Source organism: Phoca vitulina, unplaced genomic scaffold, assembly GCF_004348235.1.
Source record: "Phoca vitulina isolate PV1807 unplaced genomic scaffold, GSC_HSeal_1.0 scaffold19, whole genome shotgun sequence".
NCBI lineage: Eukaryota > Metazoa > Chordata > Mammalia > Carnivora > Phocidae > Phoca > Phoca vitulina.
Window position 1 is genome coordinate 17986640 of NW_022589722.1, and position 144179 is coordinate 18130818.

General features: G+C 38.7%; 3 protein-coding genes and 1 pseudogene across 5 annotated transcripts in view; 3 read left to right on the top strand and 1 right to left on the bottom strand.

Annotated features, from left to right (window-relative positions):
* The first annotated feature begins 200 nt into the window (after nt 1-200).
* Nucleotides 201-3265, top strand: LOC116640097 (annotated as a pseudogene).
* Nucleotides 3266-17322: 14057 nt separating this feature from the next.
* CUNH12orf45 (chromosome unknown C12orf45 homolog) lies at nt 17323-23047 on the top strand. The gene is made up of 4 exons (XM_032416503.1): nt 17323-17485; nt 19155-19241; nt 20975-21111; nt 22804-23047. The coding sequence occupies exons 1-4, from the start codon at nt 17371-17373 to the stop codon at nt 23020-23022; spliced, it is 558 nt and encodes a 185-aa protein (XP_032272394.1). The 5' UTR covers nt 17323-17370; the 3' UTR covers nt 23023-23047.
* A 6987-nt stretch (nt 23048-30034) lies between these two features.
* Nucleotides 30035-90745, bottom strand: ALDH1L2 (aldehyde dehydrogenase 1 family member L2). 2 transcript variants are annotated; one of them, XM_032416438.1, is made up of 23 exons: nt 90587-90745; nt 76346-76490; nt 72216-72450; nt 69613-69778; nt 67659-67760; nt 67135-67224; nt 66192-66326; nt 64918-65043; nt 64257-64348; nt 62341-62488; nt 56641-56760; nt 55699-55826; nt 53779-53929; nt 51305-51375; nt 51114-51219; nt 43906-43993; nt 43333-43426; nt 42089-42188; nt 41359-41457; nt 38898-39063; nt 37070-37175; nt 33926-34125; nt 30035-32041 (listed from the first exon to the last, which is right to left on the bottom strand). In XM_032416438.1, the coding sequence occupies exons 1-23, from the start codon at nt 90632-90634 to the stop codon at nt 31986-31988; spliced, it is 2772 nt and encodes a 923-aa protein (XP_032272329.1). In that variant the 5' UTR covers nt 90635-90745; the 3' UTR covers nt 30035-31985. The 2 variants fall into 2 exon arrangements, with proteins under 2 accessions (XP_032272329.1, XP_032272330.1); XM_032416439.1 differs by lacking the exon at nt 66192-66326.
* A 9478-nt stretch (nt 90746-100223) lies between these two features.
* Nucleotides 100224-144179, top strand: part of WASHC4 (WASH complex subunit 4) — a 59764-nt gene continuing 15808 nt past the window's right edge. For both annotated transcript variants that reach the window (XM_032416310.1, XM_032416312.1), the window contains exons 1-26: nt 100224-100367; nt 104143-104282; nt 105892-105945; nt 106040-106105; nt 106985-107030; nt 107503-107570; nt 110474-110556; nt 112108-112150; nt 112627-112730; nt 113319-113439; nt 115220-115343; nt 115451-115578; nt 116372-116532; nt 121650-121776; nt 126253-126378; nt 131129-131236; nt 132001-132147; nt 132270-132349; nt 133543-133648; nt 134220-134336; nt 136515-136683; nt 136953-137107; nt 138616-138690; nt 138969-139073; nt 141505-141639; nt 143235-143343. In XM_032416310.1, coding sequence (XP_032272201.1) covers nt 100307-100367; nt 104143-104282; nt 105892-105945; nt 106040-106105; nt 106985-107030; nt 107503-107570; nt 110474-110556; nt 112108-112150; nt 112627-112730; nt 113319-113439; nt 115220-115343; nt 115451-115578; nt 116372-116532; nt 121650-121776; nt 126253-126378; nt 131129-131236; nt 132001-132147; nt 132270-132349; nt 133543-133648; nt 134220-134336; nt 136515-136683; nt 136953-137107; nt 138616-138690; nt 138969-139073; nt 141505-141639; nt 143235-143343 — 2758 coding nt within the window. In that variant the 5' untranslated portion in view covers nt 100224-100306. The remainder of the gene's footprint in view (nt 100368-104142; nt 104283-105891; nt 105946-106039; nt 106106-106984; nt 107031-107502; nt 107571-110473; nt 110557-112107; nt 112151-112626; nt 112731-113318; nt 113440-115219; nt 115344-115450; nt 115579-116371; nt 116533-121649; nt 121777-126252; nt 126379-131128; nt 131237-132000; nt 132148-132269; nt 132350-133542; nt 133649-134219; nt 134337-136514; nt 136684-136952; nt 137108-138615; nt 138691-138968; nt 139074-141504; nt 141640-143234; nt 143344-144179) is intronic.

Here is a 144179-nt window from a genome sequence, read left to right on the forward strand (position 1 = left end):
CGGCCCAGACCAGGGTGGTCATAGAGGAAGTGGTAAGAAGGTGCTGCACTCTGGATCATTTGAGAGGAGAGTTGACAGGCAGAATTTGCTGATGGATTGAATGAGGGGTAAGAGAAAAAGAGAAAGAGAAAGGTGGTTAAGAATGCCTCCAAAGGTTTTTGGCTCAAGCAGTCAGAAGACTGGAGTTGCCATTTGCCGAAATGGCGGATGATGACAAGAGTCAGGAGCTGGTATGAGAACCTCTGTGAGGGTCTACTGTTCTAAGCGCCTGGTCTGTATGAACTCATTCAGTGCTCACAACAACTCTCTAAGGCAAACTGGTTATGCCTGTTTTATAGACGAGGAATTGAGATACTGCTCTACGATGTACTTCAGATTCCACTGCTGTGAATGGTGATAATACTCCAGTGGCTACCACTGCATTGTCTCTCAGGGAAGGCAGACGACTATATAAACAGTGACCACAAAATCTAGAGCTATGATAGGGAAAGTCTGAGGACGCTGTAGCTGTACAAAGCAGAAGCATCTTCCAAAGTTTGGGGGTCAGGGAGACAGTGGGGGTCAGGGAAGATTTATAAGAGGAAGTGATTTTATTTTATTTATTTTTTAATGTTTAATTTTTAATTTTAATTTTAATTTATTTATTTGACAGAAAGAGAGACAGCGAGAGAGGGAACACAAGCAGGGGGAGTGGGAGAGGGAGAAGCAGGCTTCCTGCTAAGCTGGGAGCCTGATGTGGGGCTCAATCCCAGGACTCTAGGATCATGACCTGAGCCGAAGGCAGACACTTAACGACTGAGACATCCAGGTGCCCCAAAGAGGAAGTGATTTTAGCTGCAATCTAAAGGATCACTAGCCATGCTAATAGAAATTTTAGGAGGGGGGATAGGAAAAGAAGGAGAGAGTATTCCAGGTAGAGGTTAGTCCTAGCTACTTTAACAAAAAAGGTGGGGAGGGGATTTTGAGGAATTGAAAGAAGTTCAGTATGATGTTTATATTTCTTTTAAAGCACCTTGTTCATTGGTCCCTGTTGGGAGTTTCTCTCCACAAACATGGTAATGTTTCAAGGGTTCCCTATCTCTGGTATCTTTATTTTTTTTTTAAGATTTTATTTATTTATTTGACAGAGAGAGAGACAGGGAGAGAGGGAACACAAGCAGGGAGAGTGGGAGAGGGAGAAGCAGGCTTCCTGCTGAGCAGGGAGCCCGATGCGGGGCTCGATCCCAGGACCCTGGGACCATGACCTGAGCCGAAGGCAGACGCTTAATGACTGAGCCACCCAGGCGCCCCTCTCTGGTGTCTTTAGAACATACCCCTGAGGAAGCAGAGGTCTGCTGTCCTTGACTACTATCAGGTTCTTGTTGTTCCTCAACTGTGCCCATAAGTTCCTGCCTGTGGGCTTTGAACTTCCTGTTCTCATTAACGAGGACACTCCAGTCTCCTGTACACCTTCCTGGGTCCATACCCAGGACTTAAGCATGTCTCTGCTTCCATGACACCCAGTGAAGAGCATGATCATAGAACTTAAAAGATAAGTTATGGACAGATACTGTTTACTTATCTGTCCGTGTCCCTACTAGGTTGTCAGCAGAGTCTTTATAACCCAGGCTGGCACAGTGTTGTCAGCCCTGAATGGATGCTCAATTATTTTCTTCCTAAAATGAATGAATGGATACATTTTGACTTACCCCCCTTTACTTTTGGTGGTGCTGCTACCAGCTTTTTGACTTTCTGTTCTGGTTCCACTCTCAACAGAATTATTAATTTATTTTAAAAATTTTATTATATATTGCATTGTTCTAGCTTCTTTAACCTGACCTTGTTGGATTTTTGCTAGCAGACAGGCTTTGTGCAATACTGGGATGTTGGTGGCTGAGCTCTTTTTCAGGGACATCTGCGCATTGACTATTCTTCTAGGGATGAAGATGTGGCCTTGCTGATATTGTCTGGTTTAAGAACCAAGCAAAACTCAGTATTTGTAACCATTCTCTTGAATGGATGCTCGATATCCTCCCCCTCAAAAAAAGAGTATAGAAAACTGCTCATAGTCTAGTTTCTAAGGATCATATCTGTGAGTCAGGATTTCTAATCCAGAGACAATGGCCCTGGTGAGATGGAGCCCAAAGGCGTCATCGAGAGTAACTAAAATGAGATTTTTTACAGCTTTGGTGACACGAACCTCTCTGCGTCCCTTCTTTGTGACATCTACACAAATGGTTTTAAGAAGCCTTCCGCCATCCAGCAGTAAGCCATTCTTCCTTGTATCAAGGGTTATTTTGTGATTGCTCAAGCCCAGTCTAGGACTGGGAAAACAGTCACTTTCGCCATGTGGATTATGCAGCAGACTGAACTGGATCTAAATGCTATGCAAGACTTGGTCCTGACACCCACTAGAGTTGGCTCAGCAGATGCAGAAGGTAATCGTGACATTAGGACATTACAAGGGTGCCCCTGCCACACCTGCATTGGTGGAACCAACGTGCATGCTGAGGTGCAGAAGCTGCAAGTGGAAGCTCCCCATATCATCGTGGGTACCCCAGATCGTGTGTTTGATTAACTAGAAATACCTATCTCTCAAATACATCAAATGTTTGTACTGGATGAAGCTGATGAAATGTGAAGCCATGGATTCAAGGACATATTTCAAAAGCTCAACAACAACACCCAGGGGGGTTTGCTGTCAGCTGCAGTGCCTTCTGATGTCCTGGAGGTGACCAAGAAGTTCATGAGGGACCCCACTGGGATTCTGGTCAAGAAGGAGGAGTTGACCCTGGAGGGTATCCACTAGTTCTACATCAGTGTGAGAGGAGTGGAAGCTGGACACACCGTGTGACTTGTATGATACCCTGAGCATCACGCAGGTAGTCATAGTCAACACGGGAAGGTTGGTTGGCTCGCTGAGAAGATGCATGCCGGAGACTTCACTGTGTCTGCCATGCATAGAGATGTGGACCACAAGGCATGAAATGTAATCATGAGAGAGTTTTGCTCTGGTCTAGCAGAGTATTGATTACCACTGACCTGGTGGCCAGAGGTGCTGATGTGCAGCAGGTTTCTGTAGTCAGCAACTAGGACCTTCCCACCGACGGGGAAAACTATATCCACAGAATTGGTCCTGGTGGATGATTTGGCTGTAAGGGTGTGGCTTTTAACAGGGTGACAGAAGAAGCCAAGAGGACTCTTTGAAACATCGAGACCTTCCTCAACACCTCCACTGAGGAGGTGCCCCTCAGTGTTGCTGACCTCATCTGAGAGGAGCTGTCCTGCTACCTAGCCCTAGCCAAGGTCCAGTCCTCGGGGGACAGAAGAGGAGCAGTAGGGGGGAGGGAAGGGAGCCAAGGGATGGACATCTTGTCTTTTTTTTTCTTTTCTTTTTCTTTGAATAAATGTCACATTTCGAGGCAAACAACAACAACAAAAACAAACCTGTTCATAGCAGCTTTATCACAGTATTCTAATAACTGGAAATAAGCAGACGTTCGTCAATATGAGAATGGCAAAACTAATTTTGGGATTTCATAATACAACACTACTCTGCCATAATATGAAACAGATTATGGACTCAACAAAGGGGATGAATCTCACTGACATTACGCTGAGAGAAAACTCCCTGACAGAAGAAACATACATGCTATGAATATTCATTTTCCATTGCTGCTGTAACAAATTACCACAAACGTAGTGGGTTAAAGAAAACATTGGTTATCTTACAGTTCTGTAGATTAAAGTCCAATATGAGTTGAACTAAGATCAAGGTGTCCAGCCAATTAACAACCTTAATTCCCTTTGCCATGTAACCTAAGTATTCTGAACAAAAAATTGAGGATAATGGAAGGCAGATTTCCGGTGGTGCACAAACTTGATCTGTAGCATTTGCCAATTGCTATGGTATAAATACTCTGATGGCTGATTTCAAGCTAATATCAGCTCACAAAATTACAATTATTTAGTAATCAGCCCTTGTGAACTGGTTCAACCTGGTGTCAGCATACTGCTGCAAGTTTCTCATTCTTGATGTTTTAAAATACAGACAAATACAGAAATAAATATTCACATGAAGACATGAGTGTATACATGTGTGTTTCCTTGCCCTCTACAATGACAGAGCCTAAAAGTTAGAGCACATCCGTAGCAATTAGCACACCTAACATCTGGATCTTACTCTCTAAATACCATTCTCAACATTAACAGGAACCTGTGCTCCTTGGAGAAAAGGCTAATTCCATGACTTGGGCAGGAAAAGTACAAAAGGAGCCTGAAACAGCTGGACCAGAAATTAAAGAAGTACTCAAAGAAAGATGGTAACATATAAAAAGGAGAGGTTTGCAGATTGAAAGGGCTCCCACTGGGGACCATTTTAGTATCAAAATAAATGATACAGTAATGGATTAAAACCCATTAAACAGCATAAAAACCCATGAGTCAAAACTGACATAAATAAGTAAACAGGAGAAGAGAAAGCTCTTTCTCAAAGTACAATACCAACTAACACATAGGATACGAATGAAATAATTAGAAAATCAAGGAGGGAAAGTTTAACGAGACAGTATGTTTATATATCTCCCCACAAATACTAGTTAACTGAAAAGACATAACTAGTAATTTTGCAGTGAGGAAGTTTGACAGACACCGCCTTCACCAAGTGATCACAGTTAACGTTACCAGTAATGGGACAAATTCACATCATGTGCCTCCAGATATCACTGAGCAGGACCTAATATCACTTCTGTGGTATATTTGCCAAAAATACACAATCTGAATCTAATCACGGGGAAACAGAAGGGAGACCCAAATTGAGGGCCATTCTACAAAATCTCTGGCCTATCTTCTTCAAAGCTGTCAAAGTCATGAAAGACAAAAGATGACAGAGAAACTCACAGATTGATTTGGGAGGACTGAATGCAGGGCATGATCCTGTTTGAGGTCCTGGACCGGAAGGAAAAATTATAAAGGACATTATTGAGACAGTTAAAATTTGAATACAAACAGTAGATTACATAATAGTACTATATTCATGTCAAATTTTCTGATTTTGTTCATTGTCCTCTGGTTATGTCAAAAAATATTCTTGTACTGAGGATGTATACACTCAAGTATTGATGGATAAACAGACACAAAGGCTGCAATTTGGCTCTCAGATTATTAAAAAAGAATCGTGTGGGTGTGTGGTGTGGGGAGAGAGAAAAGACTAAGATAAAGCAAAAAGAAAATGGAGCAAAATATATCCATTTTTGAATCTGGGTAAAAGGTATATAGGAGTTATACTACTTTTGCCACTTGTCCATAAATCCGAAATCCTATCAAAATAAAAAGTGACAAAAGATGGAGATGGGGGAACAGGGATATAGGAAGCTACTTTGGCAGCATCCCACCAGTGCAGAGGGAAAAGCCATACAAAAATATGCTGGTTCTGCTTTGAGTCTCTGTAGTCACCTCTCTCCTGTATTCCTTGCGAAGGAAATAAAAGACTTACAGCCGGTGTGTAGGTGGTCAGTTTGGCAGCTTCAAAGGAAGACAGCTTTTGTGAACTTGAAAGTATTCATTTTAAACTAATAAGAGACTTCTCTGTTCTGAATAACAGTTCGGAGCCCTGTAACAGTTTGTAATCAGAATGTGTAAACTTGCAAAACGTTCCTAACATGAGATAGATAAGAGAGGTAGGTAGTGTAGGATGAGGAAAGGGGAACAGTGCAAACTGTACACAATTTAGCAGTGTTAAAAAAAAAAAAAAAGTTTTCCTTCAAGGCCTCTCCCATGATTTAACTCTTGTTTGTACGTAGTCCTTCTGATTGTATCTACCAGATTGTATGCCTATTATCCTGTGAAATAGTATCATTATAATGCTTAGTTATTGACCTCATTATGTATAGATCTTTTTTAAAAAAATATTTTATTTATTTACTTGAGACAGAGAGAGTGAGAGACAGACCACTTGCAGGGGGGTGGGGTAGAGGGAGAAGCAGACCCCCACTGAGCAGGGAGCCCAATGCAGGGCTCTATCCCAGGACCCTGGGATCATGACCTGAGCTGAAGGCAGACACTTAACTGACTGAACCACCCAGGCTCCCTGTGTAGATCTTTTAAATACTTTTGGGGAGATGCCAGCAACCTAGTCCTAGAACTCTGTTTTGCTAGAACAAGATCCTGCTCTTGTTAGAGCAAGATCCATGTTTCCAAGATCCTAGAAACATGATCCAGGAGAATTAAAAGAATTAAAGAATTAAAAGAATTTAGTTATGAAAATAAAACTGGTTAAAATGTAAAAATACTTTTCACCAAAAACTAATGAATTATATAAAATGAAATGGCTCCCCGCCCCCACCTGTATGCACATTTTCACTGTTTATTAAAATATTATGATGTTACTCCTGATTTATTGATATTTAGCAGAATTTAGCACAGGTCTTACTTATGCCATGCCATTTATGGATGGAATTTTGAAGGAGAAATGATGCCTTGCACTATATACAAAATTCAACCCCTAAAAAAATAATTTAAAAATTCCAGCAGATGAGGCAGAGAAACAAGTTAACTCCAGTTTAAGGTGACTACTCTTCAGAATACTAGTCTACTAGAAATAAAATTCTGCTCTCCCCTTACCCCAACCCCCGAGTAAACATTTTACGCTGCTAGAAAATAAAGCATTTCTTTGACACATTTAATTGTATCCATAGGATTAAAATATATTAACTAAGAGCCTAACCAAAATGAATTATTTGCAATATAATTACACCATAATTTTCAACATTAAATCTGTATGCCTCTAGAGATAAAATAGTTTTGATTTACCAAACTGGGTAATTAAATTAAGTAGATAATTGTTCCTAAGGGCCTGGGAACCAGGTAATAGTAATTTAAAAAGTTACCAGCAGAAATGATCAGTTTGGTTAGTCTGCTGAAGATGAAAAGTAAGCCTGGAAGAATAAAAATTACCTTTTAGAAAAACCTCAAAATAATATATCCCAAGTATTATTGACTGTAGTAGACACTGTGGGTGTCCCCCTAATTTTCTTGGCCCCCTCTCCCTACCACAGAAGCTCTGTCATCTGGATGATATTCACCCGCCCCACCCCATGCCCCACTCCCCACCCCCAGCTAGAGGAGTGGCCCTGACTGGCCTAAACCAATCAGGATAATCCCATTCCCCTTGTTTCAGCTAGTCAAAAGTGGGCCCATGACCCAAGTTAATTAGCTTTATTTACATTTTAACTTTTAGTTGGCAATCTTATTTCCAATTTCTTGGGGGAAGTTACATTGTAACACCCAAGCAGCAATAGGGTGCTGCTTAGGTTCCATCATGATTGGAGCTTGCTCATTATAACAACCATCACATATATGGAAGTCAACCAGAGTTTCTTATATTTATATGCCTTCTAAGTATCTTAAAATTGAAAACAGTTCACCTTCTTTTCATATCATTTTCCTGTTGAATAAAATAGATATTTATCCTGCAGGATTTCCCACATTCTAGATTTGCCTGATTGCTTCCTTGAGTGGTTTCACTTATCCTTCTATTCCTCATATTTCCTGTAAAACAGTAGTTAAAACTGGGGGCTTGATTTAGGAAAAGGTTTCTTTCTTTTGTCCTTTCCTTTTTTTTTTTTTTTTCTTTTTATCTTGTTTTGTTTACAAGAAAACTTACTAGGTGGCACTGTGCACTTCCTAATGCATTAAATTAGGGGCACACAAAGTCTGTGTGTTGGTCATACTTTCAGAGATGTCAGAATGACTAGCATAAGAGCCAGATTTTGCCAACTTTGCCTAGTGGGAATCTCAGAGTTAGCTCCAGATTCCTTTTGCTACGACCCCACTTGTCTTTGGGAGCCTCCTTGCTTCCTGGCACCACAGATGTCCCAAGTTTATACCTCCTGACCCAGACTTGACATCAGCCATTTGTATAAGACGCTCTATTCCTCTTAGTGAGGAAAGGTATTTAGCAGGCATGATCCAGCTCAGGGAAGCTTGTTATGGTGGCTTGTTATTATTCCTAGACCTTCCAGTGGATCAAGTTCAGGAATAAGTGGTTTTTCAGAAAGAGAAAAAGAAATCATGAATTAATATAGATATTACCAATTCAAATTTAAAATTACAGGAGGATTTTACTTTTATTTCTTTTCTTGGAACAAAAAACCTGAGCTGCAAATGATATTAATATAATTACTTATTTGCTTTATCCAAGAATATGCTTATAGCAGTTTCAAAAATAACCGTACTAATAGTGCTACTAAAAATTAAGAGGACTGGATACATTTTAAAATTTCTATGTTGGTGTGTAGTGATTGTCATTGCCCTTAAGCTATATCTTACTAAGGATGTACCGTCCAAATATTGTGTTTTAAAGTCACCTAAAATCGTTCTTTTCTGTGTTGTTATGCTATAAACTTGACATATAATTAAATTCAGTTATTGCAGTTTGTATGCGGGGGGGATTTTCTTTCCTTTTGTCTTTTTGTTTTTAAGTAGGCAAAGTATTTACATGATTCCAAAGTGAAACTATAAAACCCAGTATATTCCGTGAAGTCTAATGTCCTTTACTGTTCCTTGCTTTCCCTTCTAACTATTTTATTCGGTTTTGGCTTATCCTCCATTGTCTCTTTTTGAAAATAGAAGCATATGTGCACGAACATGCGTGTGCATGTATACACATACATAGGTATTTTCCTCTCTTTATCACAGAAAAGGTAGCATACCATAAAAGCTGTTTTGCAAACTGCTTTATTCACTTACCAATATATCCAGAAGGTCACTCCATACCAGGGTATACAGATTTTCCTCATTCCTTTTCAAACTGCATGGTACTCCATTGTGTGTTTATTCAACCAGATCCCTGTTGATGGACGTCTGGGTTATTTTAGTTTTTCACTATTACAAATAGTGTATCCACAGGGGCGCCTGGGTACTCAGTTGGTTAAGCGGCCGCCTTTGGCTCAGGTCATGATCTCAGGGTCCTGAGATTGAGTCCTACATTGGGCTCCTGCTCAGTGGGGAGTCTGCTTCTCCCTCTCCCTCTGCTGCTCCCTCTGCTTGTGCGCTCTCTCTTGCACTCTCTCTCTCTCTCAAATAAATAAAGTCTATAAAAAATAAAATAAAACATGCTCTTTAAAAAAATAGTGTATCCACTCCCCCTTCCCGCTTCTGAATATTGTTAGAAATTTCTCAGTAAAAGGGTAAATGTACAGGGGTTCCTGAGTGGCTCAGTTGGTTAAGCATCCGACTCTTGGTTTTGGCTCAGGTCATGATCTGAGGGTCCTGAGATCAAGCCCCTAGTCAGGCTCCCCACTCAGTGGGGAGTCTGCTTCCCCTCTCTCTTTCCCTCTGCCCCTACATCCCCCCTTGCCCGCTCATGCACTCTCTCTAATATAAATAATAAATCTTTTTTATAAAAGAGTAAATGTATAGGTGATTTTATTTGATAATGACAGTTCTTTTCCATAGCAACACTACCATTTTGCATTCCCAACATAAATGTATGACAATGTCTGGTTCCCCACAACTTTGCCAACAGGTATGTTGTAATTTTTTATTAGTACCAATTTGGTAGATGAGAAATAGTTCCTCAGTGTCATTTTCTTTTGCATGCATTTTTTTAATATGAACAAGCTAGAACATCTTCGTTATATGTTTAAACACCATTTTTATTTCTACTTCTGTGAATTATCTGTTCATTTCTCTAACCTGTTTTTTCATGGAGTTATTTGGTCGTTTTCTTCTCAGGTTTTAGAAGCTCTTTACGTTATGGGTGTTAAAACTTTCCAGTAATATAAGTTGGAAACCTTGTTTTTAAGTTTATTTGCCTTTTTTACATTGCTTATGCTGATTTTTCTCAGGTAAAAGTTCTTTTTGAATTCTGATACAGTCAAATTCATGGATCTTTTCTCCTACTGGTATATGTTTTTACATACTTCTGGAACATTATCCATTTCAAGTGGTTTCCTATGGGTTTTCAAATTTGCATAGAGTTGTACAAAGTAGTCTTAATAAATTTTTCCATATTTTCTTGCTTTTATAGTCATTATTCCATTATCATTTATTTCATATATTTATACCTCCAAACCTTTCTCCCCTCCACTCTTCTGGTTTAAGTTAGCTAGAGTTTGTCTATTTTCCTGACTTTTTAAATGCTTAGCTTTGAGGGCTTCCTCTTGATGCAAGGATTGCTTGGTAGTATGTTTTTACAGTTTTAGGTGGAAGAGACTTTTAAAAATTCATTATTTTCACTTATATTGAATTGAGTGTGATCACAGAAGGCCATTTATATCATTTACATTTTTAGAATGCATTAAAATTTTCTTTGCAGACTCTGATATGTCAATTTTGTGAAATTTTCATGTGATTTAGAAGAAGGTTTAATTTGTATTATCAGGATTCAGTCCCCTCTTATTCTGATATTGTGTTTCTACTATGAATAGTATTGTAATTAGCTGGTCACCTCCTCTTTCTCTTTCCTCCTTTATCCCTAATATCTAAAGTATTATCTTTTGGCTGGCTCAGTCAGTAGAGCATGTGACTCTTAATCTCAGGGTTGTGGTTTCGAGCCCCAAGTTGGGTTGGAGAGTACTTAAAAATAAAAAAAATTAAAAATCTAAAATAAATAAATAAAAAGTATTATTTTTTATTCCCAACTTTCAAAAAGCAAGATTTTTCTCTTCATTTATCATCTCTGCTTTCTCCCCATTTTTTATATTTATATTATATCCATATTATCATATCTATAAAAAATACATACTATTCTGTTAACCTTATTCTCACCGTTCTATCCTGAATTCTACTGTAAAATGCTCACTACCAAAACTGAAATTGAATTTGTCCAATCATTTTCTTTTTTTTTTTTTAAAGATTTTATTTATTTATTTGAGAGAGAGAGAATGAGAGAGAACACATGAGAGGGGGGAGGGTCAGAGGGAGAAGCAGACTCCCTGCCGAGCAGGGAGCCCGATGCGGGACTCCATCCAGGGACTCCAGGATCATGACCTGAGCCGAAGGCAGTCGCTTAACCAACTGAGCCACCCAGGCGCCCCTGTCCAATCATTTTCTGAACCTTGTTCTCTAGTAGATACCTCAAGAAGGCTGGGAGCAATATTTCCTATGTCCTTAACATGTTCATTAACTGTCTACATCTTTAAAACTTTTATATTTGAAAAGCAGTTAATGTCTTCTGTCCATTTCTTTACTGGATTATTTGTTTTTGGGGTTTAATAAATTCTTTATGGATCTCAGATTCTAGCCCTTTATTTGATAAGACATTTGCAAATATCTCCTCCCATTCTGTAGGTTGTCTTTTGATTTTGTTGACTGTTTCCTTTGCTGTGCAAAAGGTTTTTATCTTGGTGAAGTCCCAATTCATTTTTGCTTTTGTTTCCCTTGCCTTTGGAGACGTGTCTAGCAAGAAGTTGCTGTGGCTGAGGTCACAGAGGTTTCTGCCTGTGTTCTCCTCGGGGATTTGATGGATTCCTGTCTCACATTTAGGTCTTTCATCCATTTTGAGTTTATCTTTGTGTATGGTGTAAGAAAATGGTCCAGTTTCATTCTTCTGCATGTGGCTGTCCATTTTTCCCAACACCATTTGTTGAAGAGACATCTTTTTTCCATTGGATATTCTTTCCTGCTTTGTTGAAGATTAGTTGACCATAAAGTTGAAGGTCCATTTCTGGGTTCTCTATTCCATTCCATTGATCTATATGTCTGTTTTTGTGCCAGTACCATACTGTCTTGATGATGACAGATTTGTAATAGAGCTTAAATCCAGAATTGTGATGCCACCAGCTCTGGTTTTCTTTTTCAACATTCCTCTGGCTATTCGAGGTCTTTTCTGGTTCCATACAAATTTTAGGATTATTTGTTCCAGCTCTATGAAAAATAGATGGTATTTTGATAGGGATTGCATTGAATGTGTAGATTGCTATGGATAGCATAGCATTTTAACAATATTTGTTCTTCCAATCCATGAACATGGAATGTTTTTCCATTTATTTGTGTCTTCCTCAATTTCTTTCATGAGTGTTCTATAGTTTTCTGAGTACAGATCCTTTACCTCTTTGGTTAGATTTATTCCTAGGTATCTTATGGTTTTTGGTCCAATTGTAAATGGGATTGATTCCTTAATTTCTCTTTCTTCTGTCTCATTGTTAGTGTATAGAAATGCAACTGATTTCTGTGTATTGATTTTATATTCTGCCAAGTTGCTGAATTCTTGTATGAGATCTAGCAATTTTTGGGTGGAGTCTTTTGGGTTTTCCACATAAAGTATCATGTCATCTTCTCCAAAGAAGACATACAAATGGCCAACAGACACATGAAAAAATGCTCAACATCAATTGGCATCAGGGAAATACAAATCAAAACCACAATGAGGTACCACCTCACACCAATCAGAATGGCTAAAATTAACAAGTCAGGAAACAACAAATGTTGGCAAGGATGCAGAGAAAAGGGAATCTTCTTACAGTGTTAGTGGGAATGCAAGCTGGTATAGCTTGCATTCTGGAAAACAGTATGGAAGTTCCTTGGGACACCTGGGTGGCTCAGTTGTTAAGCGTCTGCCTTCAGCTCGGGTCATGGTCCCAGGGTCCTGGGATCGAGCCCCACATCGGGCTCTCTGCTCGGCGGGAAGCCTGCTTCTCCCTCTCCCACTCCCCCTGCTTGTGTTCCCTCTCTCGCTGTCTCTCTCTGTCAAATAAATAAATAAAATCTTTAAAAAAAAAACAGTATGGAAGTTCCTCAAGAAGTTTAAAATAGAGCTACCCTATGATCCAGCAATTGCACTACCAGGTATTTACCCAAAGGACACAAACATTGTGATCCAAAGGGGCATCTGCATCCCAATGTCTATAGCAGCAATGTCCACAATAACCAAACTATGGAAAGAGCCCAGATGTCCAACAACAGATAAATGGATAAAGATATGGATATATATATATATGGATATATTTACATATACACAATGGAATATTACTCAGCCATCAAAAAGGATGAAATCTTGCCAGTAACATTGACATGATTGGAACTAGAGGGTATTACACTGGGCAAAATAAGTCAATCAGAGAAAGACAATTATATAGTTTCACTCATATGTGGCATTTGAGAAACAAAACAGAGGATCATAGGGGAAAGGAAGGAAAAATAAGACGAAATCAGAGAGGGAGACAAACCGTAAGAGACTCCTAACTATAGGAAACAAACTGAGGGTTGCTGGAGAGGAGGTGGGTAGGGGGATGGGGTAACTGAGTGATGGGCATTGAGGAGGGCACCTGAAGAAATGAGCATTGGGTGTTATAAGCAACTGATGAATCCCTGAACTCTACATCTGAAACTAATGATACACTGTATGTTAACTAACTTAATTTAAATAAAATGAGTTTAAAAAAAAAGAAAGAAAAGCAGTTAAGCTAAGTCCTTAGCTTAAATTTTCTTTCTTTGAGTATCTTAAATATGCTATTTAATTGCATTTTGGCAAAAATCTTTCTGTCAGAATGTCAAATGCCAATCTTATTTTCTTTCCTCATGACTTATTGGGTCTTTTTGCCAAAATACTCTGGATGGTCTTTTTCTTATATTTAGAGTCCAAGAGTTTTACCAGAGTGTGTTTTGGTAGTGACTAGTCTGGGCTGATTTTTCTAGGTAAATGATACAGTCTTTTGATATGTATATTCAAATTTCCACACATTTTAGAATAATTTTCTTGAATTACTTTTAAAATAAATTCTTTATTTTGCAATAATTTTAATTTTATGAAAAATTCTCAAAGATAACACAGAGTTCTCGTATATCTTTTGTCTAGTTTCCATCCTTTGTTACTATTGTACATACCATGGTACATTTGTCAAAAACAAGAACTGACATGGTAGTAGTTTGTGTTTTTCATGGAATCTGTCCATTTCATCTAAATTAGAAAATGTATTGGCATAATTGCTTAGAATATTTCCTTTATCCATTTGATGTCTATAGAATCTGTGGTAATGCTCCTCTTCCATTTCTGATATTAATAATCTGTGTCTTCTCCAGTTATTTTCTGATTAGTTTGGATAGAGACTTATCAATTTTATTGATTTTTGCAAATAATCAGCTTGGTTTTTTTTACTTTTTATATTGTGTTTATTTTTTATTTTATTGATTTCTACTCTTTATTATTTTCTTTCTTCTGCTTGCTTTGAGTTTAATTTACTCCTTTTTTTCTAGTTAATGTGGAAGCTTAGATAAATGAGACCTTATATCTTTTCAGATATAGGCACTTAATGCTATAAATTTCCCTCCTTGTACTGCACCACCTACATTGCATACATTTTGATATTTTCTGTGTTTATTTTAATTCAGCTCAGAATATTTTATAATTTCTTTTGTATTTTTTATTTGACTCATGGGTTATTTAGAACTGGATGGTTTAATTTCCAAATATTTGGAGGTTTTCCAGATACCTTTCTATTATTGATTTTTAGTTTGTTTTTGATAACCTAGATAAGGTTGTTAGTTTTGTTGACATCAGAGAAAAAACTTGGGATGACTTCAATCTTTTAAATTTTTTGTGACTTGTTTTATGGCCTTGCATATATATGATCAATCTTATTGACTATTCTGTTGCCATTGAAACAATATATATTCTGCTGTTGCAAGGTCAGGTGTTTTGCAAGTCAGTTAAGTTGGGTGATAGTTTTGCTCAAGACTTCTTAATGTATACTTATTCTATCAATTACTGAGAAAGGAATGTCAAAATCTCCTACAATAATATTAGGATTGTCTATTTCTACTTTTAGTTCTATTAGATTTTCCTTCTTTTACTTTAAAGCTTGGTTATGAGACTCATTCACAATTATTATTGTTATATCATCATGATGAATTTGTCTCCTTATCATTATGATTTATCCTTGGTAACTTAGTCTGCTCAGGTTGCTATGGCAAAGTACCACAAAGTAGGTGGCTTAAACAAGAAAAATTAATTTTCTCATGGTTCTGGAGGCTGGAAAATCCAAGATCAAGTTTCTAGCAGGGTTGATGTCTACTGAGAGGTCTCCCCTTGGGTTGCAGAAGGTTGTCTTCTTACCATGTATTCACATGGCCTTTCCTTGGTGTGTGTGCATATGGAGAGAGGAAGAGTAGTACTCTGGTGTTTCTTTATATAAGGGCACTAATCCTATTGGATCAGGACCCCACACATACAACCTCATTTAATCATGATTACTTCCTTAGAGTCCCCATTTCCAAATATAGCCACATTCAGGGGTTAGGGCTTTCAACATATAGATTTTGGGAGGATACAAACATTCAGTCTGTAACACTTGGCAATGTTCTCTGTTTTGAAATCTACTTTGTCTGATAGTCATGTAGCTACTCTAGCTTGATTTTTGTTTCATACTTGCATGGTTTATCTCTTCCATCACTTGACCTTTAACCTATGTATGTCTTTACAATTAAAGTGAACTTATTGCTGACAGCAGGCAGTTGGGTCTTGTTTTATACAGTCTAACATTTTTTGCCTTTTAAATCTTAGACAAATGTACATCTAGTCTAATTACTGGTATGGGTTTAGCTTAAGTCTACCATCTTGTTATTGGTTTTCTATTTATCCCATCTGTTCTTTGCTCCTCTTTATCTTTTATCCTGTTTTCTTTTGGATTAATTGATTATACTTTACAGGCCAGGTTTTATCTCCACTATTGGCTGATCAGCTATTCCTCTTTTTTAGTTTTGTTTTTTGTTTTTTGTTTTTGGAGTTGCTCTAGTATTTATAATATACATCTTTAACTTATCACTATTTTTTAAATCCTATTAAAATACTTCACATAAAATATAAGATCCTTACAACAGATTTACTACTTCCAACTTCTGTGCTATTATTTTTTTTTTTAAGATTTTATTTATTTATTTGACAGGGAGAGACACAGTGAGAGAGGGAACACAAGCAGGGGGAGTAGGAGAGGGAGAAGCAGGCTTCCCACGGAGCAAGGAGCCCGATGGAGGGCTCGATCCCAGGACCCTGGGATCATGACCTGAGCTGAAGGCAGACGCTTAATGACTGAACCACCCAGGTGCCCCTCTTCTGTGCTATTCTTCTCATATGTATTTTACCTCTACATTTGTTATAAACCCTATAATATTTTTTAAAAATCTAAACAATCTATTGTTTTTAAAAGATTAAAAGTGAGGAAAACTATGTTTTACATTTATTTTCACATTTTATAAAACTGCTTTTCTGGTTAACAACATCATTTCTAGGAGGGAGACTAAATTCTGCCAGTGCATCTTCTACTCTATCTTGGCTAGATATGAATGTCTTAATTTCTAAGTTATTATTGCAAATAGCTCCATTAGTTTTGTACCTATGGGGTGCTTCTGATCTAGTCAACAATTCACAACAGAGATTTGAGGACATTTCTAAAGGCTCAATCTTGTTGTACAGGGGTGATCCATCAATCAATGAAACAATTCACAATTATTCATTTGTTCAACTTTTCTCTGTTCATTCATTAGTTAAACACGGATTAATCATTAACGATGTGCCTGACTCCAAGTGAGGCACTGGCAATATAAAGAAAAAAAGCTGCTGTCCCTTCCCTGAAGGATCTCTAGACAGAGTAGGTTTTAAATAGAAAGAGAATGAAATCAGCTTTTAAAATGCATTAATCAGTGTCTTCCTCCTCAGTGCCTACTGTCATTTCTCCCATAATTCTTTGTGCCCTACTTTTTAAAACTTGGTTGTAATACAATGGTAAGTCGTTATTATGATAACAATAAGGGAGGGTTGCTAAATGGATACAGTTTCAGCTTTGCAAGGTGAAAAAATTCTAGAGCTCTGGGTTCTCACAGAACGTCTTCAAGCTAAGATTCACCGAGAATATGCCCAAGAACTTAGGCGCATTCTCCTTCTTCTCAAAATAAATAAATAAATAAAAAATCAACAGGTACTACTACCTCCATTTTCCAAATGTGAAAACTGGAGTTTTGAGAATGTAAACAAGTCTCCTGTAGTTCCACAACTAATCAGTCTTAACAATGTAAATAGAGTTAACACTTCTGAACTGTACACTTAAAAATGGTTAAGATGGTAGATTTTATGGTTTGTTTTTTTTTTTTTTACCGCAACCTGAAAATTAAAAAATGAGGAAGGCAGCCCCAGGGTGACCTGTTGTCCGGACTGTTTGGCTAAAATTGAGTTTTGCCAGCTCTTTGATCCCGCCACGGGACCTCAAGAGTCCTAACCTTCCTTTTCCCACCACAGGAATGGCCTCAGGGATCCGCCAGGTGTCGCCGTGGCCGCGGCCGCCCGCGCCCCGCCCACCGCCAAGTTTCGTCCAATCGCGGCCGTGGCCACGCCCCCTGACCGAACCTCTTTCCTGCATCCGGGCCTGGGTGGGCTGGCTCTCAAGCCTAACGAGGGGCATGGAGGTCCGCCGCGAGCCTCAGTCCGGCGCGAGCTGCTCGTCGTCCCCCCGGGACTCTTCGGCGGTCTCGGTGTCCAAGGAGCTGCTGACAGCCGGGAGCGGCGGCCGCGGAGGTGACGGGCGGGTGGCGGCGGCGTGGGGTGTGCACGTGCGGCAGGGGGCGTGTGGCCGGGACAGCGGCCGGCCGGTGGCTCCCTGTCCAGGCCCCACACCCGCGAGGGGACGCCCAGCGGTGACCGCGGGGCTTCTGCGAGACCGCCGCGGCGGGGGTGGGGTTCGGGGGCCTCGGGGCGGGCACCCGGCCTCGGGCCCCGGGATGGTTGTATTCCGCGCGATAGTGGGCGCCCACTCCGCGGAGTGCAGCAGCAGGGCACCTCCCCTGAGGGCAGGGCCTGGGGAGGGCTTTAGGTGGGCTCTCCGCGTCCCCGCAGCGGGCTGGTGGGGGGAGCAGGTCACTATTATGGATTAACCCCCCACCCCTCCATGCTCACAAAACCACCCGTTAGTGCCTTGCCTCTCTCTTGTAGAGGGACACTTGGGTCTAGGAAATCCACATAGGATTTCAGACACCATAGTAGGGAGTTAAAAAGCATGGATTTGAATCCCAGCTCCACGACTGATTAGTTGTGGAACTACAGGAGACTTGTTTACATTCTCAAAGCTCCAGTTTTCACATTTGGAAAATGGAGGTAGTAGTACCTGTTGATTTTTTTTTTTTTTTTTTTTTTTTGAGAAGGAGAATGTGCCTAAGTTCTTGGGCATATTCTCGGTGAATCTTAGCTTGAAGACGTTCTGTGAGAACCCAGAGCATCCCGAAGAGTTATAATAATAGCCAAAGCTTATGTAGTGCTTACTGTGACCCAGGATTTAATTAACTCATTTAATCCTCACAAAAACTCTGTGCATAAGGTTCTCTCTTATTTTATAGGTGAGGAAACTGAGTCACAGTGTATCATAGATAAGTAACTTGCTGGGGATCATCTGGCTGAAAAGTGACAAAATTGGGATTCGAACACAATCAGTCTGATTGGATTCTCTATGCTAATCCATTTGCTAGACCTAAAGTAGTAATCAAAGAATATTTGTTGAGATCTGCTTTGGGGGGTGAATAGGGTTTTTGTATTTGAGTGAAGAGGTTTTCCAGGCGTTGGAAACAGGGTGATCAAAGCCTTGAGTTTTGAAAGACAAGTCCTGTCCTCTGAGCTCTGATGGGCTGAAGCGTTTGTTGATTTGAGGAGTAGTGAGTGATGGGGCTGAAAAGGTGCCTGGGGTTGGGGGGTTGCAGGGGGGGACAGACAAAAGTTCTCCAAAGGGCTCATTTGTCCAGGTTGGACATCTTTAATGAAGGTCCACTAACAAGGCAGGTGTGCTTTAAAGATAAACAAACAAGTGTTCCAAGAGGTTAAGTAATTTGACCAATATAATGCAGCTAGTAACCATTTCTGGCTTCACTTAACCATCATTGTACTCTTTGCTGCTTCCTCTGTCCCTTCGTTGCAGAAACTCATTTGTCACTGATGGATTTCTGATCCACAAAGGGTGCAGGTTAGTTTGCACTTACTCCAAGGCATCGGTGACACATACAGATGTATGAGGCAGGCCTAAAGAAGGGGAGGCGGGTGGGCGTAAGGAAGTAAAATGTTGTCATGGAACTTGGGGAGCCTCCTTTTCTAAAAATGTCTTGGGGAATGTGGAATGTTCAAGACTTGAGAGCGGTCCTGGAAAGTTTGCTGACGGGCCCCCATTTCTTTATGCTGTAGTAAATTGTATGTGTGCTTTCAGGTATATGGGACAGGTTACTCCTCAAGCCCAAGCCGAACTGCAGAAAAAATTCCACTCTTCAAACAGTGAGGATAGAGAGGAGTCCCTGTAAGTATCTTTCCCTCTCTTTCTCCACTACCCTTCTCTCTCAAGAACCTTCTCTGATGTTAAATTTTGCCCAGTTAAGCAGTAGAGATCCACAGTGAACCCCAGTCCAGCCAGAGCTGTTCATTGTCCCCCCACCCCGGGACTGCTCGGGGGTTTCGGTATCTTAGGAGCTGCTGACAGTGTTTTCCATCTGTGGACTTCCATCTGAGTCTTTTTTATATCTTTCATTTCTTTCCTCATTGTGATAGCCATTGTGCGGGGCTTCGTATTCTAGGACCTCAGTGCATCCTTCCAGCAGTCCTGTTACAATCAAAGGCCATTTCTTGACCTTTACCGCCTTTTTCTTTTCTTCTTCTGTACTCTGGACAGTTCAGTCATGTATTGTGTAGCTGCATCAGTGACTTCACAAGTCTTGAGAACTCGTTATGTGCACAGTTATGTGCTGGGCCTTTTTTGAGAGCTCAAGAAGGTAGACATACCTTGTTTATTGATTCCCCTGTACTTAGCATAGTATAGTTATCACTCCTGTTTTTACAGATGAGTAAATTGAAGTTTTGAATGGTTCAATTAAATTTATTATTTAGGACACCTGTGGTTGCAAATGACTAAACTCCAGCTCCAGTTGCCTTAAGCCAGAAAATAAATTACGTTGGCCAATTTTATTGGGAGGGGGGGATCCCAGTGATTTCGGGTACATCTGCATCCAGGTGCTTGGTGTCCTAGGGGTCTCCTGCTCTGTATCTCTCAGCTCTGCTTTCCTAGGTGTTGGCTAAATCTAGAGCAGGCTCTTCCTTACCTGTGGCAAGTTGGCCAGTTTATCAGCAGCTCACCCGGTCATTTACTCACTCAGAAGGAAGGGATCTCTTTCTCACAGTTCCAGCCAGAGTCCCAGGGTGATCTCTTATTGGCCTGACTGGATCACAGTATCACTGAATATGCCACTGAACCAAATCATGTTGACCAAGGTTGTGGAACATATAGGCATGAGAAGGGCAAGGCACAAGAGTGACTAAGAGTGACAGAGCTTAAAAGGAAAGTCAGGGTTATGTTACCAGAAGAAAGGGGAACAGATATTGGGCAGGTAAAAACAACCACTACTTAGTTAACTTGCCCAAGGTAATTCAGGGAGTAAGAGGTGGAACTGGGGTTCTATTAATAACCTTGTCAGCCTGACCCCAAAGCCTCAGAGCCTGAGACATCTAACTATTAAGTCATACTTTCTCCTTAATTAGTTACTATTGGTTGAATGCCAGCCATCTAGGGATGTACAATTCTGGGGATATATGAAAACACAAATTGGAGCGCCTGGGTGGCTCAGTCGTTAAGTGTCTGCCTTCGGCTCGGGTCATGATCTCAGGGTCCTGGGATTCAGCCCCGCATCGGGCTCCCTGCTCCGCGGGAAGCCTGCTTCTCCCTCTCCCACTCCCCCTGCTTGTGTTCCCTCTCTCTCTGTGTCTCTCTCTGTCAAATAAATAAATAAAATCTTAAAAAAAAAACCACACACAAATAAACAAGGAAATATTCACTAACTTGTGTAGTCCTGCTTTAAAGATTCAGAAGAGGATGGGGGTTTTTTAAAATGGAAGAAATTTGAAAGATTTTTTTATTATAACTTTTGTTACTATTGTGACTGTTGAATTCAGAAGTGTTTTACAGTAAATTCTGGATTTTAAAAGTTGAAGTTTGGCCAAAGAGTAACATAAATATTGATAAACTATATTTTCTCTCCTTAGTATTGGACCAAGTACAGACCTTTCTCCCACAGATGGCTCAGGCAAATGAAAAGCTAAGAAAAGAAATGGCAGCCGCACCACCTGGTCGTTTCAATATTGAAGATATTGATGGGGCTCTTGGAAAAGTTATACAAATGGTAATGATGCTTTGTTTTCATTTCATAAATTAAAATTACCAGTATGCCTCATCATCTATAAGGGAGAGGACTTTTCCGTTTTAATTCAAGTGATATTTTCCTTCTTGCAGAGTCAGCTCATGTTTCCAATATTGCATGGGAACTTGTTCATTTTATAATTAGGGATCTTACAGATCAGTAGGCTTCCCTGAGTGGAGTTTAGGAATTTAGAAATAGAGAAGAGGAGGGCTTTTTCAAGTCAAATATTACATTTGTTATCTTGAAGCATTAATTTACTATGTGTCCCAAGTGGATTGTGTTTTCCTAAAAGAAGGCCTGAAAGAAGTAATCATAACCTGACTCACTGAAAATGTAAAAATAAATGATGCATTTAACAGACCGATAACCTAAGCCACATGGGAGATCTCCAGCCGGCCTCAGATCTTCTTTCTATACCGGAGTTCCCTTTATAACACTCGGGTCTGGACAGAGCTGACATTGTTGATAGTAGTATCTCATTCATCGGCACCTCTGGTCAGCTCTACCTCCAGAGTATGTCCCATATCCAGCGACTCTGCACAATGTCCCCTGCTGCCACCCTTGGTCCACGTCATCGTGGTCTCTCCTGTGGACTCTTGCAGTGATTTCTCCACAGGTTCCCCTGCTTCTGCCTTTTCTTTCCTAGCATCTATTCTTCACACTAGGTGTGGCCCACGTTCCCCTCACAGTTCTGATGAATTCAGAGTCCTTCGAGGGCCCGTGTGATCCTGCCTCCAGCTCCATCTGACTTACCTGCCACCGCACCCCTTCTTTCCTGCACTCCCATTCAGTCTCCTTCAGGTTTTTCCCCTCTTTGTACGAGGCTCTTCCAAGATTTCTGCATCTTCACTCCCTCCATCTCTCATCGGTTGTCACCGCAACAAGAGGCCTTCCCCGATGGCCCTATTAGAAGCTTATCCTCTCCTGCTTTACTTTTCTTCCTTTTCACTGCCCTACACTATGCTTTATATGTAGTTGTTCATTGTCTTTCTTTCCCAGCTAGAACGAGGTCAGCAACTATTTTGTGTATGGGGCCAGCTAGCAAGGACTTCAGGTGTGTGGACCATACTGTCTCTGGGGACTGCTCATCTCTGCTGTTTTAGTCTGACAGCAGCTGGAGACGACATGTATGAATAGGCAGGCTTTATCAACTTATTTATGGACACTGAAATTTGAATATCATATAATTCTTATGTTTCATGAAATACTATTTGACTTTTTTCTTCTACCACTTAAAAATTAAAAAAAAAAAAAACATTCTTAGCTCACGAGCTAAACAAAAACAGGTAGCGGACTGGGTTTGGCCTGCAAGCTGTAATTTGCCAATCCCTCTCCAGAAAGGCAAAGATTTTTGTTGCTGTTCTTGTGGAGTCTCTAGGACCTAGCGTGGTGCCTGGCTCATGTTAGTATTTGTTGATATTTGTTGGATGCATGTTGTTGAACGTGTTCAGGATATATAGAATCGGGTTGTGGGGAACTTTTTAAACTTGTAGTACCTGTAAATCATGGTGGACTATGGCAACTGAAAGAAAAAAAGGACCATATTGTATTAAAAACATTTCTTGTCCTATGTGCTTCAATATTTGTGCTTAATGTTGGTTCTTCCCGAGGTTGTTATTACAACTTTCTAGGGAACTGCCCTGAAATAAATTTCTCACGTGGTGCTTTTGGCAGGATGTGGCCTTGTTTGAGATGAATCAATCCGATTCAAAAGAAGAGGACAGTTCAGAAGAGAGTTCGCAAGACAGCTCGGAGGACAGCTCAGAATCTGAGGGAGAAGAAGACGGCACGTCTTCTGAAGTCACCATAGATAACATTAAGCTTCCTCATTCAGAAGATGGAAAAGGCAAGATTGAGGTTTTGGACAGTCCTGCCAGTAAAAAAAAGAAATAGTAAAATAAATGATCTCAGAAACAGATGATACATGCCTGCTAGTTCTGCAGAAAACGAATATGGCTTGCTGGTGGTTTTGCATTTCAGGTATCTGTGGTGCTTTTCTGTATTATTGAATGCATTTTGTTCCTCAGAGAAACAAAAGCTACCTTTTAAAGAGGTGGAATAGGTCACATTTGGGGATCTAAGAGCAGACTGTCTGATCTCATGCTGAAGAGATTTCACTTAGAAAGCTTAACTTTATGTATGGTGCCGAGTGAATTTGTTGGCATCTTTTTTCTTCTTCATAGACTTGAGAAATAGCAAACTTATTTTAAAGTAAAAATACAAATCATTTGTTTTAAATTTATTCTCTTGAATAAAACTGGGTTGTTTTTTTAGGTCATTATAAAGTCAAATTTATTTGTTAGCATCACAGTGGGTTCAGTGGGGGAGAATTTTTTAAGAGAAAGAAATTTTTTTTAAAGAGAAGAATTACTTATATTCAGCTGTCCTCAGGCATAGCTACTTCCATTAAAAAAAAAAAGTCCTTTCCAGCCTGAGCTGGAAATCTGGCGCTCTCTGGTTTCATCACTGCTGGGGACTCTGCAGCCACTCTGCATACAGAATTTACTGGTTGGAAAATTCATGGTTTTTTTGTTTTTGTTTTTCCTTTTTTTTTTCAGAAGGCAGATTTTTTTGTTTCAGCTATTAAAACTATTCTACACTGTTGCCCACAGTTTGAAACCTATCAAATGTAGAAAATAAGGGACATCACAGAAAAAATAGGGTGTGTCACAAGAAGAGTGTAACCACTGGTTTTCCCTTTCAAAGGTCAAAATGATCCTATGCTCGAGTCGCCTTTTTGCCTCATTCTTGACCTTATTAAATTTGTTTCAGATCTCATCTGCCAAGGGACTGGCTTTGCTCAGGATATAGGCCTGAGAATTTAAAAAATCATCTCCAAGTGGGTTGAGCTGATGGAATTTGTCCCTTAATGTTTTAGGGCTCTCTTTTAACTCTTTTTTCCCACTCCTCACATTAGCTCAAGACATCTTTACAAATACACTGAAGGTAATTCTCAAGGTTCTTCCTGGTATTTCCCATTGGAAACTGGAACCAGCTCTTCTGGGCTGTGCCTCACTAAATGTACGAAGAAACGAACAGATCTTGAAATGAGACTCCTCAGCTGGAACGGTTATTGTGCTATATTTAGTAGCACCAAACATAACTGTGATGAATTATTGGTGTAAATAGTTGAAGATCGCCTCCTCCCAGCTAACATCTTCTGCTACATTGGGGGAAGTTGCATTTGTCTGGCTCACTACTTAGTATGGTGGATGGTACTGACTAGGCACTGGATAATGTTATTATTCGACTTAATGGCTGTATGAGGGTATAACAGGAAATGTCAAGCCATGGTAGGCTGCTCCAGGCAGGGGATATGAAGGTGTAACTTCACAGGAAATACACATCCCAGTGGAAATATGCCGAGTGATCAGTGAGAGGCCAGTCTAGAAATACATACTAGTGTGTAGAATTTTAATAGTGCCCTCCTGCCATGGCTATCTCATGTACTACAGCGAGCCTCCCTGTACAGTAAAGGAAGTCAACTAAATTCAGGTCCTCTGGACACTCTTATGACATACTAGAAAAAAGAAAAACATGAAAATTTAATTTAGGATAAGGATGTCATTTTTAAGTAAGTGTAAAATGGATGAATTATTTAGCGTACAATATCCGAACTGGCTATTACAAACAAGGTTAGATCTTAGCCTCATACCATGTGCTAAGATAAATTTTATGTGGATTAAAGATTGAAATATAAAGAAATAAAATTATAAGCATTTCATACTAAAATATGGGTGAACATCTAATAGTGAAATTGGGAAAAAGGTTTTTTTTTCTTTTTTCAGGAGGCAGGAGTCAAAAGTTTGTTTTTGTTTTGTTTTTTTTAAGCAGAATGGCAAAGTCTGAAATCACAAAGGAAAAGAGCAGAAAACTCATGTGCATAAATATTAAAAACTAGTGCATAGTTTTATGAAAAGAAATTTTAAAGGCAAGGGACAAATTGGGGAAAATATTTGCAACCTAAGACTGTCAATATATAAAGGGCTCTTACAAATTAGAAAAAAAACTAGTATCTTAATAACGAATAGGCCATAGACAAAAGAATTCACAGAAAAAAAATGTTTAACCTCATGTATCAAAAAAAAAAACCAAAAAAACTGTGGAAGAAACCAAGATTGTGTTCTTGACTCAGCAAATTGGCAGATGAAACCATAGCCCATACCTACTGAGCCCTTCCTGTGTCACGCACTATATAAGTGTCTCACGTTTGAGTTACCACCACTCGGTCACTCGGTCGTATATAAAAATTTATTGAGTTGCACATTTTACATTTGTGCCCTTTGCTGTCGGCATGTTACACCTTAATTAGAAAGCTGTTTTGTTTGTCAGCAGTTGGCCCTTCAGGCTGCTGGAAAGTAAATCACCACTGTGCTTTGGTTAGTCTGACCCGTGCTTTCCCTGCCTGGTGTTGGGGTGTGATACCTGGCAGCCCCTTGGTCAGTGGTTCTGTTCCTGCTAAGACCATGCTTGTGGGGGTCCCATCCTTTGTGGCTCTGTGACAGTTATAAATCCGAAAATGTGTAATGGTGTTTGAAGCAAAAATTTCATTCTGAATGAATCTCCTGTCCATTCCCACAATATTTTAATTGTGCATTAAATACGGTACTTATAGGGCGCCTGGGTGGCTCAGTTGGTTAAGCGACTGCCTTCGGCTCAGGTCATGATCCTGGAGTCCCTGGATCGAGTCCCGCATCGGGCTCCCTGCTCTGCGGGGAGTCTGCTTCTCCCTCTGACCCTCCCCCCTCTCATGTGCTCTCTCTCTCCTCTCATCCTCTCTCTCAAATAAATAAATAAAATCTTTAAAAAAAAAAAAAAATAAATAAATAAATAAATAAATAAATAAATACGGTACTTATAAAAAAAAAACACCTGCCTTACAAAGTAGCTTGTATTATTGTTCCTGTATCCCCTAGTCTGGTAGGAAAGGCAAGGGGAGAGGCTGAGTCTTATTTTCACTTGTATTTCCCTCAGTGCCTAGCAGATGGCCTTTCACTTGGTTGAAATGTACAATAAATGGTCATTAAACTACTCTTTTTCTCTTTATGTCAGTAAAGTAATTCATTTTAAACGTCATTGGTTCTCGATCCAATATAAACAAGATGGGGTAATTATGATTGGTAGACTTATCCAAAAAGTTGAATGCTGGGATCTTTGTGGTTGACTGCCCCCGCGCCCCCAGTCATGGGAAACCCCTGCCAGTGATTGGAGTGGGAATGAGCACGTGACACAAACTTTCCCAGCAAGGCATAAGCGAAGTCTCGTTAGTAGACTCTGGGGAAGGAAAGGATTTTTCATTCCTAAAAAGGAGGCACATCAAGAGGTGGTTCCTTTCTTCTTTTAGAAGAAAGGGTTAAATATTTTATGACTTGATAGGATTCCCAGGAGTCCTGTCTAGTGGCCATAAAGGGAGCCAACTCTCAAGTCTGCGCCTCAAGGGACAGCAAAGTAAAGCAGGGGGCGCCATGAAGTCACTGCATTAAATAACTGCAGATGGAATCCCTAGACTTTGTGACACAGTAAGTGTCCTAATTGCTAAAAACAAAAAAACAAAAACCACCACCTCATGAGGTAATTCTGCTTATATCCACTTCACAGATGAGCTGCTAAGTACCTTTCCTAAGGCCTCCCAATAGTAAGTGGTGGGGCCCGGTGTCACTGAGCCGGCCACCCCCAGCCACTGTGGGCCCCCCAGTTACTCTGCCAGCAGCACGGACCCCAAAGCTGTCTGGACCAGACCTCGGCCTGGCCACCTATCTCCGTTTCCCCACCTGCAAAATGGGGGTAACAGTCTCCCTCGTGGGGTTTTGGTAAGAAATGAATGAGTTGGAACACAGCACGTGGTTAGAACAGTGCTCAGTAAATGTGAGGTATTACGATGCTATAGGGATAATGCCCCGTGGTGGCAAGAATTTGGGGGGAAACTTAGTAAGATTATAGGTTCTAGGAATTTATCCTGGTTTACAGCTTTGTTCAGAGATTTCTGTATAAGATTTATTGCAAAGTTTAAAAGAGTAAAACCAGTTATGTCTGGCATATGTGTAAATGTGCACCAATAGAGAACATGTTAAAGCCACTGAACGTATGAAGAAGTATGTTTATTGACACAGAAGGATGCTTGTATATTGTTAACTGCAAAAAGCAGGTAATAAAGTTATGTACAGTATCCTAGTAATTCTGTAAAATATATATTCATAGGAAAGTTTGGAACAATCTCAAATGTCTGTGGTTATTTCCGCATGGAGAGTTTATAGCTGAATCTTACCTTCCGATTTTATGTATTTTTACATAATTAGGTATTATTGAATTATTTTAAAAATCCACTTGGGTATCATTTGCATAACAGTGATGATAATCACCCCATCCACCGTGTCTCCTTTCTGAGAATCTCCTCCAGCCCAGGTTCCCCTCTACAGCTCTTACTTTCCTGGAGGGCAGGTAGGGGGGAACCAGTTTGGCTTCTCACCCTGTCTCTAGCCATTTGGCACGACAGCTCTTGGAGACAATGACAGATGTGCGGTGTGTTCTGTTCACCACCCGGGTCCTGATTTAGGCATCGGCAGTACAAGCCATCCAGCTTGGTTGAGACCACCAGCTTCTCTACCAAGGGTGCCTCTTCTGCCACTTAACAGCTGTGTGATTTGGGCAGGTTACTTAACCGCTTTCATTCGAAAGCAAATATTGAGCTCCTTGTACGCACTAGGCATTGCAGATGCAGCACTGAACAAAGCAGCACCTGTCCATGAAGTTTACATTCTGATGGAGAGAGACTGACAATAAATAAATATGCCAGCTTGTGATAAATGCTATGAAAATAATGCAGGATAAGAAGAATAAATAGTGACAGGGCAGATGAGGTATGAATGCGGGGACTAGAAAATCCGTCTCTACTGAGATGAGATTGGAGGTGAGACATGAAGGGAGTGAGGCAGCCAGCGAGGAGGTCGTACGTACGGAAAGAGATGCAGGCAGAGGCAAAGGTGTGCTGGCACTGACTTGCACGTGTTCTGATTGCACGCAGCTCTCTAGTTTGCAGTCAGCCCTCATGACAGCATTTATACACAGAAGTTAGCAATCGCTCCAAGAATCGTTTCCCCCAGAGAACCATTTGGTAAATATTTACCAGCACGCCACTGGGAAGAGGAACAGTAAGTGCAAAGGCCCTGAGGTAAGAGTTTGCTCGTCTGTTTGAGGAGCATCAAGGCAGCTGGAGTGGCTAGGCAGAACAAGGGGGAAATTCATAGGAGATGAAGTCAGAGGTAGCCAGGAAGCAAGATCGATAGGACTTTGTAGACCCCAGTAAGTACACTAGACTTTATTCTAATCGAATTGGGAGCCATTGGAAGGTTTGAGCCAGAGGAGTGACAGCCTCTGACATAAACTTTGAACAGATCCACACATGGCAGAATCAGGAAGACAGGCTGGGAGACCTGTGCGTAACCGGGATCAGCGATGAGGCTGGCTCGGTAGTCGGGGAGCTAGTAAGAAGAGCCCCTCAACTTACTCATTTTTCTCAGACGTTGTGAAGATTAAACAAGATAGCATTTACAAAGTTCTTACTTTAGAGTGTTCAGCACACAAGAGGCCCTCAATACATGATAGCTGTGGTTACTATTGACTGAAAAAAGGCCAATCCTGGGGGTGGAGAAGGGGTGCTCATATCTGGCCAGGAAGGCAGATAATTTCAGCACCAAGTGGTAAGCACTGTGTTCCCGACAAGTGAGAGCATAGAGGAGAGACCCTCAAACCGAGCTGGGGGTAGGAAGCCACAAAGTGTGTTTGAGCAAAAGGTGACTGCTTTAGCAAAGGCAAGAGGAAGAGGATGAGAAGGGCCATAGAACCACTTGGAGTGTCCACACCTCCCCATGCAGGTGACAATCAGATCACAACTTTATTCTTTAGCCAAATAATCTGTGATCTGAAAGAATAGTGATAATCTTTAAAAAAAAAAATTTTTTTTTCTTAAGTAATCTCTACGCCCAACATGGGGCTCGAACTCAGGACCCCAAGATCAAGAGTTGCATGCTCCACCACCTGAGCCAGTCAGGAACCCAGAATAGTGATAACCTAATTATTCCCGGTGTTAATTAAATCACCTGGTAGGCTGTGGATCATTATGTTCCAATTCAAATTCACTGGTCATGGGGCGCCTGGGTGGCTCAGTCGTTGAGTATCTGCCTTCGGCTCAGGTCATGTTCCCAGGGTCCTGGGATCGAGCCCCGCATCGGGCTCCCTGCTCTGCAGGAAGCCTGCTTCTCCCTCTCCCACTGCCCCTGCTTGTGTTCCCTCTCTCGCTGTCTCTCTCTGTGTCAAATAAATAAAGAAAATCTTTAAAAAAAAAAAATTCACTGGTCATTTTGTGAATTCCATGGAGCCTTGGATTCTGATCAGCAGTCAGATAAGAGACTCAAGCCAGTAGGAACTTTAGAACTTGCTATGGAAGAAGGAGTTGTTAATCTCCAAGCATGGGCTTTAGGAGATCTGCGAACCCCTTAAAGATACTTGCAGAATTAGGTATGTGTATGGGAATTCGGGTAGAAATGGCACAGAGGGGCTCCACAGCTTTTAGCAGATTCTCAGAGAGGAGTGTGGCCCAAAGAAGATGAAAAACACTGCTACTGAGATACGTAGTAGAGGGTAAAATGAGGCCAGAAGAAACAGACATGGTTTTGTTTGCCATTTTATCTATCATTAAAATATTTGGGGGCACCTGGCTGGCTCAGTTGGTTAAGCGTCTGCCTTCGGCTCAGGTCATGATCCCAGCGTCCTGGGATCGAGCCCTGCATCGGGCTCCCTGCTCAGCAGGGACCCTGCTTCTCCCTCTGCCCCTCCCCCTGCTTGTGCGCTTTCTCTCTCTCTCTCTGTCAAATAAATAAATAAAATCTTTTAAAATAATATTTGGTAAAATGATATTTTAGTTCACATGAAATCAGTTCAAACGCTGCATTTAAAAGTGGTTCCTTTATCATAAGGCCTTTGTCATTTAATTCAAATATGCCATCAATTTGGACTCAGAGAATATTCATTCCAATTTAGAATTTCATCTGTACCCAGCTGTGATGGTAAGTGAGCTATTGTATATTAAATGAGCTACTGCTTACAGGCAAAATACGCTCTATTGATCACGCTGGGATTACACCTGGTATTCTTCCTTTTGGATGTTTTCTGCCTCTGATTTGGTTGTTGTTTGTTAATTGGTTCCCTTTATGATAAGCTGCTGAGTCTGCAAAGTACCCGGTGTTCCCTAAGGGCTTCTCCAAAGTCAGAGATAGGAGTGTTTACTGAAATTTTCCTTTAAAAGAGGAGTAATAGAAGTTCATTGCTCAGACCATCCTCCAATAACACTGCAATTCAGGAACTCACCTTCTCGTCACATGTGGATGGTAATAATTTACTCAACTATTTTTGGTCTGACAACAGTCAATTTTGTGAGTCCTGCATGGATTGTATGAATTCCCATTTCTTGGGTGCAGACTATGGTCCAAACAGCTTGTCAGGTGCATTATGCATATCATCCCATTGAATCCTTCCCACACCTAATGAGATAGGGACTTTATCCCCATTTTATAGATACCCAGGCTCTGAGATAGTAGGTAACTAACTTGCCCAAGATCACCCAACCAGTGGTCATACAGCAGATCCGGTAGGTAGAAAAGTGGAAAATGAGATGTTCAATGAATAACAAATGAGCTGCGGAAAGAAAAGCAATCCTTTTCCTCGCACCATTGCCATTTTTCATTATATGGCATTTTCTAGTGCTGCTGCTTCAAGCACCATGTCAGAACAGTGGAGTATAGGAACCAATGACTCCTGAAAAGGATCGTAGGGAAATTAAGTCATCTAGTTAGTTTATCACAATATATTTTTAAAATAGTGATGGGGAAACAAAGTTAATTTTTTCTTGAGTACCACGAACATAGCACAATGCAAGGTACTTACTTATATTATTGCATTGAATCCTCAGAATAAAGCACCTGAGAAAGGCATTACTATCCCCATTTGACAGATAAGGAAACCGAGGTTGGGAGAAGTTGAGCAAGTTTCCCCAAGTCACATGGCAAGATGGTATGATAAGAACAAGACCAGCCTCCAAAGGCTATTTACACTCTATATCATACTGTAGAATTAACTTCTTAAAAGCCATTTATTAGAATTTAAGCTATGTGGGGCCAGAGATGATGTCATTAAATTCTGTCTATTCCTCAGAACATTACATAGTACCCCATACCTAGTAAGTACTCAAGCACTGTTTTGGATTGGTTGTCCATCACAGTGGGTTGAAAAGTAGAACATCAAAAGGCACAAAGATGTATCTTATTTCCAAATATGAAAAAAAAAGGGAATTTGCTTCACATTCTTTATAAGATATACTGTTCCTTGAGAGCAAAATTATAGAAAATCTTTTTAATAGCCCCATAGGTATAGTTCAGAGGTTAAAACCTGCACATATGATACAAAGTTTCCCCCAAATGCACCTTGTGTATTATAACTGCCTGATACGGACACTTTTCAAGAGGAACAACAATGGTTAGATTAGTCTTGGTGGGGAGGAAAAGCCACTTGGCGGTTTAGAAACACGTGGGATATAATGCCTTAAACTTAGAAACACGTGGGATATACAACATAGTCAAACCCCAACAATGACAAATCATTTTAAGGTATAAAAGGTGTATCAGAAAATATTCAGGCACAGGTGTAAATGCTTGGACATGTGGTCTTGACCCTCTTTATGGTCCATGTGTGCGTTTTTTGGCTCGTGGCTGGTACCTTTTCCCTCAGCACACCCAGGCTTCTGAAGTGTGTTGAGGGATCAGGAGTGGTGTTGTCTGCCGAGGGTTCCCGATGATGGCCCTGCCCTAGTATTCCAGCGTCACCGTCTTGGTTTTGAGGTACTCGTTTAGAGCTTCCTCCCCTAGGGAACAGAAAAACAGTTCATGGACCAGTGAATGCAATGTCACCAGACTCTGGATACAGATGTAGGTGTATAGGTCACTAATCAACTGGAATGTGGCCGAAGCCAGGGCTTCCCAAATGGTAAAGTTCATGTGAGTCATCCGAAGACCTTGGGAAACTGCAGATTCTGATTAAATCCAGTGAAGGCCCTGAGATTCTGCATTTGTGACCATCCCCCGATGATGTGGATGCTCGTGGTCCACAGACCACACTTCGAGGAGTAAGGGCTTAGACCACCAATCAGGTCTTCTGAGGAACAGTGCTGACTTGGTCAGTCTCCACCAGAAAACTTGCTCCCTTATTTCCCTGCCTGACAACAAGCTCTTCATCACTATCCTTTGCCCATTTAGGCTGAACAGAAGTGACCAACATAATGTCCTTAGGATTATATTAAATGAAGCAGAATTGAGCAGAAGAAAGAAAGTTTGAGACCCTTTGGTGTAATCTTATTTTAAAGATAATGTCGTTTTCCTGACTTATATAGTATAGAGAAGAGTATATCCAGGCTAGAAGATCAGTAGGTTTGCCTTTCTGTTTCTATTCTATTTTAAGCTTGTACAAATCATCGATTTCTATCGCAGTGAAAGGGCACAAATACCACAGGGACAACTAATGAATATATGATCCTAGAAGTTGAGCTAAAACAAGGGTTCTTAACCTTAATGGAGAATTGCCCTGGGAAGCTTTTAAAACTCCTGATCCCAGGTCACACCCCAGACCAATTAAATCAACATCTTTGTACTTTTTAAAGCTCCCAGGTGACTCTAATCCAATGCGCGGCTAAGGCTGGGGAACCCCTGGGCTTAGGGAGTTTAAAATTGGGAGAGAAAGAAACCATTTAGGCAAATTCTATTGTTTTACAATAAACACCATTTATCTTCAACTCAATGGAATTTAAAAAGAGAGCTACTTTTATTGCTGCAAATACATTACCAAAAGTCACCAGGAAAGAGAAAATGTAAAAATACCCCACATTAACCAAACTTAATATTAGTGGACTAATAAATCAATAAATCACGAATATTTCCATTTTTGAAACAACAAGCCAGACTGGCTGTGGGGAGTAAGAACATGGGCTTGGCAGCCAGACTGCCTGGCTTGGAATTCTCTTTCCAAGCAGTGACCTGCTGTGTAACTTTGGGCAAGTTACCCATCCTCTCTGAGCCTCAATTTCCCCATTTACAAAATAAGGATAATAATAGCACTTCCCTCCCAGGGCTATTGTGAGGACTGCTTGTGCTGTTACAGGTAAAGTAGTTAGCAGAAGATCTGGTTCATAGTGTTCAAAGTAAGCTGTTACTTGAAATGTGATAGTGTCACTACCCACAAAGAATTAATTACCTTTTGGATTTTCTGCTATTCTAAATCTGAGTTCCCAGACTTCCAGAAAACCCTGCCAATTGCACTATTGATTCTGAAAGACTGCCAGGCAGCTTACAGACAGGATTTCTTCTTGGAACTAGCTCCGTATTGCCCTCCACCCATTTCCCTTTGTTGGTTTCACTTAGTCCCACGAAAACTAAACCAAGTGTGTGCTGAATGTCAGGTAAAAAAAAAAACAAGCATATTTTAGCTAACAGATATTGCCAGTGTTTCTTCTTCCTTTCAACATTAATCTTGTTCTTTGAAAAACACTTTTCCATGCAATTTGGGTACTTTTCTGTATGTACGTTAACTAAAAATGTTTAACATTAAAACAGAGTTAGTACCCATATAAACCCAGATCCAACTGCCGTTTAGGAAATGTCCTTCGAAACAAGACAGGAGTGCTGCAGGAAACATCAAACAGACTTCCCTGTGACAGGCAAACAAAGGGAACATGGAGGAGAAAAGCAGAGCATACCTAAGTCTTTCCCAAAGCCAGACTGTTTCACTCCCCCGAAAGGGGCTGCCACATCCGTCTTGTTGTACGTGTTAACAAAAACAGTTCCTGCTTCTAGTTTTTCGCTCACATACATGGCTTTACTTATGTCTCTTGTAAAAACCCCCGAGGCCAGACCGTACTCTGTATTATTTGCTCGCTGCAACACTCCATCGATGTCCCTACAAGATGTTTTTAGGAAGACAAAACTTCATTGAATGTAAAGCAAATCATTTGCATTTTATGTTCTAATATTTCCCCCCTGCATGCTAGAAACAGAAAAACACTACTGAAAACTTGCTTAAATGTTCATGAATGAAATATTCCAGGCTTACACCAAAAGAAACTCCCAATGAGCTATTGTAGCTCTAGTATTATATTTTTCATGTATATCATGCAACAGCTTTTAAAATCTGAAGTCATCTTTTCCATTTTCTTCTTGGTTCTCCTTCATGACTTCTCACCTCCTCCCCCCTCCCTTGAGTCCCACTTCTAGATGTATTCTCAGAGCACCCCCCACTTTCCTTCCATCTCTCCAGATTTTGCATACAGTTCCAGGCTCATTCATTCAGTACCTCGCCCTAAAGCCTTCCCAGCTCCCACCAGTGTCACGGGGAAGGCAGTAGGGTGTAGTGGTTCAGTGAGAGGGCTCAGCAGCCAGGCTGCCTGGGTGACCTTGGGCAAATAGCTTCATCTCCACATGCCTTTGTTTATTGCAAAACATAGCAGTAATAATAAAAGGACCTTTCTTGTTGTCGTGAGGATTAAATGAGCTAATAGTGCCTGGAACACAGTACAAATCTCAATAAAAGTCAGTCACAATCAGGGAGCACATATTCCTCCAAACTCAGTATTTTGGTTTAACTCTTTGTGTATTTGTGTTTCGCCTCCCAACAACACTGGAAGTGCCCAAAGGGCAGGGATGACCTCTTATTCTTCTTTATACCATGGTGTTAGATCATCCCATGAGAGTGAATTCAATTAATACAATTCAATAAAAGGAAATACAAATTATCCCTTCAATCACGATTTCCCTGCCTTTTGACTCAGTATGTTTGCACTCACAAGTAAGTGGAGACGTGACCCTGTTCATCTCTCGGTCGGGTCCAGTTCCAATGTGTCTGTCATGGTAAGAGTATCTCATCTTTATGAGTGTCATCCTAATGTTTAAAACTGCAGGTTTGCTCTACAGCATGGCCAGGGAATGCAAGCCAAGTATTTCATCTGGCGCTCTGGCAAAGAAACAGGATCTGTCCCCAAACGGGAGGAAAAATTAATCGTGCTGAATTTTTTTTTTTTTTGAGAGACAGCACAGGCTTCAACGTGGTGGCCTCTGAAGGGATTTTCCAGAGTGATCCTGACTATACACAATTTGAAGCTCGCACAAGAAATTTGGAACTGAACCTAGAGTGAATTGAGGCTCTGCTAAAACTCTCATGCTTCTTGATGCACTGCACATGCTAGAGACCCAAATATTTATTGACTAGCTTAAGGTAGAAAGATGGCTTTATGCCATTACTTGTTGGGGACTACTGAGATGACACAGCTTCATAGGACACCTTGCCGACTTCTAGGAGAAAAACAAGCATAGCAATGGCAACAGAACTGTTAGCAAACATGACTTACTTAATCCTTAGAATGACACAAAAGGATAGATGCTATTAATCACCCAATTTCACAAATAAAAAAACCAAGGCTCGGACCGGCCCAAACCCATAGAGATAATCAGGTGCAGCGGCAGAATGCTGGGCAGACTCTACCCACTGCCTTTGGCTGCCTTTGGCCCTCTGTGGTTAATTGCCCATCTCCTCGTCTGTCTCCCTTATTAGCTGGTAAGTTCCTCAAAGACAGGAACTGTGACTTATCTTGGTTGATATCCCCCAAACCTGGCTTCTAAAATCTGCATGTTTGGGGACCCTGGGTGGCTCAGTCAGTTAAGCTTCTGCTTCTGGCTCAGGTTGTGATCCCAGGGTCCTGGGATCGAGCCCTGCATCAGGCTCCCTGTTCGGGGGTGGGGGGGGTCTGCTCCCTCTCCCTCTGCCCCTCCTCCCTGCTTGTGTTCTCTTTCTCTCTCAAATAAATAAATAAAATCTCCTAAAAAATAAAATCTGCATGTTTAACAAAAAGACTATCCTATGGGGGGATTTCATGAGGAAAAGAAGGTTAATAGGGCATCCTTGGATCAGTGTGTCAAAAGTTGCTCACTATAGCTTAGTGTCCCCACATATGTCTTACAATATGTCTATCAAAGACCAAGAAGTCCTCTGAACTCTGTGTTCTGGCTTTTTCCACCTTCTCATTGGTTGAAGGAAAATTCAAACCAGAATTCTGAAGAATTTTGCCCAGTATACCATGAGAGTCCATTGTATTAAATATTCTTGTATGAGCTCAGTTACCATATGACACTCTCTGATATGCTAAATACCTTGGAAAGTTGCCTGCACTATGATGAACCATCATGGATAGTTGATTATATGGTGATTGTGGGCATTTTATAAAAAGTTGAGTATTAGGCTTTCGGGGGCATAATCCCCTATGAAGGCAACACTCTTTTCTTGGGAAAATCACATTTCACAGATGCTGCCTTCCCTAGGAATGTAAATGTGGAAATATTTATTTGTTATTCTTAGTTATTTATCTTGTTTGAGAGACATTTCAAGTGTTGGTTATACAAAAACTAAATTTAGTCAGCTATAATTCCATACTATCAGCCATTAATTTAAGCTAAGAAGCAAAAATACATAACAATCTACACTGGTTAGGCTTCTCTTCTAATTATTATTATTATTATTTTTAAAGATTTTATTTATTTATTTGACAGAGACACAGCGAGAGAGGGAATACAAGCAGGGGAAATGGGAGAGGGAGAAGCAGGATTCCCACGGAGCAGGGAGCCCGATGTGGGGCTCGATCCCAGGACCCTGGGATCATGACCTGAGCCGAAGGCAGACGCTTAACGACTGAGCCACCCAGGCGCCCCTTCTCTTCTAATTATTGAAGTCAATTATTGTTATATAATTGAGCATTACATGTTCATTGATTTTTATGGTCTGTATAGAGCACAATGGCAGAAGAAAAAAACACTTATCTAGTCAAAACCTGTTAAATTGTACCTGAAGAACATACCCGTTTTGGAACTTAGAAATGACCATAATAGGACCAAATGATTCCTCTTTGGCAAGATACATGTGGTCTTCCACATCTGTGAAAACAGTTGGTTCCATAAAAAAGCCTGTTTGAAAAACAGAAAAGATCATCAGTTATAGGGTAATTAATTTTTAATTAATAGTTCTCTCATTTAATTACATCATAATTTTTTTTCCTTCCCTTCTGGGTCAATAAAACCAAGCAGACTTTCCTTTTCTTATTTGGCATTAGCATTCCTACATTCTTGTTTTTTTAGCTATTTATTACAAAAATTTGAAACATATGTCAAAGAATAGAAAGTAGTATCATGAATCGAAAAATAAATATCTACTCATATTTTGCTATTTTTGATTCATTTTTTTCCTTGCTGAAATAATTGAAAGCGAATTCCAGAGGTTATAACTTTCACCTCCACATATTTCAGTACAAATCTGTAAAAAAATAAGGCATTTTCTTACCTACCACGATATGTTATCACATCTAACAAAATTAGTCCTAATTCCTTCTTCATGACTTATATTTCCATTTTTTTCTCAATTGATTTGGTTGGTTCAGGCTTCCAATAAATTCTACACATTGCATTCACTTGTTAGATCTCTTAAGGGTCCTTTCATCTGGAACATTTCACCCCTAATTTTTCATGCCGCTGACTTGTGAAACAGACTGAGTCAGTTGTCCTGCAGAGTACGTTGCATTTAGATTTGTCTTTGTTTCCTTGGGATGACATTCAATGTGTTCGTCTATCCCCTTTATTTCTCGTAAATGGGAAGTTTGACCTCAAGACACAGTTGGATTCAGGTTAAACATTTTTGGCGAGACTACTGCAGAGATATGCCATGTGTTACACCTTGCATCCCTTGAGAGACACATCATACCCAGCTGTCCCTGCTTTCCTGTTGCTTAGGCTGACCAGTGTGGTTCCAAGAGGTGACAACTCCCCTTCTCTGTCGTAAAACTGTTTTTCTCCAAGAGACCGGCAAGCGATCTCGGCGGAAAAACTTTGGTACCTTGCACATTCTCAGCTCCCCATCAACCTCTCTCCCGATCACTTTAGCCTCCCTTGATGATAACTGCCTAAATCAACCATTTCATTCAATTACGGGTACGGAGTGGTGATTTTTCTATTCCATCATTTTTTCTACATTAATTAGCAGAAATTCTTCTGTTAAAAAAAATCTCCTTTATCAGCTACTCAGTTTACCCAGAAATTCAGTTCATATAAGAAACACAGCTACGTGTTAAAGTTTCCCCTTCTAATTATCAATTTTCAGAGTAAGGTGTTAGAGCACAATCCCCCTAGAGCAGTGAAAAATGGGGTTTTGAAGTTGTTGTTTGTCTTTTTCTCCTTTGGGGTATCATGACATGTAGCCATTCCCATATTTCAGTGACAGGTATGGCTTTAGACAATAGGAATAAATCCTTCCCAGGCTACCCTAGCTAAGATTAAATCTCACAGCTCCAGGAATCAAGGTCACCAGCACCAGAATGACATAGTTGTCCATTACACCTGTTTACCAGACCACCAAGGGCCTGTCACATCCATTTTGTGATTTGATTTCCACAGCCTTGTAAAGCAGGGTGCACACATCTCATCCCACGTTACACAGGAGGAAACTGAGGCTCAGACAAATTGTCATGTCCAAGGTACCCCAGCGTATAAGAGGCCAAGCAGTATCCAGAAAAGAATTCCTGTGATCATAACATAAATGCTACTCTTTACTTTTGAGGCAAGATGGAGCTGCAGTGAAAACTGTTACCATCCATTCCACCTTCAGAAGCCAGTGTTGGGCTGTGGAGGTGATCTTACCTGGCCTGTGCACTTGTCTTCCCCCATACACCAAGGTGGCCCCCTCTTTAACTCCAGCTTCACAGTATTGCAGAAGCTTTTCCAGATGGGCCTGATGATTTTGGGGCCCATGATCGGTAGATCTGTCAAGTGGATCACCAATTTTCATCTTTTTAATTTCTTCCACCTGTTTGTCACCCGGTTCACAAAACACAATTGACTGTTAATAATAGTAACGGATACCCTCGGCTAGCTTCTACCGTGTGGTGGGTGTCTTACTAAGCTGTCAAGAGATGTGTTGTCTTTTAATCTTCACAGAAGCACTGGAGGTGGGTATTTATTATTTCCATCTTACAGACGGAGAAACTGAGGCTTCAACAGGTTTAGTGACAACCACTAAAGACAGTAGAGTCTTCCTGACTTGAAAGCCCACTGTTAACCACTGAGTTCTAACAGACCGTAAGCTACAATGCTACATTCAAATTATCCTGAGTGTTAATCCATTAATATAGCAAACCTGATGTTCTGGAATTTTTGTTAATACAGCACCCTTGTGCTCTTCAGGGCAGAAGAATTTCTAAAATGGCCCCATGGTTATTTTTTTCTCTCCCCAGATGTAGCAGCCTGCCCTTGTGAAATGTTCATGGCATAGCCATACCAGAGGAATTGCTAGAATGTTCTGATGAAAAGCCATCTTTATTGTGCAATGTTCATCATTGACATCTCTCTGTGGTGGTCCCTGTGCACCTCACTTACCTTAATCTACTTGTGCATTTTCTAATGCTAAGTCCAATTCTAATAAGAAGAAAGAATGAGAGTTACCATGACCCAGCAGGCCCATGAATTTGAATTTGGGCCAGGCAAGAATCCCTCAGTAAGTGCTCAAGAAATAGCTGCTGAATGAGTGAATGAATACCAATTGCATCTGTGCAAGACATGTTTACTGATGGACTGATAAGGTCGACTCTTGACATTTCTGGTCCCAGTATTTGAAATGTCCACACATTGAAGTTGTGAAAGCCCTGTAACTTGTATTTTACTGAAGCACAAAATTGAATTAGAGGGATGTTCAGGAGGTAGTCACCGCCCACCATCTGCCCCTCCATATGTCTCCCGTGTTTTCCATTCTCACAAAGAAAGAATGCCTTTGCTTCTTGGGAATGGGGAGTGGGGGACTGACTCTGAAAAAAAGAAGCTGGGTGCTGGTTTTTCAAATATAAACAAATCCGTGATTAGTGTTACCATAATAATGCCATAGTTTATTATAGTTTATTCTAGCCACAGAATTCATCTTAATAGTTCTTTTTTTAAAAATTTTTAAAAGATTTTATTTATTTATTTGACAGAAAGAGACACAGCGAGAGAGGGAACACAAGCAGGGGGAGTGGGAGAGGGAGAAGCAGGCTTCCCGTGGAGCAGGGAGCCCGATGCGGGGCTCGATCCCAGGACCCTGGGATCATGACCTGAGCCGAAGGCAGATGCTTAACGACTGAGCCACCCAGGCACCCCATTAATAGTTCTATAAATGGCTTTTGGTCTCATGTTTATAGAATCATGACCAATCTATAGGGGGTGAGTATGCATGTGTGTGTATGCATATCTATCTATCTATTTATCTATTATCTATCTATCTATCTATCTATCTATCAATCATCTATATATCTATCTATGTTAGTGGAGGAAATGATATTCTGTCCTACTAACTGTGTATTGAGGATTTGCAAGGATCTAGTTGTATATCTCTTAGTCAAGTCAGGAATTTACAAAAATCTAGGAGTATATCTCCCACAAGTGTCAAGGATATAATTTGCTATAAATGCAGAGCAAGGTATAGGTAATAAAAGCTCTTAAGGTTTGGTTTTGTTTTTTATAGAGACCTATATATTTTTACTATGAAAAATTATGAATACCTATAAAAGTAGATGATATAATGAAATGCCATATACTCATCACCCAGCTTCAACAATTACCAACTCATGGCAAATTTATTCCCCTGCTTACTTCCTCCCCTCCTGGGTTATTTTTTTTTATTTTTTTTTAAAGATTTTATTTATTTATTTGACAGAGAGAGACACAGCAAGAGAGGGAACACAAGCAGGGGGAGTGGGAGAGGGAGAAACAGGCTTCCTGCTGAGCAGGGAGCCCGATGCGGGACTCGATCCCAGGACCCTGGGATCATGACCTGAGCCGAAGGCAGACGCTTAATGACTGAGCCACCCAGGTGCCCCTCCTCCTGGGTTATTCTGAAGCAAAGCCTAGACATTTTATAATGTCCTCTGTAAATATGTCAGAAAGTAGCTCTAAAAGATAAGGACTATGTTGTTTAAAATATAAATACATACAAATATATAAATATTTATAAATATATATATATATCATAGTACTAATATGACACCTAAAAATTCATCAATAATGTCAGAAGTCCTTTTCAGGTAAAAGCAGTTTCTATACAACTCCTAGAGCAAATATGAAGATGTCTTACCACTCTCGTCACAAATTCATCGTGGATGGATTCTTCTACAAACAACCGTCCAGCTGCAATGCAATTCTCTCCTTTGTTGAAAAATACTGCCCCCATGCCCTTCAGCAGCAGAAGAGAAAATATTAACAGTACTTTGGATTGTCATAACATCACACACACCGAGAATTAGATGTTATTGGAAGACAGCAGACAAACAGAGAAATCATAGAAAAACGCAATGCCTTGGTCTATAGCTAGTGAGGAGAATTGCTTAGAGATACTTAGAATTTTGATCTAGCGTGATTTTAGGGATTTTGTTTCTCTTTTACCCTTTTTGGTCCAGGAGCACTTTTAAAAAAATGTGGGTAACCATAAGGACACACCACTGAGGACAAATTTTATGTTGTAAGAAAATCTGCATTGTTCTATACATTTTGTATTACATACAAAACGTAATACTGGTATACCAAATTTTGCTTTTAAAATCTTGACATCAGTTTGTGTAAATCATGAACGTTTAGAAAGATTCTCCTGTCCCTCAAGTTTTAAAAACACCTTAATGATCCAAATTATAAAGATATTATTTTTAAAATTAAGTGCTTTGGGCATTCCCAAAATCTAAGCATCAAGAGAACAGTTTCTGTTTATGACCAGACAAAACCAAATCTTATGTTGAGATTTCTGATAAAAAGGGAGATGAGATGCGTTTTAGAAGCAGGCACCTATTTGGTGGGATTTGACCCCCTCTTACCATTCTCACGGCCTTGTCAAGCTCACAGTCATTGAATATTATAAGTGGGGATTTGCCACCAAGTTCAAGGGAAACTTTCTTCAAGTTGCTCACAGCACAGCTAGAAGAAAATAAATGGGAAATGAGCATCCTCTGTCTCACCTTTTTAGCTATAAGTTACCACTGAGCATGGAAAACATAATCGAACCTCAGAAATATTAAGAAAGGTATTCAAAGACCAAAACAGGAGTGGTAGAATGGTGGTAGTTGCTGAAGGCTGGTGATGAACACATGGGAGTTCATGACACTATTCTGTGTGCTCTGTATATATTAGAAATTTTCCATAATAAAAAGGTGTTTGTTGGTTTTTTTAAATTCTGTGGGCAAATAATTAGAGATCCTCATGGGTAAATTCAGATTCTTGAGGTGTAAGAATTTTGGTTACATAAAAGCCTGGTGAGGAATTTAACCTCTAACCAGATTCCTGGAGCATTGGGGAAACAAAATATCAATTTTTAGAAGCATATTATTTATTTCTCCCTTACTCACAAAAGTACTGATATTGAAAACATTAAAAAAAAAACCAAAATTCATAAAGAAGAAAAAGAAATCACAAAATTCTATTTCGTGTCTCGATGCCCATTGTTTTTACCATTTTGACATGATTATTTCTGGTCCGTGTCCAACCATGGCCTTTGCTTTATTTAACATGGTTGGGATCACCCAATATATACAACTTTATACCCTACTTTTCTATTTACCTTTTAACATTTTTCAGTGTTACTAAAAATTCTCCATGCACATGATTTCATAGCACTCCACACACTGGCATACTTTAACCACCGTCTTATTTTGGACATTTAGATTGTCAGCAATTTTTAAAAAAATGAATGTAACTGCTTTTTAGGAATTCATTTTATAAACAGTTCGTATTTGTCATTTATGTCTTGGTTTCTTACTTATGCTCCAGAACCAATATGCGCCACAGTTTTAGTACAGAAATTTTTCTTTGTGCTGGATTGTCACAGCTACTAATGGGGTAGGATTCCAATACGGTTCTGGTTTTTACTGATTATGGGCTTTATGCTTTGGAAATATTTTATTATATGAAAATAGTTCAACACCCAGCAGTGATAAGTAGATTTCTCTTCTAAATAGGATGTGGGTTTTCTCCCTCCAATCACACTCTGTATAAGAAAGCAAAAAGCAAAACCAAAACCTGGTTTACTAGGATCTGCAGCAAACCAACACACTAAAACCAATACCTCTTCATGATCTGTTTGCCAATAGCAGTGGACCCAGTGAAACCAAGTTTGCGGATATCAGGATGTTCAGAAAGGCGTTGCCCTGCTAGGCCACCTGCAGAATTAGGGAATAAAACATGAATTAAAACATTACTCAAGCCCTTATGGTACAAGTGGCTTTGAATTCGTTAAAGTGGATTTCTAAACTCTCTGAAGTTTTTTATTTTCTGTATTAATTACAACTTGACAAAAGTCTAGATAATGTCCTGCATGCAATTGTCAGCCCCCCAAAAGATGGGTAAGCTTTGGTTTTTCATCTTCCAAAGTAATTTTAAAAAGTTGAAACAGGCCACCTGATGGTAGTTTTACAATGTTGTACAATTTCTGCTCCTCTCACCCTACTCACCCACCATTATATTTCTACTTTAAGATTTTTAGCACATGGCAAATACATTTATTCTTAAGTTAACTGTTTGGTGAACTGTATTTAGCTTTAATATACTGTAGTTATAAATCAGGGCAAGATTTCAGTGGGAAAATAGCCACTCAGCTATTCCTGTACCATTCATTATTTACAACCAATGGATGGCTTACCTGAGCCTGGAATGATGTTGATGACCCCCTTCGGAAAGCCTGCTTTCATAGAGAGCTCAGCAAACTTCAAAGCAGTCAAGGGTGTGACCTGAGGAAAAGCAGACCACAATTACCTTCTTCAGACCCTGTCTTGTCCTTTAGATCAGTACCCCTGCTTTTCCTTTCTGGTCTTACTACAGTTCGTTTTAGTTTTTCTTTTCTTTGGACGTAATTTTAGACTTACAGCAAAGTTGCAAAAATAGTACAAAGAATTCTTATATAGCCATCACCCAGATTTCTCAGATGTTAACATTTTACTATATTTGCTTTATCCTCTTTTTCTCTTTATTTTTTCTGTACCCTGTAAGAGTAAGATATAGACATGCTCCTTTACCTGTAAATAATTTTGGGTGCATTTCCTAAAAACAAACAATTCTTGTACATAACCACATACAATGATCAAAATCAGGAAATTAACAACTCATTAGAAAACCTAATTTATAGACCTTATTCCATTTTCACCAATTGTCCCAATAATGTGCATTATAAAAAAGGAAATCCAAGATCATACATTTCATTGCCATGTCTGTAATCTCCTTCAATCTGGGAGAGTTTCTGAGTTTTCTTTTATGTTTCATTGATTACACTAACATTTTTGATAAGTGCAGACTAGTAATTTTGGACAAGGTCCCTTCGTCTGGATTTGTCTGTTGTTTCCTCATGACTTAACTCAGGTTGTGCACTTGTTCACATGCAAGAACTTTGGCAAGAACACCACAGGAGTGATGCTGAGTCCTCAGGGCACCCTCTCAAGAAGACACATGCTATCAAGTAGCCCCAATATTGCAAATATTAACTTTGATCATTTGGTAAAGGGGGGTTGCCAGGTTTCATCATAGTGAGTTACTCTTTTATACTTTGTAATTAATAAATATTTTGTAGGAAGATACTTCATGACTATTTAAATATCCAGTTACTCCTCCAACTTCCATCCACTAGTTTTAGAACACATTGATGATTCTTCCTAAATCAATTGTTATGAGGATGGTTACCAGATGGTGATTTTCTATCATTCCTTCCACACATATTAGTTGGCTTTTTTCCCTTCTCTTCAATTAATTAATTAATTAACCCATGTGAACTCATGGGTTCTTACTTTATTCAATAGGTTATAATGTTTTACTATTGTTATTTCTTTTGATGTTCCAATTGTTCCAGATTTGGCTGATGGAAGCCCCTTTAGGATAGCTGTTGTGTCTTTCTAACATGTCCCTATCATTCTTTGAGCATGTACATGCATTTTGCCTTAATAAGATGTTCCAGGCACATCTTGTATTCTTCCTGTTCCAGCCCTTTCTTCAAGGAACCTAGATTTCTTTCAGTGAAGAATTATATTTAAAAATTATGATATAATGGGAAATATATATTTGGTCTTTGGTTCCTGGCACATGGTTTCTAAGACGCTTGGAATCTCTCGTGTGAAAAGTGTCTTTTGTATACTTATGATGTGACTGGTAGCTGGGGGCTCCGAGGAAGTTTCAGGATGGACTCTGGTCACCAGAAAGATCAAGCCATGATGAGAGGGTTGGAACTTTCAGCCTGACCCTGGGGAATTGGGAGAGGCTGGAGTTTGAGTTCAATCACCAAGAGCAATGATTTAATCAATCTTGCCTGTGTAATTAAACTTCTTTAAGTATGCCTAGCCCATGGGGTTCAGAGAGCTTCTGGTTTGGCAAATGCATTCATGTGATGGGAGGGTGGTGCACCTGAACTCCAAGGGACAGGGCTCCTGTGCTCATGATCTTTCCAGACCTCATCCTATGTACCTTTTCATCTGACTGTTGATTTGTATCCTTTATAATATCCTTTATAATAGAGTCATAGTAAATAAAGTACTTTCCTGAGTTCTGTGAGCCATTCTAGCAAATCCCACCTGATCTACAGCCATTGGTCAGAAGTACAGGAGGCCCAGGGCTCACAATTAGCATTGGAAGTGGAGGCAGTCTTGTGAGACTGATGAAGCCCTTCACCTGTAGGGTCTATACTAAAGCTCCAGCTAGTTAGTGTCACAATTGACTTGAATTGTAGGACACCTAGTTGGTGTCCAAAGAGTTAGAGAATAGGTTGATATGGGGGAGCGAACCCCACACATTTGGTGTCAAAAGGGTTGTGAGTAACAAAATTTCAGAGTTTTAGAAACCAAGATCTGGACACCATTGAAATGTTGCTTCTGCTCTCAGGAGACAGGGCTGGGGAATAGTTGTACATGCGCTTATACACACGTACATCTACGTCTATCTGTCTGTCTGTCTGTCTTCCTACCTATCATCTATTCCCACATATACGTATACCCATTTCTTTATCCAGCCATCTAAATATATTAAAACCCATGAGTTTTTTAATACCTCCATCCAGTATCTCAGAGTTCATTCAATACTCTTTTCCCATTTTCATGTTTGTAACTATCTTCTCCAATAGTGAGAAACATGGCTTCCAATATCCACAGAACATTCACTGATTTGCTCAATTCAAAAATGTATAGAAAACAATTTGAGAATTATTAAGCTAAAGCCTACTAACTAGAGTCCAGTACTTATTTGCAGCACTTTTGCCTTAGTCTGAGAGCATATAATCCAAATGTCTGTCAAAAGTTACTTGGATTAATGTTTCCTCACTTCCTTCAATGGGATCATGTTATTCATTTGAAATACGGCTTAATTTGTTTTTATTTGTATTCGGTTTTAGGGTTTTTGCCCATCTGGGTTGATTATATTTTTGTTTGTTTGTTTGTCTGTTGTCATTGTCGAGTATGGGAAACATGCTTCCAAGAGTGAGGAATATACAAAAAGTACATTCAGAGAAGTGTTGTTCTCTGCCCTCTTTCCCTCTATCCCTTCCACCACATCTCCCTGTGGCCTATAGATAATCAACCTCATTAGTCTACAGTGTATCCTTCCCATTCCTTTTGCTCAAATGAACAGATACACATCTTCTTATTTTCCCACACTTCTTACACAAAGATGGCATAATACGATCTCATTTTAAACATCTATTACAGCAATGCATAACTCAGAAGCAAAATGAAAGCTATATTTTCACACCGTTAAAAACCAATGCTGATTAAGTCTTAAATTAGCACTTTTTTAGTGTGGCCTCAATAAATGGAATGTGCAAGAAGCTCCACAGAGGTGTGAAAAGAGAATAGTAGAACTTCTATGTGCGTATTTTAACTGACAAAGATATACAATAAGTCGAACATGACATTTATTATGTGGCTGGCTAATGATGCTCTCACTCTGTCTGAATGAAGGGCAGATGGTCATGGGTCATAAAGGGATATCCTAGGAGAGAATAGGAGCTCACAAGGCCAAGGGAACAACAGTGGTTTCTTCACTTGCTCATTTGCTTTCAGGATATTGCCACATGTTGAAGTTTATAGGCCTGGTTACATGGATTCACAGACTATATGGTTACTTTAACTAGCCCAGCCTTCATAAAATGGACAAGTGGCTGAAAAAAGAATCTCTATAGAAACTGCATAATAAATAATACTACCAAGGCTGGGCACTTGGGTGGCTTAGATGGTTAAGCATCTGCCTTCGGCTCAGGTCATGATCCCAGGGTCCTGGGATTGAGTCCTACATCGGGCTCCTTGCTCAGCAGGGAGTCTGCTTCTCCCTCTCCCTCTGCCTCTCCCCCTGCTTGTTCTCTCTCTGTCTCTCTCTCTCAAATGAATAAATAAAATCTTTAATAAATAAATAAATAAATAAATAATCCTACCAAGGCAATGAGCAAACCACAAGCAAACAACAAGAAAAAGGCAGGGCTGTCACTTTCCCGCCTTCTAGTAAGAGGTCCACTGCAGTAACTGTGAGGTTTACAAAACAGGAGTCTCGTTAGACTTGATGAGAAATTGGCCTCAAACACTTGAAATTATCAAGAAGATATCTGACACAATAGATTTACATCAACTACTGTTAAAGATGATCCTAGCACGAAGTGTATATTATGCCTTGATATGAAATCATGAGGAAAAACATTTAAAAACTAACTACCCTGAATTAATGATAGTTCTTTTCAAATAAGAACAAAAAAGATTTTTATATCATTAATAAATACCATACAACAGATTGTTTCATCTTTATCTCCTCCCTTTTCATTTCTGTTGGTTTTCTTCCATTTGGTTACTTAGTTCTCCCAGCAGGACTATCGGTTTAGATGATATATGGGAAAGTATCTAGCAGTGTTCTGGGCAAGAGTAGGTCATTGCTAATGTCATTATTAGGTTTGATGAAGTGATCAGAACCATGTCAGACCTGGACCAGTCCAGGCCATGGGAAAGAGCCACCTGATTCGGTCCTGACATTCACATGGGGACTTCATACTGGAAATGGTTGCATACATCATCACATAATATTATGCAATAAAATAAAAAGATATCTACAACAGAACAATAGCAACTTTGGGTCTTTCATTTTCAGGATTAAAAGTATCATCAATTATTAAACTGTCAGTTTTATTTTTTATTTATTTTTAAATATTTTATTTATTTATTTGACAGAGAGAGAGAGAGAGAGCGTGTGAGCACATGAGCAAGGGGGAGGGGCAGAGGCAGAGGGAGAAGCAGGCTCCCCGCTGAGCAGGGAGCCCAATGTGGGACTCGATCCCAGCACCCTGGGATCATGACCCGAGCCAAAGTCAGATATTTAACCGACTGAGCCACCTAGGCACCCTAAACTGTTCGTTTTAAATTGCAGATGGGGACAGAAACTGTGTGTGTCTTTGTCACTGATCGATGCCTGGCAACTAGTATGCCCTCAATAAGTGTTCCTAATTTTTGAACATTATATATAATCACTGGAGTTCCTCAATGTTTAGCACTCTCACTGGATGCCATTTAGTGATTCTCAACCCTGGCTGTATCTTAGAAACCAATGTGAAGCTTTCAAGCAATACCAGTGCATGGGCTCCGACCTAGACCCATTACGTCAGCATCTCTGCCAAGAGATACCAGTATTTTTAAATGAGAACTCCAGGATATTCTAATGTGCAGCCAGGATTGAGCACCCCGGGGCTAGATTATCTGCCTCTTCTCTTCACCCTACTGGCTTCCTGCTGTTTAATGGGGAAACAGCACTCTTACAGAAATCTGGTGAATTGGCACCATTTCCATGGAAGGATTTGTCAGTATCTATCACACAAATACATGTATCTTTTTTCCTTATTTATTTATTTATTTAAGACTTATTTATTTGAGATAGAGTGAGAGACCGCATGCACGTGGGGCAGGGGTGGGGGTGGTGGCGGGCCAGGGAGGGTGGAAAGGGGAGGGAGAGGGACAAGCTGACTCACGTGGAATGCAGAGCCCGATATGAGGCTCGATCTCAGGACCCTGAGATCATGACCTAAGCGGAAACCAAGAGTCAATGCCCAACCAACTGTACCAGCCAGGAGTCCCCCCACCTTTTTTTCCTTTTAGAGAGAGAAAGAGAGAGCAGGCATGAGTGGGGGAGGCGGGGAGAGGAAGAGGGAGAGAGAGAATCTTAAGCAGGCTCCATGCTCATTGCGGAGCCATGGTGGGGCTCAATCTCATGACCCCGAGATCATGACCTAAACTGAAATCAAGAGACAGACTCCCAACTGACTGAGCCATCCAGGCGTCCCACAAATACATGTATCTTGTAACTAAGTGATTCTATTAGAAACATTTCCTTTAAATATACTTACACATGTGCATGATGCCATATTTACAAGGGTATTAACTGTAGCATTGTTTATAATAACAAAAGGGCAGAAAAATCTAAATATCCATTAATTAGGGATTGGTTAAATAAAATATGGTTTAGCTATACAAGGGAATATTATGGGATATCGTTTATTTATACAATGGAAATTGTTTAATAAAAAGGAGGATTTTTTTCTTTTGCTAAGTATGTATAGAATGCTACTATTGTATTGTGGTAAGAACACTTAACACAACATTTACCCTTTTAACAAATTTTAAGTGTATGATATACTATTGTAAACTGTAGGCAAAATGATACACAGCAGATCTCTAGAACTTACTCATCTTGCATAATTGAAACTTTACACCTGTTGATTGGCAATTTCCAATATCCCCTTCTCCCCTCTTTGTGATTTCTTAATGGGTTAAAAAAATTATATATATATATAAATTTTATTGCATATTGTATTTTTATTGCATATTACATATATATAAATTTTTTGCATAAACATATATTTGTATATGCATAGAGTATCTCTGGAATACCTAAGAAACTAATAAATAATAATTAATAACATCAGTTGCCCCTGGGGAGGTAAACTGGCTGACTGGGGAATTAAGAATAGGGGGGAGATTTTTTTACCATCCACCTCTCTGTACATTTCTATTTAGAAATTTTTTAACATATAATTATTTTTTAAAATGAAAGTGTTCCTAACAAGTAAAACAAGATGTCTGTGGTCAGTATGACTAAGTAGCAATAACAAATGAAACTGTAATTTCTTAAGTTCTAAAAGGAGAAATAAATGAGAGGTGATAGGTAACATAAACTCTTCTAGAATAGAGACTAAGTTTTCTCCATGACGTATGCAACTCAGAATGTCTACTACTCTTCACTGTATACAGTCAATGTTCAGCCAGGTATTAAGTTGGCCACCATATGCTTTTTCCTGAAAAGCTACTGTAGCATTAAAAGATTTTTTTGAGAACTCTATCATTTGAACTATTTTTTATTATTAATTATCATTTCCTTGTTATCCAAATGTACATATTCTTACACAGTTGCCACAATTATGTACATTCTTTTGCATCCTTTTCCCTCATCTTCCCTATCTTTACAATACTTTTAATAATTAAAATTTGAATGCCTATATAATAGTTTTTCTTTTGATGTCTCATCGTTGCTCTAAATAATTACCTAATTATCAGGCATTTGGCATTTTGCAAGAATTGAATTGGCTTGTAGAAATTCAGTGGATTTCACCAGAGTATCCTATGCTTGCTTCCCTTGTCATGGAAATTTAAATTGTGGGATATCTATGGGGTGCATTAGGGAGCTATTAAAAATGAAGATGTAATATGAAAAGATGCCTATGATATCTTTAAAGATGTCATAACATCCAAGCCTGTTTGTGTTTAAAGATGTAACGTTTATAAATGTATGTCTCTGTTTTCAAGTGAATAGGATAGAAGGAGATCCTGCCCCTGGCCCCTTGCATCTCACCTGCGCTGGCTTGAGGACTAGGGTATTGCCTGCCGCCAAGCACGCGGCGCTCTTCCATGCCAGCATCATCAGCGGGTAATTCCAGGGGATGATAATGGCGCAGACACTGCAGGAGTAGAAAGACGCTATCCTTAGTTGTCTCCAACCAACGCAACTCACACCAGTCACCCAAGGCCCTCTCCTTGTCTTACCCAAGTGGCTCCTTCTTGGTGAAGGTCAGATTGCGATTTGGACGGGCCTGGTTGATTGGAATGGTAGAACCCTAAATAGTAAAAAAAGGTTAATACTTATTTTACTAATTCAAATGAGTAAATCTTATCTCAAGGAATCCATTTTCTGTCCACCTGTCTTAATTTTTCTTAGCTGGTATGAAAAGGCAGTGTTCAATTTATAAGAAATATATCCACACCGAAAAAAGGAGCTGCTATTTCTTTCTGGAGGGAAGTAAGACACAGGAGAATAAACCTAATTATATGTATGTATGTATGTATGTATGTATCTCTATATACTAAACATAGTTCTTTTTTTTTTAAGATTTTATTTATTTGTTTGAGAGAGAGAGAGAGCATGAGGTGGGGGGAAGGGGCAGAGCGAGAGGGAGAAGCAGTCTCCCTGCTGAGCAGGAAGCCAGCTATGGTACTCCATCCCAGGGACCCCGAGATCATGATCTGAGCTGAAGGTAGATGCTCCACCGACTGAGCCACCCAGGTGCCCCTATATACTAAACATAACTCTAATTTAGTTAACCTCCATTCCCAACTTCTCGACATGGCAGAGAACGTTAATTGCCTGCCCAGGATCCATTCTTCCATCTGTCCTTAGTAACAGAAACCCTATTATTAATAATGGTATCAGCCATGTGCCCAGATAAAATTCTGTTTTCCAGTTTCCAGGGCAGACAGGGATGGTCAACAGAAGATGTAAGCATAAGGCATGTTCTTTTACCATAAACCCCCACCCTCTCTTCTGCCTTCTTCCTGCTCAGAATGTCCCTGACATGGCTGATAAGTACAGTGGTTATCTTGAGACCATGGCACAGTCTTGAGGGCAGAGGTCACTGGTATAAAGATGGTCTGATAGTGAGAGAGGAAAACTGAGTGTCATACTCTAGCCCTGACTACTTGCCTTGTGCTCCTTGAGAATGAGGTAAAAAAAAAGTTCCTACTTGGATTTCTGTTCCATGCAGCCAAACTTAATCCCAAGTAATTCACAATAATAATCTTTAACTGAAGCTATTCATTTGTTTGGCCACATATGAGAGTATTGCTGTTACTAATTACAAGCGTCCGGCTCTTACCTGAAATCCTTGGGGCCAAGTGTGTTTTGGGATTAAGAATTATTTGGACTATAGAAACATAACATAACACATATACCTCATGTTATATTATCTATGACTCCCAGTAGGGTCTGGAGCAGCCCCTCATAATCAAACATATGATTATTGGAATATTTATTTAGTGAAACATGAATATTCCCTCTAAGTGATAGAAATACAAATTATAAATAGATTCATGTTGGTTCAGATCAGCTTTTGGCAACAAATGAGTTTGAACCACTCAAACCAATTAGTATTCAGGTTTTGGAGTTCTTTGGATTTCATAATTGAGGATAAAGGATGGACCTGAACCACCACTACTAAATACTTACATATGGATGACTTTGTGACTGAAGAATAATAAAACCTATGTTCACGTGCAATCCCTCATCTGTTGCAAACTTGTTGCTAAGCCTCACTACATAACTTGCAGGGTTTGTATTATTGTGACCATAGTATGAATGAGGAAAGTAATGTTTAGAGAGATAAAATAACGTTAACAACATTAGCTGGTAAGTGGCAAAGCTGACCCTTGGACCCAGGTCTCTCTGACTCTATATTAATAGTGGTAACAGCAACTCACCCAAATAAAATATTGTTTCCCAGTCTCCTTAGCAGACAGAGAAGGCCAATGGGAGATATAAGCACAAGGGAGGGTGGGATTGCTTTTTAAAGCGCTTTTGTCTTTCTCTCCCGGCCCCACTCCCTCCTTCTCACTGCTGGGAGGGTGGCTGAGATGGCTGGTACTGCTGTGGTTATCATGAGTCTATGAGCAGCATGCATGCTTCTCTTTGTTACCTTACCTTTACCTTTTATATTCCCAATGCTGAGGTCAAATGTAGTTGCCACTTATCATCACACATGTACTATTTGCTTTCTTATAGTAAAAAGGGAAATGAAATATTTATTGTACCCATGCCTTAGAAAATTATTTTCTTATACCCAGCTGACTTAGACCATGTATGTCAGCTCTCTGGCTTCTGTAGGCATTTGAATTTTCAATCTCTCCATGACACCCTTTGTGTCTAGAAGACTATGAGATGCCTTTAGAGACATTAAAGTATAAAAAATACCATCAGACTTTAGTTCAGAAATTCTTGAGTTCAAATCCTAGGCTCTATGGTTTACTTACTAACAATGTGACCATATACAAGTCTTTCACTGTCCTCAAGCTTCTGTTTTCCTTACCTGCAGTAAGGGATGACAGCTATCTACCACAGACGATTTTTATAAAGATGAGATGAGAAAACCTAATAGATGGCTCTAAAACAGTGCCTTTATAAAGACTAAATGTTCGGCCCTCTTCCTGTTGGAATGATCTCCATGGCGACAAATAACATTCGTGCTTACCTGAATTTTGTCACACCAGCCAGCAAAGTATCTGAATGTTTGCACAGACATTCCGATGTGAGTCTTCAGAGCTAGGGTGTAGACAGCACCCGAATCAAGGGCTTCAATAGTTGCCAACTCTTCTTGGTTCTCTTCCAGTAGGTCTGCAAGTCTGTAGGGTCAGGGAAAGAAATTCATTCAACAAATATTGATGGAGCTCCTATTAGGTATAGGGCACCATCCTAAGGGCTGAGAATTCAGAGGTGAACACGCATGGATGAGGTCTTTGTCCTCATAGAGAATATGCTCCAGCAGGGAAGGCATTAAACAAACCATTTCATAAATGATTTGTTTCAAGAGTTACAAAAAAGAAGTGTGGGAAGCCTGTACCATTTGCCTCATACATGCATAAGAAGTAGAACAGTGATTGAGCCACAGTAATCCGAGGAGATCAATGACAGAAAACAGTGGGAATGTGGCCAGTTCATGAAGATACAGGGAGATGTTAGAGAGTGCAACCTATGAGAATCCATGAACACGAGGATTTCTGGTTGGTACAGGAATGTTTCCAGCACTAACTGAAAAGGACAAGATAGAAATACATGGGGTGAATTACAGACACCACAACAGATTTCTGTTGGGTGTCCAGATTCCGTGGCAAGATAAGTCAAGGATTGTCTAATGGCTCTGAAAGAGTCAAAATTCATCTTTTGTGCTCCCCTCAACCATTGGTTTTCTTTCCATCCTTTAGTGGTTCTCTGAGTTGTTCCTTTTGGACTATTCTAAATTATAAATAGATTCATGTTGGTTCAGATCAGCTTTTGGCAACAAATGAATTTGAACCACTCAAACCAATTAGTATTTAGGTTTTGGAGCTCTTCGGATTTCATAATTGAGGATAAAGGATGGACCTGAACCACCACTACTAAATACTTACATATGGATGACTTTGTGACTGAAGAATAATAAAACCTATGTTCACGTGCAATCCCTCATCTGTTGCAAACTTGTTGCTAAGCCTCACTACATAACTTGCAGGGTCTGTATTATTGTGACCATAGTATGAATGAGGAAAGTAATGTTTAGAGAGATAAAATAACTTTAACAACAGTTAAAGGGGGAAAGCTCTCTCCCTCAATGTTTCTTCCAGATCCTACTCTAAGAGATATTTTGACCAAGGTCAGCTATTTGGCTCTAGAAATTCAGTAGAAAAGAGAATTTATGCTTGAATCTAATTAGTCTTGGCATATTCGGTTACTGATTTATAATACCCTTTCCGGACCTTAGTATTTTTCCTCCTGACTCCTACTCCCTACAGGTCAAGTGGATTTAAAATTCGTCTTTGAAAACAACAAAGTGCTACATATTCCCCATTTGCTGTTCTGTATCCATCCTCCACACCGCTCTGTGATCCGGGAGGATGACCTTTATAGACTCCAGCACCTGGCTCCCATGCTCTGTCACTGGGCTTGACTAATGAGAAGCCAATGGGCAGCACCCCTGGGAGAGAAAGTGATCAGGGATGCCATTCCGCAGCTCCTTCACAGATGGGCTGTGGTTCAGCAGCTGCTGTGTCCCTCCACCAAAAACCACTGGAGTGTGGTCTTCTACAGCTACAGATCTTGCCAGATTCCAGCAATAGCCCCTTCCTCTGTCCCAGACCCTAGAGTACTACTAGCTTCCCCCTGTTGCTGCCCCTAACTGGGTGCTTCATTACCCCCGACCTTGCCCACATCTCCATAAATGGTTCTTTATTGAACTTTTTTGCCTACTGGAACCCTGACTGTTACAAACAATAATACAAAAACCAGGAACTCACATATATGGAATTTTATATGAGGTAAGTAACAGAAGGCGTATAATAGGTGCATACTAGAATATTTTGGGGACAATGTTAGCCCATATCCCTAGAGAGCAGATCTGTGTTTTTAAGAACCACACCTGTACATCAATCTTCCTCTTTCTCTTGCATTCATTCTTCCCCATTCACCTTTTTCAAAGGCATCTTTTGCTGCAGCTACTGCTTTATCAACATCCACCAAAGAAGCATAGGATACTTTGCATATTGTCTGTTTCAAGAGAAACAAAAACAGGCTACAGGTCATTTACATAGAGATACAGAAATATGCTTCTTGAAATTAATATCATATTAATAGGAAAAATAGAGTATTACTTATAAAACCCAAAGAATTTATGATGGAACATCAATACACTAGTAGCACAGTAAAGAAAAATTTTAACACGGAAATCCTTAGCCTGAAATTTGGGACCTCTCATGTCACCCTACACTATGGAAAGACACATTTAGGAAGAATATATTTATTTCTTCTAGTGCTTAGGGAAGCTGAATTTCTTGCCATGAGCTTGCAGAGTCCAAAAATTCTTTTCTGCATATAGTTTTATTGAAGGTGTGCCTCTGATGTGTATAGGTATAGTTATCTGTCTAAATTCATCATAAATATTCATCCAGTAAAATAGGTGATTATAGTTAGTGGCCAGTACTAGAATTGAACAGTTGAAAGAAATACACGGAGTGCATTTAGAGTAAGTGCTCAGAGGCAAAGTGATAGAATAAACTAACTTCTTAAGACTGTCAGTTTTACGGGCGCCTGGGTGGCTCAGTTGGTTAAGCGACTGCCTTCGGCTCAGGTCATGATCCCAGGGTCCTGGGATCAAGTCCCACATCGGGCTCCCGGCTCAGCGGGGAGCCTGCTTCTCCCTCTGACCCTCTCCTCTCTCATGCTGTTTCTCTCTCGCTCGCTCTCCAATAAATAAATAAATAAAATCTTTAAAAAAAAAAAAAAAAGACTGTCAGTTTTACAACTGTGCATAAATTAAAAAGTGACAACCAGTAGTCCCTGCACACACAAGTAATTTACTCACAGATCCATCTGTTGGATTGATAGTTTCATAGGTCTTTCCATCGTCAGCATCTGTGAACTGTCCATTTATGAAACACTGATATGGCATTTTCACTGTCATTTCATTGACCTCCTTTGAAACCTAAGATAGAGAATTATATTAATGGGTTCAGTGGATTTCTCTGCTTATCCATTTGATGCCAAATAGCAATAAACAAGTTTACTCACTAATGCAGTGGGAGAAGTTTTATCTATAGGATTCTAGTTCCTACTCTCCAGAAGAGACGAGCATATGTAAGATTTGGGCCTCATGATGCTCAGATTGGCCACTGAGCCAAGGAGGCTAGCATCTCTGACAACCAAAGTACTCTAGGTTGGGCCATATAAATAAATACCTCAGATTTTCTTCCTTACACAAATGAGAGAACTCAAAAGACCTCCAGATAATGGAAACGGCACCATCTAGTGGCAACATCTATGGAGCGCAGCCCTTGCTTTCATTTGTATCTTTGAAATTGCCTTTGTGGATTAAGTTTCCTTTTACAATGTTGCCATTTTAAGTTTTCTTTCTTTAAGTTCCTTCCTCATTTTTCACTTTCTCTCTCTCTTACAAATGTGTTGCCTTAATTCTATTCTCTACCGTTAACTAGCAAATGAATTTAGGTTAGTCCATTAACTACTAATGAACTTCAGTTTTTTCAACAATGCAAAGGGGAGAGGTGCCTGGGTGGCTCAGTGGGTTAAGCGATTGACCCTTGATTTTGGCTCAGGACTGTGAGATCAGGCCCGGTGGGCACCCCGCTCAGCAGGGAGTCTGCTTGAGATTCTCTCCATCTTCCCCCCCCACCTGCACGTGGGTGCTCTCTCTCTAAAATAAATAAATAAAATATTTTAAAAAATTAAAAGGGGATAATGCTACCTGCTTCATACAGTTATTATGAGGAATAACTGAGAAAACATATGTGAAAGAGCATTATTAGAATAAAATTTCATAATGGCACGAGGTATAAAAAGTAAATGTAAAGATTTTTAAATAATTTCATATAGAGAAATTGATAATGCTTAAAAAAGAAATAAAAAATATCAAGACGGTATCTACTCTTATCCCACAGATAAGAAATACTTCTATGAAATACTTCTGTTGTGTTTATATAGGATATAATGAAGGAATCTTCATCTGACTTGATGTGTCTAGTCTCTGCATATAGTTCACTTCTGTAAACTCATCATTCTGGAAATATGCTAAGTGTTTTACATGTATTATCTAATTTGATTCTCCCAACTATCCTATGAGGTCGATATTATTATTGTCCCATCTAATATATGAGGAAACCAAGGCTTAGAGAAGTGAAGTAACTTGCCAGAGGTCACACAGCTGGTAAGCGATGCTATGTGGATTCAACCTTAGGTGGGTCTGACACCAAAATTCGTGTTCTTAACCAGAGGATGCTAAACTGCTTCCCAAATTTACCTAAATTTTATTAAAAACACATGGATGAGGAGCATTTCTGGAATAGTAGACTAGGTCATAAAAGCCACAAGAACATTAGAAAATATTGTCAAAATCATTTTTTTCATGACTCTGGAAATTAACCAAAAGCTTGAAAGAATCCATTTATTCAAGAAAAATAGTCGAATCTCTGTAAGCACAGTGAGTTCTGTGGTATATTAATTGCCCTACTCTTTCCTATCTCTCTCTTGACAGCTCTGCAGTAACTTGAAAACCAACATCCTTACAACTATGGTGGCTGTGAAAACCAGCAGCCTATTAGTCACCAGAGGGGGACAAATGGTCCCCAGAAGCTCCCAAGAGGCCTTATCTCCACAGAGCTTCCCAATGTCAAGCTCTATACTCCATGTTTGTCTTTATTTGACCTGACTCAGAGCTTGCTCTGCACAAACTACCTTAGTCCTTCAGTAAAGGCTGAGAGACTTATCAGTTCAAGAAATTTAAGGAAATCAATGTCTGATCATCAGCTGATGACTTAATTAGCTGAGTGGAGACTTCAGTGGTGGCAAACAACAAAGAATACAGGTTTACAGGATTCATCCAAGAAAGTCACTAAATAAAGAAAAAAGCAACAACAACCAGCAACAGTAATCCCTGTGAGAGGAGGGGTCCTATTTCCAGAGTTGCCACATTCTGTTATTTAAAATGGCTGGTTTTCAACAAAAGATTGCAAGATACATGAAGAAACATGAAAGAATAAAGAGTGGCCAATACATAGGACAAATAACAGTCAATAGAAACCATCCTGGAAAAGACCTAGACACTGGATTTATCAGAGAAAGATTTTAAATAAGCTTTTATAAATATGTTAAAATAACTAAAGGAAGCTATGTCTAAAAAATTAAAGGAATGTAAAAGAACAGTGTCTCACCAAATAGAGAATATCAATAAAGAGATAAGAATTCTAAAAGAAGAACCAAAGAGAAATTCTGGAGCTGAAAAGTGCAACAACTGAAATTTTAAAAATTCACTACAGGGGCTCAACAGTAGATTCAAGCAAGAGGAACAGAGAACTAGCAAATTAGACAATAGGTCAAGAGATTATCCAGTCTGAAAACAGGAAGACAAAAGAAGGCCTGTGGGACACCATCGAATGTACCAACACATGCGTAATGGGAGTTCCAGAAGGAGAGGAGGGGGGGAAAGAGGCAGGAAGAATATTTGAAGAAATAACAAATGAAAATATCCCAACTTTGATGAAGAACATTAAACCATACATCCAAGAAGTTCAACAAACTCCAGGTAGGATAAACTCAAAGAGATCCATTTTAGAAACATCATAATGAAATGGTCAAAAGCCAAAGATAATGAAGGAATCTTGAAAGCAGCAAGAGAGAAGCAACGCATCACATAAAATGGATCCTTAATAAAATTAATAGATGACTAATGCTCAGAAACCATGGAGGCCAGAAGGCAATACGATGACATATTCAAAGTGCTGAAAGAAAAAGACTGCCAACCAACAATTCCATATACAGCAAAAACACCCTTCAGAAACAAAGGAGAAATTAAGTCATTCCCAAATGAACAAAGACTGAGAGAAGCTAGCATACTGCCCTTCAAAAAGTGCTAAAAGGTATCCTTCAGGTTGAAATGAAAAGACCCTACACAGTACTTGAATCTACATGAAGAAATAAAGCACACTGATAAAAAGTAAATACAAAAGTCAGTATACATGTATTTTTGTCTTTAACTCTTCTCCTATCTGATTTAAAAGACAAATGCATAAAGCAATGATTGTAAAACTATGTCCGTGGACTTACAATGTATAAAGATGTAATTTGCACGACAATAATATCATAAATGTGGGGATAGGGAGCAGACTAAATTACAACAAAGTTTTTCTTTACTATTGTTATTAGGTTGACCTTAATCTGAACTGGAACGTTTTAAACAAAAATGTTCCTTGTAATCCTCAAGGCAATCACTAAGAAACTAACTAAAAATATATAGTAAAAGAAACAATAAGGGATTAAAATGGCACACTAGACTATTTTTAATACAAACAAAATGCAGGAAAGGAAAAATAGAGGAGCAAAAAGGACAAGACAAGACATATACAGGCATACCTCAGAGACATTGCAGGTTCAGTTCCAGACTGTTGCAATAAAGAGAATATTGCAATGAAGCCAGTCAAATGAATTTATTGGTTTCCCAGTGCACATGAAAGCCATATTTACACTACACTGTAGTTTATTAAGTACGCAATAGCATTATGTCTAAAAAATCAATGTCTATGCTTTAATTAAAAATGCTTTAGCGGGGCGCCTGGGTGGCTCAGTGGTTAAGCGTTTGCCTTCGGCTCAGGTCATGATCCCGGGGTCCTGGGATTGAGCCCCGCATCGGGCTCCCTGCTCCGCAGGAAGCCTGCTTCTCCCTCTCCCACTCCCCCTGCTTGTGTTCCCTCTCTCGCTGTGTCTCTCTCTGTCAAATAAATAAATAAAATCTTATAAAAAAAAAAAAAGATACCAGAGATAGGGAACCCTTGAAACATTACCATGTTTGTGGAGAGAAACTCCCAATAGGGACCAATGAACAAGGTGCTCTAAAAGAAATATAAACATCATACTGAACTTCTTTCAATTCCTCAAAATCCCCTCCCCACCTTTTTTGTTAAAGTAGCTAGGACTAAGCCCTACCTGGAATACTCTCTCCTTCTTTTCCTATCCCCCCTCCTAAAATTTCTATTAGCATGGCTAGTGATCCTTTAGATTGCAGCTAAAATCACTTCCTCTTTGGGACACCTGGGTGTCTCAGTCATTAAGTGTCTGCTTTTGGCTCAGGTCATGATCCCAGGGTCCTGGGATCAAGCCCCGAATTGGGCTCCCTGCTCAGCAGGAAGCCTGCTTCTCCCTCTCCCACTCCCCCTGCTTGTGTTCCCTCTCTCGCTATCTCTCTGTCAAATAAATAAATAAAATCTTAAAAAAAAAAAGGAAACTGTCAAAAAAGTGACAAAAAGCCCACAGAACGGGAGAAAATATTTACAAATCATATATCTGATTAAGCTCTAGTATCCAAAATATACAAAAGCCCCTTACAACTCAACATTAAAAAGACACATATTCCAAGAAAATGAGTAAAGGATTTGGATGCCCATTTTCCCAAAGAAGCACATGAAAAGGTGCTCATCATTAGTCATCAGGGAAATGTAAGTCAAAGCTACAATGAGATACCATTTCACACCTACCGCTAAAATAGGAAAGACAGACAATAGGCAAATGTTGGTGAGGACCTGGATAAATTGGAACCTTTCTACATTGCTACAGGGATAGTGAAATGGTGTAGCCACTTCGGCAAACAGCTTGGTAGCTCCCGCAAAAGTTAAAGAGTTACCATATGACTCATCAATTGCACTCCCAGGTATATACCCCAGGGAACTGAAAACATGTGTTCACACAAAAACTTACACATGAATTTTCATAGCAGCATTATTTATAATAGCCAAAGAGTGAAAACAACCCAAACGTCCATTCACTGAGAGATGGATAAACGAAATGTGGTATATCCATACCACAGAATACTATCCGGCCAAAAAACGAGTGAAGTACACAACACACACGACGACATGGATGAACCTTGACCACATGGTGCTCAGGGAAAAGAGTCAGGTACAAAAGGCCACAAATTGTGTGATTCCATGTATAGGAAATATCTATAATAGGCAAATCCACAGAGACAAAAAGAGATTAGTGGTTTCTAGGGGCCGGGGGGGAGGAGAACAGAGGATGACTGTCAGTGGATTCAGGGTTCCTTTATGGGGTGATAAAAATGTTCCATAATCAGAAAGAGGTAATGGTTGCACAACTCTGTGAATATACTTAAAACCACTGAACTGTACATTTTAAAAGGGTGAATTTTGGGGTGCCTGGGTGGCTCTGTGGGCCTACTCTTAATTTCAGTTCAGGTCATGATCTCAGGGTCCTGGGATTGAGCCCCATGTCAGGCTCCGCACTCCGCAGGGAGTCCGCTTGAGATTCTCTCTCTCCCTCTCCTTGTGTCCCTCCCCCTGCTCGTTCGCGCTGTCTTTCTCTAAAATAAATAAATAAATATTTTTAAAAAAGGGTGAATTTTATCATGTCTGAATTTTATCTCAATAAAATAGCTATCTCAAAAAGGTCATAAATGTAAAAACAAATGAACAAAAGGCATAGCATTCCCTTATAGCTTATGAGTCTTAATGATGTAGATTTCAGGCAGCATGGAGAAGCTTACATAATCCACGACTAGCTCCGCTTCTTGATCTTCTCCTCTCAGTTTCCTCACAACTTTTTGGATGAAGTCTTCAAACTTGGTGGCCATGTAGACATCTTCATTCTGTAGCTGAAGCCCACCACACTTCTGTCTGATCTCTTCAACCAGCCTTAAAGTAAGAAGCAACTCACATTACTTACATTTTTAAAAGGGTTTAGGGGAACCATATTATTACATTTGTCAAGTTGCTTTGAGATAAGACATGTCACATGCCTATTTATAGTCTATGAGATCTTCCATGATAATACTTGGAGAAATTGGATAAGACCGGGAGAACAAAATTAAAAAGCTGTCTTGAAGGACAGTGGATATTCTTTTGTTTTTAACTTTGTATATGGCTAAAAGTAAAAGAAACCAAGGCAAAAACATTTTACCTACTTGCAAGCAAGATAATAAGGGGCACATAAAATTAATTCCTTCCCTTTCAAAGGTAAGCAAGGAATGAGAAATAAAGTCCCTAACAGTAAAGATTATGAAACAAAAGTCATATTGTATAATATTGTCTCTAGATCATGTATAAGAATGAAGCAAACATGTGCTTGTACATGGTTAGTGTAGCTACTAAGTAGAATCATGCACTAGGTCAAGATAATTTTTGAAGTCTCTTCCGATGCTTTGATTTTTTGCTGTTAATTTTTCAAATTATAGCTGTTATTTGCCATTTCTGGAATAGCACTGGTGTGATAGATGCAGGACAGAAAGACCACCATGGTTGTTGTTCAGTCATTTCTTCTCCAAGAGAGATGAGGTGCTTTGGCAGTTCAAGATAACAGTATCAGGTGATTATAGTAATTCAGATACTCAAGCGGAAAATGGGCAATTCTTGAGGAGTATCTTGCTAGCGAAAAAATAGCATTAACAGTATAGTATTGAAATCTTTAGTTGAGCAAATTAGAAGTTTCGGGGAACTCGTGAATCATAGCTGAGAAATTTGTAATTTGAGGAACCAAAACTCTTGACTTTGATAATACTATTTGCTCTGGAGATGATTATTTGGATTACTGGAATAAAAGTTCCATGAATGAAGGAACTTTGTCCTGTTCATGACTGTATTCCCAGTGCCAAAACTGTTCCTCATATGTAGTACATATGCAATGAATTTTGTGGAATAAATGAGTGAATAAGCGAATAAACAAAATGATCATCAAGAACACTCACTTTTTTTGACATGAGGAGCAGCATTCTTTAACTTATTTAATTAGCGAATGGCTGTAGTGTGGCCCTCAACAAAAAAATATCTCTGCAAGACTCTCTGCTATTAGTATCCTCGCAGACCTTTTATTTTATTTTATTTATTTATTTTGCCATAAAAGAGAGACTTCTAGGACTCTAGCTCTTTCAACTTGCCCTAAACCTCTATAGAGAAATTCTGACTATAGGGTAATTATTCTTCCTCTTGCAAGTATCCTGATAGTCCTTATTCTAGATATATCTTACTGGGTAATTTAGAGGGATAGGAAAAAAAGATATTGGGGGAAGTATGATCAATGTCGGGTATCCTTCTGAATCAGACTATGTAGGTAATTCCTGATAAACGTTCTCATCCAGAACTTCCCATTCCAATGCCATATTGGAGGAAAATTATTTAAGAAATGTGAGGAGAAATTTTTTAAAAAGAAACAAACAATTACAAGCATTGGTTTTCTAGGTATATAGGAGATATGAAAACAACTCCTGGCTAGCAACAAAGAGGAAGGAACAAATATATGTGTTTGACCATGGAAACAAACAATCCAAAAAAGAGGAAGAAAAGAGAAACAGAGTATAGTGGGTATGGTAAAGTGATAACATCCAGAACAAAGGATTGGACTGGATTTTCAAAGTCAAAGTCAAACTCTGGAGGGGAGGGGTGTGAGTCAATAGGGTGACTGTTTTACCGGACAACATCCATTGAGCTGGCTCCAGATTTAAAGAAGTCTGTGGAGTCTTCAATAACAGGAACATTGCTTAAAATTCCAGCCCAGATGACCTGTACAGCAAGGGTAATTTTTATGAAGGACGTGCCATGAAGAACACAGTGGCAGAAACTGGACAGCTCCTCAACCAAAACTACTTTTTTTCATCTCGGATACCTTGCTTGACTACATTTTTCAGCATCTCTTCAAGTTAGATGCAGCCATGTGACCGACTTCTAGCCAATGAATATGAGTGGAAGTGAACCTGACTCCTAGCCTTGACCCATGAAAAACCTCCTTCACACAATTCTCTGTGCTCTTTTGCCCTTCTTGGCTGTCTGAAATGTAGATGACCCCTACGGTGACCTTGAAAATAGCAGAGCTTGGGTCCCCGAATGACTCCACCCCAATCCTTACATTCCAGCTTCACCCCTCACCCCCATGCCGACCTAGAACTGCCTTGCATAATTTTGTGAGTGAGAAATAAATTTGCATACAAATTTTGGAGTTAATTTCCTACTGCAGCTCATACAAAAAAAGAGGCAAGAAAGTGCTATGCTCACTACTCTGAAGACTGATGGTCCAGTTACAAAATGGCTTCAGTTTCAAGATAAGAGTAACATTAAGGACATCACATGTTCACCTTGATGGTCCCTGCCACCTTCACCTCCTCGGCTGTAAGTTCTACCACCGATGTCTCCCCGGCTGAAAAGTACTGAGAAGCAGGGATCATTCTTCCATCTTCAAACTGCAGATTTCTCACCATCAGCTACAAAATAGCAACAAAACAAGCAGAAGAACGGAAGATTAGGACAATTCAAAAGTGAGGTCGGTGTCATATATTATAGGAATACAAGGATCGGTGTATTCGGCAAATGCAAAAATATGGGGTGAAAGCACTCACCATTATGTATAAAAGGACTGAAACGGTATTTTACTAATGGCAGCAGAAAAGAGAAAGTGAAGTCTAGGGGCAGATACACCTCGAAATGGATAATAAGCTACTGAAAAATGTATATATTTAGACTAAGGCTTATTATAACTCCTCTTCCTCCTCCCACTACTACAACGATCAGTTCTCCACCTCCTCTTATTGCCTTCCTCTGAACACTTACTCTGCAGCAGGCATGGTGCTAGGTATGTATGTATGTATGCATGTATGTGTCTTATTTAATCTCATAAGTCCTGGTGGAAGCAGGTGCCATTATTATCCCCATTTTACTGATATGGAAATGGAGGCTCAATGAGGTTAAGTAATTTGCCCAACACCACACAGCTAGTAAGTCACAGAGCTGGGGTTACAACCCAGACCTAGCTGGACCCTGAAGCCTACAATTTTAATTATTGATCTACCCTGCATGCTACCAGAATATATGTGCAACCTGCAAATTCCCCTTTGCTTTCTTCAAAGAGTCCCCTGAAGCCAAGAGCCCCTGCTCCCAAGCATGGGCAGTGTGAGTGGGTGCTGCATGGGAGGCAAGGCAATGAGCATCTGAAGAGTCCCACATCCATCGTATTTATCCTGCCAGCCTCCAGCAGTGGGAAGGCAGACCGATGAGACTACGCTCTGTTTTATAGACGGAGAAATGAAGACTCAGAGGGGAGAAGCATCCTCCCCAAGACCGGTAAGTGGCAGAGGAATGGTTTGCATACAGTTTCCTGACTAAATTCCAAGCTCTTTCTACTGTATCACAAAGCAAACTGTGCAAGTCCCTGAGGCGCAACCCAGGGAGACTTGTTCTCATCCAGGCACCCAGAGCCAGCTCATCCCCAGAGAGAAACAAGGCACAGATATCTCGAGCCTCCCATATTCCACTGCAAAGCCAGATTACCTCATGAAAGATATTCCCTTAGCAGCTGGGGTCATAGAAGGAAACCAAAAACGTCACTTTGTAGGTGACCATATTGAACACTCACTGCTTTTCCATCATTACCAAAAAGAACAAGTCCATTTTTGGTAACAAGACCAGGCTTCTTGGCACCTTTAATTTCCAGTGGCACTCCAGGAGGCACAGAGTTTTTCAGTAATGATGAGCCGTAGAATGTGACCATCTAAGAAAGAGATCAAACCCAGATTGTGACGGGAGGGAGTTACACCTGCAAACAGGGGTGTGTGCAAGCAGCACTCCCTGCAAGCAAGCTCAAGTTGGTGTTATCATTTATGATAAAATTGGAATACCCCAATGCGGGAGACAGTATCAGGCATCTATAGAAATGACACAAAGCAAGAGATAATCTATGAAGGTACAACTGAAGAGATTCAAGAATGTCTCACATCCAGACGACATTTATCATTTATTCACACTGATATAAAGGTGAATGAGACACAAAGTTCTCGCAGACGTCTCAGCCTAAAGCGAGGGTTTTCAAAGGGGAGTGGAGGTGGTGGTGGTGGGGTGGCCAGTGAGGGCAGATGTGGGGAGCAACCAGACTGTTACAGTACAGGGTGATTACTGATGGGAAGTACAGCATGCTTTGTGGGCAGTTAATGGAAATAGCACTGGATTCAGACTAACCGAGAGAATGTGATGCTAATTGATTTGTGATTATAATTCTATGACTATTAGCTAGCACTTACTGAGCACTATAATAGTTAACATTTATTGAATACTTATGCCAGAGACTAAGTATTTCAATGAATTATCATGTACTGACTCATTTAATTTTCATGGTGATCTATAACCACTATTATTAGTCCCATTTACAGTAAGGAAACCAAAGCACCCAATGGGTAAGTAACCTGCCCCAGGTTACCCAGCAAAAGTGGATTTATGTGTAATACCTTTTACAAAGGTAACGCGCGCACGCACACACACACACACACACACACACACACACACACTTGGTCCTTAGAACATACCTGTCCATTTATCTCTGTCCAAGCTCCAGGGACTTTATCATGACCTCTGATCCAGTTATGTAAAACTTCGGCCGACTGATCCCAAGAAATCTAGGAAATCACAAAGCACAGGCTGAATCTCCTAATGCTATAAGTGTCAAAGGTAATAGAAACATTTCTCTCCATCAGTGGTGGAAGCACGGTTGGGGCAGAATAGAACAGGATGGCTTGGAGATCTACCTTTTGGCCAGGAAATGGTACATTGGGAACTACTTAAAAGTAAAGGCCAAGAACATTAAGGTGTGTTATTTCTTTTTTTAAGATTTTATTTATTCATTTGACACAGAGAGAGCAAGAGACAGAGAGCAAGCACAAGCAGGGGGAATGGCAGACAGGGGAGAAGCAGGCTTCCTGCTGAGCAGGGAGCCTGATATGCGGCTCGATTCTAGAACCATGGGATCATGACCTGAGCCGAAGGCAGATGCTTAACCGACTGAGCCACCCAGGAGCCCCATTAAGGTGTGTTATTGAGTTGATATAAATACCTCAGCATTTTCCTTTTTCTGGATACCTTCATATGTTGCCCCTTCTTCTGGCTGGGGAATCCGAGGAGCTTTTCCATCAGCTATGAGTTGGACAGCTTCCACCTAAAGTCAAAAACATGATTTGTGTTACGGCCCAATGATCAATAATGGCATCGTCTGTTTAACTGAAGTTTCTGCTAAACAGAATTGCTACATATAAATCTGTCCAGCAGTGTCTGGCTGGCTCAGGTGGAAGAGCATGTGACTCTTGATCTCAGGGTTGTGAGTTCGAGCCCTACATTGGGTGTAGAGATTACTTAAGTAAATAAAACTTTAATAAATAAGTAAGTAAATAAAAGAATCTGTCCAGAGAGTCAGACTATGACAATAACTACCTTTTCTTCAGTTCCAACTATGTCCCAGGCAATGTGGTAGCTACTTTATGTAAAATATCCTTTGCAGACATGACACCGATCCTGCCAGGTGGATATTATTATTCCAGCTTTACAGATGAGGAAACTGATTCTCAGAAAAGTGAAGCAACTGGCTCAAGATCATGGGGGTAGCTAGTGGGTGTCAGAAGCAAGATCTGCATCCAAGTCTACCTACTGCCAATATTGAGCTGGTACTCTTAAACATGACTCCCTTGTTGAAACAAATTTCAACCTCCCCTTGGTGACGTAGTGGGAATTTCAGTAATAGAATTGTAAGATAAGTCCGTGTGCGTGATTTCCACTCATCATGATGATTCTAGAAAGTGATGTATTGTTATATTTAAGTAATTCGACTTGCTTTCTAGCTCAGGACACCTGGAATTACGAAATAGTTAAAATCTACGTATGAGTTTAATTGCCTTTGGGATGTGTCCTGAATTCTCTTCTGTGCCAGATTCATGTTTGCCTTGAGTTAAGAGCCTCAGTCCTTCACAGGGAGGCCTATGTGAGCTTGAGTTCTTAGATGTCTCAGAATGCATGGCTGCTGAACAACCTCTCCAAGAGCATGTGGAGGGGCAACCTAAGAATAGGGCCAGTTCATAGCTCATTCATTTACCCAGTTCTGGCTGTGATATCATCAGGTGCATGACCTGAGCTTGAGCAAATGCCACTGAACACACATAATACTGTTTTGATTGTAATGATCATTTTTGAGCACCGACCGTGTGCCGAGCGCTTTACACAAAGGCTACTTAATTTCTCAGCAGCCTTTATAAGTCAGGTAGTATCCACATTCTACAGATAAGGAGACCAAGGCTAAAGAGGCCAAGTGACTTGCCTATTGTCATAGAACAGATAAGCGGTAGAATGAGAACTTTGATGTCTTTCTGACACCAAAGCCCCACTCTCATAATCATTAAATGATGCAAACAAAGCTCTGCTCTCCTCCCTCCAAAATCAATAGCTGCTGCTTTATACCATCTTAGTGTCCATCTCTGTGTGGCTACTTCTACCATATCCAATTCAGAAAACATTAAATGACACTGAAATGATCTTTCAATATTTTTACGGGCTAATATATTTTTATTTTGTGGTGCACATGCTTTGAGCTTTTTACCCAGAGCACATATGAATAAATAAAGCAATGCCAAATTTTACCCTGTTACACAGACTGAGTTCAAATACGTTTGAAATCCAAATTCCATAGCCAAATTTCTTAAGATTCTGTACACTTCTTTACAATTAGTTGTTATAAACAGGGTTGGCGATTCAAGTATTTGGCAAACTAAATGAAGCAATTTCATTGCTACTTCATCTATTTGATCACTGTTCTCAGAAGAACAAGCTTCATAGACTAAGAAATTTTAATGGTAAGATTTCCACTCTAAATATACCATCCTATTGGCGAATACAAAGTCTAATTTCGTTTTCAACTTTATGCTTTTTAAAAAATTAATATGGGAAAATTCTCAATAAAAGAAAAATATTTCTAAAATGCTAAAGCTTTATTAAATTCTTCTTGATGGTGTAAATATACTAACCATGGCCTTGATTCCTTCAGGAAAAAGGAACCGATTATAAAGTGCATCCACTGTATCATTGGGTTCGACGTCACATGACCTCTGAAGAAGGATGGGTCCCGTGTCTAAACCATCATCAGCCCAGAAAACAGAAAACCCAGCTTTCTTATCTCCCATAATTAGAGTCCTGTGAAAGAAGAACTTCAACTTACAATGTTGGTTTAATGTACACAAAGCGATGAATTAGTGATATTAAAGTGCAACGTAGTGGGGCACCTGGGTGTCTCAGTCAGTTAAACTGCCAACTCTTGATTTTGGCTCAGGTCATGATCTCAGGGTCATGAGATCAAGCCCCATGTTGGGCTCACTGAGTGTGGAGCCTGCTTGAGATTCTTTCTCACCCTCTCCCTCTGCCCCTGCCCCTACTCCACCTCTCACCACCCCCCTGCCTTGCATGTGTGAGTTCTCTCTCTCTCTTTTAAAATAAATAAATAAATAAAGTGCAAGGTAGTTACAGTGGAAAGTAGACAGTGAGGGAACTACCGTGAGAAATTAACAGTACAGCCAGGAGATGTCAGCATTCATAAAAAGCACTACTTAATAGTACCACGATTTTATACATTCCCATATCTATAGTCTTTCTTGTTAATACACATTAATGACTTCTAGTCCACTCAAAAGGGCACTAGAATCTGTCATTACTACCACTCATTAACTGCCAGTTGTCAGGTTTCTACTTAGGCATCAAGCAATTTTGCCCACCTGGGTTCAATTCCTACATTGTACTTGACCCTATATTAGACAGAATAAGATAATGGAAAATAAGACAGAGGATACTCAGTAGATGAGAACTTATTAGTTCTCATAACTATTTATTTAGGTTATGTAATTTGGGTATAAGTCAGAGCTAGAATTAGCTCTAGATTGTCTAGGTAAATTATAGTAAAAGATGGTTGATTAATTCAACTCTTTGCATTTTATGTTCTATAAAGCTTTGCCTAGGGGTGCCTGGGTGGCTCAGTCGGTTGAGCTTCCGACTCTTGCTTTTGGCTCTGGTCACGATCTCAGCGTTGTGAGATCAAGCCCCCAGTAGGGCTCAGCACTCAGCCAGGAGTCTGCTTGAGATCTGAGATCCTCTCCCTCCCCTTCTGTCCCTCTCCCCCCGCCCCACTCCCAAGGGCATGCACAAGTGTGTGCGTTCTCTCTCTCTCAAATAAATAAATAAAATCTTGGGGGAAAAAAAAAGCTTAGCCTAAGAGAAAATGTTGGCCCATAAGAGCTTATAATACAGACAATAAGCTGAATATGTGGACATATACATATAAAAGCATATCAGAGGCTAGGCTAATATTAAGAGAGCATGAAGTAATACATCATATCCATGCTCAAGACCTAAATAATTTTTAAATCTTGGAGATACTAATCAAGCATAACCTAAGTCAATGAATCAATCAATCACTCTTTTCAGAAATATTGAGGAATTAATTGGCATTATGTTATCAAGAGGCTTGAAAATATTCATATACTTTGTTTTTGTTCGTTGGTCTGTTTGTTTTAAATTTTATTTATTTACTTGAGAGAGAGAGCATGAGAGAGAGAGAGCCCGAGCATGGGGGAGGGGTGGAAGGAGAGGGAGAAGCAGATTCCCCGCTGAACAGGGAGCCCGATGCGGGACTTGATCCTAGGACCCTGGGATCATGACCTGAGCTGAAGGCAGATGCTTAACCGACTGAGCCACCCAGATGCCCAAAAACATTCATATACTTTGATCCAGTGATTCTGCATGTGGAAACAATGTGAAATGAGAAAAAAATACAAGTTTAAGTGCAAAGATAACCACATGGTACGATTACAAGAGCAAAAAAGAGATCAATTCATGCCAAATACAATGAAATGTCATTCACCACATTTAGTATATGTGCTGCCGAAGCGAGCATTGTCATTCACCACATTTAAACTTAGTGTAGTTCTCTGCCTATTTAATAACCTGACACTGAGCGATATCAGGGAGATGTACAGGTAAAGGAGAGAAGGTAGAAAAGTGCACCTGTGGTATTCAGGACTTATAGTGTACCTGCAGCAATAAAAATGTTAGACCATAGTCCCTTCCCTCAAGAAGCTTAAAGTTAAACGGGGGAAGACAGAACAAAGAGGATAATTTCAGGTAACTCAGCATTCCGTGAAATGTACTTGAGATGCTCTAGGCAAAAAAAAGAAAAAAGAAAAAAAGAAAAGTTCTACGGTCAAATAAGTTTGGGAACACTGTATACTCAGATTCCCTCTTGGAGATTGTGATGCTCTCACTAAAGCACATATAAAAGGTTCTCAGAAGTCCCGTGATCAAGAAATCCAGCATAACCCAAACTTGTCTGACTCTAGAACCTCTGTTTGCTCAATTCCCGAGCTCTATCCAATGGAGCCGGTACTCCATAGGCTATTCCTGGAGATGCTGTCTAGCCTCTGCAGCACTGAAGTCTCAGGGGAGTTCATGCAAGAGTAGCAATCAGTCAGGGCCTCACAGTTGCTTAAGCACAGCTATTCTCTTGATCCCGTAGGCAAAAAACAGAAAGATTATAGGGCAATGGAAGTAAGCCCATCTTCTCTATAATTAAAAAAATTCTCACCAGTTGATGGCAGAGGCTCCTCTGTGACTTGGAAGGAGCGAGGGGTGATATATGATGGAGCCGTGCTTTGGGCTGTCAATTATATCCATGGGGATAAACTGTGTGCAGAAGGGAAGCACGTTTAGCTCAGCTCCCACAGATTCGTAGGCCTCCGCCACCTCCTTTATGGTCTTGCCCTTGACTCTCCATCTGGGGAACTTGAACACAGGGGTCCCGTCTTTCTCTGCAGCTAGAGCTGAGCATGGAAGAGAAAGTTATTTTTATAAACAAACAAACAAAAAACTGGCCATAAGTTAATATGGCTATGGATTCACACATTACAGTTTTACAGCTTCATGAAACATTGACAAAGAAAACATGGCAAAGAACAATTTAGATTGTGACCAGAATTTGACCTGTTACAATTTTATCATGATCCACCCATTTTCCTAACGTGATTTTTAGCTATGTATTTGAGGCATAATAGATTTAAACTCAAAAGTTTGTAGCTAGATAACACTTAAATTTTTTTAAAAAGATTTTATTTATTTATTTGACAGAGAGAGACACAGCGAGAGAGGAACACAAGTAGGGGGAGTGAGAGAGGGAGAAGCAGGCTTCCTGCAGAGCAGGGAGCCCGATGTGGGGCTCGATCCCAGGACCCTGGGATCATGACCTGAGCCGAAAGCAGATGCTTAATGACTGAGCCACCCAGGTGCCCACATTTTAAAATTTTAACCGAAGTTTTTCTTTCATAGATAAAAAAAATTATACTTTTATTACTGATAGAGCCACTTAAAGAATATTTGTTTGTTTGTTAGATTTGGAGCCAAGTGCTGGTACATCAGCACTCAGATTAGACATAGTCAGCCTCTGGCATGGATGGAAAACCAAGAGCCCCTTCCCAAGCCTATTTCCTGGAGGGAAGTCTCTTTTAACAGAAGGCAAACTGTAGATCTGAACACATTCTCCCCGCCAAACAGATAGATCCCAAAAGATAAAGAGAGAAAGTTTTTGAGCTGAGCTGGGCTTGTCTAGTTCCTTCTCCCAAATTCACCAATCAGATAAGTTAGTGGAAGAGAGAGGCCAAGAATGGAGAATGCATGCTCCTCGTGAGGGTTTTGCCATACTGGAGAAGATCCAAGGCTCTTTCCTGCAGAAAATGTCCTTTCCCAAAGGAAGGGCTCCGTCTACTTCTCTGTGGAAAAGGAATGGCCCTCCAGAGTGCAGACAGCACTAGCTCATTTTTTTCCATAATAAGATATCACTTTTACTAACTACATACCTTACGTATATTAAGCATATATACTTATTTTCTACCAACAACACAAAGCAACTACATTTTAGGTAATATTTAAGAGCTTCAAATAAGGCTTTTTATCTGTGTTTTTGGGCTCCCTTTCCTTTCTCTCCCTTTGGATCATCAACCTTCATTGACTTTTGATGGGATGATGCTTCCACTAGAAAGCCTAAATTCCAAATCCTAAGTGAGTCCTGAAGGAATCTGGCCATCAAGCCAATGCCTTGATCAATTCACTTGGGAGAAAGGGAGAGACCAGTAAAATAATGTTGACAAAATGTGAATGTTCACAAAATGTTCAAAAAACTGAAAACAACTCATTTTCAGGTGATAGGAAAATGAATAAATGGTGGTTCAAAAGGTAAAATTGGGAGAAAATTGTGGAAGGTTAGACTAGGAAAGAAAAATGGGATGAGAAACTTAGAAGTCTTCATTTTTAAAAATATACACCACCGAAATAGGCTTGAGGCATCCACCGGTTAATCTTCCATATTGATTTGTGGCTGCCCCAGGGCTATTTTTGGCTGCTCTAGTTGACTATTCTGACAGCAAGACTAGTTAGCCATTGTCATTTTGATCCCTTTGCATGAACTAGGTGCAGGGCTGCGCACATTACATACGTCACTTCATTTAATCTGTGCAAGATGGGTGCTGTTGAACTAAGCTTCGTGAGTTTTAGTAACTTGCCCATCATCATATGCAGCAAGTAAGTGGCAGAGGCAGAATGAATTCCATGACTCCAAAACATATACTGTTAACTGTATCTGTACCACATGCCAGCCTACTCTACAAGTCAGATTGGTATTTTTTCTTATCTATGTTATGCCAGCAGCCCAAATGACCATGACCAATAGACAGGAGGTCCCGGCCCTGGGACCAGACACTAGGGAAAGTTTCCCAGGACATCCTTGGGAAGGAACTTTAAGAGTAGTCACATGCTTGCAATTCTTCTCAAGTTCATGTACATGGCAGAGACTGCTAGTTGCCCCCCTTCATTTCTTAGCAAGGATTCCTGTACTTTAGCTGAGCACATAGCCACTCTGAATAAAATCTACATTTCTCAGTCTATTCTGCAAATAGATTTGGCCTGTGACCAAGTTCTAGCCAGTGGGATACAAGTGGGACTAGTATGTGCAACTTCTGGATGATATCCTGAATAAAGGCTTGCCCTCTGCTTCCCCTCTTTCCTTTTCTGCTTGCTAGAATGCAGATTTGGTAGTTGGGGCTAAAGGCAGCTATCTTGGACCATGAGATGGAAGCCCAGTGTTGATAAAGATGAAACAAAAAGGGCAGGAGCCTGCATTGTGATCGGTATAAAGCTGCTACAACTGCTCTAACAGCCAACTCAGACTTGAGAAATGGACTTCTATGTCACTTAAGCTAATATTATTTGGGGTCTCCCTGATTCAATAGCCAATCCGATATCCCAAATATGAGTCCTCCAAAATATCCCCCACACAAGGCTGGTGGGAATAGATAATAATAGCACAGATAATCCCAGTAATAGGAATCTGTCCCCTTCTGCCTTGGGAGCCACGTCTAAATTCATGAGGCACTTTCCCTCAGAATTCCCCATGTTGGGATAACCTTTTTCTGAAACAAGGATAATTTCTAAATCAAGTGATTAAATTCATATGTGCATATGTGCTCTTGACCCAACTTTTTTTTTAGCTTGACTCTTGAAAAATAGTGTAAAAATATAGTAGTTTTTAAAGTGGTAACAGGAATTAGGATAAACCTCAGAGCTGCTGCTTTTGAGAAAAAAAGGATAAAATTTAAGGGTTATCACAGATCGGTATTTTCCAACCTATCTGTCACATTATACCAGTGATTTGTGAAGATCGAATTCGAAAGCCAAGATGTCTGGTTGCTCATTCTTATTCCCTATCTGGGCAGTTTGTAGACTGTTTCTATCTCTGTGTCTTACACCTATTCGCAACATAACTATAGTTGACTTTTGAAAAATACAGGTTTGAACGGTGTGGGTCCACTTACAGGTGAATTTTTTTGGATAAATATAATACTGTAAATGTATTTTCGCTTCCTTATGATTTTTTAAAATAACATTTTCTTTTCTCTAACTTACTTTATTGTGAGAATACACTGTAGAATACATATAACATACAAAAGCTGTGGTAATCAACTGCTTATGTTATCAGTCAGACTTCCTTCTGGTCAACAGTAGGCTTTTAGTAGTTAAGTGTTGGGGGAGTCAAAAGTTATCCGTGGATCTTTGAGTGTGTAGGGGGTCAGCGCCTCTAACCCCTGTGTTGTTCAAGGGTCAACTGTATAGTTTGCAAATCAGAATCCCACTGAGGGTTTGCTTTGAGGATGGCTATCTTCTTTAACCTTACCTTAACAGCCAAGCAGTCACAGCTACAATTCATTCTGACATAAATGCATTCTTTATGACCCCACATCAATTCCTGTTCTTGGATGTGGCCCTCCCTTCATTTCCACTGGCACCTCTGAATCAGACATTGTTCTAGATGTTCCATAACACTTTTGGAAAGTCACAAGCATAGTTCAGAAAAAACATATGCATGGAAATTCCTCTGATGGACCTGGTGATTACCTTGGAGGTAAGTGGAGAAACTCTTAATATGATGGGGCCCTGCACCTTTGTCTTGGGCCCATGGAGAAAGGAAAATTGAGTCTCTATCATGAAATCAGACTTAGCTTGTGAAGGCTTTCAATAGGTAGGGTAGATGTGGCAGCTGGGTCTTTGGAGCCTGTGGCAAAGAAGTAGAAGTGTAGACATGCTAATGAGGGGTAAGGGGTCTGAGCTGGGGCCTGTGCTGGCTGGGTCAGTGCGGAGTCCTTGATTCAGTAAGTTCCAAGATACACTCACCCAGGGGGTCAGCTTTTCCATCCTTGTCTGGCACTGTGAACACGCCTACAACTCGGTGGCCCTCTTTGCAGAGCTGGCTGTAGACTTCCTGTCCAAAGAGGCTCTGGCCAATAAGGGCCAACTTCAGCTTGTTTTTTAAATTAACCTGTGAAACAATTTAACGATGACAGATGTTGGCATGGATAGAAGACATATGGATGATAAACACTCTTTTTTCAATCATACAAGATGACTTGAGGACAAAAAAAATCTCAAAGGTCTACAAAATAAAATTTTTATTGATATACGCTGTACCCAGGCCACATTATACATAGATAATAGTGAAAATAATTTCATACGGAAGAATTCCTCTTTTCCCCTCTGCTCTAATTCCCCTGATTATTCACCATAATCACTGGGATTGCATATATTTTACAAGCCATTCCAACTCCTTGGTGAAATGAAGCCAGATGTTAATAAGTAAGTGTAAGTTTCATAGTTAAAAGGAGTTTAACTCTGAGCAAGATCTGCTTCAACATGACAATGCTTTTAAGGCCTTGCGATATAGAGAGAAGAGCTGAACTCATCTCTTAACTTCCAAAGGAGACCAAGAGCTAACACATGGTCTATAACACAGGGGTCACAAGCAGACCCTAGAGCTAAACTATCTGAGGTCAAAATCTAGTGCCACTCTTGTTTAGTCGTGTGGCCTTACGCAAGTGACTAACTTCTTTTTTTTTTTTTTTTTTTTAAAGATTTCATTTATTTATTTGACAGAGAGAGACACAGCGAAAGACGGAACACAAGCAGGGGGAGTGGGAGAGGGAGAAGCAGGCTCACTGCCGAGCAGGGAGCCCGATGTGGGGCTCGATCCCAGGACCCTGGGATCATGACCTGAGCCGAAGGCAGACGCTTAACGACTGAGCCACCCAGGCGCCCCGCAAGTGACTAACTTCTGTTGCCTTTTTTTCCTCACCCATAAAATGGGAATACTAACACCAGCCTCACTCAATTTTGATCGAAGTAGAAGATTTATTAGGCAATAAGTTTAGTGCAGTGTCTGACACAAAGTACTGTTTAAGTAAAAGCTTCGATAATGTCTTAGAGGTTTTGCCACATCCTAGACAGTGTCGTGTTTCTTTGTATAGTCCAGAATTCCAAAGTCCTTGGTAAGTGGCCCAAATCCATTTGGCCTCAACACCTGGATTGCTCTAATGGAATGTTCAATGTTCTTTATAGTCCAAAGTTCTTGTAAGTTTGTGAAATTCATTTGGCTTCAAACTTGACATGGACGGACATACTGTTATTTATAGTCTTTATTTACAGTATTTATAAGGACTATATGAATATTTATATGTATTGCTGCAGAAAGATCAATGTGTTTGGTTACAGATACTGTCCCAGACCCTGCTGTGAATTGTATGGAATGTACTATCTATGTACCATGTTAATTTTCTAAAATGTGGATAATTCTGAACCCCAAAACATATTTTGTCCCACAGGTTTCAGATAAAGAATTAAGGCCTGCACATCATTTCATTTCATTTAATCACTGCAACTATCATATTTTATTATTTCCTGTTTTACACTATTTTATGGATGAAGAAAACCAGGGCTTAGAAATATCCCCAAAGTCGTAGCGGCAAAAAGGAGGAGAGGTGGGATTTGAATCCCGGTCTGTCTGGCTCTAAAGCCTACAAATGTACTTAAAAATAAAATAATCAAAATGAGCTACCACCACCACCCATCTTTTTTTTTTTTCCTTTTAGAAGATTAACATGGATGTACAAAAGTACATTGATTATCAAAAAAATACAGATACCATACAGACAATAGTAGCACTAAGGGTTATAGCCTTAAAGAACTCTCTTTAAGCAATTATACCTCCCGTAAATTCTCCCCAAAAGGAACCTTTTCACAAACCTAGGGTGATAAGTTGATATGACGATTGTTAAGACCGTAATGAAAAGCCACAGGTGGAACAGTCTAGATGTAGGATCGCGGGTGTAGAGACGGTCATCAAGGGGTCATGACTTCATATGCACATTCCTCCCTGGTAGAACACAGCTCCACAGGATTTGGATTTAGCATTTTTTTTCCTTCACTCTAAATGGGATTCTTTAATGTTCTAGAAAGTCATTCTAAATTAGTCAAGCCTCACTGTGAAAACTGGATTATGAGGAAACAATTTCCCCTTATTTCTCACTTTATTAAGGGTGTAAACAGCATCCCCTTTTAGGCATGAATTTAAAAGCATATGGGTTCACATGTTCCCTGTAATTGAGCTGATAATTAAACAAGGTTTTAGTTAAAAAATTCTTTTCAGGCCAGCCAAAGTCTTTATCTCCAAAGAGCCTAGAGCTTCAACATGTAACAAATATTTTCAGGCAAACAGATTAACTCTGTAACAATAGCACAGTTTGCCTATAGATAATACATGATTATTTCATTTATTCTTATCAAAAACATCAAAATGTTCCGTAAATATTCTATCTCCAAATCTTATCATTAATGCTGTTTCTTGAAATAGAACTGACATGTTGGCTATCTTAAAGATTTGACTTTACCTCACACTACTATGAACAGTAGGTATTCTAAGATCTCTAAAATACTACTCTTAGAACACAGAAGAGCCAAGAGGCTGGGCTGACTCAAATGTAATGTTACTTGGAGTTCAATTCCAGATTGAACACTCCCCTAGAAAGACAGCATTTAAAGAGATGTCAGCATCTTTGGAAATACTACATTCCTTGAAACAGTTTCTGAGCTTAATGCTAAAGCTAAGCTACAAAGGTGAGTTTCCAACACTGTGTTTACAATGAGTTAGCGTAATTCCAAAAAACCAGACTGGGATATTCTACCTCAGTCTTATTTCTCCAGCTATGATCTGAGCACTGACTGCTGTGTTGGCGGAATCAGCAGGGAGGTTGTGCTAAAAGTGTGGGTCCCTGGGCCCCACCCCAGATTTACTGAGTTAGACTCCCGGGCCTAGGAAGCTGCATTTTAACAAACTTCCCATTGACTTAGAGGCACTCTCAAGTCAGAGAATCTCTGCTGTATGGAGAGTGTGTGCCTGCCTGCTACACAAAAAGATTCTGCCCTGGGGAGTCTGGGTGAGGATGCAGGGCTGGAAGTAATAGCAAACATTTTAACGAGACTCTAGTATGTGCCAGGCATTTCATATATATTACCTCATTTTGATTGCCCAGTGACTCCTGGAGACAGGCATTCCTAAGCCACTTTATAAATGGAGAAATTAAAACTCAGACAAGATAAGATACAGCCTGGAGTCAAATAGCTACTATGTGGCAGCCCTCAGATTCTAACTGGTTATTAGTGTCCACTGTTCTCCCATAACACAGGCCCTAGGATTTTGAGCTGGGTCTCATCATTTAAAATCTGAATAATAATAGTATCTATTTCATAAGGTTGTTATAAGGATTTATCAGGATAAAGCATGTAATGCCTTCGTGCAGCATGTAGCAATAGTGAATGCTCAACAAATGTTAACTATTATTATTATTAATAACAATACCATAGGTAATACCTGGGTAAATAAAAAATGCTGATGATGGATCTTTCCTACTGGAAATGTGCCATGAGCCCAGCACTGCATTGAGCCCAATTCATTAATTTTTAAAAATGTATCAACTATTTATCATATGTCTTTAGGACTCAGAGTAACCAGTGTTACTCAGGAGAATGCACAAGGCTCAGGGAGGTCAAGTAACCTGCTAACGAGGGACAGAGGCAGGAGTCAAATCAGATCAGTCTCACTTCGGTAGATACACTTCTATCCCTTTCCTATGTTGAAGGTCCGTTCCTCCCCCACCGTTTTTTAAAGAAAAATATGGCAACAGTTTGACAGGCGAATTGTGGGAAATAGTTCCATCTTTAGACTTTCTAAAGAAATACCTGGTGGTCCTGACAGAAGAGATGGCACCATTCATTTGTAGGGTGGGTCTGATAACCAGAGAATATTCTTTGAGGCACTATATATTGCCTGTTACGTTGGTGAGAAAGAAGAGGGGGGGGCATAAAATGACCCACAGCATTTTTTTAAATTTTATTTTATTATGTTATGTTAATCACCACATTATATCATTAGTTTTTGATGCAGTGTTCCATGATTGTTTGCGTATAACACCCAGCGCTCCATGCAGTACGTGCCCTCTTTAATACCCATCACCAGGCTAATCCAATCCCCCAGCCCCCTCCCCTCTAGAACCCTCAGTTTGTTTCTCAGAGTCCATCGTCTCTCATGGTTCGTCTCCCCCTCCGATTCCCCCCCTTCATTTTTCCCTTCCTACTATCTTCTTTTTTTTTTTTTTTAATATATAATGTATTATTTGTTTCAGAGGTACAGGTCTATGATTCAATAGTCTTAGACAATTCACAGCGCTCACATAGCACATACCATCCCCAGTGGCTATCACCCAGCCACCCCATCCCTCCCACCCCCCACAACTCCAGCAACCCTCAGTTTGTTTCCTGAGATTAAGAATTCCTCATATCAGTGAGATCATATGATACTTGTCTTTCTCTGACTGACTTATTTCGCTTAGCATAATACCCTCTAGTTCCATCCACATCGTTGCAAATGGCAAGACTTCGTTTTTTTGATGGCTGCATAATATTCCATTGTGTGTGTGTGTGTGTGTGTGTGTGTGTGTGTATATACCACATCTTCTTTATCCATTCATCTGTTGATGGACATCTTGGCTCTTCCCATAGTTTGGCTATTGTGGACATTGCTGCTATAAACATTGGGGAGCACGTACCCCTTCAGATCACTACATTTGTATCTTTGGGGTAAATACCCAGTAGTGCAATTGCTGGGTCATACAGTAGCTCTATTTTCAACTTTTTGAGGAACCTCCATACTGTTTTCCAGAGTGGTTGCACCAGCTTGCATTCCCACCAACAGTGTAGGAGGGTTCCCCTTTCTCCGCATCCCCGCCAACGTCTGTCGTTTCCTGACTTGTTAATTTTAGCCATTCTGACTGGTGTGAGGTGGTATCTCATCGAGGTTTTGATTTGGATTTCCCTGATGCCGAGCAATGTTGAGCACTTTTTCATGTGTCTGTTGGCCATTTGGATGTCTTCTTGGAAAAAAATGTCTGTTCAAGTCTTCTGCCCATTTCTTGATTGGATTATTTGCTCTTTGGGTGTTGACTTTGAGAAGTTCTTTATAGATTTTGGATACTAGCCCTTTATCTGATATGTCATTTGCAAATATCTTCTCCCATTCTGTCGGGTGTCTTTTGGTTTTGTTGACTGTTTCTTTTGCTGTGCAAAAGCTTTTTAATTTGATGAAGTCCCAATAGTTCATTTTTGGCCTTGCTTCCCTTGCCTTTGGCGATGTTTCTAGGAAGAAGTTGCTGTGGCTGAGGTCGAAGAGGTTGCTGCCTGTGTTCTCCTTTAGGATTTTGGTGGACTCCTGTCTCACACTTAGGTCTTTCATCCATTTTGAGTCTATTTTTGTGTGTGGTATAAGGAAATGGTCCAGTTTCATTCTTCTGCATGTGGCTGTCCAATTTTCCCAACACCATTTGTTGAAGAGACTGTCTTTTTTCCATTGGACATTCTTTCCTGCTTTGTCGAAGATTAGTTGACCATAGAGTTGAGGGTCCATTTCTGGGCTCGCTATCCTGTTCCATTGATCTATGTGTTTTTGTGCCAGTACCATACTGTCTTGATGATTACAGTTTTGTAATAGAGCTTGAAGTCCGGAATTGTGATGCCACCAGCTTTGCTTTTCTTTTTCAACATTCTTCTGGCTATTTGGGGTCTTTTCTTGTTCCATACAAGTGTTAGGATTATTTGTTCCATTTCTTTGAAAAAAGTTGATGGTATTTTGATAGGGATTGCATTAAATGTGTAGATTGCTCTAGGTAGTATTGACATCTTCATGATATTTGTTCTTCCAATCCATGACCGTGGAACGTTTTTCCATTTCTTTGTGTCTTCCTTAATTTCTTTCATGAGTATTTTATAGTTTTCTGAGTACAGATTCTTTGCCTCTTTGGTTAGATTTATTCCTAGGTATCTTATGGTTTTGGGTGCAGTCATAAATGGGATCGACTCCTTAATTTCTCTTTCTTCTGTCTTGTTGTTGGTGTATAGGAATGCCACTGATTTCTGTGCATTGATTTTATATCCTGCCACTTTACTGAATTCCTGTATGAGTTCTAGCAGTTTTGGGGTGGAGTCTTTTGGGTTTTCCACATAAAGTATCATATCATCTGCAAAGAGTGAGAGTTTGACTTCTTCTTTGCCAATTCGGATGCCTTTTATTTCTTTTTGTTGTCCGATTGCTGTGGCTAGGACTTCTAATACTATGTTGAATAGCAGTGGTGATAGTGGACATCCCTACCATGTTCCTGACCTTAGGGGGAAAGCTCTCAGTTTTTCCCCATTGAGAATGATATTCGCTGTGGGTTTTTCATAGATGGCTTTTATGATATTGAGGTATGTACCCTCTATCCCTACACTCTGAAGAGTTCTTATCAAGAAAGGATGATGTACTTTGTCAAATGTTTTTTCTGCATCTATTGAGAGGATCATATGGTTCTTGTTTTCCTTTATTAATGTATTGTATCACATTGATTGAGTTGCAGCTGTTGAACCAAACTTGCAGCCCAGGAATAAATCCCACTTGGTCGTGGTGAATAATCCTTTTAATGTACTGTTGGATCCTATTGGCTAGTATTTTGGTGAGAATTTTTGCATCCATGCTCATCAGGGATATTGGTCTGTAATTCTCCTTTTTGATGGGGTCTTTGTCTGATTTTGGGATCAAGGTAATCCTGGCCTCATAAAATGAGTTTGTAAGTCTTCCTTCCATTTCTATTTTTTGGAACAGTTTCAGAAGAATAGGTATTAATTCTTTAAATGTTTGTTAGAATTCCCCTGGGAAGCCATCTGGCCCTGGGCTCTTATTTGTTGGGAGATTTTTGATTACTGCTTCAATTTCCTTAGTGGTTATGGGTCTATTCAGGTTTTCTATTTCTACCTGGTTCAGTTTTGGTAGTTGATACATCTCTAGGAATGCATCCATTTCTTCCAGATTATCTAATTTGCTGGCATAGAGTTGCTCATAATATGTTCTCCTAATTGTTTGTATTTCTTTGGTGTTGGTTGTGATCTCTCCTCTTTCATTCATGATTTTATTTATTTGGGTCATTTCTCTTTTCTTTTTGATAAGTCTGGCCAGGGGTTTATCAATCTTATTAATTCTTTCAAAGAACCAGCTCCTAGTTTCGTTGATCTGTTCCACTGTTCTTTTGGGTTCTATTTCATTGATTTCTGCTCTGATCGTTATTAATTCTCTTCTCCTGCTGGGTTTAGGCTTTATTTGCTGTTCTTTCTCCAGTTCCTTTAGGTGAAGGATTAGGTTGTGAATTTGAGACCTTTCTTGTTTCTTGAGAAAGGCTTGTATTGCTATCTACTTTCCTCTTAGGACCGCCTTTGCTGCATCCCAAAGATTTTGAACAGTTGTGTTTTCATTCTCATTTGTTTCCATGAATTTTTTTAATTCTTCTTTAATTTCCTGGTTGACCCATTCATTCTTTAGTAGGATGCTCTTTAGCCTCCATGTATTTGAGTTCTTTCCGACTTTCCTCTTGTGATTGAGTTCTAGTTTCAAAGCATTGTGGTCTGAAAATATGCCAGGGAATGATCCCAATCTTTTGGTACCGGTTGAGACCTGATTTGTGACCTAGGATGTGATCTATTCTGGAGAAGGTTCCATGGGCACTAGAGAAGAATGTGTATTCTGTTGCTTTGGGATGGAATGTTCTGAATATATCTGTGAAGTCCATTTGGCCCAGTGTGTCATTTAAAGTCTATATTTCCTTGTTGATCTTTTGCTTATTTGATCTGTCCATTTCAGTGAGGGGGGTGTTAAAGTCCCCTACTATTATTGTATTGTTGTTTCTTTGATGTGTTTCTTTGATTTTGTTATTAATTGGCTTATATAATTGGCTGTTCCCATGTTAGGGGCACAGATATTTACAGTTGTTAGATCTTCTTGTTGGATAGACTCTTTAAGTATGATATAGTGCCCTTCCTCATCTCTTATTATAGTCTTTGGTTCAAAATCTAATCTGTCTGATGTAAGGATTGCCACCCTAGCTTTCTTTTGATGTCCATTAGCATGATAAATGGTTTTCCACCCCCTCACTTTCAATCTGGAGGTGTCTTTGGGTCTAAAATGAGTCTCTTGCAGACAGCATATCGATGGGTCTTGTTTTTTTATCCAATCTGATACCCTGTGTCTTTTGATTGGGGCGTTTAGCCCATTTACATTCAGGGTAACTATTGAAAGATATGAATTTAGTGCCATTGTATTGCCTGTAAGGTGACTGGTACTGTAAATTGTCTGTGTTCCTTTCTGGTCTATGTTACTTTTAGGCTCTCTCTTTGCTTAGAGGACCCCTTTCAATATTTCTTGTAGGGCTGGTTTCGTGTTTACAAATTCTTTTAGTTTTTGTTTGTCCTGGAAGCTTTTTATCTCTCCTTCTATTTTCAATGACAGCCTAGCTGGATATAGTATTCTTGGCTGCATGTTTTTCTCGTTTGGAGGACGAGAGTGAAAATGGCGGCCTCCCAGTCTCCGCCCCAGAGGAGCCGAGAACTCGGGGTCCCGCTCCTCAGTGAGCCCCCACAGAAAAGCAGTCAGTCACTCCCGTCTCCCTGGTCTCTGGCCGCACTCCGTGCTCACCCGGCCTGTGACCGAGCGTTTCTATCTCTGGCACCCGACCCCATGTGGAGTCTCCAAACCCAGCAGACCCCTGCGGTGCGCTCCCGCGCCGCTCCTCCCCGGGGGAGGAAGGTATGTCTCCCCAGATCTGCCGCTTGTTGGGTCCCTGCTGGAGGAGCAGTGGCCCGACTGTGCCGCGGATCACGGTTTATGGCAACCCCGAGCTGAGAGCCCGCGCCTTGGCTCCATCTCTGCAGCCGGCTTCCCCGCTCCAATCCCTGGGAGCTCTGCCGCACTCAGGCACCCCCGGTCTTTCTGTGACCCCGAGGGTCCTGAGACCACACTGTCCCGCGAGGGTTCCACCCCCCGCTTAGCCACTGGAGCAACGTCCCTCAGCAGAGCCGACTTCTAAAAGTTCCGATTTTGTGCTCCGCAGCTCTATCACTTGCCAGAAGCAGCCGATGGAGGCCCCCCCCCCCGCCATCTATCCTCCCGAATATCGCCTCGGATTCACTTCTCCGCACGTCCTACCTTCCAGAAAGTGATCGCTTTTCTGTTCAGAGAGTTGCTGCTATTCTTTTCTTTGATCTCCTGTTGAGTTCGTAGGTGTTTAGAATGGTTTGATCCCTATCCAGCTGAATTCCTGAGACCAGACGAAATCCAGGTCTCCTACTCCTCCGCCATCTTGCTCCGCCCCCCAACCCACAGCATTTCTAAATCTGGGTGGTAAGTGCTATTATCTTGGAGTTCTCTACTTATAACATTGAGAAGAGCCTTGGAAGAGCCTATGGCAGGCAACAGAGCTTTTGCCTTTTTTTTTTTTTTTTTTTAAGATTGTATAGTAATCTCTACAGCCAACATGGGGCTGGAACTCACAACCCCGAGATCGAGAGTCAACACTCTACTGACTGAGCCACCCAGGCACCCCCAGAGCTTTTGCTTTTTAAACTATTCAATGTTACATTCCCAGGCTCTCCACATCCTGGTGGAATCCTTCAGGAAGCAAATTTAGTGGGCTCTGATTATGCTCCAATGATTAAAATACAAGCAAACAAACAAAAACCACATAGTTTTCTATAGAAAACTTAAAGGCTGAGTACTATGAGTCTGCCCTGATTCAAAGTGCTTTTGTGAAGCAAATGCTACCATAATAGAACAGTAGGGTGTTAAATAAGGTCAAAGGTATCCCCATCAGGAATTGTGAGAACTGACAGTTTTACACGAAGGGCCTTTCCACAAAAGAATAAAACAAAGTCAATTTTTCAGAGACAGCGAGGTGCCTAACACCTTGTGGAGCCTTCGGCACATGGTGCCCCAAATCATGCCTGACAGTGTGCAAGAGTACTCACTGGGTTTGTTTTGGGTATTTACCATGCTCTGGGCACAGAGCATGGGAGGGACTGCAAATCAGGTGTCCAGCAAGAATGTTTTATTTGGCCCACTGAGCATTTATCAAAGAGCTGTGATAATATTTTTAGGAGGTTTCACATTAGCGGGCTGAATTTCTGACCTCTTTTTAGAAATCAGGAGGTTTGTCAACTGTGGTCTACATTTCCATGTAGCAATAGTCAGCTAGAGCTGAGCAGCGACTGACCCCATTCTTCTGGCTGGACATGGCCTTTCCCTCCATCTGGCTCACACCCTTCATTTGTTTCACCTGTTTGGCTTCCCTGGGCGTTTTTCTTTGGGATCTCTACAGTAAAAGTGCAAAGAAGACTGGTCCCTGTCCTCAGGAGTTTACCAGTTAACACGAAAGACACACAAGTAAAGACATATTGACACATAGTGCTTGGATAGGAGAGCATAGTGTGGGTGTGGAAGTCTGGTAGACTTCCCAAGAAGAGAACTCCCTAACTGAATCTTAGAGCACTCATCTTAGGGATTGGCCAAGAGAAGGGTGGGGATTATGGGAGATCCTTGGGAAATTTCAGGCAGAGGGGGCAGCATTTACAAAGAAATGAATGAGTGGGCAAAGTGGGTTCAATACTGGAAATTGGAGAGTGATGACAAGTGACACTCTAGGGATAGTTAAAAGACCAATTAGGGAGAGTCTTGTCTACATAAAATAATTTGGACCTTATTGTGAAGACATTGATATCCACTGAATGACTTTAAGCAGGAGAATGATACTGTCTTATTTCTATGTTGACACATACTCAGGTGAGGCATGAATTAACTTTGGGTGGGCACCCCTCTAGTGTTTGAGAATTGAGCAGATAGTGGAAATAAAAGCCAACCTAATAACCCACCTTCAGTGCATTGACAGGCTGTAGCTTGCAATAGCGTAAAAGCCCATGTTACTTATTGTAACAAACCCTCAGACTAATAGTCAGAGGCAACAGATGTAAATCTGTGTAAGATTCAAACAAAACTCATGACACCACCGTAAAGGCCAAACTTGTGCAACTTGATTTTCCTATTGCATAATCATATAAAGAATGTATTCATGAGGACTTTCTGGGATATCTGGCCAACATTTTTTTTTTATTATAAAAAGGATAACAGATTTTTAAAATAGGGATGTCTATGGACTTTTCTGAAAGCAGAGACTGTTTATTTCTTGTTTATTGTTTTATGCTTTCTGGCTGTGAGACTCTAAAAAAGTTATTTAACTTATCTGGGTCTCAGTTACTTTATCTGTAAAATGGGCATACTAATAGTACCTACCTCATTGAGATGTTAAGTGAGTATATATGTAAAGCATTTATATCAGTGCCTGGTGCATACTAAGTAAGTACTATATCAATGTTATTTATTACTATTATTTATTAATCATATCCTCAGGATTTAGAACAAGTACTCAGTACATAATGCACGATTAAATATGGTTTGAAGTAGAATTTGAAGGTCCTAAAAACAAACTAGACACCAAAGCAGGGGGTCGGGTAATTCAGAAACAAGGACCTGGTTGCCAGAACGAGGGTATAAAGCCAGTACTTGGTTCCAAGAAGCAGGGAAGAGTCCAAACTCTTGAACTGGATCATAAGGTAACCTCAAGTTCTGGAACCAGGCTATGAACCCAGAACCAGCAACCAGACTGTCCCGGACACTGGCAGAGGAAGCTGAATAACAGAGTGCCAAATAAATATGAAGGCCAAATAACCCCACCATGGGGAGAAGTTAAGATGCAATGAACCAGGCAAGCTATTGGAAGTGCACAATAATAACTAATAGACAAAGGGTTTTATTGTTATCTATAGTTACAGTGGTTAAAAAGATCCAGCCATGTCATTAAGCCAAAATCATTAAATATTTCTAAGTCCATTTCTTTAAGACAGGGAATGGAAAAATCGATTCTATCAGGAAGTGTTATAAACTAGTTTTCCCATTGGATTTTTCTAGGTTCTAAGTTTTTTTTTTTCATTCCGCTTTAATACCAAACTCAAAAGCACTGTGATTTTTTTTCCTTTTTAAAGATGAAGGTATAATTTACATGCAGTAAAATACACCCTTCTCAATGTATAGTTCTGTGAGTTTTGACAGATACTCAGTCACCTAACCACAGCTACAATCAACACAAAGAACAGTTCCATCACCCCCCAAAATTCCTTCATGTCCTTTGAGGGACAATCTCTTGTAGTCAATTCTTCCTCTAGCACCAGCTCCTGATAACCACTTTTTTCTATCACTATAGTTTTACTTTTTCTAAAATGTCAGGTAATTGGAATCCTATAATACATAGCCCTTTGAGTCTGTCTCCTTACACTTAGCATCCATATTTGAGTTTCATCCATGCTGTTGTGCCTATCAGTAGTTCGCTCCTTTTTTGTTTCTGAGTAGGATTCCCTTGTATGGGTGGATTTATCCACTGTCTACCCTGTCACCAGATGAAGGACATTTAAGATGTTTCCAGTTTTTGCTGATAATGAATAAAGCCTCTGTAGACATTCATAAATAGGTATTTGAGTAAATAGCTAGGAGTGCCATTGCTGGGTCATATCATAGGTATATGTTTAACTTTATAAAAAATGGCCAGTTTTCCAAAGTGGCCGTACCATTTTATGCTCCCGCCAGCCAAGTTTGATTTTGAATAATTCTCATAGAATGCCATCCAAAGGATGGCTCCCCATTTTCCATGGAGTAAAATACCCCAAACACTCCACTTGTCATTCCATGTCTTCCTTTCGGCCACGGAAGAAACTGTCTTCTTCCCAGTCAAATGTCACTGCTTTTCCACATGTACTCCTGGGTACAGTCAGACTCAGACCCCTGACCCCGACCATGCTTGGTGCTTCCCCACATGCATGTTTTTGTCTCTGTCATTTGCCACCTGGGATGTTCAACTGAAATATTACTGAAATCTTACGTAAAGCCTGCTATGGCCATCTTTGCATTCTTCAAGAATCCCTTCTGCTCTCCAAAAAAAGACAATTCAATGAAAGGTGTTGACAGAGGAGGCCAATAAAACAGGCAAGCACCAGCCCTTGCTCTCTGTGACATCCTACCCAGATTCCCAGGTGCCACGTGGCAGGAGAAAGCTAAGGAGGAGTCCAGAGCAAGCAAAAGCTCTTCAAGAGCAGGTCTCTTTTTCCTTATTTTTTAAAAAGGTGAATGCTCCCCAAATAACTAGGACTGGATGGGGTAAAGTGAATCCTCACTATTTGGGGTTGTCTGGGAGACAAAAGCTCTTCCATGTATGTACCACTCGGCTGGTTTTTGGTGCTATTCAAGACTTCTCTCTGCCTTCAAGTTTTTTTTACATCTGGATATGTACACACGCACATAGGACTTTTGCAAAGAAGAGGAATCGAAAAGCAAATTCCTTCACAGCCCAGGAAGCATGAACTTTCTATAAAAGAGATAATGGTACATGAGATGAATTGTTTTTTCTTCCCTAAACAGCTTTGAGTCGGCCTGGATGCAGGGAGGCATCTCTCCCGGGGCCATATGCAACGTGTCTGCTCTCTTTCCATTTCTGGAGGAGCTGACGCAATTCCAAGGCGCGGGGTTGGGCCACCGCTCGGTTCTCGCGCTACGGTTTAGTAATGTTTCAGCGTGGTTGCTTCTGCAGCGCCTGGTAATCCCAGCAATCTTGCCGCCTGCAGCTCAGGAAAAATGAGCTTGCCGTCACCAGCTCCGAGTGCCATTCTCTGAATGGGCCCTGAATGCCAGTCAGGAGCGCTCACATCTCAGGCCTGCCCAGGAGGAACCAGCTGACTGAATACTACTCTCCTCCAGAGAGGGTCTCGGTCCTGTACTGCGGCTCCATCTCCTGACCAGGGATCTCATGATTGAAATGAAAAAAGGAAAGGAAGCTGACTCTGTGCCCCCTGCCATGCGACTCTTCCCACTCTGTCAGTCCCAGCCAGACCGTAGATGTTCAAAAGCGGCATCCTCAGCCCCTTCCCTGGACAAGACAATGGCTCGCCTGACAAGCCTTACCCAAGACCCTCTCCGGATCCTTCACTGCAGTCTCCCCGTTTTAAAAACGCTGTCTTGGCTTTTAGCCAAGTCTAAACACTGTGCCCACCCCCAGCCCCGCCGACCGGCCCTCCCGCCCCAGGGTCTGGAGAACAGCCCCGGGTAAGAGCCAGGACGCTCGCCCGAGCCAGACTCACCGGGCCGGTGGAGAAGCGCCGGAGCGCCTGGCTGCCCCTCCACAGCATGCTGGAACGGAGCGCTCGGGCGGGGTGCGCGACAGCGGGGGCTCAGCCTGGACGCGGCCTGCAGCCTGCGAGCGCCGGGCGGCCGAAATTGCGGCTAGCTGGGTCCGCCAGTCCCGGGACCCGCCCACGGCCCGCCCCTTCGCCGGGCACGGCCCCGCCTCCTCAGCCGGCGGGGCTCGGGTGGCCAATCCCCTGCGACTGGGCGGGGCCCCAGTTGGGTGCCACGCTAGTACCTAGCGGGAGGGGCGGCCTCCAGTCTTGGCCCCGGTACTTCCCAGCTGGGGGATCTTCTACCAGTTACTCAAACCCTGTGAGGTAGACAGGGATTTGCCTTATTAATGGTCAATCTGTCATCCCAAGTCATGGCCATAACAGCTCCCTGAGGAGGCAAAGATACGAAAGATAAGGGGTGGAGACACATGGCTATATGGTATCCTGTTACCTATCTTGTAAGCTGATAAAAGGATTTAAAGAAAGACTGTGTATAAAGCACTTGGCAAAGGGTCTGGCACACAGCTGGTCCCCAATAGATGATAGACAGATAGATACCCACCCTTTCCCCTTATCTCTCTAGAAGGAATGCTCAGACATGCTTTAGCTAAGCACTTGTCGCAAACAGAATTCCTTAGCCTGGCATTGAAGGCCGTCTGCAATTTGGCATTTTCTCTCATTTTCTTGCTTCTCCTTTGCACATGTAATTTAGCCTAACCCTCTAGTACGTGCTGATTCTTTCCTGGACAATGATTCCCAGAAAAGCTTATCACCTGTCACTTGTCACCATCTCAGCAAGACCAAATTCCTTCTTTAAAGGTACAGCTCAAATGCTGCCTCCTGAAGACATTTTTCCTGATTCTCTCCTCCCTTAACCCCCTTATTTCCCAAAAGTAATCTTTAATTTCTCTGAATTGGGAAAGATTTTTGTCTATGCGTCTCTTCTGATATCTCATTCTGTTATTGGTGTTTGTGTACCTGTCATCTTCTCTAGTGGAAGCTCCTTGCAGGCTGAGTCCATGTCTAATTTATCAGAATTTACAATATCTAGCACTTAGCAGAGCTCAAAAAGTACTTGTTGAAAGAGAGAATGAATGATGAATGAATGTGTTTAAGAAGGAGAGAGGAAAATAAATCCTTAAAGCTTGGAGAATGGCAGCAAACATCATCAAGTTTTGCTCTGAGAATTGCCCTTTGCCAATTCAACCCATTTCCCTGACAGCATTTTGTGACTTCTGGCTTCTTTTAAACTTCCAAATACTGATAATCATTTTATTTGTTGTGATCTGTGTTTACTGGGAGAGGTGGGCAAGGAGTGTGGTTTTTTCTGGGTAGGGGTTCCATAGTCATTTTCTCCAACTCCCAACTTTAGGAAATGTAGACTTTATTGTCTACCCACATATAATGAAATATTAATGATGTCTAAGATTTTCTTATGTAAGAATTAAAGATACTGTTCTCTTGATAACTAGTGGTTAGACCAGAGGCAATTAGAGTTTGACAAACAGAAAAGCCCTGCCAACCTAGACTTCTAGACAGAGCAAAAATGAAGATGAAATAAAGTCATTTTTATGTCTCTCAAACAAGAACTTCAGAGAATCTGAGGTAGGAAAATGTCCAAATTCATGCTATGAGCCCAGCATTACCTTGATACCAAAACCAGACCAAGACATGACAAGAAAAGAAAATTACAGGCCAATATCTCTGATGAACATAGATGCAAAATCCTCAACAAAATATTAGCAAGCCAAATTCAACAATATGTTAAAAAAATCATTCACCATTGTTAAGTTGGATTTATTCAAGGGATGCAAGGGTGGTTCAATATTTGCAAATCAATGTGATATATTACATTAACAAGAGGAAGGATAAAGACCATATGATCATCTCAATAGATGCACAAAAAGCATCCACTCATGATAAAAACTTGCAACAAAGTGGGTTTAGAGGAAATATATCTCAATACAATAAAGGCCATATATGAAAGAACCCACAGTTAACATTATACTCAATGGTAGAAAACTCTAAGCTTTTCCTCTAAGATAAGGAATAAGACAAAGATATTCAATCCCCCCACTTTCATTCAACATACTACTGGAAGTCCAAGGTGCAGTAATCAGATAAGAAGAAGAAATAAAAGGCATCCAAATTGGTAAGGAAGAAGTAAAACTGTCACTATTTGCAGATGACATGATAGTATATACAGAAAACTCTAATGACTGTATATAAAGACAATATGTAACTACCAAGTTAACAGAGTGTAAAATTATCAAGGTAATACGTAGAATGATTTTTAAAAATCAATTGAAAAGAAGGCAAGAAAGGAGAGAGAAAGAAAATATAGGAAATAAAATATAACATAATATAGTATTATATAACAAAATAAAATATAATATAAAATAAAATAAATAAATAAAATAAAATATAGGGAAAACATAAAAGGAAATTAGTAAAATGTTAGATTTAAGTCTAAATATACCAGTAATTGCAGTAAATGAAAATAGACTAAACACTTTAATTAAAAGACAAAGATTGTCAGATTGCTTAAAAAACAAAATTCTTACAAGAGAGAACCATAAAATATAAAGATTCAGAAAGGATGATTTTTTTAAAACCCATCCAAACAGTAACCCCCAAAAATCATACTATCGTAATAATTAAATAATTATTTGCTCTAGTCCTGGCAAATAGCAACAGTGTGATCTGCTTGACTGCAAATGACCAAATGACTGGTTAGTGTACCAACTAGGTATTGCTTTTGCGACCTACCATCTAAAATCCACTTCTTAGGATAACAGTATTCCCCTTTCCATGTGAGGATTTGCTTCTCCTCCTGTCTTAGGCCTTGTGGTTCCTATAAAGTTTTCTTTCCCCCTTACCCCACTAGGATCCAGGGGTGGAGCATATGACCTACACTAAGCCAATCAGTACATCTCTCCCATCCCTTTAATTACAATGACTGGTTCAAATTGTGCACAAGATCCTAGTAAAGCTAATGAAGGCCAACAAGACCTAATTCTAGGACTTCTGTTTAAGCTATCAGTTAAGTGTACCCTTTATATCACTTTTGGTGTTGTGATAATGTGAACCTGAAGCTACCAAGGGCTACCCTATTGAACCTAAAGAATGTAGCAAAAATTGCGGAAGAGATAGAAAAGAAATAGTGAGAATCCAAGACCTGACATCATTTGAATCCTGAAGCCAAATGCACGCGAAGGCCAATCCCACCACTACATGTTTTAAAAATAACATGCAGTAAAATTGATTTCATTTTTGCTGTACGGTTCTATGAGTTTTAACATATGTAAAGATTCACGTAAGTAATACTGCAGTCAGGATACAGAACCGTTCCATTCCCCACCCCAACACTGCCCTGTCCCTTTGCAGTCATGGCTAACCAACCACCCCTTCTCACCCTGAGAATCTCTGCTCTGTCCTTTGTCACTGTGGTTTTGTCTTTTCAAGACTATCAAACAAATGGAATCGCATAGTATATAACTTTGTAGATTTTCTTCATTCCTCACAGTGCCCTAGAGATTTGTGCTCAAGTTTAGGGATTTTCCAGGGATTTTGAGATTCTTCTGCTATTGATTTCTGTATGATTCCATTGCAGTCAGAGAATATAACCAAATTTCAGTCCATTAAAATGCATTGAGTTTTGTTTTATGGCCTAGCATATGACCTGCCTTGCTGAGTATTCCTTGTATACTTGAAAAAATGTCTATTTTGGTGTTGTTGTATAGAATGTTTTATAAATATCACCTAAGACAAGCTGGTTGAGAGTATTGTTCAATTCTTTATTCTCATATTCAATTTGTCATATCAAATACTGAGAGAAGTATTAAAATTTCTAACTATAACTGTAATTACATCTATTGTTTCTTTCTATTCTGTCAGACTTTGGTTAATTAAATTTTATTGTTCACCAAAAAAAAAAAAAAAAAAAAAAAAAAAATTAATTCACAGACATTCTGGATTCTGTTACATTCTTAAGAAAACTACTGGGGTTTTGATTGATTGATTTATTATTTTTTTTAAAGATTTACTTATTTATTTGAGAGAGAGGGAGAGAGAATGAGCGGGAGGGGCAGAGGGAGAGGGAAAGAGAATCTCCAACAGACTCCACGCTGAGCACAGAGTCCAACTCAGGGCTCCTTCTCATGACCCTGAGATCAGGACCTGAACTGAAACCAAGAGTCAGACACCTCACCAACTGTGCCACCCAGGCGCCCCAGTGCCTTTTATTTAGAAAGGAGAGAATTTGCTTGGACTCAAACCCTGCAGAGGACAGCAGCTTACATTTCTGTTCAATTCATTTAGACAATGGTTTGGCCAGCATTTTTGCTCAGATTTGGGGGTTCACCTCCTTAGCAATTCCCTTGATTATCAGTTTTCTCTTCTAAATTTTCAAGCTGCTCTGCCAGCCCAATCTCCATTCTCTGCCATCTTGAACCCACAGGGCTTCAGCTTTCCTACCCCAGGTGCACATCTGGTGGAGAATATATGCATCAAAGGGCAGCAAGCACACCTCTCACCCAGTGTGGGTGTTTTTAAGCACTCTTGATTATGATTTCAGCAGGCTCTCTGCACGTAGTTTGGTGGTTAACCAGGGATCTGGGCAATGTTTACACTTAGGTTTTGGATCTCATCCCCTCTGTGAGTCCCTTGTTTCAGGATGCTCCTCCAAATTTCCAGTTTCTCTTCCAACAATCCTGAACTTGGTTTGCTGCCACCTTGAACTCCTCCAAATTTCCAGTTTCTCTTCCAACAATCCTGAACTTGGTTTGCTGCCACCTTGAAACAGTGTTTCATTTCTTGACTTGAAGGGGTGAGAGACACTGTCAGGCAGAAAGCCACAAACTCATAATTCTTACCAGTAAATTCTGAGTACATTCAGAATTCTGAGTCATTTTCCTGTGCTTTTCTGTCTGGTTTTATTATTTTTCAAATCTTTTAAAGTTATTACTATACTTTGTCTACTTTTCTTAGTTTTTAACTGCAAGTAGGTTTACTTGACTACTTTATGCTTGTCCATTTCTAGATATGTTCTTGTCAATTACTTTAACATGCTAATTATAAGATTTTTCCAAGGTATGCTTTTTAAAAAATATTTTATTTATTTATTTGTCAGAGAGAGAGAGAATGAGAGCACAAGCAGGGCAAGCAGCAGGCAGAGGGAGAAGCAGGCTCCCTGCTGAGCAGGGAGCCCGATGCGGGACTCCATCCCAGGACCCTGGGATCATGATCTGAGCTGAAGGCAGATGCTTAACTGACTGAGCCACCCAGGCGTCCACTAAGTTATGCTTTTTAAATTATGGTCTACTTTGTAGATCATCACTTACATAGAAATATATATATAATATTTTATTAAATTATTTTTTTACTCTTACAGATTCTTTAACAAGCAATGCCACCCACTGAAGAACTAAGAGGAAATAATTGTCCTGCAGAATGAATATTTATTACAGAGCAATGGAAAAAATGAGAATTATTAGTTTATTCTTTTAACAAATATATATTAATTATCTATGTACCGATCACTGTACTTAGCATTGAACTGTATCAAAGAGACACGATTTGGATGTTCATAGCGCTTACAGTCTAGTGGGAGAAATAGGCTTTAAACAAGTAAACTTCTAATAATTAAATGATAAAAAAAATTTTTTTTAAAGATTTATTTATTTATTTATTTAACAGAGATAGAGAGAGAGCGTAAGTAGGCAGAGTGGCAGACAGAGCGAGAGGGAGAAGCAGGCTCCCCACCAAGCAGGGAGCCCGATGCGGGGCTCGATCCCAGGACCCTGGTATCATGACCTGAGCCGAAGGCAGCCGCTTAACCGACCGAGCCACCCAGGCGCCCCTAAGTGATAAAAAATTTTGATAAGAGTTACAAAGGAAAGGTATATATACTGAATACAAAAGGTACCTACTTGGGATTGTGTAGTCAGGAATGTCCTCACTAAGGAAGTGACATTTAATCTGAGATATGAAAGATAAGTGGTAGATACCCAATGGGGGTAGAACTTTCCAGGCAAAAAGTGGGCACAGTGTGAAGGACTTCATGTGGAAAAGAGCTTGGTTTTTTGGAAGAATTAAAAGACCAATATGGTTGGATCATCATAAGCAAAAAGGAAAGAGGCTGAAGATGATGTAGGCTTTTTCCATAGATGCTATTTTTATTGCAAGCACAGTTTTTAGTCACTGACAGTATTTTAAAAAAGGGAGTGGCAATATTGTCAAAATTCAGTTCAGACGTTAACTTTTACATCAGAAACTAATGGCTTCCCATGACACATTATTCCTTTCTCCATCTAATAAAAACCTTTTTTTTTTTTTTTTTTTTTTTTTGAGAGAGAGGGGCAGAGGGAGAGGGAGAGAGAGCATTCCAAGCATGGAGTCCGTTGCAGGGCTCCATCTCACTACCCTCTAAGATCATGACCCAAGCTGAAACCAAAAGTCAGACACTCAACCAACTGAGCCACCCAGGCACTCCTAAAACCAATTTTTAACTGGATGCATGGCCACCCAACTCAAAGATTGCCTTTCCCAGACCTACCTGTAGGTCAGGGGTGGTCATCTCATTAAGTTCTGGCCAGTGAGATGGAGTAGAAGTTTGGAACAATTGGTGGGGGTGGGGGGGAGAAAGAAGCAGGGATCAGGAGTGATAGTCAAGATAATAGCAGCACTTATTTTGCATTTACAACATGCCAGGAAGCATTTTAAGTCCTTTACATATGCTGGAAGCAGCAGGACCTGTTTGAGAAACTGCAAATGGTTTGGCATCCCAATAGAACAAAGTAGGTGTAGATTAGGGCATAGAAGAGGCAGAAAATTTAGAGAATAATCAAAGGGCAGATTGAAAGAAGCCTTGTGTTCCATCTTATGAAGTGAAAACTTCAAACCAAGGGCAATGGATTTAAAGTGGGGCATAACCTGATCAGATAGGTTTTGAGAACTGCACTTGGAGAACAGTGTGGACAATGGAAAGAGAAGATCTGTCACGAGTTTACAGTAATTGTCCAGGTGAGGGATTCTTTTGTAAAGAAATATATGAATTGGGGCACCTGGGTGGCTCAGTCGGTTAGGCGTCTGCCTTTGGCTCGGGTTGTGATCCCCACGTCCTGGGATCGAGCCCCATGCTGTCAGGCTCTCTGCTCCGTGGGGAGCCTGCTTCTCCCTCTCCTTCTGCTTGCTGCTCCCCCTGCTTGTGTGCGCTCTGGCCCCCTCTCTGTCAAACAAATAAATAAATAAAAAAAAATAAATATATGAATTAACACATTTGGAATCTTTTTGACAGATCACATAGGACTTTGTGATGACTTATTAAGTGAAATGTCTTTAGGGAGTTATTACCATAGAATTTCTATTGTTGGAAACATACTTTAAATGTATATTAAGAAACAAGTTCACCAAGACCTTAGCTCTATAATATATAAAAAGTGTTTTGGTATGGAATAAACTGGTACTTGAGTTGCGAGTTTAAGTGTTAAAGGCAAGGACTCTGCAAGAAACTTCTATGGGCAGCTGTTCTAAAATTCTTTGAAGTTCTCAAAATAGTTCAATGCTGTCTATATAAAAATTTTCCCCTTCTATTTCCAAGCTCTCCTCTCAGACAGTCCTGATAGGAATGAAGAAAAGTAGAAAGAAGGATATTTAATTCCTCAAAATGATTATTTGCCTTCTGTAGACTAAGCCTGAGAAATATAGGACATCTGCTGTAATAAATAACTTTGAGAGAGCACATTTCAGTTTATAGTGAATGTGCTTTATATTTCACATCTAGCTTGTAATTCTCTAATAAAATTTGAAATTCTAGGCCCTGGAATTTGATTTAAAGGTATGTAAGATAAAGACAGGCAATCCCTAAGATTTCTTTAAAAAATAAAGTTACAATGATTCAAAATAGCAAACACTTCTATTGTATGCGATTGGCATTGTTCTATGCCTTTTACATGTATAAACTAAACTAGTCCTCATAACAATACCATGATGTGTTTACTATTATCACTCCCATTTTAAAACTGAGGAAATCAAGGCAGAGGTTAAATTACTTGGCCCCAAATCACATGGCTAGTAAGTGACAGAGCTATGATTTGGACCTACACAATTTGGCTGTAGAAACTGTGATTATAGAATGACGCTTGCCACTGATTTATTAACCTTAATAGATTAATGCACTTGCATATTCAAATTGCTCTGACCTGTAATTTCAGTGTATTACAATGAGCTATTAGATTAATAACAGTGATGAATACAAATGTGAAGAGTACAGCAAGTTGTACTCACAATCATATAGAAAGTAAAGGGAAAAATGTTTGTCAGCCAGTAGGCACTGATGTTACTGTTATTTTCAAGTTTGTTTTTTTCCTTTCTAAAATGCCCACGAAAACTGCAAGCATCACTTGGGTTGGGTCCACCTTTCTTGCCTGTGTTTTGTTTTGTTTTTTTCCATAATTATATCTAGCATGGTGCCTGGTATCTAGTGGGCACTCAAATATTTGACCTACTGCAGATCCACAGGTCTCAGGGAACGTTCTTCTAGAAACTTTTTACCTGCTTTCATTTAGTTATTTTTGGTCCTTTTTAAGATTACAGAAATAAGACTTCAATAAGACCTCATTGTTAAAGATTAAAAAATACATAAGGGGACATAAAAAAACTTGAAAATCCGCTTTTTAATTTCCAACACACTCTTTCCCAGTTGGCTTCTATCCTGTTTAGTGTGATTTGAGTTCTCTTTCTATGCATTTACACGCCCATATGCACAAACAGGTTTACATGAGTATAAATGTAAGCAAAAATACACATTATTCTGCAACTACCCTCTGTCAGTTTCCCATGTCTCTACAAACGTATTTCATTTTTAAAAACAGCTATCTCGTATTTCATAATATGGATGTATTAAACTTTACGTAATTATTCCCTATTGATGGACATTAAGATTATTTCCTGTTAGTATGCATTAAAGACCATGCAGCAATGAATGTTACTGGGTAACACATCTCCATTCGCGGAAAAGCCAGTTAGCAGGTAGGAGCATTTTAGAACACACTTGAATAGCGCTTCTTCTTCCCTCCCTGCCTTTTTAAGAGGAGGTGGCGGAGGACCGGTGAGCACAAGGTAAGCAAAGTAGTAAGATTCCTCGCTAGCGCGTTCGTAAAGTAACTCCACCTCTCACACACCGTTTTATTCTCAGGAACTGATTGCCCAGGACTTGTAAGAGGAGAGAAGCAGGAACTCCGATGACAGTGACAGAGAGAGCGTTGGCAGTTCCTGCTTCTAAGAAGCGCCTGGACAGCGACGTACTCGAGGACCACGCCCTCCTGTTAAGCCACTACCCCATCAATTTTACCCTTGTTAGGCTAGACTGTTGGAACAACTCCCCAGGTATCACAAATGACCTGGAGACAGCAGGGCGAAGTCAAAGGCAACGATGTGGCCTGAGATGTGAAGTGAACGGTGGCGAGGCCCAAGTCGCCACGGGAGGATGCAGCTAGTGCCGCCGCGGCCGACTCGCTTTCCCAGCAGCCCCCGCGCCCCGCTGGGGCCTTGAGCCCGGCCTGCCCTCGCGAGCGGGGGCGGGGCCGGGGCCGGAAGTCACGTGCCGTGACCGCGGCCAGGGTGAGGCAGCCGTGGTCGCCCAGGCTGGTTGGAGCTGTGACTAGGGGAGGCGCCGGGGTGATGGCGGTGGAGACTCTGTCCCCGGACTGGGAGTTCGACCGCGTTGACGACGGCTCACAGAGTAAGGGAGCCTACAGAGCAAGGGCTGCGGGTGGATGCTCCCCAGCCCGCCTCAGCTCCGGCAGCGCTCCTGCGGGAGGGCTCTGCGTTGCGGTCGCTGCGCAGCCGTCCTGTTCGGGACACTTGCTGCCCCTTGGGGTGCGAGAGGGACGCGCTTTCGAACGTTACTTTCGGGGTTAGGATCCCGGTGGCGGTGGGTCATGCCGGCCGAGGCAGGGCTCAGCGTCCGGGGCGGCGGCTCTCCGTTGGAGCCCTTGGTGCCGGGAGCCGCGGCGTCCGCTGTCCGCAGCCGGGGGCCGGGCGGGGCGCGCCCAGGGAGGCCCAGCAGCCCGGGGAGCCGAGGCCGGCCTTGCCTCTGGCCTCTCGGGGCTTTGCCACCTGTGCGGAGCGTTCAGTTCTAGAACCGGCAGAGGTCCGGGTTCCTGTTTTCGCTTTCCTGTTTTTCTCCTTTTCCTCCAATCAACTTTTGGAAGTTTGAGTATTTTTTCTGCATATTCATACAACGGACAAGATAGGGAAAAAGCACTCTTCACACGGTAAAAATAAACAAGCGAATGTCAGCTTATCTCCTTCCGTGCCTTTTATTTACGATAAGTGGTGTTTTTCAGGGGTGTCGGAGAGCTTCCATTGCACCTAGAAAGGTTTCAAAAATTAAGCAACTTTTACTCCATAAAATCGAATTGTTTCATTTTGGACTTAGAAGTCAAAAAACCGTACCAGATTAAGTTCCATGCAGCAAAAGTTAGAGGCCAAATAATTATTTTAGTGAAACTCTACTTAAGATTAATACAAGTCGATAATCTGTTTCTTATCTCTAGTGATATTAATCTGTTTAAGTGATATGAGAGAGATTGGGACCTACTGCTTGTGAATTTGTTTTTTTACGCCATTTTCCCAAAAGGTGAATGCAGTTTTTTAAAAATTACACGTGAATTTTGCTTAACTTTACGAAGAATCATGTGTAGAAACTTACATGTAATTAGGTTTTAGTAGCCTCTTAGAGAAGCATGAGCATAATTCATGATGATTTGCAGTTTTTCATAAAACATTCCTAAAGTTATTAGCTCTTACGCAGCATTAAAAAAAATCTTGGTGGTAATGACAAAGTCCTTTAACTTTTTTGTGGAGAGGATTCTGTATTTATTGTTATAAAGTGAATGGCACCTTGTCATGTATGGAGTTTTATGGACAGAGGTCCCCTACTCTAGTATCTTCAAAAAATTGTAATGAAAATATGTTGCTATGTTTGAAAATGGTTCAACTGAGAGTAGAATGATCTGATTCAGTCAACAGACTGAATACCAGGAACTGTACTAGGTATTAGGGATACAAAGATAACAAAGAATGTAGAGATGAGCCTGTGAATAGGTTTTTGGAATTTTACTCTTGAGGAATCACCATGGATTCCTTATTTTCAAATCTTTTTATTGTAACTTTTACTAATTTTACAACTATTCATTATTTTATCAGCAAGGACCTTTAATGGTACTGCAGGTTTTCTCTTGCCTACTACTTTGTGATTTCCCAAACAGACAAATGCCAGCATGCTTTTCTGGCATTGTCATTAAGAACTCATTTGCTGGTAAAATGCAGCTTTGGTTATTTCCCATGTAATTGAGAATTAGGCATGTGCTTGGGAGTTCAAGAATCCTTCTCAGTTTTTTAATTTAAGCTCTAGGGAAGAGAAGAATTCCCATCCGTTCTGTGTGCCTGGTGTTCGTTAATTTTTGTGCTATGAATCCTATCTTGACCATCTTCCAGAATTGCTTAGGTTACTGCTATAATGAGATAGCAACCTTAATGAACTGAATTGATCCACCTGATTGAGAGCATTAGTTGCAAAATAAGGGAGAGTGGAGAGCTAGGTCTTCATCCTTAGAACATATTTTATCTTAGAATTGCTTTGCACTGCTGATTTGAGGAGAGAAAAATTTTAGTTTTTTTAGACAACAATGACTGAATAGTTATTCACATCAATAAAAGGAACTGGATTTGCTGCCTTTGGAATAGTGAATTCTTATGTGTATGGTAGAATATTTCCTTTAATTATTAACTTTGATGATTAGACATACTTTTATTGTCCAGTTTCTTCCAGTGACTTCTTAGAGTCATCTATTTAATGTGTAAATTTGTAAATATTAGCACAGTGTTCTTTTTTTAGTTCTTTTTTAAAATTTAAATTCAATTAACATATAATGTATTATTTGTTTCAGGGGTACAGATCTGTGATTCATCAGTCTTGTATAATACCCAGTGCTCATTACAACCATACCCTCCCCAATGTCCCCTCACCCAGTTACCTCATTCCCCCCACCCCCTCCCCTCTAGCAACCCTCAGTTTGTTTCCTATGATTAAGAGTCTCTTATGGTTTGTCTCCTTCTCTGGTTTCATCTTGTTTCATTTTTTTCTCTCTTCCCCCATGATCCTCGGCCTTGTTTCCTTTTTTTTTTTTAAAGATTTTATTTATTAATTTGACAGAGAGAGAGAGAGAACAAGCAGGGGGAGCAGCAGAGGGAGAGGGAGAAGCAGGCTCCCTGCTGAGCCTGGAGCCCGATGCGGGACTCGATCCCAGGACCCTGGGATCATGACCTGAGCCGAAGGCAGACGCTTAACCGACTGAGCCACCCAGGTGCCCCTTGGCCTTGTTTCTTAAATTCCACATATCAGTGAGACCATATGATACTTGTCTTTCTCTGACTTATTTCGCTTAGCATAATACCCTCTAGTTCCATCCACGTCGTTGCAAATGGCAAGATTTCATTTTTTGATGGCTGTGTAATATTCCACTGTGTGTGTGTGTGTGTGTGTGTGTGTGTGTGTACACACACCACATCTTCCTTATCCATTCACACCACATCTTCCTTATCCATTCACACCACATCTTCCTTATCCATTCATCTGTCAATGGACATCTGGGCTTTTTCCATAAGCACAGTATTCTGTACTAAGTGTTCTTTACTGGCTTTTCCAACTCTATTATGATAAATAATTAAAATATCTTGGTAAATTTTGGGCATTACAGAAATAACATTCATTATGATAAAGCAGGGCTAAAACCGTTTTAAAAACAGTATTTAGATGGGGGTGCCTGGGTGGCTCAGTCGTTAAGCGTCTGCCTTCAGCTTAGGTCATGATTCTGGGGTCCTGGGATCGAGCCCCGCATCGGGCTCCCCGCTCCGCGGGAAGCCTGCTTCTCCCTCTCCCACTCCCCCGCTTGTGTTCCCTCTCTCGCTGTGTCTCTCTCTGTCAAATAAATAAAATCCAAAAAAAACCAATATTTAGATGTATTTTTAGACAGTTTACACTACAGAGACTAAAGAATTATGTTTTTAAATTTTGCTTCTATGACAACACAGATTTTTATACTTGATTCAGGTCTTTTTTTTTTTTTTTCCAAAAAGTTATTTATGACTAAAACAGAATCAAGATGTTGAGTTGTCTAAGGCATTATTCAGATTGTTTAAAACCCCTAGCTTAGGGGGTAAATGGGACAGTAATTTTTTCATAGTACTTTAAAGTTATAGTTTAAATGTGGTATTGCTGTATATTGTTAACATCTATAGCTTTTAAAATTATCTTATTATTTGGAAAAGATTAAAAGCTGAATTATTGTTTAACTTTGAAACTTTATTTTCAAGAAGTCCAGACATTCCAGAGTAATATATTTAAAAATGCTTAGTAACTACTTTGCTGTGACTTTTGAGATTTTTTGAAGTAAATGTCCTGTAATTTATTACTTGTACTTCTTACATACTGTTTTAAAATTTAAATTTAGAAATTCATGCTGAAGTCCAACTTAAGAATTACGGGAAATTTCTTGAGGAGTATACATCTCAATTGAGAAGAATTGAGGATGCACTGGATGAGTCAATTGGTGATGTTTGGGATTTCAACCTTGATCCAATAGCATTAAAGGTTTGATTTTGTTTTATTTTTAATTTATGTATATATTTTCAGGACATACTGTATCTTGAAAACATAATTTTAAAAAATGGAATATACATTTGGCCCTTGAATAATGTGGGGATTAGGAGTGCTGACTTCCCATGCAGTTGAAAATCTACATAGAACTTTAGACTCCCCAAACTTAACTAATAGCCTGCTGTTGACCAGAAGCCTTACCAATAACATAAACAGTCGATTAACACATATTTCGTATATGTATTATGTACTTTATTCTTACAGTAAGCTAGACAAAAGAAAATGTTATGAGAAAATGACAAAGAAAATACATTTATAGTGCTGTACTGTATTTATAAAAAGATAAACCTGCATGTAAGTGGACCCATACCATTCAAACCTGTGTTGTTCAAAGGTCAACTGTATATTTTTATTATCTGGCATCTAGAGAACCAGAAGAAACTTGGAGAAAAATTGTGAATTTCCTTATCTTTTTTTTTTTTAATTTTTTTTTATTGTTATGTTAATCCCCATACATTACATCATTAGTTTTAGATAAGTGAATTTCCTTATCTTGAAGCCAGGCAGATGTGTGTTATTTGTTTTTTGTTTTAATGAATAACACAAACTTTTGAGGTAGCCTTTGTTTTTCATCAAGAAAATGAAGAGGGTTGGAATAGAATATTCAAACTTTATTTGTTCCTTATTGAGATTATCTTACATATAGTGAAATGCATAGATACACAATATACTGTTCAGTGAATTTTTGTCAAACACATATATCCATCTCACTCGTAGTCTAATGAAGATATAGATTCCATCATTTTCCCTTATGCCATTTAGGGTATCTTAATGTGGGAGTAATTTTTTTCAGTTTTTATTTAAATTCCAGTTATTTAACATATAGTGTAATATTAGTTTCAGTAGTAGAATTTTATTTAGAGTAATTTTTTAACGTATGAAATCAGTCACTCCTGGGGAGCCTGGGTGGCTCCGTCGGTTAAGCGTCTGCCTTTGGCTCAGGTCCATGGTCCCAGGGTCCTGGGATTAAGCCCTGTGTTGGGCTTCCTGCTCACGGGGCGGGGGGGCCCTGCTTTTTCCTCTGCTCCCCTGCTCGTGCTCACTCTTGCTATCTCTGTCTCAAATAAATGAATAAAATCTTTAATAAAATAAGTCATTCCTGCTCTGTTCCATTTTGAGATCATTCTATCTTGTTTTATCTTTGAAACTAGCCTGTTACCACTTAAATAATAATTAACATTTACTGAACATTTATTATGTATTAGACACTGTCCTGAGTTACCTATTGACTTATTTAGTAACAGTTTTCTTGAAATTCACATGTCTCATATTCTTGAAATTCACATATCATATAATTCTTTGGCTTTTAGTGTATTCACAGAATTGTGCAGCCATCACCAGACTCAATTTAAGAGCATTTTCACCACCCCCAAAAGAAATCCTATACCAATTAGCAGTCAATGCCCATCTGGTGTGTGTTAGTGCTAAGTACAGGGTCCAAGACAAGTTTAAATAGAATAGAGCTAGACTCAATTTGAATATTTAAAATTTCAATGATTTTTTTCAAATTAAAAAGAAATATTCTTTCCCTTTGTTTCTATAGCTTTTGCCTTATGAACAGTCTTCCCTTTTGGAACTCATAAAGACTGAAAACAAGGTACAGATTTCTAAACCTAAAAATCTATTTTTTAAATGCTTTAGTTATCTGCTATAACTTACCTTTTTGTTTATGTTTTTCCTCATGAAACTAGGTCTTGAACAAAGTCATCACTGTTTATGCTGCACTTTGTTGTGAAATCAAGAAATTAAAGTATGAGGTAATTATTTGTACTCTTAAGTTGTTAAAACATGATTTAAAAGCAAATACGTGCTTATATGTATAGTGTACATAAAGATTTATTGCGTGCTGAATGAATTGTTTATTTAATACTAATAATAGTGATCACCATTCACTGAGTGTACTTACTGTGTGCCGGACACCAGACTAACCCTGTTCATACTTAGAATGAGGCAGATAACGTGAGGAATAGATGAGGAAACAGGCTTCAAGAGTCACTTGCCTAGCATTTTACTGGTAGTAACTATTCGAGTCTGGGTCTATTTACCTTCAAAGTCTGTGTTATTTGCCATATATATTGGCTTTCTAGATATAAGTGATTTTTTACTTTTTTTTAGTAAAAAATTTTTTTAGTAGGCTCCACACCCAGCATGGGGCTTGAACTCATGATCAAGTCTCATGCTCTACTGACTGAGCCAGCCAGGCACCCCTAGATACAATAAATATAACTGATTTTTTAAAAAACCTTTGAATTTTTAATATGTTTTGCATTTTCTTAGCCATGGGTCATTAAAACTCTGGTAGAAGTTGGTAAACTTCCTCTTTTTTTCTGTATCTTTTTGATACTATGTGGTTGCTTTCTATCTCCCATGAACTAGTGGGAGGATGTGGGACAATTAGAGTGGTCAGAAAAGACAAAGGCAGGGGTAAAGAAATTAAGAAATAACTTTGAGTATCAGTGATATCTTTGGCACTCTAAAGATTGAATTTACCTGTTTTGTAAGCAGTTTTTGAATTTAAATGAATTTGTATATGTGATCTAGTCCTCTGATTATTAAATACGGATAACTAAGAGAGCCTAGGAATTTAAAAACAAGATAGCAACCTTTAAAATTATTTTAATTTTTTTTTTAAACAGGCTGAAACTAAATTTTATAATGGTCTCTTGTTTTATGGAGAAGGAGGTAAGTTTTAAAATTTTACATTGTAGTGTCATGATGCCTTTTTTGAGGTTGAGATTTTGAGATTGAAAACTTAACTTCATTCCAGGACTACCATGATTATATAATGTATTACTGTGAGAAAATAAGCATTCAAATTTTTTGTTGGTTTACATGTTTGATAAGCAGGTAGAATAAGCCTGGGCGATGAAGCAGCAGCAAATTCTCTAAAATCTATTTGTGGTATTTTTATAAGTTACAAAGCACTGTGGCTAGATAAGGATTTTCCTTGAATTCATTAAATAGTGAAACAGATGGTTACTTTTAATTGAATGATTAATGATTGTCTCATGTTTCTTTTCAGTATAAAAATTCTGTTTTCAATACTATGCAGATTAGAACATATACTAATGAATAAAAATTATTTTTCTTTTTGGGTCTTGAGTAAGTTTAAATTAAAAAATTGAAATACGATTCTTCATGTTACCTTTTAAAGCTACAGATTCCAGCATGGTGGAAGGTGATTGCCAAATTCAAATGGGAAGATTTATTTCATTCTTACAGGTAACTGTTTTTTACTTATTATTTTTTTAAGTTTGGGTAAATTACACACAATTAAAAAAGATTTCTGACACCTTCAAATGCTAAGAATGTGTATTTTGAAGGGTAAGACACTTAGTTGGCATTGGATTATAGTTAAAGAGGTCTTAATTCCTGAAAGGCTTTCATAGCATTTTACGGAAATAAGGTCTCAAAGTAAGTTTGGTTCTTTCTTTTCTTTTCTTTTTTTAAAATAATTTCATTTGTGGACAATTTGTCACCATGCCTTTTAAAATAATTTAAGGGGCACCTGGGTGGCTCAGTTGGTTAAGCGACTGCCTTCGGCTCAGGTCATGATCCTGGAGTCCCGGGATCGAGTCCCGCATCGGGCTTCCTGCTCAGCAGGGAGTCTGCTTCTCCCTCTGACCCTCGTGATCTCTCTATCTCATTCTCTCTCTCAAATAAATAAATAAAATCTTTAAAAAAATAATAATAATTTAAACTTCGTGTCAAGTAGGAAAAGATAATTTATGTCAGAAAAAGTTGTTAGTGGAGATGGTTACTCTAGTACATGAGCAGTGATAAGGTTTTTTAAAAGTAGCACTCAATGCTTCTAACCAGATATTTCAATCAGATCAAATCAGATGTTTTCATCACTGCAGTTTTAGTTATTCTAGGTCTTTGGTTTAGTTTTGTCAAAAAAATGAAAGAACTTCCTATTTCTTCTCTCTCCATTATAAAGCAATGCTAGTACCATATGACAAAAGCAAAAATTGGAGATAAGGAAAAAAATACCCCTAATTCCACCTACCTCCTGATTGTTAGGTTCAAGATTTGATGTATTTCATTTAATCAAACATACTAATATATTGTTCAGCTCATTTATATCTTTACTACCTTTTTTTGTCTCCTTGTAATTGAGAGCATTTTGTTGAACTCGATCTCTGTTATGGTATGTGTCAGTCAGGGTCCAGTCCAGAAAACAAATCACAGTATTTCAGAAGAGGAGATTTGATATAGAGGATTGGTTGTATAAGAGTTGGAGGGCTGAAAGAAAAGAGGATAGTGAGGTCATCCAGAGGAAGCAGATACCACCTCTACATCAAGAGGAAAAAAAGGGGGAAAGAGTTGGGGTTACCAGAGTCTGGGAACTATGAGCAGGAGCCCCGTGTAGTTACTGCTCATACCTATGAAGGAGGCAGCGCTGCCTAGCAGGCTGGTACCAGTGAGAGGGCAATGCAAGGTTAGTTCTGGAGTGCTGAAAGAAGCTGGAGGTGGAGCAAACTGCCATTGCTGGGGTGAACTCTTATGCTGATACAAACAGCAAGAAGTAGTTAAGGATGTCCTTTTCCTGCCTTTAGTGTCCTTTTAGTGCCACCTGTTGGCAGAACCTAACAGGAAGCCTACTGGCAGGAGTCTAAGAAATGTAATTCGCAGGTCCCAGTGAATGTGTCAGTTTCTTCCTCTAGTTTTATCAAATTCTGCATTTCTTATTTTCAGGATATTCTGTTTGGTGTGTACAAGTTTAGAATTGTTAATCATTCTTTATAAATTGAATCTTTTATTATTATGTGGTGACCCTGTTAAACTATAATTATGTATATAATGTGCAGTTATGTAAATGTGTATCATATATAATAGCTGTGATAATGCTAACAAACTATTTTTTGTCTGATATTCTCACTGCCCCAGCCCTGCTTTATATAATATGCAGTTACATAAATGTATATCATATATAATGTGATAATGCTAACAAACTATTTTGTCTGATATTCTCACTGCCCCAGCTCTGCTTTAGTTTACTTTTTTTTTTAATTTATCTTTTTATATTCTCTCAACCTTTCAGTATCATTATGTTTTAGTTGTATTTTTTTTAAACCATGTGTCTGGATTTTGCTTTATTCAGTCTGAAAGTCTGAAAATCTCTTTTAATTGGTTAATTAATTCTGTTTCTATCTTATGTAAATAGTCTGTTATACATCTGGACTTGTTTCTGCCTTTTTTACTTTGTGCCTTCTTTCTGAATTTTCTGTTCTTTGCTTTTTATTGAACTTTTAGAAGTTTAATAAGAAAGGTAAAACGAGGTATTTAAGTAAAATTGAAACGCATTATTTTCATTTTCATACATTTTAAATAGTTTTTGGATCTCATCGACAGCTGCATAAAATTTCATTTTTAAACCTTCAACAAATGTTTTAGAAGCCTAGCATATGTTAGGATGCCGGGGATACAGCAGTGCACAAAACCAACGGAAATTCCTGTCCTCGTAGAACTTAAAATTTAGAATAGCCACAGGTTTAATCAGGTTTTGAATACTTTAGGATACAAACTGTTTTTTTAGGTTTAAGCACTGAGAGCTTCTGAAAAGAAATTTTCAGAAGGTGTGGGATATGGTAGATGCGAATTAATTATTTAATGACAGACATATTCCTGCAATAATTAATATTTCCCTTTCTGTGTGCCAGGCTTGTTTATAGATAAAGGTAATAAACATTTGAAGTTATTTCAGAGTGACTTCTGGAGAGCCTTTTTCCTCATTATCCTACTTTCTAAATTGGCAGCTTTTGAGCTTTTTCATTCAGATGTTCATTTATTTATTCATTTAATAGAACAGAAATTTATTGAGAAGCAGTGGCTATTTAAAGAAGGAATAAGATGGTCTCTGTCATTTAAGAATTACATGAGTAACTAAAATATAAGACTTAAAATAGAAGTATGAATGAAATGCTGTGGGGACAAAGCAGTAGAAATGACCTTGTGATGCAGGAGAGGAGTTAAGAATCAATTGCTTGAAGGATGCTTGAAGTTGTCTGGCTGCAGGTTAACTGGAAACTGTTTTGCTTTTGTTTAATATTATTACCATAAAATTGAGAAATGATGATATTTAAGAAGCAACTATGTAACATATACTCAACTTGTCATTTCAGGAACTGTCTTGTTTTGTTACGAGGTGCTATGAAGTGGTGATGAACGTAGTCCATCAGTTGGCTGCCCTCTATATCAGTAACAAGTAATGGATTTTATAAATATTCGTGCATTTATAATAGAGATGCAGGGAATGCTTTCTAAAACTAGCCAATTACCTGAAATAGTTTTTTGTTTGTTCATTTGTTTACTCATTCTTACATTCATTTATTCACCATCCTTTGAACACTCATGATGTTTCAAACACTACTTAATGTGTAATACATAGGTTAATAAGACAGTTTCTGCCATGGTGAATGAGTTGTTATCTGTCTGAATAAGAATGTTGACAGAATATACTTAAATTTGATTTTATAGGAAAAGGCTAACATGGAATTAGAACATGTACCAAATTCTCTCTCCTTATTTCTCCTTTATAGTGACTGTTCCCTGGCTTATTATCTGGGGGAGTGGGACCAGGGAATCTACACTGAAAAAATTTTGGTTTTATTCAAATGATCTTCCAAGTTTGGGAACCACTGTTCTAAATCAGGAAAAATGATCAAATTTTCATAGCCATTACTGTTCTTAGGACCACAAAGTAACATCTCACATTTGATTAATACTTTATACTTAAAATTTTCACCATTTACTATTTAATTATAATCTTACAGTAACGTTGTTTAGTTATATGACAAGGGGTTCTCAATTATGAGAAGAAGTGATTGAGACCCAGAGGAATTGTATAAGATTCCATAGCAATTTAGATGCTGTTCTTTGATCACCAGTCCATTCATTGTTGTTCTTACTATACCAGGCTGCATCTTAACTCTCTTTATGAACTGGGAGACTGTGTAACTGTTTCTCATTCTCATGTTTTTCTCCTCAGCCAGGTGTTTATTTTGTGTTCTGTTCTTTCACTGAAGCTGTTCTCATGGCAGGAGGGAATCAGAGCATATAGCTCCCCTAACCCCTGCAGTACCTGATGTGTAATTCAAAGAGGACTCCCCACCACCACACCCTGCCCAAGAAAGATGAAGTTTATTTGTATTTTATATTTAATTTTTAAAATATTCTATCTTGTGGAATATCCACATGTGCTTTGATATACAAGTACTATTTTAAATAATTTACTGTTGAGTAGAAGGTGTCTAGGAAATAAAATTGAATTATCTCGGGGTTTTTGACTTTAGTACAGTGTTGGTTGTATGCATTGTTTTTCAGTAGGAATGAGAACTCAGAAATAAACCTGACTAGTTTCCAAATGCCAGTTTGGGTAGGATAATAAAATGGTTGGAAACTGAGAAATTTTGTTTAGAAAAAAATGAATATCAGTTTTGTTATTTTTCCACCTCCATCTCAAACTCAGTCCTTTAGGTTTAAATGACTAGGGTTATTCATGGGCCACATATTGTCATTTCCCTACCCATTGAGTCAGGTGTAGGCAAGGACAGCCCTGATTCTGTATATACAAGTTAGTTCTCTTCTTAGGAAAGTGGAGTAAGGTCTCAGAAATTCTAGTGATGACAGCCTAAATAAAGATACATAGGTGTTAAAAATCCCAAGACCTGCTGCTGCTATGCGTTTTCCTCAAAATAAAAATGAACTGTGGTAAAAAAAAAAAAAGTTTTTTTAATTGGATGTTATTTTATTACAGGATTGCACCCAAAATTATAGAGACAACTGGAGTTCATTTTCAGGTAAAAGTAATTTAAGTTGATCTCTCAAACTATAATTTTTACTATATTTTGCTGTGGAGTTTATATGATTGGGGAGTACAACAATTATAGCAAAACTCTTAAAGGATTTTTTTTTTTTTTTTTTTTGCCTTTGTTCTCTTTTATCTGTGAAGTTGATGAGGCATTACTGACCCACTATCAGTATAACTCCTAGTTTTTCCCAGTAGTGGCCCAGTGTAGGTTCTCTAAGTGGTCTCTTTGGAGTGTGAAACAATTCTGCAAAGTCACAATTAAGGATGATATAGTGGGCAAAGTATTTCTCTATTTAATGCTTATTCCATCTGAGGATTAATAGTTTCATCTGTATGTTAATAAACTGATTTATCCACTGCTTTAATTCAGTAATAATTAGCCTAGTGTGTTTAACTTTAAAAATCCACAGGAAGCTTAACTTGTAACCAGTGATTAAATGATAACCATTAAAGGTTTTTTGACAGACTATGTATGAGCACTTGGGAGAACTGCTAACAGTTTTGCTTACCCTGGATGAAATTATTGATAATCATGTCACATTGAAAGAGCACTGGACTATGTACAAAAGGTGAGCCAATTAAAATGTTTAAGATAGTCTCTTATTTTGTATAGTTAATGTACTTACTAGTAAAAAGGAAATAAATGTAAATAGTGCAGATCTTTTAAAAGACGTGGAGATCTATATTTAGAAGGATCTCATGTCAAATGTTCTTATGAATATGGTAACCATTTTTAAATTTCAGATGAGCTTGTTTGAGAGTATGGTATACCTGTATAAAGCCTCCTAATTCTTAAAGTATGGTAGAATGTTAGTTTGAGTACCTTAGAACTCAGATTAATTTTTCTAGGGTTCTGTTCAAGTGACAGTTGTTTTTCCTGGACTTGGTTTTATTTCATTGTATATTCTTAGACTTTTTTAAGTCGAGGCATCTTAATGTTGTTCATCTGGAATCTAGAGAGTACCAGATATCTGAATTTAGGATGATATAAAAAGGTATGATTAGAAAATTAAATATATTAGCATTGTTTTTATTCAGATTTTCAGATGTGTAGAGCCAAACAAGAAATATAAATATAAAATTTTGATTTCTTGGAAAATTTTCAATTGAAAAATTTATTAGGAAAATTGAAGGTCTTTCTCCTAATCTTCCATAAGGTTACTGAAATCTGTCCATCACAATCCTTCAAAATTTGGAATTCAGGAAGAAAAACTAAAGCCATTTGAAAAGTTCTTGCTGAAGCTAGAAGGGCAGTTACTTGATGGAATGATATTTCAGGTATGAGAGCTGTTTCAGGCTCTACTAAATGGGCTCCTTAGTTGACCCAGCTCAGAACTAGAGTATGACGAAGCTTTCATAGCATACTGTTGAAATATGTGTTCTTTAAAAGTGCTGGGGCTTAAAGGGCTTAAGACATTGTTAGTGTACTAAAATATAATTATTTTAGTACCTAGTAGCAAATAAAATTAATAGTACTAGTTGTATTTGGGGGTGAAGGTTTTTTTTTTTTTTTTAATTACATGAAAAGATAAAACTGTTCAAGGATTAAGATCTAAGCAGTTGTGTTAATGTTTGTTGTTAACCTCTAGATTTGGGTTTGTTATACTACCTTTTAAAAGTCTGTTTAATTCTTCCTAGGCTCAGGGAATATAATTTGGGTTTGTGCAGGCCAGGTAGCTTCCTATCATTTAGTAGCTTTTTAAAGCTTAAATTAATTAAAATGAAAGAAAATTTCACTTTCCCTACCACTTTCAAGTGCTTACTAGCTGTATATAATCTAATTATTGCACCATACACCTCAAACTTATATATGTTATATATCAGTGATATCTTAATAAAGCTGGGGGAAACACAGCCACAGTTGGTTTGTGGCTAGCTATTGTATCAGACAGCACAAATGTAGAACATTTCTGTGATCACAGAAAGTTCTGTTGGCTAGCACTGCTTTGGGTAGTATTCATCAGAAATTGCAGTATATTTAAAATCCATTTCAGGGTTATTTTTAACATTTTACATAATCAATTTTTTTTTTTTTTTAAATTGGTGTATAGTGGACACACAATGTTATGGTAACTTCAGGTGTACAACATACTGATTTGACAAGCCTATACATTATGTTATGCTCAGTATCACAATTTTTACAGATCGATCCCAACTCTTGTTTATATCAATTTAATGGCTAGTGTATGAGGTTCAGAAGGAAATTTTTTTGTCCTTGATTCTTTTTCCAGGAGACATTTTTTTTTTTTTAAGATCTTATTTATTTATTTATTTATTTGAGAGACTGAGAGCGCACGAGTTAGGGGAGGGGCAGAGGGAGAGGAACAGGCAGACTCCCCGCTGAGCACGCAGCCCGACATGGGCCTCTATCCCAGGACCCTGAGATCATGACCTGAGCCCAGGTCAGACACTTAGCTGACTGAGCCACCCAGGTGCCCCTCCAGGAGACATTTCTATACATGCTGTAATAAAGTGCTAGGAAAGTAATTGTAGTCAGAAAAAATTTGCTCTTAGTGCACAATAAAATAATAAAACATGTTTTCCAGTGCTTCATCAGATATGTCTTATATACATCATTGAATAACCCCGTGTATATCTCTTCATGTAGAATTATGGATTTGTGGGGCGCCTGGGTGGCTCAGATGGTTAAGCCTCTTGCCTTCAGCTCAGGTCATAATCTGTAAGGCCTGGGATGGAGCCCTGAGTCGGGCTCCGTGCTCAGTGGGGAGTCTGCTTCTCCCTCTCCCTCCACCCCGCCCTGCTCATGCTCTCTTTCTGTCTCTCAAATGAATAAATTCTTAAAAAAAAAAAAAAAAAAAAATTAATGGTTTTGTGGTTCAGTTTTATTGCACTAACTGGTACTCAAATATGTACGTACATACATATTTTCCATTCATAAGGATTTAGATATTAGATGACATTAAGGTAAAAATTTGAGCCTCATTGTTAGTAAAATTAAAATGATGAATGTAGAAGTTTATCACACATACTATATTTAAATCTGTTTCATAGTTTATTATTCAGGGTCTAAATTTCTCTTTAAATGTTTCCTCTTTAGGCCTGTATAGAACAACAGTTTGATTCTCTCAATGGAGGAGTATCTGTGTCAAAAAATAGCACTTTTGCTGAAGAATTTGCACATAGTATTCGCTCAATTTTTGCAAATGTAGAAGCCAAACTTGGTAATGTAAAATGCATTTTAAACTTTTTGTTGCTAAAGTTTGCATTTCCTTGAACATAGAACTTAAGTGTATTTGTTCCAATTTTCTCTCATGCTGTTGTTTTTAAGGAGAACCTTCTGAAATTGACCAGAGAGACAAGTATGTTGGAATTTGTGGACTTTTTGTATTGCATTTTCAAATTTTTCGAACTATTGATAAAAAGTTTTATAAGTCTTTGTTGGACATTTGTAAGAAGGTAAGAACTTGGAACTTTTATTTTTTTCAATTTGAATAGATGAAAAAGATTTTGGATTAACTTGGATATTCAAAAATGTATTTTATTCCTGCTTACAAAAGTACTAATTTTTGTAATATATTGTAATAATTATAAAAATAATATTGTAGTATTCATTTTTAAAAACCAAGCATTCCAGGAATAAGTAATACAGTAAATGGAAGTAGTGCATAATTCCACATCATATAAATACCTGTTCGTGGAGGTTTTTTCAGATTTTTTTCCTATAAATTAACTTCCTATTATTGTTACTACTTTTTTCTCTTCTTTTTCTTCTGTTCTCCTCTTCTTGCCATTCCTTCTCATTATTGAAGTAGAAAAAAATTGAAATTGATTTTACATCTTTGCTATTTCCATGCTGTGACATCTGATTTAAAAACTGAAAATTTAGTTTGTGTGTAAAATCAAGTGATATGTGACCGTGAGTACCCAGCCATCTTGGGTCTTTTATTTTTTCACTAATGTAGAATAAAAGTCATGAGGATTCAAGTTTCTGTTTGCTTTTTGCATATTTTTATCTGAAAATCTGTAAGAGTGTGTGTGTGTGTGTGTATTTAGTATTTAGGCAGAATAAAATTATTTTCATGCTGCACATCAGATATTGGAATGCCTTAATTGTGCCACAGTAAGATAATTTGTTTCATAATCTATTAATGATTATAAGTTGTCTTCCATTGCATATTGTAGAACTATTAAATAGCTTATTGTTTAGCCTGCATTTATTAATTTCCCTTCCTTACGTTTACTATTTCAGGTACCAGCCATCACTCTAACTGCTAATATTATTTGGTTTCCTGATAATTTTTTGATCCAGAAAATACCAGCAGCTGCCAAACTTCTAGACAGAAAAAGTCTTCAAGCCATTAAAATACACAGAGATACTTTCCTACAGCAGAAAGCTCAATCACTTACCAAGTAGGTTTTATAAGTACTCACAATGAAAATATTTAGATACTTTATATTCTTGGATCTTATGTTGACTCTAAATATGTGGAAAACATTTGATTAGAAGAACAAATATATTTATTACCAGAGAAAAATTTGGACAGTCTCTAGGAGACTTATTTTTTAGGAGTTGTTTTGTTTTGTTTTAAATGATTTAGGTTTAAACTCTATTAAAGATGTAGGAAAATTATACTTTATGGAGATGTATGTGTGTACATATGTACCCATATATACATGTATTTGCACACATATATGCATACACAACTTTTTATCAGATACATTAAATATTTTTTGTGTAAAGTTCCTGCAGTAGATGTCATTTGATGACATTAAAAATATTGTGTGTCCATGATTCAGTGATGGTTTTTAGAGGAGTTGATTTTAATTTGATGTACTCCTTTTTTTTAATTTTTATTTTTATGAAAGTAATATATGTACATATTTAAAAAATCAAGAAGTACTAAAAGTTTAAATGGAAAAATAATTGTCCCCAGCCCACTTTCCCCCTGTACCTGAGTCCTGTTCCCTAAAAGAACACTTTTAACTTCAGTTTCTTCTGATAGTTACATTCTTACATTTTGTCTAAGTCTTACTATGCAAAATTTCAAATATACGCAAAATAAGAGAAAATAGTATAAGGCCCCCCCATGTTCTCATCACCTAGATTCAATATTTAAATTTACTGCACATTCTTGAGTACACTACCAAAATCACATGTTGACCTGAATGAAGATTTTAAGTGAAGTGACCCAGGACTGTGCCACTGGCCCTGTGCTGGACACAGTTTTTATCTGTGACATGGTTAAAAGATAATAGGGAAATTTATCTTCTTCCTTTTGATCTTGACCATCAAGGGGAAATTGGGCCACTACTGCAGAATGTGGGGGGAGGAGGAGTATGTCTGGAATATAGGCGGTCCCCTGAAGCATCTCTTAGTACTCCCAAGTCCTGTGATTAAAGTCAGTGGAAAAATGACAGTTACTCAATTCAGGCAGGATTACTCGCAGCAGAGATTTCATAGCTCTCTCATACATTTTAAAACAGACCTGAGAAGGGAAAAAGACATAGTTTGGATTTAAGGAAGTGAATTCAATAAGATGGAGAGACAGGGATCAGGTTTAGTAGCAGTAAATAAAAGATAGGGATATTTTGATTATCAGAAGCTTGATATTCTTTAACAGTGTAATGTAGTTGCTAAAATGCCAATACATACTTGGATTACATTAATAACTCTTCCTGGGTTATGGAAACTGATAGTTATAGTACCTACGCCATGTGAATTGGTAGTTTTGTTGAATTTTTATTGGTCACATCATAGTCAGTATTTGGTGGTGTCACATTTTAAGAGGGACACAAAATGCAGCAACCCTAAATGAAGCTGATCAGGATATGTCAGAAGACCTGACAACCATGCCCTTTGAAGAGTCTCTATATAGTTTGGCCTTTAAAAGAGAAATCTGAGGAATGTTATGGTGAGCTCCTTAAATAGTTGAGGGGCATTCAGGTAGAAGAGGGAACAGATTTGATCTCTGTGGCTCCAGAAGGTTGAACTAGAACCAAAAGATGAAGATGACAGATAATAATAATCACCAATATTATTGAGCTCTTTGTAGCAGGCATTATGCTAAAGGCTTTAAACACTTTGTCTTACACAAACCCTGTAACAATCTTCTCATGTGGAAAATAATAAAGGTCACAACTAATAATAACCTGGTCCTTTCTATAAGTCAATAACTAAACTATTCCAGGCACTTCACATGTATCATCTCTTTTAATCATCAGAGAATCTTATGAGGTAGCTACTGTTGTTATGGCCATTTTATAGGTCAGATAATTGAAGTACATTAAACTTGCCCAAATTTAAGCAACTAGTAGGTGGCAGAGCTGGACAGTCCTAACTCTAGAGCACAAGCTGTTAACCACTACTCTATAGTAGTATTTTTATCCCATTTTTAGATAAGGAAGATGAGGCTTAGAGAAAGAACTTTGCCAGGTCACACAGCCAAGCGCGTGTCAGAGAACATGCAGACCTGCACCAATCCTACTGCAGAGCGTTTGCAGCAGAGTCGTGTAGGCTGTTCTGAGAGGTAATGCGCTCTTTCCCTGGAGCTGTGTAGGTAGACTGTAGATGACTAGTAGTCCAAGATGCTGTAGGAAGGGAGGCTTATCAGGTGCAAGACCGAATAAGTTGACTTTCAATGACCCTCCCCCTCCACAATAACATTTTATGTTTCTAAATTATTTGATTCCAAAGATACGTAGTCACCATAGAGCTCCAGGGAGCTAAAAGGGATAGTGTCCTTTTCAGTCTCCTTGCAGTTCTCCCAAAGAAACATAAAATTCACTCTACTGAAATGAAACCCAGAAGAGGGGAAACAGTGTGGTCAGCATGAGTTTTGTCTAATGTTTTAGGAAAAGTTGGAGTTACTAAGAGCTATCCCAGTCAGGTTCCAGAGTTCATTATACAAGTGAGAAGGGAGCAGTGGGGGACAGTTTCCCTGCCCCCACACTATGCACTAGACTCTAGCTGGCCAAGTGCCCCAGCCACGTTCTTGACTGGGGCCCAAGGTTTATAGGTTGGTTGCTGCATTTTGCTTTTCATTCACAACCATTTCAACACTGGGAATACTGACTTCAGAGGATAGAGGTATGAACCTTCATTTCAAACCTCTGTTGACATACAAGTGTTGACACTGTTTCGTGTTTTTTATTGGGACAGGAAATTTTTTCTCACTAGTGTTTTTCCTGTTTGTACTTTGAAATGAAGCTGACCATATGACAGACCTTTGGCTATTTTTGGATACCCTTTGTCAATTAACTTGCTTTTTAAGGCTTGAAGCAGTTTCATTTTTACATATTTGCAAGAGATGAAGATCATCTGGTGTCTGGATGTAGGAGTGATGGGTGGAGTAACAAGCAAACCTCTGCTTTATTCTGCATAGTCTGATCTAAAACTGAGTGAGTGCCTTTGACTGTTATTATCCTTCTTCATGTTAGTGATTACTGTCAGGGAGCACTCCATAATCTAGGCCTCTTCCTTCTGTCTTTGCTTATGATTTTTCTATCCCTCCTGTATAGTCTGTCCCTGCTGAGTACTGATCACAGCCTCCTCAAAAGTGGAGGCATTGCCCTAGGACCTTACTCTTTCTCTGTATTCCACACTTTTAGGTAGAATAATCCACAAGTCAAATAATAACCCACAGGTCAAATAATGTTCGCACCTTTGGAGGCAAAGCCAAAAGTACAACTGTCAGTGTTACTTGTTTAATGGAATCCTGGCTCAGCAGAAATTTTTCTGAGATTTGATGCTGGGGTATCACGTCCTTAAGACAGTCACGAAAAATTTTGGTGTAATCCCTCTTCAGGCTGAGTTCTTGAGATTGTCAGACTGCTTGGCAGAATGACTGGCAATAACCTCAGTGTGGGATTCTGATCTCAATCAAATGAGTCTCTTCAGTCCCTTGCCCTGAGACCTATCCTCTAGCTGATTCTGACTGGCAATAATGAGATGTTTCTCTGACTGAAGGAGGTTTTTTGTTTTGTTTGTTTGTTTGTTTTTTTAAGGTTTATTTGTTTTAGAGCAAACTGGAGTGGGGGTACGGGCAGAGGGAGAGGGAGAAAGAATCCTTGAGCAGACTCCCCACTGAGCGCGGAGCCCTATGTGGGGCTCCGTCCCAGGACTCTGGAGATCATGACCTGAGCCGAAATCGAGAGTCCGCGGCTTAGCCAACTAAGTCACCCAGGCACACCTGAAGGAGGTTTTTAGAAAGAGTTGGTAACGTCAGATCCCACAAAGGGGAATTGTTCGTTTTTTTTCACACTAAATCTTTAAAGTGTATATTGAACAGCTTCTGGGCTAAAAGTTCCCATCTTGAGCAGATGCACTGATAGAGTGATTCAGTGTTTGTAATTGGCCTGCGTAGGAAAATTATGTTACTGGTTTAGTCTTTCCTGATGGGAAAGCTTCCTAGATTTGGACTTATATCTTGGCTGGGCTGTGTACCAGTTGTATGATCTTGGGCTTGTTATTTAACTTCTCTGTGTATCAGTTTCCTCTTCCATAAAATGGAGATCATAATACCTACCTCATGAGGTTAATGTGAAGATTGAATGAGTTACTTTGTGTAAAGTTCTTAGAACAGTGGCTGGCATATAGTAAGCATTCAGTAAATGCAGCTTTTATACCAGATTCTGACTACTTCCAGTCTCCCATTCTGGTTCAAGTTGTTATCCCCTTTCTTCTGCATTATCACAGTAGCTCCCTGAGTGATTTTCCTGCTATTACCCTTGTCCCCTTTATAGTTTATTTTCAGCATATCAGCCAAGGTGATATTGGTCCTCTTCAAAGTTAGATCAAGTCACTCTGCTCAGATCCTTTGGTGGCTTTCCATTGAAATCCTCCCTATAAATTCTTACACAAATCCTGTTCTACTCCCCACCTTTCCCACACTGCCCCCCAACCCCTCTACTTCTCTGATTTCCTTTTGTTTTCTCATCCCTGCTCTCTGACCTCCAGCCGAACTGACTTCTTTGTTATTACTTGAACATGCCAGACATACTTCCTGTCTTAGAGCGTTTGCATTTGTTATTTACTTTCCTAGAATACTCTTCTCATATATTTACATGGATTACTATTCATCTTCTTCAAATCTTGGCTCAAAATCATCTTTTCAATGAGCCTGCTTTGATCACTGTATTTAAAATTGTATCTGCCACTCAAGTCCCTATCTCTTTTCCCTGCATTTTTTCCATAGCACATATCATTTAACATCTTACAGATTTTAATTATTGATTTCTTTATTATGCAGCTCTCCTTTCTAGAATGTAAGCTTCATTGTGGCAGGGATTTTTATCCATTTTGTTTACTGCTAACTTTTGTTTTTCGTACTGAGAAACAGTGCCTAGCCTGCATAGGCATTCTGCAAACATTTGTTGAATGAGTAAGTTACATATGTACGTAGGATGTCTGTAGTTTGAAAACCGGAAAGGTGGCTGCTGCAAGGAGATATTTTATCCCAACCAGTTCAAAGAAATGGAAGTAAATTTTCTTTCCTGTGCTGAGTAACCACAATATTTTCCTTTGTTAGAGATGTACAGTCTTACTACGTCTTTGTGAGCTCATGGATGATGAAAATGGAATCTATTTTATCTAAAGAGCAGAGAATGGATAAATTTGCTGAAGACCTCACCAATAGATGTAATGTTTTTATACAGGTAGTTGCATCTTCTTACTTAGAATATTTTGGGGGTCATTTCTTTGTTAATCCAATGTATAGAAGTTACACTTTGAAAAAACGGGAAAGGATATGTTTTTATTTTTAAAAACTGAAATTGATTTGATTATGTTTGGATCTCTGTGATTTATTAATTTAGATATTCTAATACGTGCAATTATATTCCCTTCAAAGCATGACTTTTTTGCTGTATCCGTAAGTTTTGATATGTTGCATTTCCATTATCCTTTAGTACAAAATATTTAAGAAATTTTATTGTGATTTCTTTTTCTGTCTGTGGGTTATTTTGAAAGATATTTTTTAATTTCTAAAGATATGAGGATTTCCTAGTTATTTTTTTATTATTGATACCTAGAAATACTAAGGTAATTTTGGTATTTTGAAATTTGTTGAGATTGGCATTATGGCCCAGCCTATGGTCAAGTTTGGTAAACATTTCGTGTATACTTGAAAAGAATGTGGTTTGCATTTGTTGGTTGTAGTGTTCTGTATATGTCAAGTAGGTCATGTTTGTTAATGATTTTGTCTGCATATTGTATCAGTTACTGAGAGAATTGGGTTAGACTCTCCCACTGGCATTGTGGATTTGTCTGTTTATCCTTTGTAAGTTTTTTGTTTTATGTATTTCGAGACCAAGTCAGTGCATAACATTCAGGATTGTTATTATCTTCCTGGTGAATTGAACCTTTTATCATTATGAAACGTCCCTTTTATCTCTAGTAATGTTCTTTGTCATAGGTCTTGTGTGTGTGATAGTAACATAACTATACCAGTTTTCTTTTAGTTAAGGTCTACATGGTATGTCTTTTTTGATCCTTTTACTTGCAACCTGTTTGGCTCCTTATATTTAATGTCTGTCTCCTGAAGCAGCATAAATTTTTCCCCAGTCTTACAATCTTTGTTTTTTCATGATTTTTTTAAAAGATTTTATTTATTTATTTATTTAGAGATATAGTAGGGGGGAGGAGCAGAGGGAGAGAAAGAAGCAGACTGCGCTGAGTGCAGAGCCCGACGTGGGGCTCAGTCTCACAACCCTGAGATCATGACCTGAGCTGAAGCCAAGAGAGTCGGATGCTTAACCAACTGAGTCACCCAGGCACCCCTTTTCATTATTTTTCCTGTCATTGCTGGTGTATTTGGATTTAAAGTAGCACCTGACTAATTGCTTTCTCTTTCTCACTTGATCTAGGTCCCTTTTCTTTTCCTTTCTTCCTTTCTTTTGAATTAGTTTAATCATTTTATTTCTCCCAATATTAGGTTTTTAATTCTGTATTCTTTTATTGTTTTTTTAATCGTTACTCTAGAGATTTTAAGATGCATCATTTAACCTTCAACTCCAGAGTAAATGAGTAGTTTTATCTCTTTCTAGACAGTGTAAGGATCTTAAGCCACCTTAATTCTATTTATCCCTTTCTCACCTCTGCTGCTGTTGTTTATTTTTATTCTCTAAACTTCACAAGGTGGTATTATTGCTGCTGTTGTTTTTATAATCAGGGTCCATTTAGCTTTATCCACATATTTATCTGTTCTGTCCTTCCTGCATCTCTCCATCCTTCTATTTGTGGAATACCTATTAGTATTTCATTTAAAATGTCTTTCTGATGGTGAATTATCACCACTTTTTCTCTGAATATCTTACTTCAACTTCATTTTTGACAGCAGTTTTGCTACATATAGAATTCTGGGTTGGCAGGATCCCTTACCTTCCTCCCCCCTTTATCATCTTCTGGCTTCTTTTATTTTTGTTGAGAAGTCAGCTGCCAGTTTTGTTGCTTTTTTTGGTGAGTCTTTCTCTAACTGCTTGTAAGATTTACTTTTTGGTTTTTAGCAATATTACTAGGTACCTAGGTGTAGTTTCCTTTGTGCAGTGCTGCTTGGAATTTGTAGAGCTTCTGGAATTTGTGGAAAATTCTCAGCCATTAACTTTGCAAGTGCTATTTCTATTTTCTTATATCTCTTGCTCTCTCTTTCTTTCTCTTCAGTTGTGTCTAATCTGTTAAACTATCTACTGAATTCTTATTTTACTTTTTAGCTTTTTGTTTCTTATAATTTCCAGTTCTTCTTCTGAATAAATTTTGTTTCATTTCCTTCAACATATTCAGCATAATTATTTTGAAACCCATGTCTAATAATTTCATTATCTGGATATTTCTGTTATCTATTGTTTCTCTGGTTTTTGGATATGTCTTATTGCTTTGTATGCCTGGTTATTTTTTATAATGTATGGCACATTGTATATGAAAAACTGTGGATATAATTGAAAGATCTGGATATTGTTTTTTTTTCTCCAGAGAGGATTTAATAATCTTTGCTTCTGATGTACAGCTAGTCTAGGACAACTAGCAACCCAGATCACCTCAACCCAGTCATGGATTGAGATGATTTGAAGTGGGACCTAAATCCTCTGATGGCTGTTTTTTTTTGAGTTCACCCTTACTTTTTAGGTAGTTTTTCAGGATCTGAATCCAGAACCTAGGTTTTACAGGACCTCCATCCCTCTTTGATGGGCCATGAACTCCTATTTTTATCCCCCTTTCCTTTCCATGAGTTGTTGGAAGATAATGTTTGGCTTCTGTCTTACTCTCTTTTGGAAAAGGCAGCTGCCTCTTAAGGGAAGGCAGCCACAAGTGCCCGGCTCACTTCTCTGGGTTTCTGTCTTCTAGATTTGGGCCTTATATTTCCTTATCTTTGTGGTAGTTCTTTGATGCCTTCTAAGAGATTTAAAAAAATGTTTTGCCCAGATTTGCTAATCGTTCTTTGTAGGAATACTGGTCCAAATTGTTTATTCTGCCATTAACAGAAACAGACCCTAGACCTCTCCCCTCCCCATTTAGATTTTTAAAAGACATCCTTTGTATATATCTTTCACAAATTAATGACCATTTGGGAATGGTGTGATATCAACCCATGAGTTCTTTCTCCTCCATTACCCTTCAAAAAAGAAACTCCCTTTTTCTCCCTGCCTTAGAGTTACACTTTTGCTGTTCCTTGTTTTTGCTTTTTAACTTTTCAAAGTGTTGCGTTAGGGCCGAGTCTGGTGTAATAGTCCTGTAGCTGACAAGGTAAGACTTGGGGCTCTTCCCTGTGTGTATGTCCCAAGCTTTAGTCTTATTGTCTGTCACCTTTCTTAGGATACTACCTTCTCTCTCATGTCTTATTCTTTAATTTAGCTCATCTCTTTATCACAGAGCTATTATTGGTTCAGAGAAACTCCTCCCTCCCACCCACATTGACTATCACTCCTTTACTGAGTCACTGTTACACTGATGGGAGAGTACTTTATCTCTCACATATGGTAGAGGAAAAGAAAGAAGGTTGAGAATCACTACCATATGGTTTCTGCCCAGCTCCTTGGATATATCCACAATAGTATGGTTTAGGTTCATCTCTAGACTGTACCTGTATCTTTTTTTGGTCCTTTATAAACCCAAAGAATCTTTATTACTATGTTTCTATGTGGTTTTTTTAGATCTAAATGAAAATATATCTGAGAGATAAATATGCTTTTTCCTGTTTTCTTATTTCATCCCATTTCCCTGGGTTTGCTAGCACTCAAAATATTTTTTAAACCTCACAAGACCTGTGTGCTTCCTTTGTGAATGGAAGGGTAGGAGAAAATCTGTTCATATCGGGCTGGAAGGAGAAAAAATCTGATTAGCACCAACATAGGCAGGGGACACGGTAGCAGATGGACAGTAGTGATTGACCTTGGTGAAAAGGAAAGGTGGAATTGGCTTGGAAGTGAGAAATACCTTTCGATATGTGTATTGGCCAGAGAGCAGCTCTCCTCATTTTTCAATTCCTAGTTCCTTGGAGTCCTTAGCTTTTGTCTGCAGCAGATAGGAGTCTTTATACTCTTGTCTGGCAGGTAAGATAAGGATGAATAGATATCTTCCTGACATTCAGATCATTTCTCTGAAGGGTTTGTTTGTTTGTTTGTTTGTTTTTAATGGGAAGATTCTTTTTTTTTTTTTTTTTTTAAAGATTTTATTTATTTATTTGACAGAGAGAGAGATAGGGAGAGCGGGAACACAAGCAGGGGGAGTGGGAGAGGGAGAAGCAGGCTTCCTGCCGAACAGGGAGCCCGATGTGGGACTCGATCCCAGGACCCTGGGATCATGACCTGAGCCGAAGGCAGACGCTTAACGACTGAGCCACCCAGGCGCCCTAATGGGAAGATTCTTTAACTGTGATTATATAGCATAATTTCAACAGTACTAAATTTATGGTATGTAATGGGTTAAATACACTTTTAAGGGTTGCATTGAAACTTCACCATCATGTGTATATTGTATGAGGAAAAGTATTTAAAAATCTTAAGAGCAGACTTTAAAATGAATTTTACAAACAATAGTTATTGGCAAGTTGAGGAATAATTACTGTTACATAGAGAATGAAATGTTGAAGAAATGAAACTTTTTCTTGTGATTATAATCAGTGTGTTATTTTTTTATAGGGCTTCTTATATGCATACAGTATTAGTACCATTATTAAAACCACAATGAATCTCTACATGTCGATGCAAAAGCCAATGACCAAAACCTCAGTTAAGGCATTATGCAGGCTTGTTGAACTTCTCAAGGTAGGTTTAAAATTATTTTACTTCCCATTATAATTGAGAATTGACCTGTGCTTAAATTAAGGTGGTCTTGTAATATTTGACTTCTTGATTATGAGAATAAAAAATTGTGGGAAAGTGTACTTTTCTCTCAATTGGCTAAAGAAACTAGCCATCGAAAGAAATTTCTGAGTAACTTTTTATGAATGGCCAATATATTTAAACTTTGTTAAAAATTAGCATATAGGGGCGCCTGGGTGGCTCAGTTGGTTAGGCGACTGCCTTCGGCTCAGGTCATGATCCTGGAGTCCCAGGATCGAGTCCCACATCGGGCTCCCTGCTTGGCAGGGAGTCTGCTTCTCCCTCTGACCCTCCCTCCTCTCATGCTCTCTCTCTCTATCTCATTCTCTCTCTCAAATAAATAAATAAAATATTAAAAAAAAAAAAATTAGCATATAGTTTTGATTTGAATTTCCCTGATGGCTAATGATGATGAACATTTTTTCATGTGTCTGTTAGCCATTTGTATGTCTTCTTTTGAGAAGTGTCTGTTCATGTCTTCTGCCCATTTTTTGACTTGATTATTTGTTTTTTGGGTGTTGATTTAAGAAGTTCTTTATAGATCTTGGAAATCCACACTTTGTCCGTAGTGTCATTTGCAAATATCTTCTCCCATTCTGTGGGTTGCCTCTTTGTTTTGTTGACTGTTTCCTTTGCTGTGCAGAAGCTTTTTATCTTGATGAAGTCCCAAAAGTTCATTTTTGCTTTTGTTTCACTAGCCTTTGGAGATGTATCTTGAAAGAAGTTGCTGTGGCCGATGTCGAAGAGGTTACTGCCTATGTTCTCCTCTAGGATTTTGATGGATTCCTGTCTCACATTGAGGTCTTTCATCCATTTTGAGTTTATCTTTGTGTATGGTGTTAGAGAATGGTCGAGTTTAGCCATCAGGGAAATTCAAATCAAAACCACATTGAGATACCACCTTATACCAGTTAGAATGGCAAAAACTGACAAGGCAAGAGACAACAAATGTTGGAGAGGTTGTGGAGAAAGGGGAACCCTCTTACATTTTGGTGGGAATACAGATTGGTACAGCAACTTTGGAAAACAATGTGGAAGTGCCTCAAAAAATTAAAAATAGAGCTACCCTATGACCCAGCAATTGCACTACTGGGTATTTACCCCAAAGACACAGATGTAGTGAAAAGAAGGGCCATATGTACCCCAATGTTCATAGCAGCAATGTCCACAATAGCCAACCTGTGGAAAGAGCCGAGATGCCCTTCCAACAGATGAATGGATAAAGAAGATGTGGTCCATATATACAATGGAATATTAGTCAGCCATCAGAAAGCATGAATACCCAACTTTTACATCAACATGGATGGGATTGGAGGAGATTATGCTAAGTGAACTAAGTCAAGCAGAGAAAGTCAGTTATCATATGGTTTCACTTATTTGTGGAACATAAGGAATAGCATGGAGGACATTAGGAGAAGGAAGGGAAAAATGAAGGGGGGGTGGATATCAGAGTGGGAGATGAACCATGAGAGACTATGGACTCCGAGAAACAAACAGGGTTTTAGAGGGGAGGGGGGTGCGGGGGGTGGGTTAGCCTGGTGGTGGGTATTAAGGAGGGCATGTACTGCATGGAGCACTGGGTGTTATATGAAAACAATGAATCATGGATCACTACATCAAAAACAAATGATGTATTGTATGGTGACATAACATAATAAAATAAAATTTTAAAAATTAGCATATGGTGAGAGAGAGAAGAAGGAAAATGAAAAGGTTAGCTTAGGTATTAGTAAAGTTTTACTCATGGAAGTTTTAAGCATGTTGCCTGAATTATAAAAGAGTATGATCTGGCACAAAAATTGACACATAGATCAGTGCAACAAAATGGGGACCCCAGAAATAAACCCACAATTATATGGTCAATTATGACAAAAGAGGCAAGAATATACAGTGGGGAAACAGTCTCTTTAATAAATGGTGCTGGGAAAATGGGACAGCTACATGTAAAGAACGAAACTGGACCACTTTCTGATGTCATACACAAAAATAAACTCAAACTGGATTAAAGACCTAAATATGAGACCTGAAACCGTAAAAATCCTAGAAGAGAGTACAGGCAGTAATTTCTCTGACATCAGCCATAACATTTTTCTAGATAGGTCTCCGAAGGCAGGGGACACAAAAGCAAAAATAAACTATTGGTACTATATCAAAATAAAAAGCTTTTGCACAGCAAAGGAAACCATCAACAAAACAGAAAAACAACTGACTGAATGGTTGAAGATATTTGCAAATGATACATCCAATAAGGGGTTAATATCCAAAATATATAAAGAACTTAAACAACTCAACACCAAAAAAAAAAAAAAAAATCCAATTAAAACATGGGCAGAGGACCTGAGGAGACATTTCTCCAAAGAAAACGTACAGATGGCCGACAGACACTTGAAAAGATCTTCAACATCACTCGTCAGGAAAATGCAAATCAAAACAACGAGATATCCCCTTACACCAGTTAGAATGGCTAATATCAGAATGACAAGAAATAACAAGTGTTGGTGAGGATGTGGAGAAAAAGGAACCCTCATGCATTGTTGGTGGGGATGTAAATTGGTACAGCCACTGTGGAAAATAGTATGGAGATTCCTCAAAAAGTTAAAAATATAAATACCACATGATCTAGTAATTCCACAACTGGATATTTACCCAAAGAAACTGAAAACACTAATTCGAAAAGATAATATGCCCCCCCCTGTGTTTATTGCAGCGTTATTTACAATAGCCAAGGTATGGAAACAACCTAAGTGTCCATTAGTAGACAAATGGATAAAGAAAATGTTGTTATATATGTAATAGAACATACACAGCCATAAAACAGGATGAGATTGTGCCATTTGAGACAACATAGATGGACCTAGAGAGCATTATGCTAAGTGAAATAAGTCAGATGGAAAGATAAATACCATATAATTCCATTCATAAGTGGAATGTAAAAACAACAACAAATGAATAAACAAAAATCAGAATCAGACCTATAAATACAGGAAACTGATGCTTGCTGGCGGGGTGGGGGCTGTGGAGGGTTGGGTAAAATGGGTGAAGGGGAGAGGGCGGTGCAGGCTTCCAGTTATGGAATGAGTAAGTCATGGGAATGAAAGGCGCAGCATAAGGAATACAGTCAGTGATACTGAGATAGAAACGTAATGGGACATTGGTAGCTGCACTTGTGGTGAGCATAGCATAATGTATAAACTTGTCAAATTGCTAGGTTATATACCTGAAACTAATTGTGTATCAACTATACTAAAAAAAAAAAAAAAAAAGACATCCATTTTATAGTGTTCAAATTTACATGAGGCTAGTCAACATGAGGCTAATTATTTTGTAATTCAGAGAAAGTGCTGCAGTGTTGTGATTTGAATACTTCTGGAAATACAAAATGTTTCTTAGCATACTCTATATAAATAAATAAAACCCCTTGTGGGCAGGAAAACCCACTTAACCTTTTGTAAAAATTGAAATTAAAAATTTTCTAGCTAATTTCTGCTAATGCCTTTAGATTTGCTTAGGAAATAAAAATTTGGGGGGATTTTTGGCCTTTTTTTCTTTAAGATATATTATTATATTTATTATGAACTGTCAATAAAAATGTATGTATATGTGTATTTATGCATACATATTTAATAAACATAATTTTAAAAAATAATAGACACTTAAAAACACACCATCCCATTTAAGAAATACTAATATTTTCACAAACACCCTGTCCCTCTGTGATTACATCTTATCCCGTTCCCTCAGAGGAAACCATTGTCTTGAATTTTACGCTTACCATTCCCTCGTTTTTCTTTTTAGTTTACTGGATATGGATGAATCTATAAACCATTCATTGTTTAGTTATATATGTTCTTGAAGTTTATATTAATGAAGTAATACTTCATGTATTTTTTACTTGCTTTTTTTTTAAACTCAGAATTTTGTATTTGAACATGTTGGGATGAATAGCTGTCCTTCATTCATTTTCATTGCTGTGTTGCTTTCCTGTGGATGGACCTTTGAGAGGTTTCCAGTTGTATTACATTATAAACAAAGTTGCTGTTCTTGCATGTTTCTTGGTGTAATCGCGCAAGAGTTTTTCTGAGGTGTTACGTGTCTACTGGTGGATTGCTGGGTTGTGTATTCTGTACATGTTCAGCTTTTCAAGAGGATGCCAAATTGTTTCCTACCATTGTTCTGTCAGTCAATTTACATACCTCCCCAATGGACTAGACTTCCCATGGTTCCCTAACTGGCCAACATTGGTATTATCTGGCTTTTTCTTTTTTTGGTGGGAGGTAAATGATTTTATTTGTAGTGTTTATTTCCCTGATTGTTGGCGATGGTGTCTTTTTAAAGTGTTTATTAACTGTGTTTTTTCTTTTGTGAAAAATGAGTTCTTTTGTTCAGTTTTATCTATTAAATTATTTGCCATTAAAAATGTTCCTTTTTTTTTTTTTTCTGAGTACTAAACCCTTGTGTATGGCAAATCTTTTCTCATACTTTGGCTTGCTTTTTTATTTTTTTAATAGTGGCTTTTGATGAACAGAAATTCTTAAATTTTAATGTAGTTGAATTTACCAATCTTATCCTATATCACAGTGCTTTTGGATCTCATTTACAAATTCCTTACCTAACCCAAGGTCCTCAAGATAGTCTATAATTTGCCTAAAAGTTTTAAGTTGATTTTCACAACATTACTTGTGGTTCTTTTTAGGCAATAGAGCATATGTTCTACAGAAGAAGCATGGTTGTGGCTGATTCAGTCTCACATATAACACAGCACCTTCAACATCAGGCTCTTAATTCTATTTCTGTGGCAAAGGTATGAAGTTTATTATGTATTCAGCATAATTATCTTTTCAGTTTGCTCTCCTTTTGTTTTATATGTGTTTTTTTAGTTTAGTCTGTTTACTCCATACCTTCAAGTGTAATAATTCTTGGTCCTTTTTCTCCATGGTATTTTATGATTGTTATTTAGAGCGATCAGGGTTATCTTAACTCTGAACTTGCAGCATGGAATACATTAACACTCCTCTATTAAAAAATTACATTTTGTGGCTCAGTCTGTTAAGTGTCTGTCTTCGGCTCAAGTCATGATCCCAGGGTCCTGGGATCGAGCCCTGCATTGGGCTTCAGCGGGGAGTCTACTTCTCCCTCTCCCTCTACTGCTTACCCTGCTTGTGCTCTCTCTCTCTCTCAAGTAAATAAATAAAATCTTTTTTAAAAAATGACATTGTGTATAGTTTTAAAATATACCTCTTCTTTAAAGAAATAATGTCCTTATTAAATTAATATAGAAATTTTAGAATGTGGCCTCTGCTGTTATCTTGAACTGCCTCTCAAAAAGCCTAATATGGAAATTTAAAAACATGCTTAATACATTTGCTGTCCTTGACAGCATTCAATGGTAATGTTATAGAGGTAAAGCACATAACATCAGAAAAAGCTGAACAGGGAAAGCATTTGTCTAAGCTCTCTTAAATTGAATCGTGGAAAAGATTACCCTGAAGTTTTTCTTTTGAGTCTTTTGTTATTGATTCAAGAATGAAACTGTTATTTCTTGTTTTTTCTCCTTTTATCTTTTAGAAAAGAGTAATTTCTGACAAAAAATATAGCGAACAGCGTCTTGATGTGCTCTCTGCTCTAGTTTTGGCTGAAAACACTCTAAATGGACCAAGCACAAGGCAACGACGACTTATTGTTTCTTTGGCACTAAGTGTTGGCACACAAATGGTAAGTGTATTGCTATTATGGAGGGAGAATGAGATCTGAGATTTCACATTTTACTTGTTATTGACCTAAGAAATCTGTCCTTACTTTGCAACTTCTCTGTCATCCTTTCCCCTTCCTGAAAGAAAACATTTAAAGATGAAGAACTCTTTCCACTGCAAGTAGTCATGAAAAAGCTGGATCTTATCAGTGAGCTTAGAGAAAGGTAAGTAGGGATATGTAATGATACTCAAAAGGTAAGGTAATAGAAACATCAATTTTCTGTTTAGCATAGCAAGAGAAGAAATACAACCTAGATAGACCATTAGTTCCTCCTTGTCACTCCTTTAGCATGACCAAAATGAGACTGTGACTAGGGATCATATTTCTTTAGTTTTGCTTCTACAGTAAGGAGGTGGCTTCTGGAAGAACTCCCATGAGAATGTGATACCACCCCTAGAGCATCTGCTAGACCCTGATGCCTATTGGGTTTACTGTCATTGTCCACTAGCATAGTGGACTTTTAAAATTGCTGCTTTAAAACAAGGTTTCATCTATTTGTGAGAGACTTAGAGAGTCATGTCCCATGTCACATTCTGTAATTTTATTTTGATACATGAATTGGAATTCACTTAAATGAATTAGTTTTTGGAAGCTCCTTGTGACTTTATTATTTTCTTTTTATTGAGGAAGTAATACGTTTCTTGAAGGGAAAATGGGTCTTCTGAATTTTAATTCCCAGGTGAATTAAGGTTACAGCACAGTTTTCATTTAAAGCTTAATGTTTGAAACTTTAACGTTTTAACTCATTTAAAACTTACTGTTTTTTGTTCTGAGAACTTGAGACTTTTGTAGTTAGAAGCATTTAACTTTCTATCTTTGGAAGAAATAGTGAGCCTGCTTCATTATAAGATACTTAATGATCATTTTTTTGCCGCAGAATGGTGTGAAACGGTCACTTGGCAAAGATTATAGACAGGTTAAGTGTAACTGGGTTTCTGATTTTGTTTTTGTTTTTGTTTTTTTTGTCACTTTTTTTAAAAGGTTCTGTTTTTCAACTTTGAGACAGGTAAAATGGTGCATATGATACAAGTATTATAAGTTCAGTCATACCAAATAATATTGAAAATTTTAACTATTTAAAAGTTATATCATTTTTCAAGTATGCTTTAGAACTAAAGCATATATGCAGAATTCTGACAATATCAGATATTGGAATGTTTTGTTATCCTTGTTCAATCTGAAAAATACTTATCTTTTGGCTTTTCTGTACTAATTTTGGGTTATGTGATACAGGGAATAAAAAATGGGTAAGACTGAGCTCTTACCATTATGGTATAGAATGTTGTTCCTTTCATTATTTTTGGGGTGGAGGGGTACTTGAGTTTTGCTACCACTAATTACTACTTTACATTGTAGAGTCCAAACACAATGTGACTGTTGTTTTTTATACTGGCATCGAGCTGTCTTCCCAATTTATTTAGATGATGTATATGAAAATGCTGTTGATGCAGCCAGATTACATGTAAGTGAAGAATAATGTAAAAAATAATCCATCATTTTTAGTCACCATACAAACCATTCTAATTAGTTTTAAATACAATCATTTGACTTAATAAATCATTTAAAAATTGACTGCTAATGTTTTTACAATGCTGTGCATATTTAATAAGCAGTTAGTTTAGTTAAATTTGATATTAATGTTAATGAATTAACTTTTTTACTCATATTCCTATCATTCTCATTTCACTTGATTTTAGTTTATGTCACAGTAGTCTGACATTTACTTGTCAGCAAGGTCTGTGTTACTCAGATCTGTTTCCTTACGGAAATAAGTATTTGAATGCTCAAGACAAGAAAGGATAAGTAAATGTGAATTTTTTTTTGATTTAAAGTATCTGCTTTAGAGAATAAAATCTGGCTCTTCTTATTTAGGAAAGTAAGACAGACGTGTTAAAAACACTCTTCAAATTGAGATTTTGTCTTTAAAGATAGATAATTAACCTTTGTGAGAGTCCTTTTTTTTCCCTTTGTGATATTTCTTAATTAGAGCTCTGGTTTTTTGAAATTCATGAACATTCTAATTTTCTTCTTAGTACATGTTCAGTGCTTTACGGGACTGTGTACCTGCTATGATGCATGCAAGGCATTTAGAGTCCTATGAAATACTTCTGGATTGCTATGACAAAGAAATTATGGAAATTTTAAATGAGGTAATATATTCGAGATTGCATTCCAAATACATGTTTTAAGCTTTTCAATATTTGGAAAAACTTTCTGGATTGAAGCAGGCTTTCATTTACATATGTGTTATATATTCATATTCATATGTCATAATATAAATTTATGAATCACTGTCTAGAACAAAGGATTTCTTTTTAGTTATACTATCACTATTGTGCTAAATTGGTCTTTAATTCCTAATTTTTTAAAAAATATTTTTTATGTATTTTTTTGAGAGAGAGAGAGAGAGAGAGCACACAAGCAGGGGATGGAGAGGGACAAGCAGACTCCACACTGAGTGCGGAGCCCAAGGCAGGGTTCAATCTCAAGACCCTGAGATCACCACCAGAGCCAAAATCAAGAGTCGATGCTCAACTGACAGCCACCTAGGTGCCCCTAATTCCCATTTTTTATATAGAAATTCAGACTAGGAATTTGGAAAATTTTTTTCACTTTAATAAATAGTAGATTTGAATTTAAAGTTCTGTTTTTTAGAAGACTGCAAATGCAAAATTGGTTTGAAAATTGAGTGCTGCTAATGGTAATGCAGTTACTGCAACTTAACTACCGATATTTTATTGAATTATTTGGCGTGTCACTGACTAAAATTTTCTGTTTATTTAAATTTTCTAAATTTAAAAGATTTACTTGTGTAACAAATAATTCAAATGCAGTGTAATATATACCTTCTTGTTTTAATGGAATGCATATTATAAACACTGATATCTTTAAATTTTCATCTAGCAATGTTATATGGAGGGAGAGATTAAAAATGAGTAAACTTCACAATATAAACGATATTCAGGTTTGATAAAATTGTGAAAAATTTTATATAATTTCTTGTATTAACTATTTTTATATGTATTTTATAATAACATACATGTCTGGCCAGTATTTAGAACTTAATGGTAGACCAGAGAAGATGATTAATTTCATTACCTTTAGTGCAATGAATTTTGTGATTTTTTAAAAAAATGATTATTATAATAAGGAAGCTTTTTTTTAAAGATTTTATTTATTTATTAGAGAGCACGCTTGGTGGGAGGGGCAGATGGAAAGTGAGAGAGAGGATCTCAAGCAGACTCCCTGCTGAGCATGGAGCCCAACATGGCATTTGATCCCATGACCCCAAGATCATGACCCAAGCCAAAATCAAGAGTCAGATGCCCAACTGACTGAGCCACCCAGGCACCCCATAAGGAAGCTTTTTAAAAAATTTCTTCTCTTGGGGCGCCTGGGTGGCTCAGTCGTTACGCATCTGCCTTCGGCTCAGGTCATGATCCTGGGGTCCTGGGATCGAGCCCCGCATTGGGCTCCCTGCTCGGTGGAAAGCCTGCTTCTCCCTCTCCCACTGCCCCCTGCTTGTGTTCCCTCTCTCGCTGTGTCTCTCTCTGTCAAATAAATAAATCTTTGAAAAAAAAAATTTTTCTTCTTCTCTTGCTAGTTCTCAGGACCTTTCCTTCTTAGTTACTGGTTTCCATAAATGTTATACTTTATATTGTTTATTCATGTTCCTTGTAATGAACTCATCAGACATTAGCTTTTGAAGTTCTTTTCAAGGGTTTTAAGTATTAATGAAAATAAAAATTTAGAATTTATCTTACTGCTCCCTGGTCAAAAAATCATCAGTTTAGTTTATTTTGTTTTAAAGATTTTTATTTATTGGTCAGAGAGAGAGCACAAGCAGGGGGAGCTTCAGGCAGAGAAAGAAGCAGGCTCCCCACTGAGCAAGGAGCCCGATGTGGGACTTGATCCCAGGACCCAGGGATCATGACCTGAGCTGAAAGCAGACGCTTAACCGACTGAGCCACCCAGGCGTCCCCAAAAAATCGTTGGTTTAAAATGGAGAACAGGGGCGCCTGCCTGGCTCAGTCAGTGGAGTGTGTGACTCTTGATCCCGGAGTTGTGGGTTCAAGCCCCACATTTGGAGTAGAGATTACTTAAAAATAAAAAATCTTTAAAAAAAATAAAATGGAGAACAAAGTAATTTTCACTTTGCCAATAAAAATACTTTACCATAGCTTATTTAGACTTTTAAACCAGTTTGACAAATTTTTTCATCATTGCGCTGATTATAAAACTCTAATGGTCAAGCATAGATGCCTTAGAAGAACAATGCAATTGGAATATCATTTTGAAAAATTAAGATATCAATTCTTTGTGCATAGCATTTACTGGACAAATTATGCAAGGAAATAGAGAAGGATCTGCGACTTTCTGTGCACACTCATTTAAAACTGGATGACCGAAACCCTTTCAAAGTTGGCATGAAAGACCTGGCCCTTTTTTTCTCTTTGAATCCAATTCGATTTTTCAATCGTTTCATTGACATTCGAGGTGAGTGTTCTGTTTTCCTTCTTAAAGTCATATTCTGTATCTGTTTGCCCTTAACTATTAAAGAACAAAAAAACAAAACTTTGAGGGTTTTTTTGTATTACTCATTTATTCTTTAATTCGTTTTTGTTTCTTCATTTTTATTTTCCTGGTACCTTATTTTAAAGGAAGAAATTTAATGTTCAAAGAGAAGTTGTTTGCAAAAAGTTTCATTTCTCTTGCTTTTTTACTTTTCATGAATCAAAAATTTTTTATTAATTATTTTTTTGTAGCTTATGTAACTCACTACCTAGACAAGACTTTCTACAATCTAACAACAGTGGCTCTTCATGACTGGGCCACTTACAGCGAAATGAGAAATTTAGCTACCCAGCGTTATGGATTGGTTATGACAGAGGCTCATCTTCCTAGTCAGACTTTGGAACAGGTATAGTATAAAGTGTTTTTAGCATAGTGTGTTTATAGCATAACAGCGTTTCTCTAAGCAGTCTTTTTTTTTCTTTTTACTTTATTTAGCATGTGTTTATATCTCAAAATATTTGCTGTAAAAACTACATGCTTGACAAGAATAAAAAATTAGATGGTGTTAATTTGCTTTATGAATAATTTACCACAGGTTTCCTGTTTACACTCTGCCTTTTGTTGAACATCTGAAATCTACATAGATTTAGATACAGTGTTTCAGAAACATTGGGATTGTGAGGTGACTTGCGCAGAATTGTAAAAAGTTTAGTCAAGATCACAGTTAAGGATTTTAAACCTAGATATAACATAGGCTTTAATGTCTTAGGAAAAAATGGTTAAATATATATGATTATAAATTTATTCTTAAAATGACGAGTGCCTACAAGCATTTGGCTTTGCTAATTGAGTGAGCTAATTTACAATATGGTAGTATCTCATGAGTGCAAAAGTTAAAGTTTTCAGTTAATTTGCATGTATCTTTTCTAAGAAAAACCAAAAATAGTATTTATCAAAAAACATTTATTCAGTTCCAAAATTTGAGGATCATAATTTTTCCTCCATCCTTTTGCATTTCTAGGATCAGTTTGTATATCCTTTCATTCATTTATACATTTAGTATTTACTGAAAAGATGCCAGGCACTGAACTATGTTTTGGGACATTAAAAACAAAACAAAACAAAAACAATTTCAGCTCATGTACTTATAACCTAGTAGGAGAAAAAGTAAGTAAACAGATTTTTAGGTTGAAACATGAGAAAAACGATAATAAAAACTTTAATGGGTGTTGTGATGCTCCTTTGAGCCCTAGTTAGAAAAGCTGTGGGACAATTTATATGATGCCATTAGACATTAGAGTAATAACTGAAGAATGAAGGATTCTTCATAGGTAACTTGTATGTTAAAGGTGGTCTAGTGTAATTTAAAGAAGCATAAGGATTTGGAATTCGATTTTCTAAAAATTCCTAGGTCTGCCTTTTCCTAGCTGTTTGACCTTGGAGAACTCATTTTCCTCAGTTGTGGAATTTAGAAGACTAATACCTCATTTTTTTTGAGAATTACATATAAAGAACCTTGCACAGTGCCTGAAAAACAGTATGTATTTTATAAATATCACCACATATCCTGACTACCTTTTAGAATCTGGCCTTTAGTTTATTTAGTAAAACATATACAGAAGATCTTGGGAAGACAAACAAATATTCTCAAGAATGGTGGGGAAATGATTGAGTCATGAATCTCTGAAATTTTAAACATAACTCTTCTTGTCTTTACAAAAGGGATAAGAGAACAAGCAGCCACGTTTCCCGAAGGAGATAGTCCTGATTATAGCAGTTAGAAGGCTCCTTAGCCTTTGGTCATACCTTTTGTATAGTTGTTTTTTAAAGTAATTTAAAAATATTGGTAGTAAGTCACTATATTGATACAAGCCTATCTTCAATAATAATAGAACTTTGTGGGTTGTTTTGTAGGGCCTGGATGTTTTGGAAATTATGAGAAATATTCATATATTTGTGTCTCGATACCTCTATAATCTCAACAATCAGGTGAGTAGGTTTTAAAATTCTTTTTAAATGTGGGTGGATGTATAGTAGGAAGTCTGAGAGGCAGAGTTGATTCTCATTAGTGAAAATTAGTGAAATAAAGTGGAATATAATTGTTTAGAGATCATCTTTTTATTCCTTTGCTTTGATTATATTATCTTCTTGAATGACTTTCCAATTAAATTATCTTTAATAAAATAGATTGTAAAATTTTCTTTGTATAACTGACCAGTGTTGCTATGGATTGTGTTGTTACTTAGCATAAGTTTGTTTCATTGCAGATTTTTATTGAACGAACAAGCAATAACAAACATTTGAACACTATTAATATTCGGCATATTGCTAATTCAATTCGAACACATGGCACAGGAATCATGAATACAACAGTAAGAACTTTTTTGGGGGGGCTTGGGTGGGTAATAGACTCCTGTTTAATTTGGTAGTTTGGCAAATAGTTTTCTCATAGAATATTCTGGTAAACATATACTACTGCTTGTTTATATTATACCTGAGTTTCCATCTTCTGGTTGGTGTAATTAAAATGTCGGGGGGGCACCTGGCTGGCTTAGTTGCTGGAGCATGTGACTCTTGGTCTTGGGGTTGTGAGTTTGAACCCCATGTTGGCTGTAGAGATTACTTAAAAATAAAATCTTAAAAAAAAAAAGGCACTAAAATTGTGTTGGATGTGATGGAAGCTCAGTGATACAAAGGCATTTTTGAATATCTTACCATCTCAGGATCATCATTATAAACAGCATTGGAGATTTGAGCACATTGACATAAATATATGTATCTGTGTGGATTGTCTGATATTCTTTGAAAGTTGCTTTTGCAAGCAAATCATTGATAGCAGTTTATTTAACATCAGTCATGCTCTTTTTTGGGGGGGGAACTTAATAATTATTTGATATCCATAAAAGTAGAAATTTTCTAAAAATATTTTGAATTTTAGAAGTGGGCCTTCTATCACTTGAGAGACTCACTTGAATTTGTATGCTATTTTTTCTTCTGCGGACAAGAGAAGTCTTTGAATTTACCTGCTTTTCAGGATACACTTAACTTCTCCTTGAGGAAGAGTATGAATGCTTAAATAGTAAACTATTATTAAGCATATTTGAAAGTAAGGGAATAAGAAGGAGTTATGTAACTGGAAATTACATAGGGATCATTTTAATATTCGGTGGGGAAGCCATTAAAGTATTTGAGCTGATAGGAGATGTGATTGGAGTTCTGTTTTAGTGGTTACCAATATAGAAATGAGACAGTTTATAACTTAAAATAAGGAGTCACCTGGTAGAGGTCATGTCTGAACTTTTCAGGATAAATAAACTCTTCTTTGACCTCATCTGTTAGATACTCACTCATTCATGTAATAGATATAATTGTGTGTGTATTTTACCTGAGGCACGGTGCTGGGCACTGTGGTGAGAAAAACAGTTTGTGCTCTCATGGTGATTATACTCTAGCATGGGATACAGTCATTTATCAGTTGATCACACTAGTGAATGTACATTCCTGATGTCTGGTGATGACTGAGTATAGAAGAGACAAGATCAGAGACTGGCAGTTACCCATTATTAAGAGTGGGAAGGATAAAGAAGAGACTATTTCTGCTAACACAACTACTAGTAAGGAGATCAAGAAAAAGCAGTGTTTGAGGATCATAGGGGAAGGGAGGGAAAAATGAAACAAGACGAAATCAGAGGGAGACAAACCATAAGAGATGCTTGACCATAGGAAACAAACTGAGGGTTGCTGGAGGGGAGGGGGGTGGGGGGATGGGGTAACTGGGTGATGGACATTAAGGAGGGCACATGATGTAAGGAGCACTGGGTATTATATAAGACTGATGAATCACTGAGCTCTGCCTCTGAAACTAATAATACGCTATACGCTAATTGAATTTAAATTAAAAAATAATAAATGAAAAAGCAGTGTTTAAGCCACAAGAAAAGTTATGAGAAAGCACCCATTTCTAAAACTGGGTAAATGAAGACTGTTAAAAAAAATGGCATATATTTGCCAAAACAGTAGTTTTTGAGGGTGGAGGAGACGAAGACTAGTACAGGGCTTTCATCCTCTAGGGCTTCCATCCTCTACGTTATTATGGCTTTAATCTCAGCTCAAATTCAACTTTTTCAGGGTTTTCTGAGTCTAGGTCAGGGCCTTTTATTATTCATTCTCAAAGCACTGGCACTTCTCATTGTATGAATTATTGCAGTTGAGATTTAATAATTTATTTAACATATAATTGTTTAAAATGTCTGTCACTCCTGCTAGAATATAGACTACATGATGACAAGCACCATGTCTAGCATGAGAGCAGATAGACCGTTCCTTGCACATAAGAGGTGCTCAAAATATTCCTGGATAAATAATTGAATGTCTTCCTTCAGGAAAGTTAAAGAGCACCATGTTTCTTACTTCAGTATCATTCTAGACATGTAGATTAGTAAAAAGTAGTCTTGCAGATGGAGGATCAGAAACTTCTGATTGTGGTTTATTACTTAAAAACTAGAGTGTTGAATCTGGTTTTTTGATTCTCACTATAACTCTTCTATTAGGAAAATATTTTCCTTTTTTTCCCTTTTTTCCCTTTTGTGTAGTTAAAATATTTAAAGGGAGCTTATAGAAATTTCTGTAAACTTGAGCAATAAAACTTCATTTATTATGTCCAGTGTGAATTAGACTTTATAAATATTAGACTTTATGAAAACTCATATAAATTAGAGTTTATAGATAACTGTTATTCAGTCACATTGATTTTAGATTAATTTTTATATTAACTGTCCAGTTTTTTGTATTTTAATTTTATAGGTTAATTTCACCTACCAGTTTTTGAAAAAGAAGTTCTATATATTCAGCCAATTTATGTACGATGAACATATCAAATCTCGATTGATTAAAGATATTCGGTTTTTCAGGGAAGTCAAGGACCAAAATGATCATAAGGTATTTTCACATATTCTTTTTAAGGTAGTTTGACTGAACTGTTGAATGTATAGCAGATGTTTATGCTGAAGTTCATTATGAGACACTGTAGTGGAGTTTTCATTTTTTTTTTTTTTTTTTTTAGGTATTTTTCACAATAATGTCTCCTAGATCTGGCCTCCCAAGTTTCTTGTATTTCCCCTTATAATATCTTACTCTTTGCATTCTCTGTAGGCCACAGTGTAAGGATCAGTATAGCCGGGTGTTACTTTTCTTTATTTATTTTAAATAACACAGAAGCAAAACATGCTTACTTTGCAACATTTAAACAATATAGAGTGCATAAACTAAATGATCTCCCTCATTTCTCTTCCTCCCAATTCCATCTCTGGAGGCAGTTGCTGTTAACATTCTGATGTGATGCTTCTAGATGTCTGTGTGATAAACATACCTATTTGCACCTACATATACTGCTTTTTTTCCTAACAAAAATGGTGTAATACTACACACATTATTTTACAGTATACTTATCACAGTTCTCTACATATAGATCTGCCTCATTCTTTTTAACAGTTGATAGTAAAGATGTATACTACAACTTATTTAACCTTCTCCAGCTGACAGATATTTAGGTTTTTCTGATTTTTTAGTGTTATTAACAGTACTGCAGGTAACATCCTTTACATACTTATCTCTGTGAATTTGGAGACTATTAAAATTCTGAAAGGTGAATTGCTTGAAGAGAAATTTCTAGGGCACAAAATATGAATATTTAAAATTGTGATACGTGTTGCTACACACCCTAAAAACACTGTACCAATTGATATTCCCATCCGTAATTTATAAGAATGCTGTTTTCCCTTCACCCTCTGGACTGAGTTTTGTAATAATGAAGAGAAATCTAAGTGGTACTAGTATAGAGGCCTGTAGCCGTGTGGATAGAGAACCAACATGATTATTAGGTGGGTTTTATATTTGATTTGCAGCATACATTCCTAGTAAAATAACTAATAAAATTATAGATTATAGTTATCAGAGAATTTAATTATCTCCTTTTTATTGGAATAAATTATTTATATTCAGAGAAATAATCATTCTCTTGTTTGTAAGAATTGTGTCCATTTGCTATTAATATAAAAAGTAATTTCCTAACTCTCTTAATCAGCTGAGACGTGAAAAATCATTTTTTATTGGTGTAATTAGAAATTTTAGCTCAGCTAATGTGTATTATTTGGGAAGGAGTATGTTTATATATATAATACCTATTCAACCCGCAGGAACTTGGTTGGACATCTCTGAAGAAATGTTTCTAGGAGGAATTGGTTTGTCTATCTAATAGAGTAGTTGGATGTTGGGAGACTAATAATGGTGGTGGAAAACTTAAATTTGGTGACTTTAATAATTATTTTCCTTAGCTATGGCAAAAAGAAATTTAATTTATATTGACCTTGAACATTGGTAGTTTTTGTGCTATAAATTTTATTAGATTTGAGTGGTTTTTTTAAGGACAATGACAAAATTAGGAAGGCAAGTAGTATTAGCATGGTTGATTTTATAGGCATTTTATGCTTTAGGGGTCTTTATTAATAAAGGTAGTCTTTAAATTATCTCTTTAGTATCCTTTTGAAAGAGCAGAAAAATTCAACCGTGGCATCAGAAAACTTGGAATTACCCCAGAGGGACAAAGCTACCTTGATCAGTTCAGGCAACTCATCAGCCAGATTGGTAAGTTTTATTATAAAAGAGTTGGGAAATAAACTACAAATTCCAAGAATCTTTCTCCTTAAATATCTCATATAAATAACTCAGTATCTGAGTGCCTGAGATTGATTTTATTCCACTAGAGTAATATTCTTACCAAAAGTTTTTCAAGTATGATTAGACTGTTGGTACAGAAATAATTGATACCCTGTGGACTAATATGTACCAAATAAAACCTCTTCAATTAAATTAAAAATATATTTAACTCATCTCAAATATCCTGCTCATAATAGTCAGCTGGTAACTATTAGGTACTTACCCTGTTCATGGCACTGCTTTGGGCTTTAGAAACTGGTTTCCTGGGCGCCTGGGTGGTTCAGTCGGTTAAGTGGCTGCCTTTGGCTCAGGTCGTGATCCCAGGGTCCTGGGATTGAGTCCCGCGTCAGGGTGTCTGCTCAGCACGGAGCCTGCTTCTCCCTCTCCCTCTGCCTGTGCTCCCCCTGCTCATGCTCGCTCTCTCTGTCAAATAAATAAAATCTTGAAAAAAAAAAAAAAAAACCAAACTAGTTCCCTGAAGTTACAGCCTAAGTGCAAAGGTATAAAATAATTTATGTGAAAAGTTAATTAATATAAGTAAATAAGTTACATTACTTACAAATAAGTTTAATTAAAGATGAAATGTTAAGTATTATAATTTTCTGTGTTATATCCTTCCATATTTGTATATAATTTCTTGAGTTGTCCTGCCTCACAGGTAGAACTTGTCTTCTGAAATGTGTTATATTATATTTAAAAGCAAGAACTACATTTAGTAATCAGAGATTAACAAAGCTGTACTTATTTGAGCTTTCCACACACAT

Coding starts and splice junctions, on each gene's coding strand:
- CUNH12orf45 (XM_032416503.1), top strand. CDS start 17,371: ATGGAGGTCCGCCGCGAGCCTCAGTCCGGCGCGAGCTGCTCGTCGTCC. Junction 19,242..20,974: donor GAGGATAGAGAGGAGTCCCT/GTAAGTATCTTT, acceptor TTCTCTCCTTAG/TATTGGACCAAGTACAGACC. Junction 21,112..22,803: donor TTGGAAAAGTTATACAAATG/GTAATGATGCTT, acceptor TGCTTTTGGCAG/GATGTGGCCTTGTTTGAGAT.
- ALDH1L2 (XM_032416438.1), bottom strand. CDS start 90,634: ATGCTGTGGAGGGGCAGCCAGGCGCTCCGGCGCTTCTCCACCGGCCCG. Junction 55,827..56,640: donor TCAATCCAACAGATGGATCT/GTGAGTAAATTA, acceptor CTCTTGAAACAG/ACAATATGCAAAGTATCCTA. Junction 39,064..41,358: donor ATGAATTTGTGACGAGAGTG/GTAAGACATCTT, acceptor GGTGACAAACAG/GTGGAAGAAATTAAAAAGAT.